The sequence below is a fragment of the Parasteatoda tepidariorum genome, chromosome 6, assembly GCF_982258835.1.
Source record: "Parasteatoda tepidariorum strain Cologne lab strain chromosome 6, Ptep-v5.0, whole genome shotgun sequence".
Classification (NCBI taxonomy): Eukaryota; Metazoa; Arthropoda; class Arachnida; order Araneae; family Theridiidae; genus Parasteatoda; species Parasteatoda tepidariorum.
This window is the reverse complement of record NC_141760.1, coordinates 40,551,078-40,695,256: the sequence shown is the minus strand read 5'-3', so window position 1 is coordinate 40,695,256 and position 144,179 is coordinate 40,551,078. Positions and strand designations below refer to the sequence as shown.

Genomic DNA, 144,179 nt, shown 5'->3' with positions numbered 1-144,179 from the left:
GAAAACGATGATATTGAAGAGAGAAAGCAGCGGGAAAAAGAATCATTTCATCATCGCCAAGCATCCCGTGGATTGGCGACGACAGTTTCGGCCGCTCTCGCCCAAGGGGTAATAGATGCTGGGTCAGGGGTGATCGACGAGTTTCGATTCGCTCCCATCTAGAGACGTCCACCTGCAAGCATTCCCACCGCATCTTCTGCTACTGCGCTAATTATCCATTGACCCCCTCCTTCCTCTCAACGAAACGGGAGGGGGGACACCCCACCTTCATTGAGAGAGGGGGGGGGGAATACATCGTCCCGATGGGGTGATGTATCGCCTCGCAAAACAGACCATATAGCGCAGTTTCGAAAGAGGCGTGTGTTCGTCGATATAAATGTGTTTCTATATAAATGTATACTATTTTAGTGCGCTATTGTGGTTTATTGCCCGCTAGATCGTTTGGCTATTTTAAGAGGTGTAAAGGACTGTTTGAGGAAAGCTGGACTATACGGTTTATGCCCAGAATCTTATTCCGCTTTTCAATTTCTTGTTTTTTTATTTTATTTAAAATAATATTGATTCGATCTACTTCCCTTGATAATAGAAAAATTTAGTAGAAGAACATGTTAAGTGACCTTTTAAAAAACAAACAATTTAAAAACACGTTATTGTAGGGTATAAGTTACATATTAAGCAAAACAATTGCTTTATATTAATCAGTTTTATTTAATTTGATAAGTAAAGAATTTAGTACAGAACATGTTAAGTGTCATTTTGAAAACAAATTATTATCAATCTTACAAATTAAACAGTTCCTTAATATTAACCAGTTTCAACGAATTTTATTTCAACAAGTTTCAGCGGCCAGTTTCATTTGATAGATTTCTTGACAAAACTTAAGTCGCATTTGAAAAATACATATTTTAGCTTTTATATTTAAAATCATATTATTACCAGCTGTGCAACTGGAGCAATTACTTAATATTAGTTACATTTCATTTGATTAATAAAGAGAGAACTTAGTGACAGGATACGTTAAGTGATATTTTGAAGAAGAAAAAAAAATCTAGTTTTTAAATCTGAAAACATGATATAGCTGTCTGTAGATATTAACCACTAAGTTATGCTACATTTTTAAATAAGAAAGGTTTTGTTTAATTTAGTGATATAGGTAATTTAATGATAAGATAGGAAGAAATTTTAATGATATTTTTTTTATGTTTAAACGCTAATTTTTCCTCAATGCACTGAAATACTATTTATCATGTTCCTCTCATGCTACAAATTCGAATAAAATTGCATTACATATTTACTTCATTTTTTCTTTGTTAAATTGAAAATTCACCAATGAAGTAACATTCGCTGAATAAAGAGTAAACTTTTAGTTTAAATTATATTCTCAAATTAGCTTTTTACGATGACTTTCCCTTTCTTTAAAATTGTTTATTTAATAATTTGAATTTTTATAATATAACACATTTGGAACCAAATTATTAGTTTACCGTAAAAACTTGCGTTTTCTGAATTTTATATGAGTAAATAAAATTCAGGAAACTTTTACGGTAAATATTATTGTAAAATGTAGTCTCTCCAGAACTGTTCAACTTATAGAATTTTATTCTAGGAAAGTTTTCTTGATTAATATAAATAGAAGACCACAATAACTTTCTTCTTAACCATCAATAATGTTATATCTACTGTAAATGTTTACAATAAATACTGATTTTACCGTACAAAGAATTATAACGTTGGGTACTGATTAACTTTGCATTTTAGGAATATTTTCTATGGTGTATAAATTAAGTATCATTGTGAAATTTTCTTTTATTACAGGTGTGCCAGAAAACTTTTTCTCTGATGTAAGAAATACCTTGAAATCTCTAGTTTGTTTGGAAAATCGAATTACAGTCATGTAGCAGAATAATTTTTCATGAAATGCGAAGATGAATAATTTCTCTTCTAATCCAGTGGAAGGGAGAGTATGTAGCGAGTGTAGAAAAGGACAGAATATTATACAGCGTGCTCTATGCCTCTCACCTAAAACAGATCATCCATGTCGCTATATACTAGATTGCTCCAGAAATATGGATGAAGAAAAAGATTTAATAAGAAGCCGTGGGTGTTTCACGAGGCCTTGAAGTGATGTCACCTTTACATCTAAGTGACTTAATTAGTTAATATAGTGATATCATCTAGCATAAAAGTTGGCTAGTTCCAGTTTGTCAGACGGAAGAGAGGAGTCGCTTGTGAGAGACTTAACCTGTCTCCTATAAACATGTCATGTATTTATCAAATAAAATAATAAATGATGCTTAAAAAGTATTTCTAGATGAATTATCTTCAAATAAATTTTGTGTAAAAAGGCTTTCCATTCGCTTAAAAGTTTTTAGATATAGCGAAACAAGCAAAAAATGAATTCAAAATTACTGGTCTCCTAATTAAATTATTGGGATCATATTTTCCAAAGTGCAACCTTTTGTACCAATGAAATTGGAAATTAGTATGTCATGCTGTGTCATTGCGGCGGCCACTATATAAAGCTGCTTAATAACTCTCATTGGACTGAGGTGTACAGCTATGTGAATGGAGTATCCCACTATGATCCCGGAGGTACTTGGTTCGAATCCTGCTGACAGCCGAAGAGCATCTCTCGTCCACATACGAATTCCGCACCCGGCTAGTACAGATCACAGTGCTTAAGTGAAATAGGCTCAGTGGTTGACGGATCATGGGTTAGAGTTCCCTAGCCTTCAGGCTGACCTTGGGAGGTTTTCATGGTTTCCTACTCCATGTAACGCAAATGCGGGTTACTTCCATCAAATAGCCCTCCAGGATGGTAAATATTACACAACACATGATATAATAGTTCCCTTGCCTTCTGGATAGGGTTCAAAATTTCAAGGCTACGGAGTTGAACATCGGTAGTTGTAAACTCAAAATTGGGTCGGTTTTTCAACGGCGGTTATAAAATAAATTGACTATGTTGGCTTGAAAGCGATTTTGCACAGTTTTGAGAGACCGTTTTTTTACCGTGAATACATCTTCATCTTGAACAGCATTTTTACCTTTTCGATAGCCAAAAAAGCAGCTTTTCATTTTCCAAATTTGAAAGGGCACCAATAAAAAAACACTGCGTTGAATTTTCTTTTTACAAGAAAGCCATTGCTTGTGAGCTTTCAAAATACATAATGGTTATACGGCTTAGGTGTGAAATCGATTGCGAAAAAATACAATTAAGTCCTCTATCAAAAAAATATATAAATTTTCCTTGAATAACCCATTATTATATAATCACATAAATACAAAGCGTTGCTGCAATATTCACTTTTCAGTGAATGGAATAAAGGGAGTGGTAAAGTCGCGTCAAATTTTTTTTATTTGAGTAAAAATTACAGCAAAACTCTTCAATTTTCTTTCAATTTGTTGATTTAAATTAGAATTCTGTACTTTATAAATTAATAAAATTTAATTCAAAACTTTTTCTGTCTTAGTGTTAAACTATTTTGTGACCTAAATGTCTTTTAATAATTTATTTCAAGTTTTTATTAACGACCGAAATTTTATAAATTACCAGGATTCTGACGGAGCATAGTGTCATGTGATGAGTGATTTAGAAATTCAAAATTAAATTTTATAAACAACTATCTCATATGAATACATGGTCCATGAATTGTATAAAATTTTGAAAATTTCAAAGTACAGTTACAAATGTATAATTCTTTTTTTAAACTATGAGATATTTAGATTCATATTCGTAAATAAGTTGATGCATTTAACTTACTTGTTTACTGAACACGTGTACTGGACGAGGTCACTGTTCAAGTAACTTTGGGGTTTTAAAAGCGTGTTTTTTTAATAGCATTATCCGAAGTTTTTTTTAACTTGCAGTTATATGTCCATATTTAGGACAAAATGTTAATTTACATTTCTGTAAAAAAAAAAAAAAATTAAAAAAAATGGTGCTTATCAACGAAATTTTCTATGATGAAACTGTTAACTTCTCTTTTTTTTTTTTTTTTTTTTTTTTAACTGAACTGTTAACTGAACTGTTAATTTTTTGAACTGTTAACTGAAGAATTGCTCCAGCAAAATATATCGTCAAATTATAGAGTATTATTCTGAGGATGCAAATTTTGTCAAAAGCATTTCGTTGAATGCCACATATCGATTAAAGCAAGTGATTAGGAAATACAATATAAAATAAAAGGATAATGAGCGAGTGAGTTTTCCACCATTACCAGAAATTACAATTACCTGTTTAACAAGTGAGTGCACTGCTCTTGTACCATCCCTACATTCAGAGAGGATGGATTTAACGTTGTCATCACAGAGGTGTGGTAGATTGATGGTATCAATCAATAAATCAATGAAATCGTCATTCATCTGTTTTATTATCTTTAGGTGGATTATTTGATTATCTTAAGATAATTTTTTTCTGTTTATATTTCTTCTTAATTTAATCCTTCATTATAATCTTACTTAAATTTTACGTTTTTTTATGCAAGTAAGTATTACGGTTCACGTTGATTGAAAATACAGTCTATTTTAACTCTTTATTCTGGATGTTGCAAATTTGCAAGATAATATGATTTAACATTGATCTTTGCTTTGGGTCAAAGAATATAAAAAAATCAATAAAAGAAGAAAGTATCACGTTTTTTACAACAACAAAAATTAAAATATTTAATTATTAGTTATTAAAATATTTAATTATTAATATAATTTATTAGTGCCTGAACTTCAGGAATGTCCCATGAACGAGAATTCGATCCGAATTGACGTGACAATTTAAATAACTCTTCTTGAGTGTGTGAAAAATAATTTACGAAGAAAGTAAATTGATTTGTTTATTTTGATAAAATTATGCTACTTTGATTTCTTTTTAAAGTTAAGAAAATTTTAAATTTTTAGAATTTGCACATTTCAATAATTTAAGAAACAATTAAATTGGAATTCGGTATTTATTTTTCATTCAGTAACCAAAATAAATAAAAACAAATTGTATTAGCCTATTGGCAACATAAAGTTATTTCCTTTTCTCTTATTGATAATAAGAAAGTAACAGTAAATTTTTTGAGATTTAGTTCATATTCTATACTTTTTCATCCATATAATTACAAACATTAGACTTAAAAAATAAGTAATTACATTAAAGTTTATGACTTATAGTCATTTGGGTTGAATTAGTTGAATTGGGTTACCATAACAATGATACTTTAGAGACCAATAATGAGGTTCCTTTATGAATTCATTATTTCATTGTAATTAAATTTTTGTTGGCATAAAGGAAAAGGAACAATAGTTTTTAGTCCACTATTAACGACAAAATAAGGTAATTTGCTTTTCTCTCTGATATTACAAAAATGAGTTTGTGCATCATTGGAAAACTCAAAACACCTAGAAGATCCTAATCATTTCAAGAAATTTCCGTCTTTTAGTTCAAACCCAACTAATCGACATCAATTGCTCTCATTCAACGAAGAATGAAACCTTCAAGAAAATTAAATAATAAAAGTAGAAAAAAAAAGCCTCCAATCAAATCCTCAAAACGTTTTGAAAGGAGTCCTTTTAAGGCACAACTCATTAGAGTACAAAAGAAGGGAGCCCTAATTATTTGCAATCTCTACTTGATTAAGATGCCTCCACTAGAAATGATGAGTCCTTTCCCCAAAAAGCGGTTAAAGTGGAATAAAACATCTGTGAACGCGAAATTCGGAGAGTGAGGAAAAAAAAATCGCCAAGTAAAATTTTCACTGATTTGGATGGGGATGCGGGGGATGAAAAAGGGATGGAGAGGTGTTAGAAACGAAGGTAGGGCTACTGATGAGAGAGGAAAAGCCATTGTTCGATCAATAACGTAAACTGGGTAATTTGTCGGCGGTTGCAGTGAGTAAGGGGGTGATGAGATGGTTGAAAAGGTGGAGCGAACAATCAGCAGTCCGCTTTAGGTGAGAGGGAAATGTTTAGGATTGGAGGTTTTCTCGATTTGGCCACATTATCGCTTTCGATTGTTCTATTAATGTGTCTTATGCAAGATCGTGAATTCATTTTCTGTTAAAGGCTCTTATTTAGTTTCTTTAAGATATATTTTAGGAATGACTTTTGGTAATTTGTTCGATGGGGAATATTATCCAAATAGCATCGATATTTATGCTGCTTACTGCATTTATTATTCGAAGAACTATTTTAAATTTACGCATCCAAAAATTATCGACGCGTATTTTTCATATAAATACTTACTTAGACTAATAAAAAAATTCATTTCTTTTATTATCATGATTATGATTCTTTTTGGATAATGTTATTTTTTAAGTATATATTTAATCTTTAGGAGATCTGGTTCATTCATAGTGTTAATATTCTGAATCAACAATACATGCATTCTGCAATCGCGGAGGCATCACAAGAGGGGCTCCTCCTTCCTGTATCGATATATCTTGTTTACCAGTAAATTATTTATCCCTCGTTTAACGAGGTTTTTTTTTCATTCTGTTTGCTGTGACTTTTGCAACCAGGAATTTTCCCTATAGGTCAGCAATAGGGCCATATTTTCTTCTGCAGCGGGATGAGAAAGGGATGATTTGCTCGTCGAAATAGAGAATTTTTGAAGTGATACTTCTTATGCGACTTCCAACAAGGTTGCGTTAAACGTTTAGCGCTACATTTTTATTGACCTGGAAATCACGTGGTAGGATCCAGTTTTCCCTCATTCATTTCCATATTGTTTTGGTTCTCACTAGCATAAAAATAATAAAAGTATTGTTTTTCTATAAATATTTCTTTTAGTTTGTTTTGATGCACATATAATTTAATAGGGTAGTATTTTTTATTTTCAAATTTAGTGGATAACAATTGTAAAAAATGATTGAAAACAATCCCACGGACAATGCGACGGATTTAAGGTTATGTTAAGGTACGTCTCTTGTGAATATCAATTGATTATGAGGTTTTCTCTTCTGAAATTACATTATGATGCAGTCACATACATTATTAATACAAATACATTTTCCAGGGCGAGACGATGAGGCAACCACAAGCACTTCCACTGGTCCACGAGGGAAAAATGCACAATATTACCATGATTACAGAGCACGGAGGAGAGCGGAGCAGGAAAAAGAGTCGTTGAATAGAACTAGTGATCCTTCTACGACTGCTGATTCTTCTACAATTAACGTCGCAGGTTGCGAAGTTTAACTTCTTCCGCGCGGAGGGACTCCACGCACCATTTTCTTTCTTAATTCAGACTCAAAAAAATTATATATATTTTTAATTGTATATTTAATTTCACAAATAGAGAGGGAAAATTGCAAAAATTGCGAGGGTCGTATCCCTTTATTTAGAAAATGTGAGGTGGATAGAATTCCCACCTGTTCTGTGGTCCTTGTAAGCATTCTTTTATACAACATCTGAATTATTTATTATTTTTGAATTTTTCTCGCATATAAGTACTTTACTTAAATTATATTATACTTTCTGTTGATTATATTAAGTCCAGTAACTAAAGCAGGGAACTGTTCGGTTTGGTATGCTATACCACAAAAACAACTTTACAGGGGGAGGAATATAGTCAGATTTAACAGAGCATCTTCTATACTAAGATCCAAAGCATGAGGAAGGGAGGGTGGAAACCCGTTCTCAGAACTTTGGCTGCATGTCCTTAAATATTGTTTTTTCCATTATACATAGGGACCGCACCTACCTTGGGGAGCTGGTTTATATAATGCCTATGGAAGCTAGCTTTCTTCTCCTATATATATTTGTTACTTCAGCGATGCATATTTTTCATTAAATCTTTTACAGACAACTGCACACCTAATAAAGTGTACATACAGACTCTATCTCTCTGATCATGCCATTCTCACCAGCGGTTCCCAATTTTTTTCAGCTATAGAACTCCAAATGATCAAACTTCTTTTGGTGGAATTCTGACTTTTGAAAACGTTTATTAACTGGTGTAAATATGCTAAAAAAAAACAATAATAATAGTAATTAAGAATCCTTTGAATATCATTGGCTCATCAATAAGTCTTATAGTTGGGTTTTATGTTCGGCAGTTATATTCGCAAGTCTGTTTTCCGAGGCTTTGCCGCCAAGTAAAATAAAAAGCTTGTAGCTGGTTTCAGTGCCATACACTAGAAGCAATGTGATGATTTTAAACTATATACATATAATCTTGCCATGAAGAATTATCTAGGCTTTAGAAGAGACAAATAACTTAAATATTTTAAAAGTTATTAAATTTTTTTAAAAATCGCCAATTTCGCGAAATTTTTCTATCTAGATGAAAATTATCAAAATCACTGCCTTATTCTCAGTTTTTTCAACTTTTCATGAGCCCAAGTAAGGCAGCTTTGGAGTAAGTTTTTAAAGATTTAAAAATTATAACGCTAAGGCTTTTCATTTGCACAAAATTGTAGCTTTTCTCCGTACTGATGTTCTGAGCCATTTTCAAAATAAGCGTAGACAGCGCTGGTATTAGATAGCCTTAACTTGACCTAACAGTCCTGAGTAACAGTTGCAAACTTACAGCAGTTTTAAAAATAGCATATTATTTACAAAAAGTATAATTTAATATTACGACGGAGCCTTAGAAAAACAGCTTTAAGTCAAATAGTTTCTGCCGTTTAAGTTGGTCCGGGACATATTTTTGAAGTTTCTTCAAAAGTATTCGTATTTTATTTAAAAAAATTTGTGTTCTCTTATCATATAATGAGTGTATAAAAATATTTTCAAATCTTTTGAGACACATTAAAAAAATAAAATTAAAGACATTTAATGTTTTTAATAAAATTGATACGATTGAGCTTGAAATCGCTCAATTTATTTTTATTTATTTTGCATAAAAATAACAATGATTTTATTTATTTTCAACATTTTTTAGTATAAGAGTTTAAAAAATTTCTTTAAAAAAAATTAAAGTTTGCTTTTTTCGTGTATTATTTTTTCAAAAATTAATCTGCATAAATCTAAATAAAATTATTCAATTTCTTGAAAGCAAATAAAAGTAAATTATCTGAAAATTTTATGCTTCAAAATTTTATGTAATTATCTTAAATGATTTTTAAGATAGATCAATTTAAAAATGAAAAAATGCGAAAAAAAGATGATCAATGACTAAAATGGATTTAAAGTCTCAACATCTATTACATTACTAAAAACAAAAATTATATATTTTAAAATAATACAAAATCTTCCATAGCTATATTTCGCATTCTGATTAAGATAAAATCCTAAATTTTCATCATTCAAAAGAGAGAGAAAAGTATAATTCTTTAATATAATTCTTTAAAAAATGAAAATTGGAAAAATTATTCTATTCCAGACCCAGAGAGTTGAAATTGAATTGAGAGTTGAATTATAGTTTGTGAAAAAAGAACTGTTATAAACAGTGAGAATGATTATCAGAGAAAAATAATTCATTATTTTTGAATTTGTTTATTTTATTTCAAATTTTAAAGTTCGATTAAAAATACTGAAGTAATCGGTTCTAAATGTATATACTTTTAGCAATTCCTTCAATATATTGCTATTGGAAAAATATTTTGTCATAAATCTTCTCTTGTTTTTTCAATTTTCGCATTGTAATTTTGCATAAATTATTTCTTAAAAATAACCATATTATTAAATATATAAAGGATTATTGGTCGCATACAATACTATTATCAAAAATCATTACAAGTAAGTTATCATGTATAGAACCCAATCGAGATATAGAATGCAGATCACTCTGAATACATACCAGCTCCTAACTGGTTAGAAATAGCCTGTAGCATATTAAAAAAGGCCTCTGAATAACAGAAATAGTTAATAAAAAGTATTAGAAAAAATTAAATGTAAATTAAGAGTTTACTGGAAAAATGTTTTAGCTGTCATTTTGTAAATTTAGAAACATCAGATTTCGAAAACGTATCAGCTTGAAGCTGTTTATGAATACAATGAAAACACTATTATTTAATGAAGTGTGGTTGAAAAGGCATTAATTTCTGTACAAATAGCGTAAAATAATATATTCTTAACTTAGGTAAACCTAAACTTTAATGCTTGTTTAAAACACCACTTGGTACATTTTCCCACTAAACTGGAGAATCCGATTGACATATTATAAAGACAAACCCTCGCGCGTTCAAAGAGGATTGAAGAAAATGCCCTATTTAAAACTAATTTTTATTCTTTAAAAATTGTAACTTGTTCGGCAACGGACAGAAACTGAAGTCTTACTATCACGAGATGAGTTTTCCGTGAGGTTACTTTTCGTATTGTTAGAAACCTATCTCGTGGTAGCCAGAGTGTATATAAAAAAAAATTCTAATTTTTGCATGAGAGGTATATCAGTTTTTAAACGAAACAAATTAAGTTTATTTAACTAAGGAATTTTTATTTAAGTAAATTTAATAAATTTGACAGTCACAAAAAAGAAGTTTTTTTTATTTTTGTTTATTTATTTATTTAGTGATTTGATCGTCAAAATTTCTTTTTTTTTGTCGGAATCCCTTGCATGGTTTGATGAACATTTATTACTCATAGTATTTTATTTCTGACATTTTCTGCATCTAGAATAAAGAGTCTTTTAAAAAAATCAGAACGTGGTTTGCTTTAATATTTTAATAAAATTTCAAAGGTTTTCGATATTTAGTTCATGCTAGTAACAATGCCTGACTACTCAAAACACGAAAGTAATTGAACCTTTGTGAAGTAATGAAAACTTTATGACTTTTGAATTTAGATCCAATGGACATTCTTTGGGATTTGTTTGTTGGCAAAACTTTTGCAAAAAGCATGAGATACAACTGGAAAATATTTGACTCAAGCCACTTTACAATTGCCGATAACAGACAAATCCGAATTTTCCAAATGACAAACAGTGAAGATCTATTCAAATATCAATAAGAGTTTGACTTTTGTGTAAATGGTTGAGATCAAAAAGTCTGTCGAATTTTTTCTTATTGACGTGATTTTAAATTTTACATAACTTATTGAGATTATTAATCACATCATTTCATAATAAAATAAATTAACGGACTATTTTTACAAGAAGAAGAATTAAGGTAAGCCTATATTTATAACTTTCACTGAATTAACCTGGTAAACCTTACAAGAATGATGTAGAAAATAATAAGAAAATAATAGCATATCCTGTGATCCGGGTGGTTTTATGTTCATCTTCAGCTGGACCGCTCACTTAATCGGCTGCTAAAGTGAGCTGAACTACTTTAGTGAGCAAATACTTTAGTAATTCGAAATATAGAAAAAAAAATTAGTGTAGATAAACGGAGAGTAAATTATAAAGTCTCAAGTGCTTTTTTTAAAACAAAAATTTTTAAGAAGATCAAATTGCAAATAAATTAAGATAGGATTACTTCCCCTTTCATTTACAGCGAATCCTATCATTGCTTCTTTGCAAATTAATATTTTGAAGGGGGGAAAAAAACTCAGCACTTGAAATTTCATAGTTTATCTAAACTCATTTTTTATTCTACTTTAAATTATTAAAGCAGTCGCCATGAAGAATTTCTTCTCTGCGTTCTTTTAACACTCTAGCGGTAAATACATCACTTCATGTTAGCATTCAAAACTTCTGCAGTTTCGATTATCAAAAGACCAGATATTGTACTTTTTATCTATTCTATGATCATTGTTCAAAAACAATACTTAGATTTACATTGCATAACTTTTTTATAAAATAAAAAAAATGAACTGATTTAACCTCATTTCTAAATTTTGTGCTATAATAAAGCTTCTGCTCGAGACCCTATTTAAATATAATTAAATCCAAACTAGAAACATTTCAGCCTAATTTCGCTATTCAATCGCCTCTGCGCTTACTCAAATTTCTCTCTCCAAATATAACAAATCTCATTCCAATCAAATTTAGTGTGGTAATATCTCTTGGCGGTGTTGGCGTGTTTTGAGTGGCACTGTTTCAACTGCAGCCCTAGAAACCTCTAATGACAGGCGGGTAGTGGAGTAAAGCTCCGGAATGCAGTCGCATCCCCCGCATAAACGAGGGAGGGCAAACTGGAAAAGGGTCAGCTTTGATCACCCCCCACCCAACAGATTAATTCTCGACCACCGCCTCGTTTACCCATTAACACCTTCGACGATTGGGAAAAGGGGGGCTGTTCAGAGAGGATCTAGATGAGGAGATTTAAAAGGGGGTGGGAAATTGGGGGGTAATTTAGGATTTTACTCGGCCTGTTCGGTAAACGTGGTCATTCGGTTTTGGTGGGTTGTAAATGCATTTCCTTGTCTGTAAAGTTTTAAACACGCCGGGCAATTTAAAAAGGATGTTGCAGCGAATTTTAAGTTTTGGCACTTTATGAATGGAACGTTCATCGACGTGTAACGAATTAAGTTATTGCTTTATCGTTCTTAAGTGGACAATGCGCTGCATTTACTGAACCCTGAAGGGAATAGAAATAGCAAATAGATAGATTTTATAATGAATTTTTAATTAATGAATAAGCTTTGATAATGATTTGTTAATTACGGCATCTGCTTAAAATTGAGCTTTTGAATGTTTTGGTGAATCAATAAATTAAGCAATTGTGCTTTTAGTTTTATATATTCACATCTTTTATTCGAAATTTAATTTAACAATAAATTTGAAATTTGTTCAATTTTTTAAAACACCTTTAAATATTGTGGAACGAGTTGAACTATTTTATAATTTAAATTTGTTTGAACTTCATTAAACTGAACCTTATTAGAAAGATTCCGCTTAGTTACATTAATTCAGACAGCTTTCATAAAGCTAACCCAATTTTTTTTTTTTGGGGGGGGGAGGTTCAAATATAGCGTAAGTATATTTTTGGCAATTTTGGACTACCCTCCCTTGTCAGTAAAAATTAAGAAAAACTGGAAACCTCTTTGCTTACGTAAGAAAGTTGACCCCCACGCACTCATTGGTTTCTGTTTTAAGTTGACACTTAAAATTATTATCTAGCTACCGAGATTTGTAGTAATCTAGTTTTGGGATAAAATTCAAATAAAAAGATGTAACTTTGAATTAGTCAAATTTTAGGCTTCATTTTATAAAATTTTAAATAGAATGATACTTAGGAATCTTATTCATAATTCTTTACCTATGAAACTTCTGGAGAAAAAAAAAATTCTAATTTTTTATTTCCCCGAATTCAACTTTATTCCAGTTTTGAAAATTTTCCATGTGTAATTTCCTTGTTACGTTTTTTATTTTACTTTTTAAAAAATTTTTAAATTAAGGGGGGCTTTAATGCCTTAATTAATAAGCATTGCTCATGTCCCTCTTCCCCCTTGTCGGCCAAAATAAGAAAACAGCAAATGCTTCCGTAAGATTTGAACGTCTCCCTTACTCCTTGCAAATGTGGCGCAAAGCTTTAAAAACTTTAGAGACAAAAGAAACTGTAACGTTTTGCAAAGTCTTTCAGAGAGTTAGAATTTTCCTTCGAAAATTATGGTAAAATAACCGGTAGCAGTTTGTCCATCCAATTAACCGTAAAGTTTACGGTAGAGAACATCTTTTACCTTTGTGGTTTTGAAACAGTTTACTACTAGTATGGTGGGGGGAAAAAACCATGAATACAAAACTATATGTTTTTTTTAACCATTTACAACTAGCATGGTTTCAAAACCGTGGAAAAGAAATTTTAACTGGACACTGGAGCTAGGCTTTTCAGTAGGTAATAAGCATTGGAGTTAATTTGTGGCTGAATTGTATTTTATTAAAAGGAAATATTGTGGTGTAAGCGCTTGGACTCGAACGCCCATTCTGTGGATTATGGCATTGACAGATTAACCCTCTCGGCTGTAATACGTACCCAGATGCCAGGAACTAAATAGCTTCATTGGGTGGGCCTAGTTGGTGCGATAAAATTCTGATTGTTTAGCTCTATTAGGTGAAAGCAGTTAACAAACGGTTTTTCTTGCAGTTGGAATACCATTTTATTTATCGCTATTTGACTGTTTTGTTTGAATATGGAAAAATAACAATTAAATTAATTTGTTGTCCACTTCTTCTGAGACACGTCTTATCACACGCATTATTCCACTTTTTACACTACACTTGTTTTCCGATACCATGGTTTAATTTAAATATAAACACGGTTCACTTTTGCACTTTAATAAAGTCTCTATAAATTTGCAGCACTTCATGATTCAACGTTGATCCAATTTTTCGGTGAGTGTACTGATAAAAAGTTATGTACAGATTAATGATAAAAACATATATTATTTTTTTCTTTTTCAAAAATAACAGTTAAAACAAATCAATATGATTTATTTTTATTCCAATAAATTTTTGACAACTATACAATTTCAAAAAAGTCATGCGTACCTTAAGAAGACTCTATACAACTGAAGAGATTAATTTGAAACAATTGGGTAATTGCAAATCGAAAAGAAGTGAAGTGATTATCCCTAACCATGTGATTTAAATCAGATTTAATTGGATATCTGCAAGCGGCGTCACGCGTATGTGCCGAACATGATTGGCTTCTGAATCGACAGTTGTCACGATTGACCTACGTCATTTGCAGGTATCCAATTACAGTCATCCATTTATTATTTTACAATTTGAATATTTATTTTGTCTGTAATACTCAAATAGGAATATCTCACTTTCCCCAAAAAACTTGAAAGTATAGAAACATGAAAAGGGTATAAAACTATTGAATTTCAAATCTTACAAATTGAAAACAGTTTTTCATTAGTGCTTCTTTTTACTTTCTTATTATTGTTCAAAATTTTAACAATTGTTACCGGATACTAAAAAAAAATTGGTAATTTAACCCACTGACGATCCTCGACGTAAAAAGTCGTATTTTAACCAGCAGTCTTCTCCGCATAGCAAAACCGGTTTTTCCGTGTTATAAGATAGGGAAATTATGTATATTAGGGATAAACATTTTCCTAGTTTTCCCTTTTTGCTAAACTGCTAGTGGGTTGAAACGAGTAAACATTAGATATTTTTTGAGGAGACGAATTTTAACTTATCTTATATTTTCATAATAGTTTCATCATTTCTACTTTATCATTTCTACTTAAGTTTTATTCTTGAATAAAATAATGCCCATTGAGAAAAAAAGTAAACACTTCACTAAGCATGAACAGATTTAGTCAATTAATACTCGAGAAATAAAATTTAAAAAGGCAATATTTCATGAAGAAAAAAATATAACTTGGAAACAATTTAAGTGATTTCGTTTAAATTTTACAATTCATCCCTTAAAATTACTAGGTTCGAAATGCAATAACATTTTTCCTGCCTTACAATTCCAAGGTTTTTCAACCAATACTAAAATATGTTTGTTTATATTGCTTATTTCTAAAAGTTGTCGGTTATTTAAAAATACCGAAACCGATTTGGATGAAGCTAAAATATTCTTTTAGCATAAATTTAGCAAAACGAGAAAAAAAAGGAAAGATTTATTTCAAAGATTTAAAAATGAACATAATAGTAAAAGATAAATTACTTTTCGAAAAATACTGATTGCTGAAATCGTATTGATGTAGTTTTATCAGGAAAAAAATCCATTAAAATTCTTAAATGGAGAGCAAAATAGTTTTCGATTATGATTTTGATTGTACTTCATTGTTTCAAAAGATACTGCCAAATAGAGCAGATGAGAATTACCTATTCATTTTATAACTGGAGTTGAGAGGCCGACGATTTTCAGGTTTATGGCTATTAATCTAGAGCTCCACAGCCATTTAATTTTAAACCAAACCCAGAAAAAAAGAGAACTCTTAGATCCAGTATTGGGACAAATTAGCCTTTGAGTGGAGGATTTTTGATGGAACTCACTCTCAATGGCGTTACATGCTGAGAAAAATCATGAAACTTCTTACTGTTAACCCGACGGCAAGTGGTTTGTAACCCATGGTCCGTCGATCACTGAGGATATTTTACGTCATCACTGTGTTCGGTGCGAGCATGGAGGTACGAATCGACAAGCCATTGCTACGATTCGTTCGTGGATCAACTCATTGGCACGTTAGCATTCTATGCCCTGAGTCACAGAATTAAATATCAAAGATTAAAAACATATTTAATTTCCTCCCTTTCCGTTTACATTCCCTTGAAGTTTAGTTCAGTCGCATCAAAATAAACTTCTTAAATAAAACATTTAAATTAAAGAATTTTAATACACCTTTGATATGAAAGTAAGAAATAAAAGCTTATACTGAAAGTAAGAAAAGAAAAGTGCTTTGCAACTTTGCAGAACGTTTGCAGATATCTAATTTATTCCATCCGAATATCAAAGGTGTATTTTAGTATCGAGCTTCATGAAACAGTGCTTAGCCAAAAACAGATTAATTATCTTCGATTATTGATTATAAAATCTTCCAAGCCGCTAACAGCCCAAAGCGATTCAGAAATGAATTGCAATTGATAACGACTATCAAATCTATAGAGATCGGTATTGCGGAAGCAATATTTGGACTAAACAGGTTATCCAATCATTTATTTGAATGATGAACTCAGCAAATTCAATTGGAATTACATATTGAAGACAATAATTGGAAATTAGCGAAACAGCAATTGGGATGATGCGTTAAGACCTATTGCAAATCAGATTCGTCAATCGATTTGTCGTAGCTCTTTAACCTTGTCGTCAGAAAATTTATGACATGAGACGTGATGGATGAAATTCTTGTCTTATCAGATCAATATCTAATGACTATACGGTTAACATTATATGGGCATTCAGTATTTAAATGCTTTACTACTAACCATATGTGCAGTTGATTGAATTGTATACTCGCTGCTTAGAGAAATCATTATACGAAAACAACATAAAATACGTTGCATATACTAAATTAAAAGATATTAGTGCAAAGTTAATTTACAATAAGTTGAATTATACATACAGGGTGTTCGATAATCACTGCTTTTAACATGTATTTTTAGAATCCTAAATATTGAGTCGAAAAAGTATACATATTCTGAATTAATGTAAGAAAGGAAAAATAAAAAAAAACGTTATCTAAATCTGTCGAATCATTACAGAGGAAGGCATGAAAAAAAATCGAAGCAAGTTTAAATGCTAGAGGAAGTTTGGGGCTGTTCCTAATTATCTCTATTTAACTTCTGTCAATCCCCCAGCAATTAAACGGATTTTGATGTTTCAGTCTCACTTTCTTAGTTAGTGCTTAGTTAGAGTTCAATATCATGTTTGTTTCTTCTTCGCTTATTATGTGATATTTATTTTCCTTAATCTGTGTTCTTTTTTAACTTTATTTTTTTTTAAAAAAATTCTAAATATGTAATTATTAAGAGTGGGAATTACGGAATACTCTGTGTATCGGCTTTTGGTAAGGTCTGAAAGCCATTATGTCTGAATATTAAAGTTTAAAGTTTACGCACTTTAAATTCTTTAAACAAGTAAAAGTAAATTTCAAAGTAATAAACTTTTAAAAAAATTTAATGAAGTAAAGCATATAAAAGATAATATTATTTTATTTTGCTTCAAATTTTTCGTTAGCAATAGATTGCAAGTCGAGTAAAATTCAAAAGACAGTTTTTTTCTTATAAAAAATTTATACGCAGAGCTTTTCTATACTTTAATAAACGAAAATAATAGCCTTAAAGCCTCTTTGACTGTATCAATTTCTTTCCAAAAATTTGCATTAAAATATTCCATAATAAGAATCATATGAAGAGCAGAAATATTACTCATCCTACTCTAGCGTTTTTCAGTTTATTTTACATTACCATTCGAAATTTATGTACATTTAATCTTCTCAGTTATTACTCCGTATTATAATCTACCCATACGAGTCAAAACTGCGACTATAAAAAGAATGGCTCATCATCACAACGTAAGAAAAGTTGCGCGCGCATACCATTCCATTATCTCCCGCCCAATCACGGCTCTCACCTGTCAATAACGGCTTTTAAATTCCCAAGCGCAAGAGAAGGTTGGACTTGATGTCAAAAGAAAACTACCGGCAAAGGGGAGACAAGATAGAAAGAATGAAAAGAAAAAAAATAATTCTCAGCAACAACAAAACCACCAAATAAGGAATAAGATTACCCACCGAATAAAAATTAGGTTTTGCAGCCCGGTTCTCCCCTTCTAATTCGATAGCCTCGCATCCTTTTCTTGGCGTTTTATTTATGCTGAGAAAAGAGAGTGTTTACGGAAGGTTTGTTATTTTGTTTAGTAGTTAATTCCCGAAGGAGGCGTTGAGTTTAATTGGATGAGCCTTTAATGGATAGAAAAGTAGGAGTTGAGGTGCGAGTTTTATTAATAATCGTCTGCGAAAAGAAAGGAGAACGATTATTAATCAACGGTGGAGAGAAAAAAGATATTTTCCTTCGTTTATTATTCGCTTAAAACGCGTGAGCTTGGATGTTATTATCATCTTGTGCCTAATTAGGAGAACTGTGATGTTAATGATGTGTAAGTTGAAAAATGTATTTAAAAAAATTCTCGGCTCATTTAGAGAAGATGAGTTAAATTACTTTTAGCTTCGACACTTAAAAAGTTGTCAATTGCTTGAGTAAATTGGCCGAAAAGTTTATCAAGATTTGCAAGAATAAGAGAAATTAATTTTGTATTTTAGTTTAAAGCAAAACTAAACAATAGTTCTTTGGAACATGAACATTTAAAGCGTTAAAAGAATGTTTTTGATTCGTTTTTATGAATTGAATTGTTACTTTTAATCTTTTGTAGGATTTTAGACTAATAGCTCCATCTAAATTAGCCTGTTATTGAATCTAAAAGTTGTCTTTTAATTATATTTAAATAATTTAAACTTCGTGATGCATAGCCTACTTAATGCTATAATAAGTATTCTTCTTAATCTGTTCAAGTTTTCAAAATTTCTAGTGAAGTAAATTAGGTCTAGTAAGCATACTCTTTTGCTTCAGATTTTTCCTTTTTTTCTCTAATGCTTATACTAAATATGACTAATGTTGTAATAATATAAGCCACTTGACTGCAACTAAAGATGAAAAAGCCTTTAAAGGTTAATTTCAAATTTATCAAAAGTGTTTTTATAAATTCAATTATCTCATCATTCATCATCTCTCAATATGAAGACTTTTTTGATTAAATTTGAAACAGGGATATTATAACTAAATGCTAAAGGTGGTAATTAATGAACACAATGTATATTTCATAACCGTCGTATAAACAGTCGATCTAATTTTGAGTTTTTGACTACCAATGTTTAACTCTGTAGCCTTGTAATTTTGAACCTAATCCAACAGACAAGGAAACTCCTGGATCAAGTACTGAAAAAATTTGCCTTCGTGGAGAGCTTTTTGATGAAACTGATCCCATTTGCGCTACATGATGAAGAAAACCACGAGAAATTTCCACTGTTAGCCTGACGCCAAAGGGATTCTAACCCGTGATCCGACTACTACTAAGAGCTGGGTGCGAAATTCGTTTTGACCAGCAATCACTCGGATTCGAGTCCGGGTCACCTATTTCGAGTTGAGCGCTCTATCCTCTGAGCCACCACGGCTACCCGGTATATTTATCATTAATATCTTTTCAATGAGAAGTCACTAATAACGACGCGATCAATGAACTGATGTTGAGCATAAATTTTGCCAGATATGCCAAATTATGATTAATCAAAACGTGTTATTTCTCTCCATGATAATGCAAAACCTCATTTTTTTTCAAAAATAACTCTCAAAATCTGAATTAGCTGTGTTTTCAATGCTTTTAGATTCCTAGGCGTGATTACAGTGGTTGTCTTGAACAGTATTAGTTCTAATACTGTTTAAAACAAGCATATAAACTTGTTGTTTAAATCATCTTGTTGTGGAAAAGTTTGTGATATTAATATAAATAAAAATTAGTTTTTAATATTTGACGCTTTTTCTACATTTTTCTCTCCGAAACATTTTGTGGCAAAAAAATTCTTACTTGATAAAAGCCATATTTTAATTGAGACATTCGAATTAAATGTACTCACCTAAATTTGTAAAGCTTTTCTGTGAATAAGTTTCTCTGCCTATAGCATTTTGCAATCAAAAAGAATATAATAAATGCAGAGAAATGTCAATTAATCTTTTCAATTAATTAGTCAATTAATCTTGTCAATTAATTAGTTTTTAAAGAAAACTAATAAAACTTTAAAGTGTTTCTGTAAATCTGCTTTCATGCCTAAGACATTTTGATGCGAAAAGTTTATGAAAACAATTTTGATCACGTCTCAAAAAGACTTTAAAAAAATGTATAATTGTGTGCAAATCAGTTTTCCTGTCTACAACCTTTTGTTGCGGGTAATTTTATAAAAATGTATCTGGCAATTTTATTTGATAAATTTAAAAATCATGAAAAAGCTTCAGTTTTCCTGCTCACTTTCTGCAAAAAAAAAAAAAAAACCCTCATGTGAAACAAAATCATAAAATGTTTTTCTGATTTTCTGAATACAGTTTTTTCTTACGCGAATGTTAGTAATAAATACATGACAATATTTTTTAATCAAAAAGTTTTACAACATCAAGAAGCTTAAAAGTGGTTTTGTAGATCTGTTTTCTAGCCTTAACTTTTTTTGAAGGGGAAAAATTCATGAAAAACGGAGCAAAATGTTTGACATAGAGGGTTGCTTGAAAATCTTTTCAGAGGAAAACCTTGGTGCATTATATGCTGTTGTGATACTGATGATGATAACGAATGTTTTTTGATCAGTACATTTTAAAATCGTTAGAAGTCTTCGAATTTCTTTCTCCAAATAAAACATTAATAATAAAAAGTCAAAATTTAAGTGCCTAAAGCCTGAAACAAAATTATTATTTTAATATTTATATACCATCATTGATCATACACTAAGAATTATTTGTCGGATTTACTGTGGAGAAATAGCTTAAATATTTAAAAAGATATTCAAATTTTAAAAAATTGCCAATTTGGCGAGTTTATTCCATTTTGATGATAATCAATAAAATAAATTAAGCATATCCAATTTTTGAAATTTTTATGAGCCGAGACAATGAAGTATTGAAATAACTTTTCGAATATATATATATATATATATATATATATATATATATATATATATATATATATATATATATATATATATATATATATATATATATATATATATATATATATATATATATATATATATATATATATATATATATATATATATATATATATATATATATATATATATATATATATATATATATATATATATATATATAAATTTTTTTTTTTAGAGCCACACGTTTCTCTGTTCTTAGATTTTTATAAAAAAATCTAATTTTATTACAGTGTAAACTGATGAAAACTGATTTGAATAACGCTAAAATATTTCTTTCACCCTAATTGCTTAGATACAAAAATATTTATCAAAAACCTAAAACAAGCAACTTTATACTATTTAACTACCTATCAAAAAATGTTGAATGCGGAATTATATTGGCATAATTTTGTCATAAAAAATTAAAAGAGAATCTGCAATAACGCACGCTTAAAATCTCAAATTTTTATTGGGAAGCGACCTTGTATTTTACATGCATCGAGAGATATTGCCAAATAGGAAAGATATTCATCATCAGCCTATTTGTGAAATTTTAATAAAGAAGATTAAAAGCATAATTAGAATTTTTCTTCCCCGTCTCCACCCTTACGACGTTTGAATTCGGTCGGAAGTTCCACCTAAAGCGGTTCTGTAAAACTGTTTTCCTGCCTAAATTATATTGTTGCAGGAAAATTCGTAACAAATATGCCTATGTTTTTGATCAAAGCGTTTCAAAATCATGAAAAAAAATTTCTAGCTGTAAGATTTGTAATACACGGTATGTTTTCGATCAAAACTACTTAAGGTTATAAGAAAATTTAAATGCAGTTCTGTAAATCTGTTTTCTTGTCTGAAAAATTTAATTATAAAGAAGTTCGCATTAAAGGCAAAGCAATAATTTTAAATAATACATATGAAATTTTTAAAATTTTTTCAAAATTGTCTCTTAAACCTGTTTTTTTGTCTATATCATATTGTTAATCAAAAGATCGTAATAAATAAAAAATATTTTACAGCTTTGTGCTTCCGAAATTTTTTTGAAGTGATTCTAAACTTGTGTTTGTAATTTTTCCTGTCTGACGATTTTATAATGAAAAAACTCACATTAAATCAATGCTAATAGTTTAATAAGCGCATTCAAATTAAATAATTCAAAGTATTCTGATAAGTTTGATTCTTTGTTTCAACAGCTTTGTTACCTGAAAAATCGTTTCCGTATTTCAAGGATAATTTTTTAGAGTGTGAGAGGTGTATTTTTAATCAAAACGTTTCAAATTCTCAATCTTTTTTCATCCTTTTGTTACCCTATAGGTCTGTTTTTCTTTGCCAAAAATTGAGCTGAGGAAAAGATAAAAATAAAAGTGATGTATTTTTGTTCATTTTTTATTTTCTCCTTTTTCGAAATTTTTGAGGGTTAGTGTTTGAATGAATTTAAGATATTGTCAAAGGTTAGTGGCTGTTTGGGTTGTGTTTTTAACATTATAATTTTATTAAACATCTAATTGCTACAGTAATTGTTAAAATCATAAAAAATAAAAAAAATGAATAATAACTCTTCTGATACAAATGAATTCGTTCCACACTAAAAATAAAGACTCAAATAAATAAATAAAAAAAATTAAGTTTTTTAATTGATGTGATGCATCGGTATATTCACTTTCTGCTTGAACAATTTTGTTTTGAGAGAATTCGCCTTAACTAAATACCAATATATTTTATTTTTTCGAAGTTCTTCTGTAAATCTAAGTAATTTAGTTGCGAGAAAAATTAATAATAAATAAATTACAATGTTTTTGATAAATGCATTTAAAACTAATAAGACTTATTCAAAGTGATCCTTAAAATCCGTAAATTTGTTTATCTGCTATTTTATGAATAAAAAAAACTACTATTTTCTTTAATTCTACTGTTGTATTAATTATTTATTTAAGTATTCGCTATATAACTTTAGAAAAAAATATATAAGAAAGAATTTAATGTTTTCTAGTTTTTAAATGAAAATTACCACGGAGTTTGGTACCAAGGAAGATATATTTCTAACGTTTGCCCAATTTTAACTTACAAGACTTTATGCACGGTGCAAAAATAAGCGAACCACCCTGAATAACTTTGGATCTAATGATCTGATTTTCACGTTTTGAGACTCAATCTTAATCTTATGGTTCGAGAGAGGGCTCTCAAATATGCTAATTAAACAATGCAGATGACATTTTAAGCTAGAAAATCAGACAGAAAAATGTACTTTCTCTGAATGAACATAGATTTTTTTCGACGGATTTAGATTTCTGACCCCCAAAATGTGAAAGGTAGCTGCTATTTGGGAAATGTGATCTCCATAGTTTGATCAGGAGAACTATCCGCAATTTAAACTCCTTAATACAAATTTTACCTTTTGCGTATTTCGCCATATCGCAAGAATTTTTCAAGTGAATTAAAAAAATTTGCGAAGTATTTATAAAATTCATTTAACCAAAATTAATTACATGCTAAATATTTATTATTTTAATTAACAATAGTAAAAAAATTGACTTGTAAGGTATACAATTGAGAACGTAAAATGTGGATATGAAATTAAATTTGTATCATAATTATACAAGCTACATAAAGGGAGACTTAATTAGTAACATTGATAACAGTCGTAAAATTAATTTTTGCTAAATCTTCATCACAGAACAAGAAGGTTTGAAAGAATAATTGAATTGTTCAAAAATTGATTATATATGCGCTCAAAAAATATTTTAAAACTGGTAGTTACAACTGTTACTGGTAAAATGCTGAGATATAATTGTTTTGAATATAAAAATTTATTTTAAATTTTGATTCATTTTTCTGTAAGAGAATGTTAAAAAAACTGATACAATAACTAAGCTAATATATAATAAGTAACAAACTAATATATATCACACAGTTATAGGAAATAATAAAAAAGTGAACCATCTTTAAATGTTTCTGCTCAAAAAAACTTTATAAAACGTGTTTTTTTATACGTATATATTTATTAATTCACATTATAATTGTAGATTGCTTGATGTTAAATATAAAATGAGTTAAAGGGATTCTGTTTATTATTAACAAAATTATTGTATAATTTTATTTTTGCAAATGATTAGATACGCAATTCGTAATAGTTGTACAAAATTTTCCCTTTTTTTGTACTTGGAATTAGTTTCTTTATGCGTAATATTAGTTTATAATAATTATGGGATGAAAGTTGTTTTTTTTTTATATCGCTGAAAAGCTGGTAAAAAAAAAACAAGCATATAAATTATTTTTAAACAAGTAAAACTTCCTCTTTTTCTTTCCTTTTTTTTCTCTGAAAGAAGAAATTCTGAAGCAACTGGCTAAATAAACTTGAAAATTATTTTAAATTAATATTGTCACATTTTGTTCATTTAGTCATTTCAAAAATTTTAATTATCAGAACAAATTAAGAATATTTATTTTTCGAGAAAAAAAAGAAATAGGGAGAGAGAGGAAAAAAAGAAAAAACAGAAAGGAATAATAAAAAAAAAAAGAGAAAAGAAAAGAAAGAAAAGATTACGCGTAATTCTTCTAAAGATATATTCATAAAATGAAAGTGGTAAGCAATAGTGACAGTTTTTACGAATTCAAAAATATACAGATTTCCAGCAACGTACTATTTATGTTAGATTTCTAGTTTTTCTCTGAACTTTTTTGAAACAAGCTTTTTTGAAACTTATGACATAGAATTTTGCGTTCTTGGTAGCCATCCAATTTCCTAGACTATATCTCTCTGTATCAGAAATTTATTTGTTACTAAAAAGAAAAAGAAGAAGAAAAAAAGAAATATATTTTACGTATGCTGAATTTATATTCCAAGGCTGGTAAAAGATAATATTTCTATCCAATATAAAATGAGATTTATTTGCTCTTAAAAGTCAGAATAAATCTCATTTAGAGGTTCCAGCATTTCTCAAATCTGCGATATTTTAAAAATTTGTCAAAAATAAATAAAGTTGCGTTGTTGTTTCCAATACAATTTGCCAATCCAGCAAGTCTGCTTGGTGAAACCAAGCCTATTTAAGGTAGAGGATGCGTTTCTTGTTCTTCAATGGCGCCATCTATGACCAAGAATATGACCACACGCAGGTCACCGTCCGTTTATAGGGCGGACCCATTCATACATCCATTCATTCATCCACAGATCGCAATCTTGACCTGAATCAGAGAACGATCAGTCTCCAATTCAGCACCCCAGAGGTATGATTTGTCATTGGATCATGGAGGACTTTGTGACCCACCAGATTTAACGTGCACCAGTAACCTTTTAGTACACGGGGAATCTTCGGCTGGTGAGTATCGACCTCGCATCTCTTGGACATGGGCCCAACACCCTGTTGCTGAATAATTTAGAGGCGAATGGGTGCATTAATAAAGAAATCATATTTAATAATAAACAAATTTAATAGTAAGACAATAAATCAATATGATACGAAATGGGGCTCGCTAATGAGCTATCCAGTTCAGTCCATTGCCTGCCACATAAGTGAGAACAGAATTATTGTGAGTGATTACAACGCCCTCTTCTGGTCAGGCATAAATTCGTAACGCTCCCCACCTGAACTCTTTTGAGTTCACTTAACATAAATTTGCAGCACAAAATTTCTTCAAAAACAATACAAGTGATAAAATCTCCACCTTGTTAATCCAAATGAATGTATACCAAATCCAATAATGTAATATTCCAATTACGTCCTAGTTTTGCAAGATCGGTAGTTCTTATAAACGAATATTATAATTCCTCTTTGTACGAACAACATTTTGTCGTACAGTTCCAGTTCTTATTCCGTTTAAGTTAGCGATATTCACTGCCGGTATGCACCATGGTACAAATCATCAACGTTTAGAGAATTCAACATTTCATAACAATTCGGTTGATCTTCTTTTATTTTCCAAAATCAACAGATATTAATAATATTAAGTAAATAACATCAAGAAATTATTTAGAATAGTTTTTAATGAAGACTCTTTATTAATTTTAACTTCATTTAATAGAGTTTCAAGAAATTTGCAAGAGCAATTAAGTCCTTTTAATCGAAGCAAAAATAATCTGCTCTGTTTGAAATAAAAAGAATACAAATGCAAATTAAAAGAAGAAAAATTTTATCCTTCAAAATAAAATAATAAAAAAATGCTAAAAGATATTTTTGCGGATTATTGGGTCAGACAGTTTTACAGGATAAAAAGAAATAATTTGTGCAAAATTTGAAATCAAATATTTTTTATTTCAATATAAAATATTTGATTTATTTTTGGATTCTTCTTCGATGCAATTGTTACTCGGATACCAGAAATGAAATTTACTCCTAAAATGACTCGAATCCAGGGCAGAACGCTTAAAGCATTCTATAATGGTGCAATGCATTTTTCAGCCGTTCCCAATTTTTTCACTTTCGGAACCTTAAATAATAGACATTCTATTAGCGCAACCTTAGAAGAAATTTTATTAGCAATTGTGAAAAGTATTAATCAACTAAAGATCATTATTTATTTAAGAAAATCTTTAATAAATTCATATTTTATTAATTATTTTGAAAACATTAAAACTAAAATTGAATTATGTATTTTGAAAATATTTCATGAATGAATGAAGAATGAAATTTTTTTTCATCACGTAGTTTTAACAATATTAGTTTTAAAATTGTATTTTATGTCAAGCAGTTTAATTTGCAGGCCTAAAATGACATTTTGTCTAGTTCATAATTTGATTTTATTGTATGCATGAATAGAAAATGAATGAACTGAAATGCTGTTTTCATTTGCATAAAAAAAGACGAAAATAAATGCTGATAATAGATATCAGATCAATATTAAACACCAAGAGCAGTGTTGGTTCAGGGGATAGAGTTCGCGCCTCCCAATGAGATGCTTCGGGCTCGAATCCCGGCGATGGCTGGTCGATACGAATTCTGCACCCGGGTTGCACCGACAACAGTGCTGACGTATTCTTAATGGTAGACAGACTATGAGTTAGAGTACCCTTTCCGTTAGGCTAACCGTAAGAGGTTTTCGTGGTTTTCCCCCTGTGTGACGCAAATGCCGGTTAGTTGTATCAAAAAGTCCTCCACGAAGGCTAATTTGTTCCAATGCGGAGTTTCCTTAGTTTCTTAATTGGACTCAAAATTACATAAATACTGAGATGAATATTGATAGTTGTAAACTCAAAAGTGGATCGGCTGTTCAACGACGGTTATAAGATAAAATAAAATATTAAATACATAATGAAAAATTAATTGGATATAAATTTTATTTGAGGGTTTCGTAAGTGATAATGTTCTTCTAACTCTCGGAACCCCTGTGACCCTAGGGTTCCGCGGAACACCATTTGGGAACTAGAGCACAAGAATGGTCACCTTATTCCTCTAATTTGAATCTAATAGTTTTTTTTTTTTATTTCGTTCATCTTGGTGACAAAAATGTATGCACTGAATATCATAACAACATCCTAGAGAAATTCTTTGTGACAGCAATGGAGCAAAATATCAGAATATAAGTTGCAGCTCGTAGCTGAAACATTTACAGCTACGCACAGAGATCAAAGGCGGTCACTTTCACATTTGTAAGTATGCTGCTGGTGCTTATGTTTTCGGATAGGACAAAAAAACATCTTTGTTTTAAACTAGGTATTTCGGATTAACGACCTATAATCCGAAAATCACTGTCATTCTAAAATCACTGTCAAAACTCAGATAAAAAATCATTTTACACATATATTTTATCTCACTTCTCACAAAAAATAAGGGCGCCAATTATTTATTTTTAAATTTTGTTGCACTGCGTAGTCTTTAAAATGGAAAAGTCAAATTTTCTAAAATAATTTTTTTTCCAGATGGTAAAAGGGGTTAGGGATTTCAAAACAATTATGGTATTGAACTGTCAAGTGACAAAGAGAACTGCAGGAGGAAATGTTCTGAAGAAGACCAAAGCCCACCCTGAACTATTGTGTTATTGATTATGATGAAAAGGAATAAGATAAATTGCTCGCTCTCTTAAAAGGCTGTTTTAATTAAAATTATAAATAAAAGGCAAAATGCTTATATTTAATTAAAAAATATAAAACATTCATCCTAATCATCCCGAAGCGTTAATTCGCGATTATTAACCTCTAAAAAATCCGAATATAAACTTGGCTTCAAATTTTTAAAATTTTATCTTTCCTTTCACTAAGTATAATTTAAAAATCTTTTCCATATTTCCTTTATCTAAAACAATTAAGGCATTGAAAAGTCTATTTAGCAATCGACAAAAACTAATTAAAACAATTTTAATTGAGAATATCTCCTCTCTGCTCAATTACTCCATAAACTAAATAGTTAAAAGTTCTCAGGAACGAAACTGTCAACTACAAACTTTCATTCCCACAACCCTTCAAGAAATTTGAAATGGGGGGTGGCCAACACTTTGGGGAACAGCAGCCGTCACTCAGTTGACCAATGAGAATCCGTTCCGGCATGTACTAACAGTGAAACCTAGGAAAGTAAATAGCTGTAATGTGGAAGGTAAGAAAAAGAGGCGTGTCTTTCGAAATGGCGTTTTGGCGCTTTAAGGGGCGTGGTCGTCTCCGGTGTGGCGCTCTTCTGGGCAATTAGGCCGCCAAAATCGCACTTGCCGGAAAAATGGGGGACGGGGAAACGGCGTTTGGATAGTTTCGATCCATTGACAATTTCCACCCCAACTTGTAAACGGTGAGGAGATTACGTATTAGCGGTAAATTAGGTGTGAGCAACACGCTTCGCTTTCAGAGATCATAACGAGTTCAAAGGGGTCGCCGCGGGTGTTAGCGTTCCAAGTGTATTTTGTTTCCGGAATTTTGCTTGGTTTCTGTTTCAGGAAAGGAATTTTCCGCACAACTTTTGTTCTTGAAATTTATTGAGGAAATGAAGTGATTTTTGGAGAAGGTGAGTTTGTATTTTTATCCATTAAATTTGAGATAATTTCAGAATTAATTTTCATGAGTTTTTTTTTTTAATTATTATTATTTTGCTCGAAAAAATGAAAGCCAGTATGCTTAAAAATCTTTATTTATTTCTCATAAAGAAATATTTTTTTTTTAAAGAAGTTTTATTAAAGTGAAAATTAACTTTTGAAAGGAAACAATCTTAGAGAGTTTAACTATTTTACAAGACCATGTTCTTTTTAAATTCGTTAACTTATAATTTATTATTTATATTTCTTCATGTCTTGATAATCAAAATCATTCATATTTCTGTATGAAAATCTTGATAATCAATCATGATAATTATTTCAAAGGAAAAAAAATCAATGAAAAAAAAAAAATGTTTAGACATTTAAATCAAGATGTAAGAAAACCTACCTAAGAATAATACGATTTTTTGTACGATTTTTTATACAAGTTTGATTAATTTAAATTAAGATAGTATTTTAGAAATCTTAAAAGGTGCTTTTTATTAAAAAAAATCAATCATTAAAAACAAATTTATTTTGTTTATAATGAAAGATATTATTTATTTACAGTGAATTATTTTGTTTATAATGAAAGAAAACTTAAATATTATAAAAACTAATTTGTTATTATCTTACTTTATTTATTTATTATTTCCCATTAGATGTACTTTATTCATCTTGTTAATTGTTTGAAAATTAGGAAGTGATTTTTCAATAAAAGAAGAAGAAAATTTTTTAAAGTTTTTTTTACTGTTTATTTTTGATAATTTTTGATTGAAATAATAGACGACTTGCAAACTTGTATCGAAATAATTGAGAATTTTTTTTTCCTTTTTGGAATAAAATTTTATGCAGAATGCATTGCTGTAATAATTATGTTATTTTGATTACTGCAAACTTTAAAAAAAATTCCGCATTAAATTACGGTAAAAGTGTGAAGAACTAAAAATCTGATATACAATTTCTTATACAGTAATATTTACTGCATAATCAATGTAGTTAAATAAACACTACTGTAAAAAACTACGGTAGAAAATTTCATGGTAAAAATGGATTTTACTCAGGGTGCCAGTACTTTTTACCATAATTTGATCCAGACTTTTTGCACATAGTTGCTATAAAATTAATTCTCATCACCAATAAAAGGTAGCTATCTGCATTCTTTATACGTTTTCATGTAAAACATTTAATTAAAAAAAAGGATTTTATGAATTGAAGCACATCTTATAAATTGATTAATCTTATAAATTGATACTGTACAAATCAATGGACACAGAGTTGAAAACTGAGTCCTTTTCAAACAACAATTTAACTCATGGGGTACTTAATTGAATGATTCAGCTTTTTGTGGCATCTTTGGTCATTTTTGATTCATTTCTTCTAAAATAAATTTCGCGTGAGTTGATGTTACATATGCAATTAACGCCTTATTTCATCAATAAAAAATTTATCATATAAACTTCATTAATCCTGTATATTTACCTACTAAAAGTTTTTAAAATAGACTGATGAATGAAACAAAACAATTTATTTAATTCTTCAATATTAAAATAAACAAACAAATAAGTTAATTGTTTCTTTTAAGAAAGAAGCACCCAAGAAAGGTACCTACTTGTAGGTAAAAATCTTTACCTGAAATATGGATTTAATTTTTCATTTCTTTCAAGATGTATTTCAAATTTACTATTTTAAAATGATATTAAATATTTCTAGAACTGTTGTAAAACATCAAGATATGGTTAATAATGAAATATAATGAAGTATAATATGATATATAATGAAATATTACATATATATCCTGTTGCTAACATATCGTATATTTTTTCCATTTTGCTATATTTTTCCACAGTTTGTATTTCATTGAATTTAAATTTATAAGCATCTTTCATTTCTTTTAATTCAACTATCATTTTTGAGCAAATAGATTTAATACAATCCGAGCGCTAGCTCCATCAGAAATCTATGATTAAATATTATATATATTTTTATTTAGCATTTGTTAGTATTTATTTAGCATTTAGTTACTTCACGCTTTATCTATGTTTATTGCTTTCCAATTCTGAACAAAGAAGTAATAAATGCTTACTTTTCTTATATGTCCTCTCATCAATAGCAATATTTTCCACAAAGAATTCGTCCTCACAACTTTTTATCTTACTTTCTCAAGCTATTGGAAGAAAACTGATTCCTCAATCCAATATGATTCAGTTTATTGGAAACTTATCTCCCGTTTAATTCCCGTTGATTGATTCAAAATGTAGGAAACTGATCTCGCTGTCTAATGATTGAAACAATTTATAGGAAGCTGATCTTACAGTATAATAATTTTGATTCAATTTATAGGCAACTAATCCAGTAATCGAATATTATTGACTCAATTATAGGAAACTGATCTCGCAATCTGGCACGATTGGTCCAATTTATAGGAAGCTAATCGCGCAATCTAATATTGTATATTGATTCAATTTTCAAGAAACTGACTAAGTAATCTAATATTGATTCAATTCGTAGGAAACTAATCATGCTAGTCAATAAGTCATAACAATCAAACCTAATTGAAGACTACTTTTGCGATCATAACGGTTTATAACCCACGGTTAGTAGCCATGTATTTTACAAGAAAAATTTATGCTTGAGCCTATATTTTAATAGTTATCACAGCTTTACGGGCATAAATCTATTTATACGGTTTGTGATTGGGACACTTTTTGCCGATCACTTACGGCAATATATAGCAATGACATTTTTGAGAATATAGTTTAAAAACTAAAATAATAGTGTAAATGTAGAAAATGCTTAATAAGCACGAATAAATAAATTCAAGTAACAGATTATTCGGTTCTATCATCAGTGTCAGGAATGACAAAGAATGAAAAGGAAATATAAAATAAATCTAGTTGCTATAAGAAGTAAGTATGGAAAAAATTAAATTGACCAATGAAGAAATATTAAGCGAGAACATACACAAAGCGAAGTGAAGGATGGTATAGCAAATATGAACGCGTAACAAACGGGGTGAAAAGAAAGAAAGATTTCTACATATTTTGAAAATATCAGCTGTAGGAATGATTGAAAGTTCATTAAATAAACAATTGGTCATTTTTAGACAAAATATGAAACGATTCCCAGAAATCCAGCTCCTGAGTCCAAGAGCCTATTCTGTAGTAAATGATTTGTCTATAACCCTGCATTGCTCATGGATAAGTATTCTACCCTGCTCGTTTAATAACTCATTTCTCTACCTTTTCCTCTCATTATTTCAAAGACAAAAGTGTAGCAAATTCAGTAAGTTTAGTCACGAAAAACTCGTAGTGATGATTAGAATTCATAAAAATATTGCGCCATTCAGGGCACATCATTCCTGTTCATTAAATCTTGTGCTCGTAATTTTTACCAAGTGATTTGATAAAAATTCCCAGTTATTTTTTTCAGCGATAAGATCTTTACTGTTATTGAAATTTTCTAAATTTTCAGAAAATTTCTATCAACTTGTGGATTAAATAGTGAATAATAAGATAAAATAGCCAAGATGGAGATGAAATAGGATAGTGCTGCCATCTGTCAAGGAGCGAAAGAGCTGCATGTTCTTTGTCCGTGATAGCCAATGTTGAGGGAATGCGAGAGAGGCGTTTTTCAGGGCCGGCTGGGTTTAAACCCGGGACCTTTGCATCCGTAGTCTGTTGATTTAACCACCACAAAAGGGGTATATACCCCGAAACTGAGTTATAAAGCTTTATATAATGAACTTATAAATAATTAGCAGTCAATTCTGCTAATTTAGAAGTTCGTTACAATTACCGGCACTTGGCTCTTCTGACAAAGAAGGGAGATCTTAAAATGAATAATTAACGGGTTTTACCGAAATTTCTTAGAGTTGAAGATTATGTAATGATTGTCGCATTTCTTACTATTAATACCTTTATAATTACTATCTTCTTCCATGCCAGCTTTGATTAACATAAACTGTAAAGATAAATTGCATGGCTTGAAAAAATCTTCGTAACCATTTTTATTTTTGCCATCATTTACTTTAGCGACTTATCTTTTCTTCTTATACAAAATTTGAACCATCTATTGCATCATTTCTTATCTAACGCAGCCGTTCTCAAGAGTTCCGCGGAGGAGTAAAAAGGGTTCCTAGAGCTTGAACTTTTTTTTTAAACGGTAATGATTTTTAAACCTTCCATTATAATTAGATCCAATCAACAATACGTTATTTATTTAATAACTTGTTTGCTTTTATGAAATTACTTAAAGTAAAATGTTAATAAAAAAGAAATAGTAATTTTCTCTTAAAAAAATTTAATTTTCCTAATAACAGTAGATTGAATAAATTATGAAAAGGCCATACGCTTATTAAAAAAAAAAATGCATTAGTGTTCCCAAAGTGATTTTCTAATCAAAATAATAAAATTTGTTAATGAAGATGTTTCCCTCATAACTATTTTTAGCATTTATAGAGGTTTTTTAAAGTTTTTATTTTAAGGAAAACCATAATCCATTTTATTCATTTTCAATTATGTATATACAACGAAATCAATATCAACAAATGTTACATGTTTTATGTTATACGTTTTATATATGTTTTAGGTGGGGTATGTTTTTAATAAGGATATCTTTCAAGATACAACTTACACAGAACTTTAAATAATTTTGATATTTTTTGCTACAATAAAATGTGTTTTAAACTGATGTAATCTTTTCTAATCTATTATTTTTAATCTATTGTTTTCTTTATTTTAATTTTCATATTATGAATTTGGAAACAGCGAACTTGTTCTATGACATAAAACTTTGTTTGTATTTTGGTTTACTAAATAACTTTTTTTAAAAAAAAAAATTAGCTTTTTTTTATAACTTAATAAAAATAACTAGTTTAATTAAATAAGGTTTCTAATTTGTTAAATACATTTATAAAAAGTTTTAATGTTCTTTTTCCGTTATCCCTTGTCATTGAAAATGATAATAATACCGGCATTGTAAAATAGAGAACATGACATGACTTCTGAGAAACGTGGAGTAAATATCCAACAGTCTAGTTGTAATAAATGTTTTGAGCTAATAAATGTTTTGAGCATGCTAGCATAAAAACAACGCTCGCCAAGTTACTAACAAATATCGTCAAATTTGTCGCTTCAAATATTCCCCACCATTCATATCATCAAAATTGGGATTTTCAAAAACCGTCGGAACTTGTTGCTATACTATCGAAAAAGGGATCCACAAAATCACGCAGTCTACGATAAATTAGTTACAAATCGAGCGCGTCAAAATTTGATTACTCGTATACGTGATACGAGATTCGTAGTAATTTAGTAAATATATGACATTAAAAATATAGCTATTTTAAATACTCGAAAATTAGTACCAATCGCTGAATTAAAACAGAAAAACCGAGTCTGTTTGCGATGCGATTCAAGCGCCTCAAAAAAGTGATTTCTCTAATTTGCAATTCGTGGATCTGACGACATAAAAAATTATGAGACCATAAAAAAATTACGTGAATTTATGAAAATTTTAAAGTTTAAAGCTTTATATATTTTAAATACTTTCAATATATAATCTTATGCATGTTATTCTTTGGATATATAAGTAGAATAGTTGATATCAAACACCCTAAAATACGCGTAAAACTTGTGTATTGGATAGCTTTAATACTATAGGAAAACTTAGGCGGTACTTTTTGGCCACTAAGTTTGGGCTTGATTGATGCTGTGATCTCTGACCGCTTTGGGCTTCATTGATGGCGTGATCTCTGTAAATGTAGCGTTGCGATAGAGCGCTCGCCTTCCAATGCGGCGAACCTGGTTCGAGTCCCAGTCGATACGAATTCCACATCTGGCTTGCACAGACCACAGTGTGGTCGTGAAATATCTTCAGTGGTAGACGGATCATGGGTTAGAGTCTCCTTGCCGTCAGGCTAACCGTGGGAGGTTCTCCCGTGGTCTTCCTCTCCGTGTAGCGCAAATGCGGGTTAGTTCCATCAAAAAAGTCTTCCACGAAAGCGAATTTCTCCCAATACTCGATCCAGGAGTTCCCTTGTTTTCTGGATCGGGTTCAAAATTACAAGGCTACCGAGTTAAACATTAGTAGTCGTAGACCCATAAAATTGGGTCTGCTGTTCAACGACGATAATAAAAATAAAAAAATAAATAAATGTAGCGTTGCTCTGTAAATTACGTTCTATTTTGCCTTTCTTCACGAAATCTATAAGACTTAGAAACTCGAAATTACGAAGGTATTTAGAAGAAAGTAATACGACGGTATAAAAAAAAAATTCCGATACAAAAATTAGTTCAAAATTATAAATTTTTAAACTTGTAATAAAAAAAAGACGTGTTAGTCAATCTACTGTTCGCTGAAATGCAACTACTAAGTTGAACTGCTTAAAGACCAATTTGTATTATAATTTCAACAAGAGCTTTTTTCGAAATTCCTATTGGTTCTAATATTACTGCAAATTTAAGTGCTTTTATATGAATTTCATTTTCAGTTTCTTGCTTTAAATATTTAATGCTTATCAGTTGTTGTTGAAAGCTTATTTTTCCCTTCACGCGATCTTTTCTTAATTATTTTTATTAGCTCGTGCTATAGTAAATGTCCAAAAAAAAAAAAAAAAAAAAAAAAAAAAAAACGAGACTGAGAGATGTTGCAGATATAAGTCTCAATATTTAGATTAAAATTAAAAAAATAATGAATGATAAAAAATAAAAACTTAAAAAAGAGTGATGTATTTCTTAAGGTTAAATTTTTTTAAAAGGACAGATGATTATTTTGCAAATCTCGGTAGTTGTCTATTTCGTTACGATTAGCATATTAACGAGATATATTAAAATACAATGTAATTGTATGTTTCGAAAATAAAAAGTTTTATGTTTTTGTAAAAAATATTGACGTTTAAGGGGGATCAAAAAAATGATGAATGAGAAACAATTACGGGGGTTAGAGGGCGAAGAGTGCGCAGGGGGTGGAGCCTCCTAGTAATTTTCAAAATATTGAGTTTTCCTTCTTTTTTCTATGTTCATTTCGATGATATGCTCTCATTGATGCTAATAAATTAAAATATATATCACCGAATCCAAAATTATCCTTGATGAAAATATATATTTTCAAGAATGTAGATTTTAATAAAATTTAAAATATAGAAAATTCTCGCCAGCTTGTCAATAAATTATTTCTTGAGCAGTTAGATAGTATTATAGCATATTAATCCGCCTTATAAGAAACATTACTCATTTTATTATTTGGTTTTCAACTAAAAGTCATGTAATTGGCTACTATTTAATGAGGTCTTTAAATCCTGCAACAAAAAAGAATTTATAAGAAAAATTCATTGAACTTTAAACAACACAAAACATATTTTAAAATCACAAATACTTGATTTATTTGAAAAGGTAATTAATTACTGTTTAAATAATAATACACATATTAAACCCTAATATCTATTTATTTTATTTATCTTCACAATTAAAAAGCTTCGTGTAAACAGCCTAAATGTTGCTATTTGACCATGAAATGCAAAGAGTAAGTAGGATTTTGTTACTCTTGGTAAGTTAAACGACAGGTGAGCCGTTTCAAGGACATTGTTCACTATAAAATGTGTTACAAGAAGAAATAAGTTTGAAACCCGGAGAAAAAAAATAATGACAAAATCACCATACTTGTATGGTAAAGACATTTCCGACGAAAGAAACCACAATTCTAAGAATTAAACCAAAATTTACTGTATTTAAGCCATTCATATGGTAATTTTGCCTTTCACTGTTGTTACAGTTTATCGGAAATTCTACTTTTCTAAATTATAGTTCTTATTACAAAACATTTAATAATAAATACAAATCTCAATAGTAAATGTAACCTAATAAAGGATTTTTATGCCATGTTCTAAAGCATCACGATAAAATTACTAAAATGATCTTCAGAACTATCAAACATTTGACCTTTTATTTGGTAATTTTAACCTCTTGATGTCTTTACCTCTTATCAAACAGAAGGTTAATAATCTGTTTAAACTTCTACGGCTAATTTAAATTGGTAGTTTATTTAAAGAGTTGATAGGGGTTAGATAACTGTTAATTATTTCTTATTCTAATATAATTTCCCCTAGCATAACAAGGGTAAATAGGAAAAGAGTGATAGAAAAGTCATTATCAAAGCTCTTCGGTAAAAAATACCTTTGATTTCTTTTTTGTCCATATTATGATAATTTTAACCATATTTTTTTTTCTCAGTGAATGTTTTAAAAGATTTCGCGAAATAATGACGAAGAAAAAACAATGGGTACAAGAAAAAGTCCATTGAATAGAGATTTCACCTCGCTATGAAAAAGATATTTCAAGAAATAATTATCCTAATGTTCTTGGCTCTTAGAAAAAGTTCACAATATAGAGAAATTCGCAAAATAGAAGTCCGTTCGTTAGAAGTCCGACTTTTCATGAATCTCTACAGAACCATAAAAATATGAAAAAATCCCAATTTTTTAATAAGTGGAACATTTGCATAATTAGTGCTAGTGTTCCAATTATTAAAAGAAATAATAATACATAATAGCACTTGCATTGGATGTATGACACTTCTATACTGTCGTGCAATTGAAATTTCAATATTCAGTGAATTCCAAGAAAGATATCGAGAGAAACGACTTAACATCTAGTTTTCTTGCTATTTGAACACTATCGATTCAAAGTATTTCAAATTTGTTATACACCTCCCTTGGTGTTACATTAATACTATTGGGAAGAAAAAAAATTGCTAATCTGCTATACTTAAATAGTTTTAAACAAATTAGGAGCTACGACCGATTATACTTCGGCGCAGCTTATTACAAATTAAAAATCAACGTGACTGACACATATTTCACCTCTTTATGAGTGGCACATGCGCTGCAGGTTATTGCAATGACGTGATAATAATCTTTTTTCTTTTTTTTTCCTTTTTAAGATTTCAATATTTTCACGAATTTTTTTATATGTTTCTTGTATTTATTTCCATTATTTCCTTTGCATTTTTATGATTTGTATCTTGAAGCTACCAAAAATGAATAAATGAAAAGGTAAAACGGAATTATGGTTAAAAAAATATTTCATTCAATGCTGCATATATTTTTATAAAGTTACTTAATCAGTGACAAATTAAATCTTTGGATGTTTCAGATGCTTTTAAATTGTTCGAAAATAGCAAATGCGGTTCAAGAATTAAACTTCCAAGAATTTTTTATAAGATGTTTCCTTTTTTTGTCTTTCATTTGTGTAAATGGTGTTTCTTGCAGAAGATCTTGTAGCGTATCTACCACTACAAAATTACAACTACAATTCACTAGTATATAAGACATGTTAACTCGACTCTATGTCGGGGTACCTTTTCATAGATGACGGTTGACATGGTCTAATATTCCTCTCCCCACATTGGTGACCCAGACGGGATGTGAACAAGCCTACCTTGGCAAAAAAACGTCCACTTTGATCTGGATACGCCTACATCGGCAGTAACGCCTACTTCGTTGGATGGTCCACATTGAACAGTTGACTTGCTACTTGTGACTGCATCATTATCCACCTCCTCACGCAGTTGCTACTCAGTCTCATCTCGATCACACACAACGTTGGCTTGCATACACTCGACTGCTAACGGCAACACAGGAGCGACTACAACCGTGAAGTTAATACACCTCTCACTCAAAAAAATACGGTGATCTTAATACAGCTCTCCCGGCTTCGCACAAAACAGCAATGAATCAACTAGTGGCATCCATTCATCGAATTCTATCATGGCTATAATTCTGGTGGGGGAGTACTGTAGCGTATCTACCACTACAAAATTACAACTACAATTCACTAGTATATAAGACATGTTAACTCGACTCTATGTCGGGGTACCTTTTCATAGATGAAGGTTGACATGGTCTGTAACTACTCCGCTCCCCATAATCTTACTAGTTTACAAGTCTTTGCTAACTGCAAGTTTTAAAATATTCTGTAGCGTATCTACCACTACAAAATTACAACTACAATTCACTAGTATATAAGACATGTTAACTCGACTCTATGTCGGGGTACCTTTTCATAGATGACGGTTGACATGGTCTGTAACTACTCTCCCCACATTGGTGACCCGGACGTGATGTGAACACGCCTACCTTGGCAAATACGCCCACTTTGATCTGGATACGCCTACATTGGCAGTAACGCCTACTTCGTTGGATGGTCCACATTGAACAGTTGACTTGCTACTTGTGACTGCATCATTATCCACCTCCTCACGCAGTTGCTACTCAGTCTCATCTTGATCACACACAACGTCGACTTGCATACTTGTGATTACTCGACTGCTAACGGCAACAGAGGAGCGACTACGACCGTGAAGTTAATACACCTCTCACATTCAGCACTCAAAAAAATACGGTGATCTTAATACAGCTCTCCCGGCTTCGCACAAAAAACAGCAATGAATCAACTAGTGGCATCCATTCATCGAATTCTATCATAGCTATAATTCTGGTGGGGGAGTACTGTAGCGTATCTACCACTACAAAATTACAACTACAATTCACTAGTATATAAGACATGTTAACTCGACTCTATGTCGGGGTACCTTTTCATAGATGACGGTTGACATGGTCTGTAACTCCACCCCCATAATTCAATAAAATTAAACAAAATTTTTGGAGCTGTTTAAAATTAATTACAAAATTATTGCTTTAAATGTTTAGAAGAATTTCTTTAAAATTACGCAAGATATGAGCACTTAAAGTAGTTCTTTTGTAATACGCATGCACAGAAAAATAAATATAATCTTTATATTGTAGCATACCTTTTACCTGCTTTGTTACTCTTTCTTCCTTTTCTTTTCTTTTCAATTTCTAACCTTTTTTGTTGGTTTTTATTAATTTTACGAGTAAATGTTTGAATAAAGGATCTAAAATTCTTGTGGCTCCAAACACTAAAACTTATAATAGTGTATGTTAGGAAATTCTCCTAACTATTTGTTTCAAATGTAATTTCTAAATAGTATTGAAATACTATAAAACAGTCAGTTTTCAAAAAAAGCAACGAATGTCGTTGAACAATTCATATTTGGTGCGACTAATGACGATTAAGAAATACCCCGAGCCATGTCAGCATTTCTCATGTTATTATCACGTTTTATAAATAATGATAAATATACTCGCTTGTTATTTAAATTTTTTTTAAGTATACATTTGAGTACAATCGCAATTACCATGATGATGTTTAAGTGCATTTATTCTAAGACGATATTATCGCACATTGAGGGGAAAAAGTATGCTTAAATAGACCAGCGTCCTCAGAAAACTGAAAAAACTGGTGGCCAAATTTCTAAAAGAAAATTCCAAAATTCACCTTTTATACTTTAAAAAGTTATTCTCCGATTATACTTTAAAAAGAATCTCCGTGACGGATCTCCTTTCACAGAATATTAAATTGAAAAGGTAAGGCAGTGAGTTGCCAAATATCTGTATAAAAATTTTAGTACCAGTGTTTTAATATTTGGAGGGCTCTGATCAGCGTAAGTATGGTCAAACCTACCAGGATATGGTTAAGTTTACCGTGCATTTCGGTTCTAGGGAAATACCGAAAAGCACGGTAATTTTTACAGTAGCACTTTAGTAGTGATTTTTAGTAAAATTATTAGTAAAACATTTATTTGTAATCATGGTGTTAGGTTGTAAATTTGGATAATTATTACCTGAAACGTAATTCTACCGAAAAAATTGGTAATTTTAACAGTTATGGTACTTGGGATAATTCAAAATTGTTCTTTTTGATAACCACTTTTTTTATTTAGCAAGAGCTTGTTAACGCTGTTTTTGGTTAAACTGACCAGCGTCGTCAAGAAACTAATAGTAAAATACATCATAATAAACAATATGACTTAGAGCAGTAAACTCTTCGATATGGTAAAAGTTCTTTTTTGGCAAAGTTAAGAAGAATACCAACTATTTCTTGTAAATTTTTCCTGAATCTGTAGTCGTATTTTTCGGGTGACTCTGTAGGACCCAAAAACACAACTCCAGAGTTGAAATTTCTGATGGAGAGTAATTATGGTTTATGAATTTAACACTATTTATTTTTTTCGAAATTACAATTCGTTCGAAAATTATTGCTGTTTTAACACTTTTTGTACGAATTTTTCTCACTTCTTTTGCTTCATGTTACATTTATGTTACAGCAGAAAATTATCCAAGGAGTACAAAGGATTAAAAATTAAGATTCAATTATTATTTCGTGAATTATTAAACCTATAGCCGGCTGAAATGCAACAGCAGAGTTGAAATTCGACGATCTGAAATCAGAGATATATTTATTTATAAACTTAACAAGAGTTTTTTTCGTAATTCCAATTTATTCATAATGGCTTTTTAACGACTTTTTATGCTTTAATTTCTGACTATTTATCCATTGTTGTAAAAAAAAATATTTTTTGTCCATCGAGATCTTTTCATAAACCCGCTCTTGACTTGATATCAAAAATTAATCAATAAATGAAATAAAAAAATGAGACTGCGAGAGATTAGATGTTACCAGATATGAATATAGGCTATATATTGCCAAATATAAACATACAGTGGTGGCCAAAAGTGTGGACATTTTTTGAAAGTTTCATGTTTTTCAACTTTGTGTGCTTGTAAAATATATTAATTTTCACTTAAATACAAACGTTTACATATCAAATTGAAGGTAATTTAATGTAGAATTTATTAATAAATACAGTATTACAATATCTGTATTACAAAAAAAGTTATGCAACTAATAGTAAGATCTATCTTAGATTTGCATTTTTTTTTTAAATGATACTTACACAATCAATACTTAGTAGGATAACCCTTATTTTTCAAGACAGCTTCACAGCGTCTTTTCATCGAGTGAACGAGTGTTTGGAGTTCATCTTTCGTTATCACATGGTGCCAAGTTGTCTTTTATTTGATGGACGTTTTTTTTCGTACAAGAATTTTCAAACGTCGCCACAAATTTTCAATTGGATTGAGATCAGGGATGTTACCTGGCCATGGTAATATATCTATGCCTTTATTTTGAAACCCTGCTTTGCATACTTTTGCTGTGTGGCATGGAGCTGTATCCTGCTGAAAAATAAATGGTGCGTTGTTGGGGAAGAGATCCCTGATGGAAGGTATCAATTTTGGTTTCAGGACAGTTTCGATGTATTTTTTGGTATTCAGGATGCCATCAATCACTTGAATTCGGCCCACACCATCTGCAGACATACATGCCCAAATCATGCCATTTGTTGGGTTTTTTGTAGTTGCTTCAATGCAATCAGGATGAAGTGCTTCACCTACTCTACATCTCACGTATTTTCTACCATCACTACTAAAGAGCGATATTTTACTATCATCGCTCCAGATTACTGGTTTCCATTGATTTTCTGACCATTTAATGTGTTCTTTTGCCCACTTAACTCGTTTTTCGAGTTGCTTTTGATTTAAATATGGTTTTTTTCCTTGCAATTCTAGCTTGTAGTCCAAATCCAGATAATCTTCTTCTTATTGTTCTTGAACTTACTGCAACACCCGCTGCATTCATTTCACATCTAATGGCATTTGATGAAATTTTTCTATCTTGAAGGCATAACCGTTTAATTTTACTATCGGCAGTAGCACTTGTGCATTTTTTTCGGCCTGATTTGGCTTTATTTTCCACTGATTTCGTTTTTTCATAACGTAAACATAACTTTCGTACACCAGAACAAGTCACTGAACTACCAACTTGTCCTGCAATTTCAGCATAAGAGAGGCCATTTTCTCTCATCTTCGCCGATCTTCTTCGGCTTCTTTTTGTAGACGTCCAATTAGTTCTTCTTGTTGATGACATTGTTTAAAATTAGTTTAATATAAAAAAAAGGACTTTAAATATTCAAAAACAGCAATACCCTATTTAATTGTACTAGTATGCATCATTCCGCAAAATATTTCCACAACAATAACTCTTTTACCATCCAAATAACCTAAACTATAGTTACAGGCATTTGATTGGCCATAAGAAGTGCTTGTAATTGGCTAGTACGCTTTTATTACAAAACACGTCCTTATTCAAAACGATTTGTGTTTGTTTGTTCTAGTAAAATGAGCATAACTTTTTTTGTAATACAGATATTTTAATTCTGCTTTTATTATTCAATTCTATGTTAAATTACCTTCAGTTTGATATATAAGCGTTTGTATTTAAGTGAAAATTAATATATTCCACAAGCACACAAAGTTGAAAAACATGAAACTTTCAAAAATTGTCCACACTTTTGGCCTCCACTGTATATATATATATATATATATATATATATATATATATATATATATATATATATATATATATATATATATATATATATATATATATATATATATATATATATATATATATATATATATATATATATATATATAGATAGATATATATATATATATATATATATATATATATATATATATAGATAGATAGATAGATATATATAGGCTTATTTAATTAAAGCAATAAATTAAAACTATATAGCCCAACGTTGACAGCACGATATTTCCTCCATTCAACATATGTCCTACACTTCCCAATTTGTGACCCTGAACTATTAGAATATGATATTCTCATTCACGTATAGATGGCAGCACAACAAAGCTACTTACTACAAAAGAATCTAGTATTTTTATGCTAGTTTTAAATAGTTAAAAACCGTATACTTTTGTATTCATGGATTTTTTTTTTTACCATACTAGTTGCAAACGGTTTCAAGCAGCAAAAGTAAAAAGTAATCTTTGCAGTTAACTTTACAGTTAATTGGATGGACAGATGACTGTCTGTTATTTTACTGTAATTTTGGAATGACAATTACAACAGTTTTGGAATGACAGTTCCAACGTTAAAGGCGAATGTGTGTTTGAATAATAAATTTACTTTAAAAATAAATTGATTTTGCATAACAAAAGTGCTTATTCGTCTCGGTATCTTTTCAAAAGGGATATTACGCTAATAAACATTTTCTTTTCCGTACTAATCAAAACAACCTTTCTGTTGACAAAATCACTATTTTTGTTCACACAGATTTCTGGCCAATTCTTCACATCAGGTAAAAGTTTGGAAATCCCATCCAAATTCAAACCAAAGTGAAAAAAGGAGTTAAAAATTACCTTAATTTAAGAAATAAGCTAAATGAATTCATCCCTACCCCAAAAATATTTTAACAGAACAGTGCTGGAGAATACAGCCCTATAAAGGATTAAAAAGGTTTACTAGTTGCTAAAAAATAACAAAACATTAAACTGCAGTTTTATTTAATAAAAGAAACAACCGATATCAACTGAATTTTCATCGAAATTTCAGACTATTACAAAGTAAGAATTATGCAAAGCATAAGTAACAATTAACTAACAGAAACTCATTAAACTAACCATAGCACTGATAACAAAAGCACTTACAACAGTGAGGAAACTGTTCAAAAAATAACATGAGCGATTCCTATTCAAAATTACAAAAAAAGTAAAAAAAATGTTTCTATAGGACTTCTCAATATTTTTTTATTCTATTTTATTTTAGAGTCATAGCTTTCGAATTCAAAGTTATCAAAACAAATAAAAATAAAAATCAAATGCATTGGTGCACACTTACATGTGAGCATGTGTTTTGGATTGTCGGCAGCAAGTAAGGCGACAATTCTTAATTACCCATCATCCTATAGAACTAGAATCTTTTTGACTGTCATTTTCGAATTGACAATTCTTGTAAGTAATTCTCGCCTACTTATCTTCATTAAGTTAAGAATTTAAGTAAAAGTACTTGTTTCTGTGAATAATATCTCATTATTAATTAATATTCTCAGTGCTCTTTTAAATACGCCAAAGAAAATACTTCAAAGTATTTTTTCATTCAATTTGGCCATATTAAGAGCTATTATGTACGTAATTATTAATGACCTATTTTTAAAGAAAACAAATACACATTGTCAAGAAAGCTACTAGCTAGCTAATATGAGAATTTGTTGCTAGTTTAAATCTTAATTTTTCCCAGAAATTAACAAAAAAATGATTGAAAATTGTAGAATTTCTAGCATTGTTTGTTCGAGTTAAAACACAATTTTGTTAGTTAGAATTTCATTTTATATGATTTTTTTTTGTCATATGACAATCATAACTATATTTCGATCATAACGAAAATCTTTTAAAATAACAAATTTATATTATGCTCAGTATTCTATTTGGCTGCTGCAATGGAGTGTGAAAATATCAGTAACTAACAAATCAAACACACTTCTGTACTGCTGTAAGAATGCACTTTAATACAAAATCCCTCTATTTACGCTTTTACCTCAATTTGCGCTATTAGTTTCATATTTTGCAATCTGGCAATCTTGTTATGAAAATATTTTAAATCATTCTTGAAAAATTTCTCGTTCATGTAAGTTCGCTACTGGCTTTAAAGATTTCCTTTCATGTTTTGTTCTGCTTTTTCTTTATATTTTCTTTTCTGTTTTTACGTGATAATTTTACTTAATGCGTTCTATTTTATTTGTTGTTAATTATTTTGAGTGGTTCTCACACTATTGTATTGATATAATTTGCTTTGGCTGTATTGAAGCAATATTAGAAAGCACTCTTTTTTACGGATACAATCGTGTGAGCTGATGAAAAGATTTTATCTTTTATTTTCCGGATTTTTATTAATTTTTTTTGATGTTTTTCTTCCGGTTTCTTGTTATTTTTTTCATTGTTCTGTAATTTTTTCCATGTTTTCTCTTCGTTTTGAAGTAAATTTATTTGTCTACTAAATTTCAAAAAAAAGAAGAAAAAAAAATTAAAATTTTAATGCAATTGAATCAATGCATGCAATTAAATATTTCGTTTTAACTCACATTAAGGGTCACGTGATTTATTTTTCCAGAAGATAAACGATTAACAATGGTTGGAGTTAAAGATATTTTCCCATCATACTCGCCATGCATTTTTCCATACATATCTTTGCGATTTCTCGAGTTTACGATTTGAAACAGATATGGAAAGATTATAGAATCCGCGCAGCAAAACAAATCAAGAATCCAAAACTAAAGCGGCTGTGAAGAAAATAATGTCCCTTTTATAAAAGGTAGAGAAACATCAGAATTTTCAGACTCATTTTGTAATGGGAAGAGAAAATTTAAGAAAAAATATATTTCTGTTAAAAAAAGTGGCTCATTTTCAGGATTTGTAGCATTCAAAAAATAATGAGTAGTCCCAAAAAGTAGCGAGGACATTTGTAGCCTGATCTGGCGCCTTGTCTTGGCAGTTGGCGTGATAAAGTAGCATTATGGGATAATTTCCTCTTTTATTTTATTCTTATTTCAAGTCTATGGCCAGTTTATCTATTTTGTTTCAATTATAGTTTAGATTGTATTGGTATATTCTAATTTTTTTTTTAAAATTAGTTTTGAAGCTTTCTCTTTCGGTTTTAATTTTCTTTGTTAAAAGTGATTTATTTCGCTTAATCACAGCTGATGAAAAGTTAACAATCTTCTAGTTTATATTTTCGTTTTATTATCCTTATTAATAGTATACCATTTTACTCTATTTGATTATATTGCACTTAAAACCAACTTGTTAGTTTTTATTTCGTTTTCAATCATTAACTGCTAAGAATTTCGTTATCTATTTATTATGTTAAATAGTCGTAATTCAAAATAGTGATTAATTATTTAGTTTATTTAAGTATTTATTTTGCCTATAATTATAGTTTTTTATAGTTTATATCATGGTGCGTAGCTTTTTTAAAAAGTGCTTATTTTCGATTTTCGTTTCTTAAAAGCCCTTAAAGGTGCTTTTTTCACTGGGTGTTTTTAAAAAGTACTTTATTTTTTTTTCTTTCGAAAAGGAGTTTTTTTTTCTTTACTATGCCTATTTGCGCCATGTTTTATGCAAAAGCGTGCTTTTCACATTGTTCCATTCAGCGTTTTCACAATTCATTCCACCACAATCCATTTCGGCGTACCGTCGGTCTGTAGCGTATGAAAGCGCTAATCATTTTACAGTTTTGAAGAAATAATTGTGAGTCCGCATGTGCGTATAGTGAGCTGGATTCGATGAGATTCTTGCTCACTCGTGTGCAATTCTGTTGCATTTTGCAAGATTTTCTCAATTTCAGGCTTCATATTCCACCCTCTGATATCGAACTGAAAAATCTCTTGATCATTTTACAATAGCTAATAAAATCAAAACAAGAGTTCTTTGTCAGAATTAAGTTATTTTATCATGATCATGTAAAGTCTTAGAAAATTATTTTGCATTTTGTAAATGTATATAGTGCTTAAAAAAATATTTTGAGTGCTTATTTTTTGCTGAAAAATTTGGCTACGCCACCTGAAGAATATTTAAAAAAAATTTTCGTTTCACTCAGACTAATTAGAATTATTTTAGTTTATTTAGAGTATTTTGTTTTACTTCATTTTCACTTACTAAACAGTTGTCGGAGACACGACATGGTTTATGTATGAAATTGTCGGACAAAAAAGCCTTAAAATTATATTAATTGTTTTTTCTTGTACCAAAGCTTTTTAAATTTAAGATTCAAATTTCCACTTAGATTTCACTTACAGTTTGAATTAAAGCAACTTGCTATAATAATGCTTTTAATTTCTATTTTGTTTTCAATTTCGATAGTTAAGATTGCAGAAATTTATTACCTTTGATCATTGTTTATTTAAAGCGAGGCTCTTTTGGAATTTTGTTTTCATACCTGGTAATTAAGATTGTATTTAGTTATTCTATTTGAGGATGAGTAGAAATTCGAAAATGGTAGTTTATGATTAGTTTGACTTAAATATATTCTTAATTTAAAATGTAGTTAATTTACATTTCTCTTTCGGTTTAGTAAACTTTTAATATTAATTTCAGGCAGTTTCACATCATAAAGTAAAAAATATTGCAATTATTTTTTTTATCGATTATATTTTATTATATCGTTTTCATTTCTAATAATTAAAATTATACTTAATTGTTCCATTTGCTAATAGTTGAGTTTGTATTTGCAAGTTTAAATAATTATTTTCGATTTAAATTCAATTAATTCTAATTATAAAAAATAGTATAAGGACTTTTGGAACTTGAAAAGCATTTCAAATTTTTTACATTTCATTTTATAAAAGCATAAATTGTTATTATAAATATAAAATTATAGTTATAAAAGTACAAATGCATGTTTATGGGCTTAAATCGCAAAACATGAGATTATATATATTAAATTACGCTTATCTTATTCTGATTATCTGGTACTCGAATATCTTCGGGAACAAAATTTTTAATTTGAAAATTTTTTTATTTTTATTTTTGAGTGTATTATACACTAGAACATGATATAATTAAAAAAAATGTGTAAAAATTTAAAGAAAAAACATAAAAGGAAAAAACCACACTTATCAATTTAATAACCAAAATGTATGTTTTTTTTAAAATCATAACTATTTAAAAAGAATCCCATACAGTTTTAGAAAAAGAATACAAGCTCATAATTTATATAGATATATAAAAGCTATTTTAAAGGTAGTGGTCTGGTTTTTCAAAAAGTAAAAAAATAAAGTTAATCCTGATTTAAGCTCAAAAACATTGTTTATCCTTATAAACCAACTTTTTTTCTTTTTCTATTATTATTATTATTATTATTAGGAAAAAAGTGGTATAATATTTAACTTGAACACATTATTACTTTTGTTTTAAATATTTGGCTCATATTTTAAACTTTACTAAGTGTTTATGGTTTTTAATAACATTCACCATTTTGAAAATTTTCCCACATATCATTAACCAAAAAAAAAAAAAAAAAACGACTTAATATGTAAAAAAAAAAATCATTTTTTTAAATCTTAATACATATAAAGCTATTTAAGCAATCTAAGCTTTTTAAATATATATAATCTGGATATTTTCTTTCCTCCAGTACTTTAGAATGACGTCAGGAACTTATTTCCAACAAGTGGCCAAACTCGCAACCATGGATCTCAAACTCCAGGAAGATGACATTTCTACAGAAAAGCAATTAGAATCCTTAAGTAGTCATTCGCCACAACCACAGCACATCAGCAACAAGTTTTCCATCGATGACATCCTTTCCGGCAGCACAGGCAACAACAACCGCACCAATATACCCAATTTACCAACATCAGCCATTCTTCTTCGAGCGGCTGCCAGAGCCAATCGCATGAAAGAAGATACAAATTTACCATTTCCTAGACCACCAGTATGCGTGAGACCCACACCTGTAGCTTTTCATCCGAATCCTCTTTATCCCACCAGGACTGATGGAGCATCATTGACATTGAGTTATTTGGCTCCTGCTTTGGGATTAGAGTCTGGACCTCATCTTCAGCATCACACGCAAGGCGATGTTGCTCCTCATCATCCTGTTGGATCATCCTTTCCCAACTATGCTGTCACAACGGCTGCTTCAGCTCTTAGTAACTACGGCACATGGCTAGGTAGACCTCCATTTTTCACCTTATCAGGTAAGGGCTTGTACATTTTCACTAATTTTTAATGATGGGCATAATCGATGAGGATATATATAATAAACATGAATGAGAAATAAAAAACATATTAGGTTACATATTGACTCTCCTTAAATTTTGGGAGAGTCAGTATCTATAAATAAATTAATTTTAAAAAAAGTAGAAAATCTCTCATATTTTAGGGAGACTTTCTAATCTTTAAGCCATTTCTCAATTTCTGGGAATACTTTCGTATCATGATCTGCTGCGCCAACTACAGTTGCGAAGAAGCCAAATAGCTTTTAAGCTTGTAAGTTTAAAAGCTCTCCTCGAGCTTGCAAATTTAAATAAAATCAAATTAAAAGGAAAAAAAAAACATGTAGAGGTTCGCCCTGAGTTGGCTATGAGTTATACCCTTCAACTTCCTTTGACCCCCTTCTGTGTTTCTCCCCCCCCTCTAAGTTTCTTGCGGGTTGCTTTTTAACTTATATAAGTTGAACAGTAACAAAACGTATTAATAATCATTTGTAACTTATGCTTAATTAATTTTAAAAATAATGTTTGATTGATAAAATTCCTTATTTTATGTACCCGTTTTCACTGAGATATTTGGATTTTTAATGGAAGAAAAATGCAATTTTTAAATACATATTAAAAACAAACATTTCATTTAAAATTGAAAACCCTACTAAAAACATATTTAATAGTTAAATAAATGTCAAGTCATTAGCTAGTACTTATTGGTTAGCAATGTGATTTGATAGACAGATCTGTACCCAATACATTTTATGTTGAACGCTTCAATTGACCCAAAACCTCAAAAGAAAGTTATATTTCAGTTGGTTATATTTCCAGAAAAGATGCAGTCTTAACAAGCAGCTGTTATAAAAATCACGCTTGAACTTCGTTACACTTTACATTATGTTCCACTAACATTTTGTACGCTTATAATACTGTTAATATGCTTGTAACAGTTCAAAAATTTATTACACATTTCTTACCATTTCTAAACAATTGCTCTCGTCACACTACTTATTCACTTACTCATAAATAATCAATAGCAGGTGACAACATTTGAAGACCTTAAAACAATTAATTTTCAATACTCACTGCACAAATAGTACTGCCAATATATATTATAAGTATTTACATAACTGTATTTTATTATTAAGATATTTCAAATGTAATTGTCAGTGATAAAAATTTAATTGCAAAAAGTGATACTATTTACGCAACTCTCCTATGTTAAGTTTAAGTTTTATTCTAATAGAATAAGAAACTCAATCTGAGCAACCAAATCTGTATTAATACGATTTTTTACTTGGAAATTTTTTAATTTTTAATAGAAATATGATTAATGAAAAAAATAATTATTGCAAAACAATTGTGAGATTTGGTGAGCAAAGTAGCTATTTAGCTGAGTTCCGTAGTAAATAATAAAGTCGATTATTAAAAGTCTTATGTTTTTTTTATTGCTTTCACATTTTCATTTATAGATAATGGCCCAACTTTATATAAGCAATTTAAAGTATCTTGAATAGTTTTAATCGACATTAAATCTTAGTTATTAAGATTAAAAATTTATGAATGTGCGATTAATGCTCCTTAGCTTAAAATCACCTTACCTTTATTCAAAAGCAAACAGAACTGATAACCTAATAATTGAATAAATTTTTGATCTTTACATAATGTTTAGTAAAAATAATTGATAGTAAAAACAAATGCTATATTTATGATAGTTAAATTATCACCGAAAAATAATCTTCCAGAAAGGTATTCCTATTTCAGAAGCGAGGTTTAATTCAATGAAATTAGAAATTTACGATCATCAACCAGTTACATGAAATAGGGTTAATTAATTAGGATCCGCATGAAACTTTGTTGAATATTCAGTATCATTTATTTGGTCTATAAATTCACTCTTGAATGCATACATTAAAGTAACCACTCTTAATAATTTGCTTATGCGTTTCATTCAACGCCTAGTTTCCTCTATAGCCAGTATTTATTTAATCGAATATTAAATTGGCTTAATCATATCAAAAGATCCAAAAACTGCCTTGCGAATTTTAATTCAGCGTGAGAAGGTGAGCTAAGCCTATTTCATTTATAACGTTTTGTAATCAATGTTTTGTATTTTGAGATAAAATAATTGAAATAGAGGTCGCGAAGAATTCTGAAATATTTTGTTACCATGTACTATTATGTCTGAAGTTGGAAATAAGCTTGTTTAAATTTCCAATTAGTTTTAGAGTAGTTAAATTGCAAAGTTGCTTTCTTTTTACGAAAGAATTCAAGCCATGCTCTAAATTCCTGATCAAATTACGGTGAAAAGTATCAAGACTTACCACAAAGCAGTTGATTGTTAAATCACTGAATCACTGCAACTATTACTGTAAGAATTGAGGTAAAAAATTTTGCTGATGATGCACCCAAGGAGCTAGTAACTTTCAACTTAAATTTGTGCGGAGTTTTTTTTTTACTGTGCACTCAACTGAATTGATTTTTTTATCCTATTTAATGCTATTATTATGAGTTTTAGATTTGAAATAAACTATCAGAAACGCGATGAATTAGAGGATAGAGTGTTCGCCTTCTTATGAGGTGAATCGGGTTCGAATCCCAGCTATGATGATCAATACGAATTCCGCATCCGGCTTGCACCGACCACAGTGCTGACGAGAAATATCCTCAGTGGTAGACGGATCATGGGTTAGAATCCCCTTGCCTTCAGTGTCACCGTCGGAGGTTCTCTTGGTTTTCCTCTCCATGTAACGCATATGCGGGTTGGTTCCATCAAAAAGAATCCTCCAGGATGACAAATTTCTCCATGATGACAAATCCAGGAGATCCCTTGTCTTCTAGATTGGGTTCAAAACTACAAGGCAGTTGAACATTAGTAGTCGTAAACCCAAAAAATTGGGTCGCCTGTTTAACGACTGTTATAAGATAAAAATATAAAAAAATAAACTATCAAAGCGAACATAATTTCACCGGTTTTCGAGTGACACTGAACAGGGGGAGTTGACCTGAATGTAATTATTATAATCAAATGTAAAAGCTTTTGATCTTAAAGAAGAGTAAAGTCAAACAATGTAAACGGAACTAGTTCAGATCGTGAACATATCTTAAATGAACTGCGTAGGAATTAAGTAATGGAAATAATTAAAATAAATTTTTCCAATAAATATATTATTCAATATAAAAAATAATTTCCAGACTGTCCCCCGAAAGAAATAATTACCGGCGAAAATTACTTGATTGTAGTAAATCACGAGTTGGCTACGAGCAATAGCACCATGCCAAATGACACTGAATGCAGTTAATAAATATTTTGATGAGATAAACAAACAAACTGCAAAATCAGCGCAATGTTCAAATAGCAGTCGAAATTGCAAAAGTAATTTATTAGCGATACAAAATGAAACTTCTCATCTGCAATCTCCAAAATTACGACAATTTAAACAAAGAATCTGACCATGGGAAAAGCTTTCCAAGGAAATTATTTGTCTGGACTAGCAAAAGCGTTGAATTCTTTAAAATATTTGTTTATAGTTACTCCACAGTTCTCTAACAAATGTTTAATGACTTAACTCCAAGATATAGAATCCATTTGTTACGTAGCTCAACTGTTTAATTACAAACTTCTAAGCTCATCGCCACTTACGGCTAGAGGAGCCAGTGTAACATTGAAGAGAAACCTCCGTAATGGGCCAGTTTATGGATTAAAGTTGCCAGACACAAGACTTTTCACTTAAAACTTTACTTCTGAATACAATTGACCATGGGTCATTTAATTATCTTACATGGGCGACTTAAAACTCATTAAAGCTAAGCAACTCTCACGCAACTTTAAAACGGCTTCTGTGGTCCTGTTCTTAGTATCCGAATCCGTTAAATGGCTTTATATCTAATAATTATTTTCATTTTCCTTCTCAGTCCTCGGAAAATGTTAATTCACTTAGTGCAGTGTGCCCTTAAATGCAGAGAAAAGTTGGTCACGCTATTCCCTCTGACGGCGAGTGAAATTGTTGCCCTTATAGGACTCTTATCTGTTTCACAAAATTCGTCCAAAGGTCACCTTAAATTTCGATAAAACTATTGGGCAGAGTTTGTTCTTATTTCCATTAGAGCTCGAAAGGTCCAAAAGCATATCTTGAAATATAATTTATTTACTTTACTAAAGTGTTGCTTAACAAATAGAATAATTTTTATTATAGTACTGCAAAAGTTGTATTCTTAACCATTGCATCACGTGCCTTAACTTTAATACTAATTACATTACTTGTTCTATTAATCATACCTATCATGAACAAATAGGATTAAATGTTAGAATAGTCTTATTTTTATAAACTAAGATCCTGTATTTGTGAAAAAACTCAAAAATTATATCGATCAAGAAGATGTAGTTTAACAACAAATTGAATTAAAACATCATCGACTCTGACAACATCTGATTTCGTGAAGGGTCCATTTTAAGAAAATTTTTTTTTTTTGAAGTGTCCGTTTTTACGATAAAACAATGTTCATAAAATAAGGGTTCTTTTACGGGCCCGAATTTCCCATGAAATGTCCCTTGAAGAAAAAAGAAACAGTCAGTATTTAAATTTGAAATGCCTAACAAATTGGAATTTATGAAAAAAAAATTTTCTTCGACCATATACACATCAGTTACTTCACTACAAAATGACATGAACGCTGGTCACGCTGCACGAAAAAATGAACTATATAAATTAATAAATTGAACCCAATTTATATTCTTAATTTAATTAGTTCATAGCAGAGCTCTATCTTGTTTTGAACTGTTCCATTTCTTTATTCATTTAAAAATTAATTTTTTTAACTTAGTTATATTTTCCAAATTTATTCAAAAATTTGTTTTATTTCTCATTTTTTATTGTTATTTTAATTTAATTTTTCAAAAATCATTTTATATCTGATTTCACCTTTAATTTTTTTTACATAAAATCTGTTTTAATAATTTATTTTTTTTTTAAATTTACTGGATTGTACGAATGAATTAAAAAATGAAAACCACTTTAAAAATGAAACTAATGAAAAAAGGAAAATAAAAATGTGTTTAAGATTGTAATCGAAATGAATAGTGTAAAGAATTTTAGTAAGCAGGACTTTTTTAATTTTCTTTTTCTCATACTATTAATTACAAAAGATTTTAAAATGAAACAATTTCATTGAATGAAAGATTTCAGCCAAATACCTATAGGCACATGATAAGCATGTGTGTTGGAGAAATATTTTTGGAGTTAAGCTAAAATCTCCCCCCCCCCCAAAAAAAAGACCCAGAATATGGTAAAATTTACCATGTCTCTGGCTCTTTGGGAGCACTAAAAAAAAAACTCGATAATTTTTACAACTACTTTGATATTGTTGGTAAAATGAACAATAAAATACAGTTTCATAATATGCGAGAAATGTGGTAAAATTTAACAATTTTATCATACCTTAGAGCAGGGGTCGCCAAACTTTTTTGATTATCGACCCCTATATAATTTTTCGAAATCTCCATCGACGTAATTTTCTGTTAATTAAAATAAAACTCTATTAGATACTGTGTTTGTACATTTATTTTATGATTTTAAACATTTATTAAAGTAATAGTACATTATGCAACAATAGTTTTATGAAAAATATATTAATATTGAAATTTAAATACCTTATTATTAAATAATAAGTAATTATGCATAAGTAGATATAATAAGTAAAGTAACTAAAGATTTACTGCTTCTTGATCAATAAGATGGGTGAGCCTGGTGTGTTTTTTTTGCAAGGTTCGCTATATTGGGTTCAAAATTGGTCAATTTTAATTTTCGTCAAAATTGGTCAATTTTGTAATTTTCGTAAAAAAATACTAAGTGTGCTGTAGTTTTGTTGCGGGCTGTACTAATCCATATCATTAATGCTTACCTTCTTTTTTGTGCATTGATAATTAAAATTGATATCTAAACCAAACGAATGGTTTTATCGAAACAATAACTAATTATCCAAAACTATAAAAGTTTTAATAATGACACTGCAAATATTCAACACATTTTGCAAAGATAGTTGAAACTGCGTATGATATTTGCATTTGTAACGTCAATGCTCGTCACACGTGACATTTGGACAAGCGCACATATGCATATGACTTATAAACTGCGCTGAGTTCGTGCCACTGCGCGGTGGTACGTACATACTTGTTTCACCCCAATAAATATACGTTTATTAATTTATGTTTTATAAAGAAACTGATATTGAGTCAATTATAAAAAAAATTCACAAATTTTACACACTTAATTAGGTATGTGTGATTTGCGTATTGAGAACTGTTTCTTTTTTCAACCCACAATCGACCCTTCCGATTCGGATCGACCCCCATTCGCCCCCTGTCTCAGATCGACCCCTGCTTTCGTTAAATAGACCCTTGGGGGTCTATATAGACCACTTTGGCGACCTCTGCCTTAGAGTATGGCATAAAAACCTTTTATTCGGTTAAATTTGCTCTTCAGTTTTGTATTTTTTACTAAATGTGTGGTAATAAGAACTATAATTTTGAAAAGCAGAAATTCCAGTAAACCATTACCATATTAATGGTTTGAATATCCCATATTCTGGATCAGTTTTTGGGAGAAATTTGCCGTTGTAAAGGACTTTATGATCTAATTAACCCGCATTTTGCGTTAAATTGAGAGGAAAACCTCCCACGGTTAGCCTGACGACAAGGGGACTCTAACCCATGATCTATCTACCACCAGGGATATTTTATGTCTTATGTGGTCGATGCGAGCCGGACACGGATCTCGTATCGACCAACCAACTCTTAGTTTCGAACCCGTTTCACCTCATTGGGAGGCAAGCGCTCTATCCCCTGACTCACTATGGCTCGAATGCATCTGTTTAAAAATATTTTCTTTGTTTCATATTTTTTTTTAATCGTTGACTTGAACAAAATTATATTTTAATAGCACCAAAACCTTCCGGAAGACGTCCTAGAAAACCAGGAGTAGAAAGGAAACCAAGACAAGCTTATAGTGCTAAACAATTAGAAAGACTGGAGTCTGAATTTAAGGTATCAAAATTTTTTTTTTTTAAATCGTGATACGGAGATAAGAATTATTTATTTAGTTTGTATTTATGAAGAGTGTTTTTTAAAATGTGAGGAAATATGATGCGAAAGTTCCAACTATTTTTAGTAATTATATTTTTAAATATATCTTTTATAATAACTTTTAAAAAAAATATTTTAATAAAACATGTGTTACTGATTAAAAGAAAAGTATAATGTTTTGATAATATCTATAACTATAATAAAGTATAATAACATCTATAGTATAATAACAGTAAAATATTACCACAAAATTTATACAGCATTTTCAAATTTAGAACAACTTAAACTGTGATTGTTTATTTCGAACTGTAAAAATTTTCGTTTTGGGAAGTGTTATTTATTTACAACTTGTGGAATTGATTCAATTGTTTTTCAATGTCTCTGTACTACTATGTTTTTCATTTAGTTTATTTTATCGATAAAAACAGTAAAAAAAGTAACTCATAATGGTATGAAATAAATAATCTCAAGAAACTAAGAGGTAAGATATTGCTTGATTACAAACTTCATTCGCGACAAAAAATATCCAATTTGGTAATAACAATCGTAATTTAGAATTTAGACTTAACAGGGGTTTGTCTAGGTTTTTCTGAGAGTTGTGAAAATTTAGACATAATTTGTGAAAAATTAAAATTTATATTTAAAAATCAACACAAAAATATTGATTTATTGTTTCTTAAGGGATACAAAAATGAAATTTTAAGAAAAAATATTTTGTGAAACTACCGTTTTTCCTAAAATTGAATTTGTGAAAGTACCGCTAAACGGTAGTAAATTCGCCCTGGACAGATCCTTGCTTAAGAGGACGCCATACCAAGGGAGAAGCTTTTCATTGCAAATTCTCTTTCAACTCTATGAGTTATTTAAAATTTAAATTATACTAAAAGTGAATTCAGACATATCTAGAGTAAGCTATAAAGTTTCAAATTCTGAAAAGAAATTTTAAAAAAATTAAAATAAATTATGAGGGGATAACTTAGGATAAAGCAACAAGGAATTCGTTCGCATTTTGATATTTTGTAATTTTTTTCAGCAACTGTAAATTCATGCCTTACCTAGGTTTGCCTGAACTCACTTTTTAAGTTTGAAATTAGATTTAAATTTTATTTAATTAAATTTTAATATGGAGGTGAAACAGAATTTGCGATAAAAAAATTTATCCCGCAATATAGCGTCCTTTAAGGAATACGATAGATATATCTATTATCAAGAATACGAGAAATCATTGTTGGAATCTATGGCATAAATTCAATTTCGATAAGTCAAAATTTTCACCACCCCTGTTACATCAACTCATCTTGATTGCCATGAAATCTTAGTTTATTCATATGAATGCTGATTCCATTTTTAACGGTATTAGTTCCTCACCACCTCTTCATAGCTCCTGGAAACGCATTTATAATGATTTTTCCTTCTTGGCTACTGTTTTTTTCTACTGTCGTTTTTCTAGTTTTGTTTCTCACCTTTATTTTATTCCATTTTTCGTTGACAACTTTAAGTTTTATAATTCAAATCACTTTCGTTTCTTCTCATTAACGCAGGCAAGTCTTAAAAATAGGCGCTTGTTCTTGAGGGCTTGAAACAAGTCGACCGTTATTAAATGCCAATTCCAATTTGTATATTTTAGAAGTGAATTAAGTTTTTAATGAAACAATAACTTAAATTGGTTTAGAGGTAACATACTATGCATTATGAAACTCGAATAATATTGATACAAATTTGCAATTAAATTTTTAGTGTGGCAAAAAATTGGTGAAATGCGTAATAAGTTTAAAGAATTGTTTAAAGTTTGCTTTATAAATTTTTTGAGAGGTTGAAACTTTGAACTTTTTGTAACCAAATATTCTGAAATTACTGAGAAAAAAATCTATACCCATGTTCTGATGATCTGGACAAAGCACTATATCCTCAGTGTCTAGTTTAGTTTTCTATCTTTACAGATGATAATTCATTGCAAAATACCATAGCACACCAAAATCAATACCAACAATGACTCGTCACATGAGAGAATATTTTTGGTTTCATATATCTTATCTTTTCTGTACGCTACTCACTCGATTCATTTCAAAAAAGTCAATTGGTGAACTATATACTGAAGTTATATAATTTAAAAAATTCCAGATCAAATTACGGTATAACGTACCGGCATTTTGCATCGTCCGTAAAGCAGTTTTACCCTAGAATATTATAAATACACAATTTTGCAGTAATATTTATTAATTTAGATTGATTCAGTGATTTTACGGTAACTATTGCTGCAAAAATCGCGGTGTATCAGATTTTTTAGTTCCGTAACATGCTCAAGTAAAAATAGATTTTACTGTTAAAAGTATTGGAACTCCACGTTAGTGCTTTCTACAGTTATTTGATCATAAATTTTTTGCTGTGTACTACTCCACACAGTACTAGACAAAATGTTCTATTTATATATATTTGTTATGGTTAATTTTGAACATTTGCTTTTAACTTTTTTATTCAAAATGTAAAATTTTTGAGCAATCCTCCAGTCTTATTTTTACTTTGGCCATTTTACTACCTGTGAAGTTAGAACAATACATTTTTACAATAATATAAGCACTTAAAAATTTTTTAATTTGTGCATATAAACTCATGAATGTAAAAATGGACTTCATTAACGTAAATTGCACTTTGTGAGCTAAATATTTTAAATATTATTATTATATAATTATAAAATATAAATCATAAATTCGTTGATGTAATATTAAAATACTCTTATAGAATTTACGACAAAAAAAATATGACCCTTATCAGTTAAAAGATCGTTAAAATCTCAATATTAATACTAAAGCTTGTGTTTATTATTTGTAGCATTAAGTAATAAGCATAGCATTGATGCAATTTATACATAGTTATAGCATTAAGTATAAATTGCATTAAGTAATAAGTACCTAATAAATCTACTAATTTAGATACATTTTGCAAGTATCGTGTTAATTAGTTTCACAATCTGTTTTAACGTATAAGTACCAAAAATTATGCATATTAGTCAACAAAATCCCTATTTTTACAAATTTGTGGGATTACTTGTAGTCTGCACAAAATTGATATTAGTCTACAAAATTTTTATTTCTTACAAATTTGCGGGATTACTTGTAGTAAACAATAATGATATATGTCTATAAAATCTCTATTTCATACAAATTTGCGGGATTACTCGCTGTTTTCACAAAAATGATATTAGTCTCCAAAATCTTTATTTCTTTTAAATTTTCAAGATTACTTGGTTTTGCAATTTCTTGCGTTTCTACAACGACATAAAACTTGAAAAATAAAGAAAATAAAAATTAAAAATTTAAACTGTTCAGAAAAAATTTTAAGTTTCCACTTTTATCTTCATTTTATTCTCTTCTATTTGAATTTTTTGAAAAATTTGCTCAGTTTAAGTGCATATACTGAACTTATTACTGTCGAGAAGAAATATTTAAACTATATATTTTATAGCAAGGTTTTAGTTACTTTTAACAATCTTTATAAATAAATTACCTAATCTTTTTTATTATTTTTCTTTCAGGTAGATAAGTATTTAAGTGTCAGTAAAAGAATGGAACTTTCAGCAGCTTTAAATTTAACAGAAGTACAAATCAAAACATGGTTCCAAAACAGAAGGTAATTTTACTCACTGTTTGAAACTGCAATTTTGAATTTTTATGATTTAAAATTCTGCTATTTAATATATCTGAATATTCTTTTATTTTTATTATTTTAATCCCAAAGTCTATATAATTCGGATAATCTTTATGATTTGAATACCATTCAATGAAATGCTTTATAAAAATTTATTAATTGAATCTGAGCCAGATTAAATTCTTTCTACTTTTAAAAATAAATAAATCTGCTATATATGAAGCAATGAATTAATTTTTATCCAACACATTAAATATAATTTATAATTCATTATGAATAATCTTAATTAAAAGCATTCTATAAATAATTTTTAAAATATTATGAATACATTATAATTATTATTTTCATAAATAATGAAAATTAAAATAAGCACTTTGTTTACATTTATCGTGAAAAAAATTCTAAGATAAAACTATCAGATGTCTTTTACTTAAATGAGATCAAGAGCTCTTTATCTAACAAAGAATTTATCTATTATATTAATAATATAGCTCTTATCTATCAAATAGTTTCTTAAACTGTGGGTCACGACCCTAACTGGGGTCGCGGATCCTGCAGTAGGAGTCAACATAAATTTTCTGCAATTTTGATTTTTTTTTTTTTACTTATAATAATTTTACAATTACCAAATATTTTTACACAAAGTATCTGAAAATAGAAAAAGACAATATCTTATACAATTTACCTATAAAGAAATTACCAAAGTATTTGTATTCATATTGTATTATAATTTGAAGTCTGTTACTTATATAAAATTTTGCCATAAAATTAAAGTTAATGACCTAAAACTACATTAGTATATTACAGTACAAGTGAAGAAACTAATCGTTTAATTAACACGTTTAATAGATTTACGCATGCTTATAGGATCTTATGAAATTTTCGTAAATATTATGGGGTCCCCACACCAAAAAGTTTAACACAAGCTATAAATTACGATTCATCCGGGGGGAAAAAACTCCAGAAACGAAAATAAATTTTTTAACTTTTAGTTTTAAATTTCATATAATATTATCATTTTTGAAATTATTTTCATGTTAAATAAAATATGCATTACAAGTTCATGTTTTAACTAAAATTTTCCTCACTAAATTTTTTTTTGCTAATTAAAAATAGGACAAAATGGAAGAAACAGTTGACAGCAAGGATGAAGATAGCCCAACGACAAGGATTGTGGCCAGCACACTATTTACCTTCAGCGCACGCATTCGCACCTTTTCTCAGTACTTCGTATTGCCAACTATCCTCAGCTGCCCTTGGAGACAACTTGGACATTGGCAGAACAGCTGTTGGCGACAACGGTCCTGCTCCCCCTGACTTAGACGACAACAAATCTTTGGACGATAAGTGAACATAGAATTTAAAAATCCATAAAGAGCAGCTTTCATGTTTGCATTCATCATATAAATATCGCTTTTTTAACATGAAATTTTTTTTTCTTTCATTTAAATCATTTTGTGATCTAAATCATAAATGTAAAAATTTAAGGTCGTCTTTCTCTATATGGCAATGTTAGATTAAAACATTATTTTTAATCGGCAGAACTTTGACAGTTTTTCATTTTTCATGACCAGAAAAGTTTCTGAACTGGACAATAAAGGACAAATATACATTACCTCAATAATTAGGCTTCTATTTTTTTTAAAAGATTTGTCAAGATTTCAAAAAAATATATTTTGAAAACCTGGAAAAACAGTATGTTTCTGTACCTAAATACCCTAGCAACAAAATAACTTGGGTTCTCATTGGACCAATATTCAGGAATCTTGACTCAATAAGGGTTCAAAGAGCCGTTATTTTTCCTGCCCTATAAAGAATTGTCCGATTCACATGATTTCCAATATCGGCCCTATATACAAGTGTCAGATTCACCGGAAACTTTATATTCATTATTCAACCAAAGTAGGCCATTCTAGGACCAATATTAAAAAATTTACACACCCCAATGCTGGTCCCTTGGTGCATGTTCTTATAGGATCCATATTGAGCCAATTTTGAGTCCATATGGGGTCAGGGTAAAATTGTTGATTGGGAACTTACTTTTAGAAAATGGGAAATTAAAAGTTTATACATGGTGCTTCGTAACGATCGCCCATAATAACGCCTCTGAAGAATGAAGTTAAAATGTGCACCTGAGGATCACAAATTAATATTGAAGCAAGAAAAAACAAAAACGATATCAAAATTCTACGAACCACTAGTGAGGAAGGCGGTATGTAAAAATTCAATAATGTTATAGTATAGTGACTTTTTTCTGGCAATCAAATAGGTTTTATATATTCAATAGACCTGAAAATTTTTGTTTTCAGTTAGCAATCAGTCGCCGGTAAACTTTAAGGACTTAGTAACCATTTTTTCCGAGTCGGTGACCGATATTAACATGTCCTTTTCATTTAATAGCCACTTTTCGCAAAATTTTGTTGTTGTTGCTTGGATTCAATTTTATTTATTTATTATTTTTTTAAAGAATTCAAATTCGAAATAATCTACGGCTATAAAACATTAATTCAACAATATAAATATGAGGGAAGATTCAGTCAAGCACATTGACTTTATAGAACTTTATGCAAATATATTTAGGTGAGCGAAATACATTTAATGTTTACATTACAATTTTTTAATGAAATATTTGAATTATTAAAAAACTTTTTGAATCTCTTTCTACATTGATGTACTTTTTAAACGATTTTTCAAAAAAAGCTACGGGAAAAAGTGACCGGTTGTCTATTTAATTTAAGTCGCCACTTTTTTGTGGACTCGCTACCCGACGAGTGGTTATTTTCAGGTCTAGTATTCAATGCCGCATTCCTCTTTTCATTGTCTTTTTCCTCGCTTAAATAGGAATTGCGACACCAAGAGTGGCTTCAATATTATTAGGTATTAACAATAATTCTAATAATGTATATTAAGAGTGGCCATTACGGAACACTGTATGTATGATATTGGGAAAAGATAGACATTTTACTAAACAACGACACTTATTAATTTAACTTATTCAAATACGTAAAGCCATAATACGAAAAATCTCCTTTTGTGATTTTATTCTTGATGTTCTATTTGTCTGTAAAAAAAAAAAATAATAACCTCGAAAGATAACTGTGATAAGTATCAGTGTATAGATTTGCCATATATGTTGTAATAAAATTCACTCGTATTGAAGTGTTCGATAATTGTTTCATTTTTTAATGCAATTAAGTAGATTCGCCTATTTCGAATCTTAAATTGTATAGATTTTATACAAATTGCAACAAAAATAAAAGATGTTCTCTGAAATTTTCAAAATTTCATTATGAAATATAAGTTGTAATATACGGTTTTATTTAGGAACATTTCTAAGTTTAAAAAAATTTATTGAAAAAATATTTTTTTTCTGAACAGTAAATAAAATGTCTTTAACAGCAAATAACAGTTTTAAACAGTAAATAAAACATTTAAAACCTGCATATTACTTAAATATTAAAGAATGCACGATCCTAAAATCCCAAAAATTTCAAAATTTTTATGAAAGAATTCGTGGAATTTCCAACTGTTTACTTCTGCAATATTTTGGATTCAATCTATTATTTTGCTTTAGAATCAACAGTCAGCCTTTTACCCGTATTTTATTAATTGCTTTCTTATGTTAAAATTCTTCTTCAACTGTAATGCTGCAATTTGTTTTAATGTTACCTTATTATTCCTCCTAAAATGAGAAAGAAAAAACTTGAAATTTAAAAAGTTGAAACTAAAAATTTGAAATTAAAAAATAATCAATCATCTGGAAAGAAATCGAAGATTATACAGCTGCTCCCCTCCCAACCATTTTAATAGAGAAGACTACAATGGTTTTAATTAAACATTCAATTTTTAGATATATTATTTTTTCTTCTCTAAATAATTCTCGAACTATTATAATTAAATCAAAATATGTAATATTTTATCATTTACACTACATATTTGAATGTTAGATCCAAGTTTTAATCAAGTGATTATATTTAATTTTCTGCTTTGAAACATACATTTTTGCACACAGAAAAAAAAATCTGGTGAAATTATAGTACTGTATGGTAATAACATTTCCATAATTCTGGTAATGAAACGGAAATTTACGATATTTAAACCATTCATTTGGTAGTTTTTCCACTAACGATTCACCGGAAATTCTGTTTTTTAAAATTATTTTCATATTACCACACATTTACTCAAAAATACTAAATTTTACCGAATAAACAATTTTTATATCATGCTCTAAGATATCATGATAAAACTACCAAATTTTATCACACATTATTAAATCATGTTTTATTGTTAATTTCATCAAAATCGTTACCAAAGCGCTTTGATAAAAATTAACGAGAGTTTTGGTATTCCACCAGAGCCAGAACCACAGTAAATTCCAACATAGTATTATCTATATTTTCTTCCATTGTGTATAAATTACATGAATTTTTTTTCAAACAATACTAAGATACCGCTAATTTAATTAAGCTGATTACTTTTGGATTCATGAATTTATTTCTCATGATGTCAAGAAAGAAAAACATAACTTAAGCAAAACTTTTAATTTAAATAAAAAACTTATTTTAAAAAAAATATATGCATAATATTTTGGTATTTAATATATTGAAACTATTTTTTAGGCTAATTTATAAAAACGGTGAAAATTTATCGCGCTACTCAAATAACTATAGAAATAATGTTTAGATTGATTAAAATTGCTTACGTATGCAACACGAAAATAGTTCAAATATCATTATTTGAGCCCTTATCTCTTTTTCTGACTATTTAAATAGATAAAAAAGTTTAAATTGCAGTATTAATAACAAAGCAACATATAGGTGAATATATTAATTCAAATTAAAATAGATTATTTTTAGATTCCTTAAACCAATTTTTACCTATGAAAAAAAAATTGCAAAATACTATATTGCTATAATAGTTTTATTTTTGTTAAATAATAAAAATTTCAATACTGTGAGCCTATTTTATTATTTAATGCAGAATTGAATTTTTTTTTCATTGAATGATTATTAAATAATTAATACTTGAAAAAATTATTTATTTTTGTTACTTATGTTCTATAAATATTTTATTAAATAAACTATTTTATTTGAAATTAAACTTGCTATTTTTTATGTTTCTGTGGTGTATATTATATAATCTTACTTTCGTGATAAAAAAAAAATTCATATAAATATTTATACGTACAGTGCAATATAACTTCAAACGAAGTTACACCTGGCCATATGTGCATTGTTATTCAATATTTTACATACATTTCAATGCATATTGTATCATAGGTGATTTTACTATGCGATGTAAATTATGTTGGATCTGTATATATTGATAAATAAAATGTTTTTACTGTTATTGTCTAGTTTTATAACCCAAAAAAAGCGATACATGCAATTGAAACATTTTAATTTTAAAAATTAAAGCATTGTAAAAAAAATGCAAGCGACGTTTTTAATTAAATCATAAATCTTCTTTGTTAAGAACGCTGGCCTGCATAGTTTTTTGTTTTAAAATATCTTTTAAGGCTAATTTATAAGAAAAGTTAAACGCGCTACTTAATTAGCTAAGACATTGATATTTAAATTGAATAAAATTGCTTCTTTTGTTTGAATGTAAGGAAAGTGATACAAATATCAATATATTCCAATTGAGCTTTGGACCCTTCTTTAAACTTCCATAGTTTGCAAGTAATGAAAGTGGTACAAATATCAATATATTTCATTTGAGCCTTGATCTCTTTTTTTTTTTAAACTTCTATTGTTTGCATGCAACGAAAGTGGTACAAATATCAATATATTCTATTTAAACCTTGATCCCTTTTTTAAACTATTTGAATTTTTAAAAAAATTTAAATTGAATTTTTAGGAGCGTGCAAGAAACTATCAGACATCAATAATGTTATGTTTAAAATTTCTGATAAAACCAAGGGTCTGTTCGGACCCTTCACAAAATACCTTTTCATAAAAACCGACCTTTCACAAAATAATTTATCTTTTAATCGGACCCTTCATAAATTTGTCTATCTTCATTATTGTTTTGTTAATCGAATAAACCCTTCCCGGGAAGAAAAAAAAAAGAAAAACGGTTCAAAACGAAATAAGCTTTCCAAGTTTCCCTAATTTTAAATTCCAAATGTGGTATTCTAAGAAAATATTTCTACTTATACAAACATTGTGTGCACATTCTTATTGATATTAAATTACAATTTTTTTTTGTAAATAAATAATTGATCAATTCATAGAATTAATTAATAAAATATTATGCAAATAAAAATTAATTTCTGACAATTTTTTAAATAAAATATTATGAACTGTTTAAATTTACTTAATGCGTAACACATTAAAAATGATGTATAACAAAGTTGTGTTTTTTAAAATATGTCAATTGAAATTATTAAAAATGGGAAATTCCATTATTCGTCTGAATGAATATTCTGCTGTGTTGAGCGTTATAGGCTAAACACCAAATATTTGTATGTTGCATCTCTAATTTAGTAGCAGCAATTGTTGAGCAGAATCTTGCATCTATTTACAATTTAAAAACTTCTTGAAAAGGATTTTTGCAATAACAGGACCCTATTTGCACAAAAGCAGGATCCTGGTTGAAAGAATGTGACTTAAAGTTTATTTTATATTCACAAATTATGAGTAGTTTTTTCACAATTTTACAAAAACAGGACTTTTCACAAAATGTATGGACAGACCCCTGAAAACAGAATCGTCTGCAGTTTTATTTCTAGGAATGTCTAGTTGTTATAGAAACAATGGCTACTAATGAGAAAATCCTTTTTTAAACTTCTCTCCTGAACAATTTTTAGGATCGAGGGTGGAAATCGTCCCATTCTTTCGCTGTTCAAATTTGAGGATGGTGGAGCGAACGGTTTTGGAGTTATGAGACAGACACGCCGACAAACTCTCCATTTTATTATTATAGATTTATTTTTCCGTTATGCGCATATCAAATTAAATCTTTTAAAGGCTATAACGGGGAATTTATAACAGCCTTTGCATTAAAAATAAATAAAAACTAGTTTAAAGCAGTTACTTAATATTTATGATTTTCATATCAAAACTACAGCTGCTTTATCAAAGAGCTCTATGCGAATGAAACATACATTAATTTTTCAAAAAAAAAAACAGAACATGCAAACTGCTTAATTCTTTTAAGTTTATGCAACACAAAAATTTTCTTTGATGAATTGCATTCCATTCTCATCTAAGCCCAGCTCTTAACGTAGTGGTGCATCAACTAGTGCTATATCTGAAAAACAAAACACTTCTTAATTCCCAGCTGCAGTAAACATATAAATAGAAAGAAATGTAAATAAAAAGAACTTTTAACATTCAATACGTATTTTTAATACTAAAGGTCATGTCAGTTTTTGACAATAAGCATTTTCAATTCTCTCATTTGTTCGTTCTAAATATGCCATGAGTATCATGGATGCTAATGCAATATTTGACTATAGCTCTTTTTTGATAATTTTTTCTAGAAGTAAATCAACGTAGCCTACTTTATTTTGTGGTTGATTTACGTTTCTTAGCATATACACAGTAATTTACTTGAGAAATTTTTTTAGTTTATAACAAAAATTGAAGCTAATATTTGTGAAATATAGTATTTTCTATTACATTATTTCTGTGTATATATATATATATATATATATATATATATATATATATATATATATATATATATATATATATTTCTGCCCTTTGTTTTCTGGCAAACTGTAGAAATGTTCATTAGAATTAAGCAAAAGTTTTTTAGTACTTTTTAATTAATAACAAAAGTACATTTTAAAATTTGAAGAAGAAAAAAATTCGTTGAAAATTGCACAAAATATGAGTATTTAAAGTAATTATCCTTTCTAACTACACACGTGCAGGTAATAAAGCAAATAAAAAAAAATTATATACATATAATTTCGTAATTAATTATATACATATAATTATATAATAAATTATTATATTATATACATATAATTATATAATAAATTATTATATTATATGCATATAATAATAATTAATTATATTTATATATATTATAGTAAGAAAATGTAAGGCAAAAAAAATTAGTTTTTCATTAAAAGATCCATATCTGCATGAATACTTAAATTTATAGAAGTTTGTACTATTATCCAATATAATAACGAAAGTAATTGATACAAATTTTAAGCTTTTTTCTACATTATTATTCTTTTGCATAAGGTGTTCAAAAACACTCATTTCCCTTTTAATGCCGGCTTCTCAAATTTCTGAATGCTTTAAACTTTATAGATACATAAGAGGAGTATGACCTAAGCACCCTTAAATAATTCTTGAAGTATTTCTTGAGAAATTTGAAAGCGTTTCAAACTCAAATGCCTCTTCCACGATTCTAGGGTAGTATATGTAAATATATACTACCCCACATATATATATGTAGTCTCGGAGTGCTTTGAAAGGAGTACTCGTTTCAAAAGCAAATCGCTGGTTCAAAACTAAAACGACACATCTGAAAACGTATTACGCTTGCAGATGTGTCGTTTTAGTTTTGAGCCAGCGAAATGTCTTAAGTAGAAAGTGAACATAAAAAAATGCTAACTTGATCCTTCAATGGCACAGAATGGCAATCCGCCTGAGCTCCACTTGCCATCATTACAAATGTATGCTCTTCTTGGAAGCTCTAGCTTGTCTTCATACGCATCACATTCTATATAGCACATAGCTGGCAACTTAGTTGTAGGGGTGTAACAATCGGCCACACCTCCGGAAACCAGTGATATAGTGCAATCTACGTAGGCTGTGAAAAAAGCAATTTAATTACTGTAGAGAAAAAAATATTACCATTTTACCATAATTGCAAATGCGAAGGCCTTTTTTTCTGATCGGGCAAATATTTATTTCCTTGCATGTACAGCGGAGCACCAATAATTCGAAAGTCGATTTACCGCATTGTCCAATTATCCGAATCGTTCAAAGACCATGTGCTTTTCCTACCTTCTTTTTGTTTTTCGCGAAAAAACTTCTAAGTTTTCAGAATAATTGAAAGGGATCAAAAAATGGCTTCTTTGGTCATTTGAAAACCTTGAAAAGAACTAGTTTCAAATAAGGAAAAAAGTTTCTGATAAAATTAAAAAAATTAAACCCGTAATTTGCGATATGATTTAATAGTACCATTTGCGATATGATAATACTACCATTGCCAATTCTGAGCCTAGAAAAAGTGTGATTGCTACAGTCTACATTTACTACAGTCATGTTTTAAATTTTTTTTAATGCAGTAACTCAAAAAAGCTCTTATTAATAAACATCGTTGCAGATGGGTATATATTATAGCCGCGAGGGCTAATCTGTCAATCACATGATTGGCAGAACGAGGGTTCGAATCCCAGCGTTGACTCCACAATATTTCCTCCATTCTTCAACACATTAAGAGTTTTCAGCGTCATGCACTCCCTAATTTATGACCCGTGGCAATTAGAATACGATATTCTCATTCATGCATAGATGGCAGCACCATAAAGCTGTTAAACTATTTCCAATTTCTAGTTAAATTTCGTTTCCGCAATTTTGAAACCATGCTAGTTGTAAATGATTAAGAAACCGTATAGTTTTGTTATCATGTTTTTTTAACCATACCAGCTGTAGACGATTTAGAAACCGTAATGGTAAAAAAGGTTCTTTACCGTAAACTTCACTGTTAGATGGGCAAACTGCTGACGGTTATTTTACTATAATTTTAGAAGGAAAATTCTTACATTGTATGCCACCTTTCTTTATTTTTTTCTTTTTCAAGAAAACATGAACCAGTGTCATAAAACAAATTACATGATAGGGATCTACATTCACCCATATTCAAAAGTATAGATGATTTATTGACCGAAACTCATGCGATACTAATATTTCAGTGTACAACTATATATACATACATTTTCAGGTGTAGAGATAATTATAATTAAATATCTTACGCTCGCATTCCTTAAATTTATGGGGCTTCCATACATTTTTCTTTCTGTCACAGCTCAAATTCACTTTCGACCCCACTTCTAAAGTATAGCCTTTAATACAAGTTTGGCTGCAAGATCTGTAAAAGTAATATTATGCTTTTTACGGTAAAAAGTTTTATTATATAAGTATATTAACTTCGTACCGGGCACTTTCGAACTTTGGCATTTATTATTTTAGAATAATATTACTTATTACGAATTAAATGTACTGTTTTTCATAATAAATAAATATATATATATATATATGCGTGTGTGTGTAATACAAAAATTATAAATACTTTTGTATTAATGAAAGCACTAAAACTCTTTTCATAAAACGTCTTTGGTAAAGAATATGTGTAGAGATATTCTATTTTGGGACTTCAAGGCTGAAAACATACCAATGAATAATAATTAGATATATATTTCAAAGGAGTTATTTTTAGAATCTTTCCCTCTTTCACTTCCATATTAGGAAGCATTAAATGATTTTCCTTAATGCGTAGGGTTGCAAGGTATGCGGCGATTGAGCCTTTTTACCTCATTTTCTGTTAGTATATAATGCAGAAGCAATGGTTTTTGCGTGACTCTTGCTGTATTATGTGTTCCATGTAAGATGTGCCGGAGCTAACCGGAGTTTTGTCCACCCCCCTCCCTTGTGGAGAGTATATATACACACACATTTCAATTTTTTTTCGTTCATTACAAAATTAAATGTAAAAGAAATAATAAATAACTTAAATAATTAGCAACTACTATTATAATTGAATGCAAAAAAATTTTAATCATTCCCTTAGTTTCGGAAATATGGCGAAATAAGCAAACGGCCGTTCTCCCGCTGAAACTATCGGGGTCTTATTATCCAGACTGCGGTTACTCCCCGTATAGGTCAAGAATCCAAATCAATCGGAAAAAAAATTATGTTTATTCCAAAAAAGTATGTTTTGTGTCTGAGTTCAGTTACTAAAAATATCGACTGCACTTATTTTAATCACAATTATCGTTAAATCAAAAATAATTAAAGTGTTTGGTTACACCACGCTCCATTGTGCATGAGTTCCATGTGGAAGGCACCCACTTATCAATTGTTAATTAATTATTGTTGACCATTATGTTGAGGAAGTAGACACAGAAGCAGCGTTTATCTAAAAAAAAAGGGGGGGGGAGGTATTTTTTAGGCATGATTTTCTTCTGGGAATGAATAGAAACCTTTTTCTGAATATTACTTTTTTTTTTATTTAAAAGAGTCCTAACACAGAGACATTTCTTTTAAATGCAGAATATATTAAGAAATAAAGTTTATGCCTTATTCTTTGCATGTTTCCAATTGTCAAAATCTGTAATCCTTAACACGTAATATTATAAGCTAATCACGTCTTAAGCGTTCGCATTCTGGGTGTCGCCAAGTAAAGCTTTCCAAGGTTGACGGTTTTTAGTCCAAATTCACTTAAATCCTTTTTTATTAAAATACTGTTACTTAGAACTTTCATCCACTGAGATTTTAAATTAATTATTTAATTTAAATTTAAATAAACTAATCGAGATTTAAAAACTTTGTAAAATAAATTAATATTCCTAATTGATTATTCAAAAAAGACTTAAACTATTTCTCGAGGCAATTCTAACTTTCCATAATGGCACTCAGAGCTCATTTCATTAGGCTATTTATTTAAGACAACAAATATAGCTACATTAATCGCTACCATTCAAAGAGGTTATCTGAAGTTAATACAACCCATGAAGTCAAGATTCCCAAACGATCTTTTTTTCCTCTTTGGTGTTTATTTAATTGTTCTTTTGCAGTGCTTATAACATTGGTTAATTTATTTCCGCGACTCGACGTGAATCTTAAAAATGAGGTTGGTGCAACATAGCCGCACCCGAATTTTGGGCCACTTAACTCTGCATTCAATTAAGCAATTCACAAACTGAAAGATGCATTCTAGAAATGCGCTACAAACTTTTCAGCATACGCTTTTTTGTATTTGATTATTTAATTTAAAATATATAAATGTTTTACTCACACTTTTCTGGAACTTAAATTACAAAAAACATCTGCAGTTTTCAAATTTGCAGGATAGAAACATGTCTTTGACTGACGTTTAAAGCGAGAATGTATTTTAGATGAATCTGTAAAAGAAAATATTTAATTAAGTAAGATCTCAATAAGATACTCTCAACTCGAGAAGAAAAGGATCACTGATACCCAATTACATGACCTATGACCCCAGAGCCAGCTCATTGTATTACAACAAGGTGGCGTGTTATTATTCTGGATATTATTGTCTAAGGTCGAGTTTCTCCTCATAATTTAGAATGTTAAATCACATGAAGTTAATTTACAAAACCGTATCATAAGCCGCGATGGCTCAAAGGATAGAGCTTTCGCCTTCCAATGAGGCGAACCGGGTTCGAATCCCAGTCGATACGAATACCGCATTCGGCTTGCACCGACCACAGTGCTGATGTGAAATATCCTCAATGGTAGACGGAGAATGGGTTAGAATCCCCTTGCCGTTAGGCTAACCGTGGGAGGTTCTCTTGGTCTTCCTCTCCGTGTAACGCAAATGCGGGTTAGCTCCATCAAAAAGTCCTCCACGAAGGCAAATTTTTCCCAATACTCGATCCAGGAGTTCCCTTGTCTTCTGGATTGGGTTCAAAATTACAAGGCTACGGAGTTAAACATTAGTCGTAGCCCAATTTCACAATTTTGCCGAATTTAGCAGACCGAATCAGACGAATTCCGAAATTTAGCAGACCCAATTTCGTTGTAAACCTTAAAATTAGGTCGGTTATTCTACGACGGTTATAAAATTATAAAACCGTATCATATTTCAATTTTTTTTAAATATTATTCTTTCCTGTATACTTCTTTTATATAACCTAAATTTATTATTTGCTTGTGAATTTTATGGTAATCATAATAGTTTTCGTTTTGTGTATCTGGCAACTTTTTTGCATAATTAGTTTGTTTATGTTCTACATGGCTTCGTGATTATCTTTGTGTTAAGTAAGAAATAAAACTAATCTTTCTCTGTGAAGTAATATAGATTATGTCACTTTAGAGAATTCATATTTAACGGGCTAGACTTACTCGGAATAAAATGGAAAGAACAGTTGCTAACACAAACGAATGCCACGTTTCATCAGCAAATCAGGATACATACCCACGATGCCGTCGCTGGCAGACATCACATTGTTTGCTTCGAAATAATTATTCGTTCGCAGCGTCCATTACAAATAAGATTGTATGAAAAACAAAAAGAAAAAAAGAAAAGAAAACGAAAAAAAAAGAAGAAAAAAAAAACGCGTAGTACATATCGATTTGTGCGTCTAAAAATTTAGGTGTTAATATTAGCTAACTATTTAATATTTTTTAGTATCAAAATCATGAGTTAATATCCATTTTCAATTTACTTATGCAATTTATTAGTTAATTAGCTCAAAACTAATAAAACAAAAATTTATTAAGAGTAAAATATAACTACAGGCTGGGAAACACGACCTAAACTCTCTGAGCAGGTTGCTTGTAGTGAGGCCGAGAGATCATCCTCAAAACCGAAGAAGATTAGGTGAAATTTGAGTATTCATTTTTTGCAAGTGGCTCAGTGAATAGAAAATTCACCTCTCAATGAGGTCATCTGGATTCGAATCCCAGGGATGGCTGGTTGAATTCCGCACTTGACTCGTATAGACCACAATTCTGATATAAAATATCCTCAGTAGTAGACAAATAACTGGTTAAAGTCCCCTTGCCGTCAGAGTAACCGTGGGAGTTTTTCATGGTTTTCCTCCCCATGTAACGCAAATGCGGATTAGTTCCATAAAGAAGTCTTCCACAAAGGCTAACTTGTCCCAAAGCATAATCCTGAAGTTCTCTTTTCTTCTGGATTGGGTTCAAAATTACAAGGCTACAGAGTTGAGCATTGATAGACGTAATCTCAGATTTGGATCGGTTTTTGAACGCCGGTTATAAAAGGTAGTTAAACAAGCTGCAGTGGCTCAAGGGATAGAACACTCGCCTCCCAATTAGATGACTCAAGTCCGAATCAGACCTTCAGTTCCAGCAGAGATTTAAGCACTTTAGTAAGTCGGAATTTTGACTAATGACTAATTCCATGTAGCGAAGAAAATCTGCCGGCAGCTCTAGAATTGATCCACATTTATGTCATTAAAAACCGATCTTCAAATGAATTTTGAACCATGTAGTTAAACCAAGAATGGTCGGTATTTCTATCTTCGATAGATTCCCTTTAATAACAATTGAACGATAAACTACGTTTGTAACATTCAAGAAACAATTGAAGCTTACATTTTCATCACGAACAGGGCTTTAGTAGATATTTTAATGCTCTAACTTTTCTGAAAGTGGTTAGAATTTTGATTGATAAAATTTCCCTTCAGACACGAAATTTATCAATGAAAAAAGTAGACTATCTTGCCTTCAGTTCAAATCACAATTGACTGTTTCTTTAAGACAGGCATCATTATATAATGTAGTTTTAACAATACTATGAGAAGAAAAGTATTAACTCAATAAGATATTTAAAAGAAATTAAATCATTGCTAGAATTAGTAATTAATAACAGTAGTTTATTGTTAATTCTTCACTTACTTTGTTTGAAATAACCATCCTTCAAAATAAATATATCTGAAAAATGAATAAATGAAGGCATTAATAAATATTTAAAATCTTAAGATATTAGGGTTGTTGTAATATTCAATTTAAATACTATATTCTAATAAATAAAATGAAAGTATATATATAAAAAATTAGGTATACTGAGTATTAGATATACTCAATACTTGCTAAACGTGAATAAAAAAGAAAGTAATTTGAAATATATAACATAAAGTTTCTAACAAAAAAATTGGAAAATAAAGGGGAAAAACTAAACTAGAAAAAAAAAATAGAATGCGAGAGAGAAAAAGGATGAAAAACAGGATAAGAAAAACCACAGTGGTAGAGAGTACAATTCAGGGTAAACTGCATTTCCAAGCGCTACGGAGAGTTGGCGAAGAGCTATTGTTGTTAGCATACCACTTTAACGTAACATAACTTCTTTTTATAACACATAACAATACTTAAGAGCAAAATGATAGAGCAATTTGTTCTTACCTCTCAGGCAATCAAAGTCTTTCCCAAGATTTGAAGGCTGACAAAATTCTGTATGAATTATGCAACTGTCACAAGTATCCATCAGATCGCATATCTCTTTAGAATAAGAGCATCTTCGATATGAACTCAAAATTTCGCTTGCGGTGATCCTAATTAAAGATTAACAACAATTTCTATGAAAATAAAAGCCTCAGTAAAAACTTTTCTTTCTGGGTTATCAGATTTTAATTTTTTATTTATTTCGTACTTATTGCAGCCGACGCCGCTGCTTAGGGTATTAGCTGTGAAAAAATGTAACGACTAAAAACTTGACTTAACGACTCAAACTTGTAGACTTAAAAACATGAAATTATTAAGGCGTGTAGAAAAGTGTAAGTAATTACGATGGAATAAAAATATTAGCATGCGAAAATTTGTTCGAGAATTACCCAAGTCAAAATTCTTGATGGTTTGATGATTTATGTTGATTTCAGTGCGATTCATGATGGGCCAACATCATCTGATGGTCACCATCATCCAACATTTTTCATTACGTGTTAACGGTTTTTGAAATGCCAACAAACTTCCATCATTCCATGATGGAAAATGCTACTTTAATACTATGATGGTTAACCATCAAGAGAAGTTTGACTCTCATGGATCAAAAATCCATGATGGTTTCAACTATACATTTACATGATGGTTAAATGGGAATTCTTGTTAGTTCTCGGGAATATACTATCTAAACAATTTGGGTTTCTTATGTTGGACCATCATAAATCAGTCCGAATTTCTACCTTAAGATGATGGTTGTTCATAATCGTTCGAACATTTAATTAAGATACTACGATGGAAATTCGTGATAGTTCAACATGAACAAATTATCAAAACAAGTTGCTATTCTTATGTTGGACCATCATAAATCAGGCCGAATTCCTGCATTAAGGTGATGGTTACTTTATGATGTTCACCATCAAAAAATATAATGATTCATGATGGAATTAGTGATGAATTAGTTACCATCAAGATTATGTTGATCCATCAATGAAGAACAATAAAAAATGTTGACTTATTAGGTATTAACTGTCAAACTTATTGGAGAAAAAACGATATAGCTCGGTTAGTTGCATTCCTGCGGCATTGAGGCCGCAGGAATGCAACTATAGTGTTAAAATTTGAGGTGCTGAATCGGCAACATTTGTTTATGAACTTAGCATAGAGTTTTCAATTTCAAAATTCTAATTTGGTCGAACGTTATTGAGTGCTTTTTTGGAAATTTTTCTCGCTTTGTTTTGCTTTATGTTACATTTTGTTTTTCTGCTTAAACTCTTTAAGACTTTGAAACTTGAAATTACGAAGATGTGTGGAGAAGAGTACAAGTTGATTGTTAGTTCGAGAATTGTCTGTTAAATTTGTAGTAGAAAAAAAAGAGAAAAAAAATGTGTTTGTCGATCAAGTGTCGGTTGATATATAACTACAGAGTTGAAATTTAATGTGCTGATAGAACTACTTTGTACTATTTCAACAAGAGTTTTTTTTTTTTTAATTGCATTTGATCGAAAGTCACTGCAAATTTAAGTGCTTTTTCGTGATGTTTTTTCCATATTTTTTACTTTAAATGCTGAAATACTGACTAATTATCCATTGTTGTAGAAAATGTTGTATTTTTTCCTTACGAGAAACTTATTTCGTAATTTTATAAATTGGTGCTCAGGTAGATATAAATCAAAAATAGCAATAAAAAAAGAGAAAGAGAGAGATTACGTATTCCCATATATAAATCTTAACATTTATAGTGAAATTGTTTTTAAAAAAAATGTAAAATTACTACTCATTTATCTCTTCTTATTGAGTCACAGTATTCAGGTTAAAAAACTTTTTCAAGCTCAGATGATTATTTTTAGAATCCAGATAATTGTTAATTTCGTTATGATTAACACGTTAGCAAAATTTTCTTATAGAAAGCTAAAATAATTGTAAACTTTGAAACTAAAATGTTCTGTGTTTTTGTGGAAAATATTGACGTTAAAGAAGAAATAAACAATGATGAATGAGAATCAATTACAGGGATTGGAGAGCGAAGCGAGCAGCAAGAGAAGTCTTCCATTCATTCAAAAAATGCGTAGAACTATTTCCACAGAACTTATGCAGTTAAAATAAAATGTTAGTTTAGTTAGATTATACCTAAGTTAGCTTTTTTTCTAACAGAGCATCAAATATATCGCGAAAAAAAGTCATATGCATTATTCAGAAACCAGTACCGTTTTTAGCCCTTCTATTATAAGCAATCTCCTAATGTGAGTGTGCCTTTCATTTCTGTTGCAGATGGGGTGAGGCAGTGGTTCCCAAATGGTGTTCCATGGAATCCTAGGGTTCCGTGGAAAGGTTATAGTAGTGCCATGAGTTAAGACTTTTTTTTACAACCAGTATCGTTTTTACAAACCTGTAATAGGTTTGCATCCGATCAGGTACTTTTTATGAAAATATTTACGTAAATTGTTTATTTACGTCGCCAAAGAGCTGCACAATGGGGTATTGGCGACGGATCAGGAAACCCCTGACGATGATCCGCAGACACGCCATCACAATTTCGATCCTCTACAAATGGGATGGCACCCCTGCTTCGGTAGCCCGACTACCTGTGCGCGAAGTCAATAGAACTGTTTACGGTAAAATAGTTTAACGAGGACCAATACTGCACACTCTCTGTCCCTTCGCAGTCTGATCAAAGTGGTCACCCAGTCGCACACTGACAGCAGAAAGTGATGCATGACATCGGTGATCAGCTCGTAGGCTCATTGAAACATTTCGAAATAAATCAGGCTGATTTTTCAATCAATAATACTCTCTAATTAGTCTTAATGTAAAAAAAAAACTCATTATAATAAGCCTACAAATTGTCAGGAATTGTTAGAACTAGAAAATACTGTAGATTATTCAATGGCAGAGATTCTTCATTTATCCTGCAGCAGATCCGCCATACTTTCGGGAACTGGTTCTATAAAAGTTTATTTATTGAACATTTTTGCATATGCACTTAATTACCGACCAAATTGGTCTGTCAGTCTACTGGATGTCGCAGGCTAATTAGAAATTTAAGCTCTTTACCAAAGTCGCCGCTATTCATAGTCGCTAGAAACCCATGAACGATTACAAAGCGTCGACTTTTCATAAACCGCTGAATTTTTGGAAACCAATAGAAATCCGGCGATGACTCATATGGGCATTACGGGATGTCTAGCAACGATGCCATATCTTTATGTATAGCATGGGAAATTTCACCACCAATGTCTATGGGAAGAACGAATTTTAGGCTCACAAATATCTCAGAAAACTAATAATCGATTTCAATGCAGTTAATGGTACTCAATGAAAAAATTATAAGGTGTGGATATAATTTTTCCATAAATAGATATATTTCACCTTTTTTTATTATAAATCATAAAATCAAAATATTAATATAAATTTTTTTTAATGTTTATTTATTATATTTCTTATTGCAAAAGCGAAAAATTAAAATAAATCACCACTTTCTAAGATACTTGTGCCAGATTAACCTGTTTTCCATTAAGAGGACACTATACAGTCCATGGTATATTCTGTTTTACCTGGATCAGTAATTTAAAGTATAGACAAATAGGATTGAAATGATTGATTGATTGTAAATCTTGAAGTTTCAAACAATGATAAATTTTTCTCAATAGATCTAAATGCAAACAAATTATGGCAGAATTACTCAGGATTACGCAGTAAGGAAGTAACTATTCCATAATTTGTTTGTTTTTTAAAATTTTGAAGAAAAAAAAAATTTTTTTTTCATGATTTGAAGCTTACGATTTTCTCTAGGTTTACCTGAACTAACTTTCTCTATACTTTAAATTTTAAATTACTAATACAGATAAAACAGAATTTACTATGAAGTATTTCTCCGGCGGCATAGAGTCTTTTTAACACAGCATTAGTGGTAATTTTAAGCGGGTAGTAGTTAGTCTCCGTAAGAGTCACTATAATGAAGAATTCGAAAGCAGTTTGTAATAATTTATGATTGCAAATATGTAATAAGAAATTAATATTAGAAAAGCACATATCAAATTATTCCCGAGAAGGCCAGGGCCCACCTTGGGCTTTTGCGAAAATAATGACGATAACATATCAAATTGATTGACTATGAATGAAATAAAGTATAAAATTAGAAAGTAATAGCACTTTACTCGTAAGCAAAATCAGAAACTATCATACCTATCGATTTCTCTTTCAATTGTAGTTTCATTGGGGCAGAAGCATGCGATTGCATTGTAATCTTTTGCACCAACATCTTTATATCTTTCTGTTATTTGCCTGATCACAAGAGGAGAAGATACCGATTTTGATATAATTGAAAGAAAAAGACCTAACGCACCTAAAATTATTAAGAGAAAATTTTGATGTATACCTTTAAAAGTTTTTAATCTAAATATGGATGGTTAATCGTAAGTCTAAGCTAAGTGGTTAAATATAGATGATTAACCGTAAGCTAACACAAAGGGGTGCTAGCGGTGAAAATTCGTAATAAGACTTCCGAGTTCCTATTTTTGATTTAGAATCCATTAAAATAAGACTTTTGAATCGGAAAAATAAATATTCAATAATCTTTTTTCTCATAGAAAACTTTGCGATTTCTTCATAAATGATACTTGAAAAACTTTCCTACTGTCATCTGCACATTTGCCCCTTTTTTTGAGGGAAATAGGGGCAATTTGAAGGGGGGAGGGATTAAATTTCTTCTATAACATGCAAGGGATTTTCTGATGTATTTTCGGTTTTAGGGGTGATTGGGGTTTGGGGGACAAAGTCCATTCCCCGAAATTCTACATTACTAGATTAATGAGCTATTGTTGCATGTTAAGGAAGATGTAGATATAAAAAGTTTTTCATTATTCCCTTTTGGTAATTTAAACAGTTAGAATATATATATATATATATATATATATATATATATATATATATATATATATATATATATATATATATATATATATATATATATATATATATATATATTATATATATATATATATATATATATATAATATATATATATATATTATATATATATATATATATATATATATATATATATATATATATATATATATATATATATATATATATATATATATATATATATATATATATATATATATATATATCAGAGACAATATCTCACTTGCCTGTTGTTGTTGTAGGCAATTAAGTCACTGGAGTACGATTGTTCTTGTTTTCGAATGGCGCTATCTATGGCCAAGAATTCAACATCATTTACAGATCATAATTTTGATCTGTGGATAATCACATTTATCCCCAGATCGTAATTATCACCTAAACCAGAGAATGATCAATCTCCTATTCAGTGACCCCAGAGATATAATCTGTTTTGGATTCATGGAGGACTTTGAGACCCGACAGATTTAACGCACACCAGTCAGCATTTACTGCACGAGAAGTTTACGGTCGGCTGGATTCGAACTTCCCTTCTCAAGAACGCGAATCCAGCGTCCTACCAACCAGACTATCTCGGCCAAATACATTTCTCCTCCATATCACCTTCCATTTTCCCTTGAGGCTTACAGGGGAGAGTATGGGATTTTCAGTCATTTTCTCTAATGACATAACAAATCTTTCTATGCATGAAAAAAAATTCTGTGAATTAATTTTCAGTAAAAACACCCTTTATTTGCTATAATTAGGTTCAACCTTAAAAAACTCGCCATCCTATACTGTTATTGTATTTTTACTGCTTATAATATGACTAGTGCTATTTGCCATTCAATTTGTAAATCCATTTAACATTATTTGAAAACATGAAAACTGAAAATAACACGACACAAACATGGCAATCTTTACACTTTATTGTTATGTTTTGCTAATAAATTCCTTAAACCGATTTATGGTCTACGATCCTTTAGAATTTACAAAATACAGAAGAATCTTATGGCGGGTTAAATTACGTATGTTATTGAATTTAATAACAATCTCAATACTAAAGCTTCCAAGATGATAGATACTTAAAATTCCAAGATACTTAAAATTCCAAGATACTTAAAATTTCGTAATCAGATATGAATGTATGATTTAAAATCTTCCTTAAAATTTTTCAATTACAAATATAGATTTTTCAACAATTTATTAAAATCACATTTTTCTAAAAAGATTGTTTTACTACTCGATCATTTCTGAATCAAACTATTAATATACCAAAATATTACCATTGAGTGATTATACAGCCAGAAAGTAGTCGTTAGGCATGTGAAATAAAGGTACATTATTCATGTAGAAAATAAAAAAAAAACTTTGATATCCTTTAATACAAAAATTTAAAATTTTCTGTACTTTTTAAAACTTAAAAGTTTATTTTTAAGTTAATGAAATGTTAAACTTGACATGAAAAATTTTGATAACTATCCTCAGTAACATTTAAAATCTTTATGACGTTTTCGAGAAAGCATGAAAAAAAATTCACTTGAAGGTAACAAATTAAAAATTATTTAGAATTACAAAAATATTCGCTACTTACAAACAAGGTAAGAAATTTTGAGGCTTTCTAGCATCTTTTATGAGTAATGATTTTACACTAATTTAAAATTCATGTGTAGTAACTTTGATATACTACATCAAAATACTTTGATGAAAATACCTTATTATGAAATAAAAGTCATAAAAAAAAAGCCAGGGGAAACTAAATTGCGTTTTACTCAATGTATATAAAAAAAAAAGAATTATTTGAAGTAGTTCTGCGAAATTAAAATGATTTCTTGCAAAGAGAATTGCGCAATGTTTATTGTCCGGGTTTTAATATAAATGTAGTCAAAGATCAGTGGGTTGTGTTTTTATTTTGGAAAGTATTTCGCACACCTTGTCTGTTAAATCCGTCTCTATATCTTAAAATAAAATTTAAAAAATATTCTTACAAACTAAATACTCAGGAGATCGTTCTTTAAACTAAAACTTTCAGTTCATGTTCTAATTATTATTTAAAACGAATTAACATTCAACATTTTACGTTTCTACATTTCAAATTAAATTTTGTAAAATCAAATAGATTCACAGGGATCGATTTAGGCATGGCCTTAAAGAGTTGTAGTTTATGGTCACCTCAGCGATTGAAAATAAACTGTGAAAATTTTACAAATCAAATAAAATCTATGGCTATAGAAGTATTTAAATCTGAAATATTCTTTCCTGAGCTTTGTATCTGAAGATAAACAAATGCAATTTTTATTAAAGTTTGAAATAAATGTCAAAATTATAAAGACTAAAGAGTACAAGTACCGGTCATCTCCAAGAAAACTAATTTTACAGGAGAGAACAGCTTAATAAATAAAACTTGTTTTACTTAATGATCGTATATTCTATTCTATTGCAATAACATCACATAATTTTTAATTTAAAAAATAATTAGAACTTGGAAATGACAGGTTTTTGGACAGTACCTTAAAGCGAATACCATACATTATTTTTAACATGCAAAAATATTGATAATTTGTCATTTTGAAATTAAATAATGATTGTATTTTAGTCTATGACTATATATTCATGAATATCTGTGTAGATTCAGAAATCTTTCGGATTATGATAATCTGTGCTGAGCCTCTTAAACATTTCTTCCTAAAAAGACAAAAACTCATTTGATTTATATTGTAAAAACTTCTTTGATGCCAGCAATTTTCTTGTGGTTTATGGCAACTTTTCCAAAATATGCATCCGTAACTGGATAAGATTCCGCTTTTAAGGTACTTTTTTTGTACATAGAAATATTAATTTGCAATAACCACCACAGAAAGGAGATACTTCACCTTCAGATGTAGTATTTTTATAAGTAAAATGGCTATAATGTTATACCTGAAACTGTTATTTCTCTTTCCTTGCTTTTCCATAAAAGCATTTTGATAACACATTTTTGTTATAATGCCCCAGCTACCAGCTTTGCAGACACCTTCTTTACAGTTCATAATTACTTTTATCCCTTTTTTATTCTCTTGCATATATACATTCCAAAAACTACCTTCTGAATCACTCATTGTATGATAAAAACTATCAACAAAATAATTAATTGTTAGGCTATGCGAACAATTATTAAGCAACAAAGTCAGCCATTTGGTGATATATTTCCAAGTTTATTTTGAGAACAGGTCATTCTCCAGAATATGTATAGCATATACTGGCAAGCATGTTTTCGAAGGAAATTGAAATTTCAATGCATAAAATATACTATACCAAGTAGAGTAGGATTCGAAGGCTACCGGCAGCTGGAATTACTTTAACCATTCTCTAAAAGTTAAAAAAAAAATAATTGATCAGCAAAATGCAGCCACTGCATTTGCCTTTGAGAGCTGTAAAAAAAACACCAGAAATCATGCTTGTAATGCAAGATAAGAGTTTCTATCTAGTGGTAACTAATCATAGTGAAAATACAGTCGAACCCCGCTATAGTGAACCGTCTACGGACTCAGTAATGTGTCCACTATATCCAAATTTTTTGAAGAATATTTTTTGCATAAGACAGCTGAATGATTGAAAATTGGCTTTGCAATTTTGCAAAGTTATTTAAAAAATTATTAACTAATTAACAGATAATAAAGCAAAAATTGATGGAAAAAGTAATTACGTCGCTAAATATTAGTTTTATTTTCACTTTTTATGAAAAAAATTTGTGATTTTTGATTGAACACAATTTGATTTTAAATTGAGTTCATCAATTTTCTTATCGACAATGTGCAAAGAATGCAAGATTTTTACATTTTTAACATCTTGACAAAGCATCTTCTACGTTTTCTCTTTCAGCTCCACGCAGTTTTTTCGATGAAACTATGTTTTTGTCGTATGCCGCAAGAATTGCACTTCGATTTTTCCAAATGTTTGAAACTGTAGATTTTGACAAGGAAAATTCCTTACACAGTGTCGATTGATTGGTTCCATCATCAATACGTTTTACAATTTTAACTTTGTCCTCTATCGAAAACGCTTTTCTCTTTACAGAATTTGCCATTTTCACTGCTTTTGAAATAAAAATCTTGTCTAGAATATGAAGAGAGCAGCTGTAGAATGAGTTAAATTGTTCCCCTTCTTGATTGTCAAGGGGTGATTTGAAGAGATAAGAAAATTCCAAAAATTCAGCAGGTGTCCAAGTTAACTAGTTGTAGAGCAAGCTTGGGGAAAAGAGATAAAGCGAGGCTTGTCAGGGAGGGGGGAGTATAAGATAAATAATCTGTTTGACATTTATTACAGTATAGTTAAAAGTGATAAGCATAAAGGAGAGTAATATGACACATTTTATAGGAATGCATTCATTTTCAGTCCCAACACGTACAAGTTTAAAGATGGAGGACTGAAAAAGATATTTAAAGAAATGAAATTTGAGTCCACTATAATAGAGTTTCCAAGTTCTAAGCTGTTCACTATAAGCGTTAAAAATAACATTATTTAAATAGGAATACGGACGGGACCGCTAAAAAAGTTCACTACATCCGAGTGTTCACTATAGCGGGGTTCGACTGTAGTTAAGTTACTGTCCAGCAAGTAATTTCAGGGCGTTAGTAACATTATCAAACAACGCTGAGTACCTTAGCAACATTTGCAAGCAGATAATAATTTTTAAATTAAGGACATGATAGAATTTTTAATAATTTAATTTTCGAGCATTTTTTAGTTTGGCATCGTAATCTATAGAAAAATTAGCGAACTATAGCTTCTTTAACGTCAATTACATAAAAACAGACAACTGTAAACTATTCAACTACCTATCAAACACTTTTGTTAGCAAAATTGTATTGGGATAATTTTGTCAGAAAAAATTAATAGAGAATCTAAAGTACCGCGCGCTTTATATCTCAAAATGTGTGGTGGTCTTGTATTTTACATGTATTGAAAGGTACCGCTAAATAGAGTAAATATTTTATCAGTTTATTTATGAAAATTAAAGAGGATTAAAAGCATATTTGGAATTTTCCTCCCACTCTGATAACAGAGTTTGGTCGGATCTCTTAATAACTGTCACAAGTGTCAACACAACTAGCATGCAACAAAAGCTCAAGTCGTGAGAAAGATACTACCATTTCTACTTACTTATAACTAAACTATTTTCGATGTAAAAATGATGGAATGAAAGATTCCTCAATATGCCAACAAAAAAAAATCACATCATGTATAACACACAATGTTTCTTCTTTTTAACATATGGAATTTAGTAACGAGAATCTATCAATTTAACGAGTGCTTTGTATAAATATAATTTATAAATCGTTTTTTTCCTGTTCCAAACACATTTTCTCTAAGGAAAAATGTTATATACAAGTATGTAATTGACTTTTGAGCCAGTTCTCAACTAGGATCATCTGACGGCCAAAATTACCCCAGTAATAGAGATTACTTTGCCAACACGTTTATGAATTTAACTTAACTGGAAAAATTATATTCACACACCAGCTTTCTCTTTCTTAATTCAAAACCAAATCAATTTTATTATTTTTTCTGATTAAGTACATACATTTTTTTTAGAAGTTAGAAATAAGCCAACATGATCAAAGTATAAAGCAATTGAAATAAAACTTACATAGGAAAAAAATAAGAATGGGGCAAATTTTTATTAGCGGCACAAAATTGTAACGCAACTTATATAAAATACAAAAATACTTTCAAAAAAATTTTAATTCCTCTGTTTCATAATCTCCAATATTACTAACTTCTAAACAAATTATACCATAGGAGAAACTAAACCAAAAAATTTTTCAGTTTAGCATTGCTGTACAAAAACATTTATTTAAACAACTGATTTCACAATTAACATTACCAATGACAGTTTTTATTCATCATTTTTAAGAGAAGGTTCCTCTTTTTAAAACTTACGACTGAAAATGTTTTATAAATTTTTTAATGTGGCATAGTATCTGAGATATTAAAAACTTTTTTTTTTCAAAATTAAATATGCTGAGTTTATAAATGTGTGTTGTTCTTAAGTGGAGGAAAATGAAAACCACCACAAAATATCAAATAAAAATTAACTAATGATCTTTCCTTTAGCTGTAAAAATTTCATTATTAAACAAACTTTAAATTGGATTCAACTTTTAATAAATGCCAATTAGAAGATTTAATATTCTGTTAACAAATTGCAATTGAATTTAACACTTCCTTAATAAAAATTAGAATCTTTTTGAGAAACTTTGTACAAATAATGCTTAAATTTAACTCCAGCACAATTCTTGATATACACTAGGAAAGAATTGTGCTAGAGTTAAAATTTTATTTTAAGAACTTTCTCTAGATAAATATTTGTTTCTAATTATGTACCTTCATCTATAATATGTTATTGTGAGAGGTTTGATTGAAGGATTTTTTTTGCATTTGAAGATTCACACTTTCATACTCAGAAACAAATATTAAGATGGATTAAATCCTTTGATAATGTGTATTAAATAATATCAAATAGTTGCCACAAAAAAGTACTCTCTCTATATAAAAAGGAACAATTTGTGGATGTTTCTTTCTGATACTACTTTAACTTTGAAAAAGCACTGTGCTTTGGCTTAAGATTAAACTATTTCTATTTTCATTTGTACAATTAATATGTTACATTAGATAGAACTGTAATTGTTTTTGGAAAATAAATCATAATGATGAAAAATTTGTGATAGCAGTCAATAGGACACTGACATTAGCCACAGAATGGTTTAAGGTATAAATTTGCACTTACAAACAAAAATTAGACAAGAAACAATGCAAGATCTTTTTTCATTATAATTTATTTAAAACAAGTTATTTTGTTGCTTTGGCGGTCATCTGCTGTGCTTTAAGAACTTTAGCAACTATTTTCTGTTCTTCAATGAGGAATGCTCGAATGATTCTGAAATGTTAAAAGAAAAAAAAAATTCAATTAGTGCTGAAACAGCAAAAATTTATTGTTAACAGTGGGGTTGAAAAAATTTAATCACGAATAAATAAATAGTAGAGAGAAATAACTTTTAAATCGAAACAGAATTTTAAAAAAAACCCAACCTTTTCTTAATTACCTTTGCTTTTGAGCAAGCAGCTTATTTTTATTAATATTTTATTTATACATATTAATTAAATATTGGCATCGATAATAAAATAGCAATTTTTTACAGTTCTTCAAAAGGAATAAGTATCTTTTCCCCATTAACTTTGCTCTTTAGTAGATAGGTTATTATCTCTATTTCGATTAACATGTATTATCAACATTAATTATCATTGTTGTCAAAAATAGTATGATGATTTTTTTACCGTTATCCTAAGTAAAATAGAATCTCTTTTCTATTCATTTTGCATTTAAATGCATAGCTAATTTTTTTCAAAATTATTTCATTTACCATTGATTTTAAATTATTTACTTTTACAGAAACAAATTTCAATTCAAAAGAATTACTCTAAACATGTGGTATCAGATAACTTTACTAGTTAGAAGATTAAAGATAATTAGAGTACTAATTTAGTGGTGTAGTCCACTAATGCTACCATGTTATTTTCAATTTTAATTATTTCATTGAAAAATTTAATCGTCAATATTTTTCAATCCTTACTAATAAAAGTCATTTTCCAGGATTCTGGCAAATTTTTTCAAGTTTTTTCCTGACTTTGGTTAGAGTCAATTAAAGGTGCAAATAACTTACAAATTATATTTACATTACAGAATATGGTTAAACAGTAGCAACACATTTCCAGTTTTAAAATGTTTAATTCCTATGTGATAAATTTAACCAAAACCACTTGCACCTTTAAATAATGCCAAAATTGAAATAAATTGCATAAAATAATAGTAATATTTCCACTGAAACTAGTAAAAATCTGAACAATTATTTCAACTTACCTGCTTCTAACACACTTTCCACATCTAGATCCACCATACGTTCGAGTAACTGTCTTGTGTCGTTTTGACAATGCAGAGAGCTCTCTAGGTCGAGCATGAGTAATCTAAAAATAATTATGATACAAATATAAATTAGAGTGATTCAAAAGCTTGAAGGCTTAAGTTCATAAGGCAAAGTATATTTCTACTACATTCAAAAGCAAAAATTTTGAGATGAAAGTGAAGAATATACAGGAAAACCCATCAAGACTGATCAAATTCAGCATAACCAGATTCCCCACTTGAATTAGTACAGATATTCATAATATCTAGCAAGCATTTTTAGAAATCTATATATGCACAACACAATAATAATAAGCTTGCACAATATTCAAAGGGTCACATTTACTAACAACCAAAAATCTTCAATTATCCATATTGCAATATGAAAGCTTAACTAAAGTCAGTGGTGCTACAGCCCATGAAGGGCCAAGGCTTATTGTACCCATCATCATCAGATTTTGGGCACTGCTCTGGGGTGCTCAGAGGGATCTGAATGAGAAAAATCCTTTAAAAAAGAAGTCTTAAAATATCAATTCTTATGGCTAAAAAACCCCAACCCTTTGAGCTTTCCCGGTTCACCTTGAGACATATTAACTGTATGTAACTGATTATAATACAACAGAAACATTTAATTAAACATATAGCAGAGGGTAGAAAAATAAAACAGAGGATAAATATACGAACCAAAATAATATAACTTTCTAGATTATATCGAACCCATTAAAAAATTATTAAACACGCTTATAAATCATAATTATAATTTTTAAACATGTTAGAGAATTAAATTTTGTCTAACAGACAATGACTGACACCTAAAAACCAAAGGTTACAACCAAACACTTGAACTCAGTTTTATACTTTGTACGTAACACAAGTTTTAATAACACATAGATACTACTTTCTTATAAAGAATAAATCATAACTACCATTATATGGATAATTTAAATTCATTGAATGAATGTAGACTTTTCATTTGAATAGTTTTTAGATTTAAATATTTGTTTATCATTAAATAAATACTATAGTCTGTTCAACGAGAACTGATAGTGAAAGTAAACAAAGCGGCGTGCTATTTGGCGCAATACAGTTGTCTGCTTGGCGCCGGATTAATGACAAATAGCGATTATCAGCCAAGCAAAAACTCTCATTTCTTAGAGGGTTGTTGGATGAGCAATATGGAAAATAAAGTGACGGATTTAAGTCCTTCTAAAAAACGGCAGAAGAAATCTTACATAAGTAAAGCTGAGAAGGAAATAATATTGAACATTTATAAAACAGAAGTATTCAGAATTATTAAAGAATATAAAAGGGATAATATATTACATTCACCAAAGAGGACTAATTCTCGTAAAACTCTTTTGGTTGTCATTGAGAATTTCAACAAAAATGCTTTTTTCTGCCACAACAAAATTCCGACAATAAACTAAGTTATCAAAGCTGTGAACGATGATTCTAATTAACCAAACTTTAAAAGAATGACATTTTATTCCTTGTTAAAAAAATTAGGCTTCAAACATACTTCTCTTAGAAAAATAAAGATAACAGTTTAAAAATACAAATAAATGCAGTTCCTTCAAATATATTTTCAAATCAATCGGTGAAATATAAAACTATTTTTAAATATTATTTAACATTTAATAAATTTTTAAAAAAAATTGTAATTGTGAAAATAAAGAGTATTTTTTTTAAACATATTTTTTCAATTTTATACGACTTTTACGATGGAATTATAAAAGTTGTTTTGCATAGATATTTAAACAAAATATATTAAAACTAATTTAATTTAAACTTAAAAATTACATTAAAACTATTCTCAAAATAAAATTATGTGTCTACTTAAACAATTAGAAACATATTTTCATGTAAATATTTTAATTTTGCACTTTCTTATCTAATTTTAAGGTATCAAAAACCGAATATTGTTTTAGTTTTTCTATAAAAGCGAAAGCTCTGTCTATTCAAACGAAATCGCCCATTCACTGAGGAAACCGTTGAAGTGGTAAGTTGGCGATCAAACAGCAACCCTTATGTTTACTTCCCCTATCGGTTCTCGTTGAACAGACTATAGTAATAATACTGTTATAATGTTTAATTTAACAGAGAAGTACTTGTGGCTTAATTCATTATATTTTACAGTGGGACATTCTATCTGAAATCAACATTTTTACTATTTACATTACAATTCGAAGGGAAATTTTACAATCAAGTAACTAAACATTTATTTGTTAAACAGGGCTTAAAATATAATTTTTTTTTCATAGTTAAAAAAAAAAAAATCTCAACTGCATCATTTCAAGCCAATCTCTTTATTTGTACAAAACAAAAGGAGTAAAATTTATCGATTTCATATCTCAAAAAATTACCATGTCGGAGGTTAAGAATTTCAAAAATATTTTTTAATACTTTACTATCTTAACAATTGCAGGATAATAAGAAAGAATGCATCAATTGTACATTTTCCCTAAGTGACTTGCAATAATGATTTTATTTTAAAGCTATTTTAAATCAAGATACAACACATTGGAAATTAGAATATCTAAATAATTGAAGAAATAAAAACAAAAAGGTAGGGCTTAAGACAAGAGTTTGTAAACATATTTAAAACATATAACTATTTGAAGAGAATTTTTTATTTTTGCACAATTTGATTAATTTTCATCTAAATTATATGGCTCGCAACATGTTTTTATACTTAATAAAACCATACTTTGGCAGTTTACCTTTAAATATATTGAAAAATATGCAAATAAATATTGGAAAATTAAAAGCCCCTCACTATAATTTTAATTCCATTATAATTTTACAACCTAAAATTAATTAGAACTTAGTACGATGTACAAAAATTATCTTCTGAATTTAGATAAAATAACACTGTTTGAATCAGGGTTGGGTTTTTGACGTCAAAAAGTGGTTTTTGACATGACAGGGGTATAATACTGGTTTAAACCGTCAAAAACCCGTCAAAAATGTCAAAAACTGAAGTTTGCCAAGAAAATATATAAACTTCAAAACTACCAACAGTTGCCATGCATTATATTGAAATTTAATTATACTATAGGTAATCAGCAGGTTTTAAAATATTTTTTAATTAAAATTAAGGTAAAATAACAGATTTAAAATCTCAGAAATTTATATTCAAATGCATGTGCAGAAAAATTTTGCACAAAAATTGTTTAAATATTTATATTTAAAAAAATTTTTTTTTTCTTTTTGATACTTAAGAAAATTAAAAGTTTATTACTATGCATTTTTGACATATAAGGAACATATAACTAATATTTATCAGGAACTTACAAGTTATGTTGTATAAATACAAACTTGATATAAGATACAAGTGTATAAAATTTTTTTTTTAATGTTATACCGAATATCTTTATTATCCAGTATGTTAATTTGAATTTAAAAGTAGTTATATTTATGAATAATGATAAATATAATTCATATTGTTTATTATATTTATTTATAATTATTACACTTATCATTTTAAAACAATTTTTATCTCTTAATTTTTTTTTCTCCACTTGTATTAAGAATACAAATAATGCATATCTTGAAAGCAAGAAGTAATTATTCAACAGCTGAATATTTAGATGTTCAACAAAACTATATCGTATTCAGCAAAATGAAATTCACAAGTATTTGGATAAACTAAATTTTCAGCATAGTAAATAAATAGGCTGAATATACTGTAAATCGACACTAACTACTCTGTGTATTTAACAGAAAGCACTTAAATTTGTATTGTCTTATGTTAAAAAGATTATTAAGAATATTTAAAAGAATATTAAAAAGATTTCTCTTTAAAAGAAGATGTCTAATGTGCAAAACTGCTAATGTTTATCTTTAAAAATGTCTAATTTTTAGTATAATCTATACTATACACTAAATTTGGTTATAAATAAATTTCTTAATAATATCACTGCAGATTTTCAATAACACATGAAAATGAATACATAATATTACAAAAGATGTGAGCGTTCAAAAGTACAAGATTTTGGTTACTATTCAAAATATAAGTGTTTCTTCAAAATTTTAAATTTATTTTTTCTAAAACATATTTAGAAACACTATCCTTCTTTAAAAAATATATAAATTTTATGTATTAATTAAATTTCACATATGAATATAGGTTTTTGACATTTTCGACAGTGAGGTTTTTGACGTGACGGTTTAAACCATGGTTTAAACTGTCAAAAACTGTCACATGTCAAAAACCTGCCAACCCTGGTTTGAATTCATTCATGGTAATTTAAATTCAAGAGATAAAATGCATTATTTTAAGAAAATTCTTAAATTAATAAATTTGTCTTGTGTATAAATTTGAAAAACTTCAACATACTCCTCTCAATTTCAAATGACAATCTCCACATCTTGGGATTTTTCCAGGTTTACCAGGATAAAGATATACAAGTCTTCCACCAGGTGTTTTAGATCTAAAAAGAAAAGAGTCATATTAAGTCATTTAAACAAAACTCATACAAATGGTAACAATTTTAAAATATTTACAATAAAAATTTGTTTTTTATTAAAATAAAAAAAAGAAGGAAGAACCATAATAACTTACATACTAACAATAATAAGAATGTTTATTTTTCCTTTTAATAGTTCATTAAACTAATTGGGATAACTTGCCAATATAATTCTGAAATTTCTATAATATCAGGGGTCTGAGGTGCCTATTTTGTGAAAATTTAGACATAATTTGTGAAAATTAAAAAATTATCACAAAAATGTGGTAAAAATATAGTTTATCGTTTCTTACAGTATACAAAAATAAAATTTTAAGAAAAATTTTGTGAAACTACCATTTTCCCTGAAGTTGAATTTGTGAAGGTATCACTAAACGGTAGTAAATTTGACCTGGACAGACCCTTGAATATGATTATTTCTTCCATTAGCAGAACACCTACCTTGCTCTACTAAGAACCTTCTAAGTAACAAACAATACCTGGATATGTATTTTGTTTTTAATCGACTGTAAAACATATATGAGCCAGATATTTCATAGAGAAAATAGTTTATTATTCTTAATAAATTCATAATTCATTCAGCTGGAATAATTTTCTCTTTTTCCTTTCCTGAATAGTACCAGCAATTTTTCAAAGAAAAGAATGAAAATTTTTATTTTATAACACCTAAAGAACTAGAAGAAAATATTTGTCTATATTTTAATATAAAATAAGGACAATTCTTTTATTAATAAAGAATCCGATTAACACTCTTTAATATCAAAGTTTATGCACATTATTTAGGAGTGATTGCGGTGTTACGAAAAAATACCTTCAGTTTTCAGGGCATTTTTCTCCACTGTGTCAATTTCTATCAAAAAATTATAAATTCAAATTTTTAATCTTATTTAATGCAATTTTAAAACTTAAAAAATTCGTTCATCAAAATTAATTATTTTATTTAATGAATAAAAAAACAAAAATACATATCTACTTTTCATAACATTATAGATAATAGAATAGAATATAGGTAATAGAAAAAAGAAAACCGACAAAAAATTTCAAACAGTTATATTATAATTAAAATAACGAATAGTTATGGATAACAAATGCAGAACAGATATATTTAAAAATTGAACAACCACTACATATTATGCAACAACGAAATCCATAGCAAAACTGGAGATTATTAATGAGAAATTCTCAAAAACCCTCCAAATAGAGACTGTTATTTCACCAGCCCTAAAGGGTAGAAAAAAAAAAAAAAAGCTTTTTTTACATTTTCATTTATTCATCAAGGCCTTCAAGATAATCATGTTATCGAAGATAAGAAAAATGCGCTATTTTTTTCCCAAATAAAGCTAATTTAATTTTTTATTTCCCTGAAAAATTTTATTAGGTATTGGAAAATAAAATTTTTTTACACAATTACTCATGAGTATTTAAATATATTTTTAAACCTGAACTGTACTAAATTGAATAATCATACTTAATGCAGATAAAAAATTTTGTACTTTTATTCAAAATGCAGAATGTTTTTGATGGAAAAAAATCAGTAATTATGAAATATAAGTAAGTATTTAAAACATCTTTTTATACTCACAATATCTCATGTTAAAACATGTTTTTATTTAGCTTAAAAGGATCATTACACAGGGTTCTCATTTAATTTCAGAAGAAAAAAAAATCCTTTGAATTTTCCAGGAATTGTAGTGTATATTTAAGACCATACTTTATCTAAACCATTCAATTTTTCTTCGATAAGCTGATTGATTCATTTGTAATGTCAGATATTAGATTTTGTGGGTAAAAAATATCATTAAATACGGATGAAAACTTGGAAAATTTTTGCTAAAATGTGGAATTTTACAACAAATTTAAGTCTAATATCAATAAATGATTACAGTTACTGACAATCTTATTTTCCAGATATGATGTTGGAATTTATACAGGTTTCCTGATTATCCAATATTTTTCCTGACAATTTCAGGATTTTTCTGACCTGCCAGAATATGGACCTGATATCGAGTGACTTGTGGATAAATCGATGCATTATACAAAAAGAAAGAAATTTTCCACAATTATTTTAGCTTACATAATAATTTCTCGACCTTCAAAAGATAAAAACAAGATTATAATTGAATATAAAAAAATACTCTTAATCAGTTACAATTTATTTAATAAAGAACAAAAATAAACGCATTTGACAAAAAAATAAAAAGAACATCAATGTATTAGAATCTAAGTGTTAATTTTTTTTACTATTCATTATTTAGCAAATAAAAAAGTGAGGAGACAAATAAAAGAATAAATAATTATAATTACATTTTCACCCTATTAGACTGAGTATTATAGCACAGTCTTCGTCTGTACGTCAATCTTTGGACCATATTTTAATTCTGAAAATAAAATGAAAATTTATCGAATTATTACAAAGAAGCAACAATTACAATCTAAATAAGAAAATGGTAAAATTATTAAAATGATTAATAAAGATTGAAAAATATTACTTAAGGAGAACGACCCCAGAAAAATATCGAATCAAAACAAACCGAATTGGAGGAAAAAGTTGATGACAAATTCTAACAATGAAAATAAATTTTGCTTATAGCTCAGTATGATCGAGATGACTCTTTTTAGTTCATATGCCTAATAATTAATGTTTATATGAGTAAGCTGGAATAAAATCAAAAAGAAATTTATTAAAAATTATAAGCATTCTTTGAGTACGTAATACTTAGAGCATAATCTCTAGAAAGTAAATCCTCAGAATCAGCCAATCATATAAAGGACCATCTCACTGAATGCGGTTCAACTCTATGATCGTAGTTCGCAGTTTTTCTCTGCGTTACATAAAACAGAAATGGCCCATAAGTATGAAACCTAATGGAGCATTCTTACTTTATGTAATTCGTACATGTTGTTGTACATCAATGTAATTTGAGCATGAGCGAGTATTCTGCCTTTTATCTAGTTTCTAAACATTCGCATGAAAAATTCACTCATACGAATTCGAAGTTACAAACAAAAACCTAATTAGTGCTATAAAAAATCACGAATAAGGCTTTTGCTCACATCTCCAAATTCGCATATGCAAGTTTTTGTATACAGTGTAAATGCGTTGGTTAAAACCAAGTGACATTTTCGCCACACTACAACTTCCACTTCGAAATTTCATGGTGTTGCTCTTGGTTCTTGTCATCTGTTTTTAATCGTAAAATCATTAGTACTACTCAGATTTAAAATTTGAGTAAGCGTAATTCAATTTAATTTAATTTATTACTATTTATATTTTTTAAAATATAAATTTTTAGCCTTTTTACTGGTATGTTTTCCACACAATAGTATTTTGCGTTGCATTAAAATATACATATTCAGTGTTTATCAGTTCAATTGACTGTATGGTGTTATCTATTTTATTAAATGTTACATGAATTATTAATTAGCATGCCTGCTAGTTTGTTTTTATACATAAAAACTTTTCCTCAACTCCTTTGAATTTACTTGCAATGGTCCTGAAGGAAGGGGATTTCCCCTTTCAAGCGATGTAGATTATATTAGTGTTTACTGATATAGATGAAATTTAGAATTGTAGATACATTTTTTTATACAAATCTTTTTATATGATCTAAAACTCTAAACTAAATATTTAGACATATATTGACTTTTATTAGACATTTTAAGTTATCAACAAACAAAAAACTCTCTCATAAAGTGACATCAATGAATGTTATGGGGACCAGAAATGGAGTTTCAATAAAATTGTACAATAAATATTTTTTTGCCAAAGCAAGAGGTCTCTGATTCAACACTTTATCCCAAAGCTAATCTCGAACTTCAGATTTATTATTAAATGCATGAAATAAAAAGAAACTACTTTTTTTAATCAAAAATGCAGAAATTAAATGAATGACAACTAAACTTTAATAGAGAACTAACTTCATTGCGTTTTTTTTTTTTTTTTTTTTTTAAAGTTTTTATTTTATTTAATCTAAAGAAAAGATTCAAGATTTTTTACAATTATCAAAAGCAATGCTAAAACTTTTTTTTTCACATGACGATTTAAACAATATAAAACCGTCAATTGTCAAAAACTTTAAAGCCCTGCCTTGTTATGATACTTTTTTAAAGTGCTCAAAAAAATTTTTTTTGATTGCTTGAAAAGTGCTTACAAGGTTCTTATTTTTTGTTGTATAATTTGGCTACGCACCCTGTACAATAAAATAAATGTTTTGTCATAATTAAATGTCAATCCTCATATTAAATCTCTACAGCACTCACTCAAATTTTAAATCTAACTCTGAGCTGTGTGATAAGACAAGTTGCAAAAGTTATTTAGTAGCTATAGTTTGGAATTTATTGTGTATCCTAAAGGGAATTTGTTATAAATAAGGGGCAATACTAGAAAATTCATCCACTAGTTTTATTGGTTGCATTCTTCTTTTAACTGGCCGCTTTTTGCAATAAAAGTACCTTATTAATGATTTTGCAACTAAATAGTTGAAAAAATGTTTTCTTTTTTAGTTTAAATAAATGTAATTCTAAAAAAATATTATTTATTATTATAACATTATGTTAGGAAGAAAAATAATAATTAAAAAAACGGAAAAAGAGTAGATAATATGTTCGATTTTAAACTTGTTTCTGTCAGAATTAAATGTAATAACAAACTCTGGAAAATTAAGCTTTTTAATTAAACATAAAATTTTAAGCTTAGAATTTCTACAACTGCTGCTATCGGCTTTATTTCTGTATTCATTGTTCATTCATTCTTTCTTCTTTTTTTTGACCTTTTGCATTTGATTTGCCTTTTTTAATTTCTTTTTTATTTGATTCTAAATTGTTATGAAAAAATATTTACTTTTCATAGCATAAATAAATGTTATGCAAAAATATTTTTTTAAAGAAAAATAACTGACTCTAGAAAATAACTAGAGATGCAGGTCAAAAGCAGGACCTTGGTTGAAAGAATGTTACTTAACGCTTATTTTATTTTCACAAATTATGAATAGTTTTTTTACAATTTTCAAAAACAGGACCTTTCACAAAATGTTTGGACAGACCCCTGCAAATGACAAAAAAAACGGGCAAGTTATCTGTGAATGATGATAATGTTTTTATAGCCACTTTATTTTATTTATTCGCCATTTGAAGAGTGTCGATTGTTAGTTTTGCCCTTTTTTCATCAATCAAAATTTTGTTAGTTTTCGGAGTAGCTAAAACTCTGACATTTTAATTTGAGCTCTTTGCTTTAATACAAAGTAATACAAAATTCCATTGTTTCCTTTCCATAGAGCACATCAATATTATAAAAATTGCTTCAATGGGAAATGAAACAGACAGGTTAAAACTAAAACCTTTCAGAGAAATTTAGTAATGCTCAAGGTTTCAAACTCTTCAATCTAATTGAAAACTTATAGATTTGGTTATTCCTTGTTCTTGTGACATTAAATATTTTTCACTATTTTTTTTAATGGCTACTTAGTATATTTTAAATTGGTTAAATTTCTTAAAATTATTTTTAGTTTCTTCTGGCATTTATAAATTTTCGTATTTTGTTCTATTTTTCGAACTATGTTTTCTTTTTTATTTCCTTCTGTTTTTTATTTATCTTGTGTTCTAACCTGTTGATTTTTTATATTAACTAATGCTAAAACTTCATTTAGGACAAAACATGAACGAATTTAAAACAGATTCCGAATATGCTACTTTGGGGGCAGAGTTTGGAAGCAGTTTTTCTGAGAAAGCCATTCGCATGGGTAAGTATTTTGATAACATATATTTGCTTATTTCTTTGATATTTGAACTGTACTTCTTTTTAATTTTCAGGAAGAAATTTATTTGATATACTCAAGATTTCAAAAAACTTTTTTTTTGAACAAAAAAATTCTGGTTTTGGTTTACATTAAAAAAAAATTATTAAGGTCAAATAATACTCAAAAGCCAAAATTAAAGGTATCTAAATCATTCATGAATATTTCATTGAGACCTTTTTTTTTTAATCTATCGATCGATTTTTTAATAAATTCCGAATGTATCCACTTTTATTCTATAACTAAGCTAATATGATGTAAAAGAAATAATTACTAAATATTTTTAATCTGTTTACATACTGCTTTACAATCCACTTGAAATGCTAGTGAACATTCAACATCTAAAAATGTTATTTTAGTAATGCATATGAAAGTGATTCCCCCCCCCCTCTAGTATGATAATGCAGCAGGGTTGGCAAGATTTTGCCGCAGGCGGAAAAAACCATGGTAAATACCGGTAAAAACCATCCTGGCAAAAACAGGTTTTTGCCAAGCAAATTGGCAAAAAGTGGCAAAAACCTATATTTTCCAAGATGAGAGGACAAAAACACATTTTTGATACAAAATTATTCCTGAAATTGAAATATATGCTATAAATATAAATAATTACAAAAAAATTAACAAAATTATTATTCCATAATTAAATGATAATGTAATAATATATAATTTTAGTAGTTTAAAACATTATTGATTGGAAAATTTGTGATTATTCTTTTTTTTCCAGTGAAATGAACTTATTTTAAATTAATATAACTATAATTTAAAGCATAAAATATCTATCAACATGTGTAGTTAATTATTGTACAAATAATAATTTTTTATAATAAATAATAACATTATACAAATAATAATATTTATTTATTTGTAAAAAAACATTTATTTTAGGATTCTAAAATGAAAAGAGATCACAAACTTTCAATCTTTTAAAAATTATTACCATTATATTAATTATTAATATGTTAAAAATAATTTTTTCATGTAATGTATCAAAATTATTATTTCTTATGATTGATTTAAATTTGTTTCAAGTATTTTGTAATAATATTTAATCAGCAATTTAGATAATTTGGTTTTTGCCAATGTCCTGGCAAAAACCCCTTTTTGCCGGCAAAAACTCCAACCCTGTAATGCAGATTAACATTCCAGAGCAGTAAATCATATTGACTATTAAACACAAATGTAAAAATTTTTATATTTTTTCATTTCGTGATATTTGATTAAATAAAAAGTTTTTTTCCCTGTTAAATAAAAAAATATTACTTTTTATTTTATATATAAATACTTTTATTAAAAAAATAATAAAACCAGACTTTTTTAAGCAATTTGGCTAAAAGAAAAATTATTTGTTTAAACGGTCTAATATTGAATACACTTAAAATTTTTATTAACAAAATGTTACAACCTACCTAATTATTTATAATTTTTGTTAATTCTATCTTTTTTTTTCCTCTTTAAAAAAATGATCATTCCAATGCTATTCAATATGATTTTTCAGCCTCTCCAATTATGTTTTATAATGAAGAGTGCTTATTTCTAGTTACAAGATTGTCAAATTTAGTGTAATTTAATGGTCGATATCAGTTTTTATGAAAACTATATAAAAAATGTAAAAATGTTGCACATATAGTTTAAAAAACATAGTTACTTTTTTCTAGCTAAAACCTATTTGAAGATAAACTTATTATTAATAGGGAACCTGGATTATATATTTCATACTCACTTGTACTAGTTTGGACAAATTGTTTATGTAACTTTTGATATTACTTGAAAATACCATATTGACCAAATAATTCATGGAATTTATTTACATGCTCAAATTCAATTTTCAATGTTTAGCAACAAAGTAGTTTCAAGTCTTCCATTTTATAATAAATTTGTAAAATGCTTAGAAACAAAGGAGACAAAAAAATTACAGTTAGTGCAAATAAAAATTATAGGGATTAAAACAAATATTTTATTATGTTAAAGGATGAAAATCGTTTTGCATAAATAGCATAAGAGTTAAATAAAAAAAATTAATATTCCTATATGTCTCATTATAAATTTAAGTATTAGTAGACAGTTGTAATGAAAGTTAGAAATTAAATTTACTTACCAGACGCAATTTTTTTCAAAATCTGACTTTTTTTAAAAAAAAAATTTTTAACTGTTAGTAAACTATGCTATTATAATGCAATCAATACTTTAATCTTACAGTAAAAGTCTTTTTGTTCTAGAAACTAATTCGAAGGTAAGGGTTTTCAGGGGGAACTAAAACGTCTTAGTTCTCAGTGAAAACAAAACTCAAGCTGAACATAAGTTTAACATTAAATTAATTTTGTCTAGTTCGTTAAACATATTTAGGAGAATATCTTGTGGGTACATACAGTTGTAATTTAGAATTTCTAAGAGTTTTAAATTACAAATAATTAATTACTGAGTATTTTTAAGCATACTTTATGCATATAATATGATTAGAAAATTATTTAATTAAAAATAACTTTATAAATTCACTTATATTTTTTTATTGTTTTCATTTTTCTGACATTTAGCAGAAACAAATATAAATTTTTATGTAACAATTCAAATGTGTCAGTGTTATCTAATTTTATGTATTAAAATAACCAATTTTTTTTCTAAACTGAATTATTTAATAAGTATTGAGCATTGAAGGTTTTTAAAGTTAATATATTTCTTTTTAAAATTTTCTCTAAAAGGTCATGGTTTTTTCCAATCTTTCTATTCAGGAGTTGTAAGTTGTCCCTTTAAAACTTTTGATTTTTCTATTTATTTCCGCCAAAAGATTTTTATGGTATTTCTCCCCATTTAGAGTGTCACATTAATTAGCGCCTCTTTCTTTTCTATTTTTCCACCTTAATGTTTCAAACTTGTTCCATTAAAATAGTATTTTACTGTTTCATAAGTATTGCTTTTTTGCTTGAAAATTTAAATAAAGTAAAAACATTTTTAACATCATAAATCTTTTAAGTTATTGCTTGAGGGGCCGTTCAAAAAGTACGTACACAAAAATGGAGAAATTTCAAACCCCTCCCCCCCTTCGTACATTACCGTACATAAGGTCTTACTCCCCCCCCCCCTTAGAGTACGTACATTTTATTAGTCTACCCCCCTTTTTCATAAAAATTAAAATAATTATGTTTTAAATAAAATTAAATATTTACTTAAGGAGTGTGTAGGATAAAGTCAAATTTAAATTTGGCGTATGTTTATAAAGTACGTACTTTGTATAATACCTCCCCCCCTCCCCATCGTACAAAACCGTACATAATAGCAAATCCCCTCCCCCCCCTTCGGGATGTACGTACTTTTTGAACGGCCCCTGAGCTATTGCTTATTAAGTATATTGTTAATGCTTGAGCATTATTTTGTGTTTTTTTTTATTTTGAATTATTACAGTTTTATATATTCTTATGGTTGAATAAAGCTTTTGATTATTCTTTTTAATTTCTATTTTGAACTATTCTTATTTGAACAGTAATTAATGTAAATATTGAAAATTAATAAAGCAGATTAATTTTTTAAAAAATAAATAAATAAATTTAAAACTTCTTTGTTTTTCATTTATTCTATTTTAAATTACTTATGTTAACTTTCTTTATAGCTTTTATTCGGAAAGTGTATTCTATATTGATGGTCCAGTTGGCAATCACTGTTGGATTTATTTGCCTCTTTATTTACAAGTGAGTTTTTGGCTCAAATATTATTACAAACGTTATTTTATCATTGTTCATTCTTTAATTTTAAGATTTTAGATTCTCTGCAGAATGCAATATTATTTCAATTTTAAATTATTTTTGAAAAATTTTATGTTTAATATTTAATTTTTATTCAATGGAATGCAATGCCTTTTTTTTAATTTGTTAATTAAGATTGTTAAATAATAACCATTATTCACATTTTAAAATAAAATATTTTTATATATAAAATCAGTATAATATACTATTTTTTAATATTATCAGGTTTAGTAAAGTGAGGATATATTGAAAAACATATATCTTCTCCTTTTAAAGTGAAATAATTCGTTATTTTTGACACATTTCATCACAGTTTCTTTTCATTTATTTACTACAAAATCAATGATTTTTATTAATCTTGATCCAAAATCAAGTTTAAATGAACTTTAATTTGAGCTTTTAAGCACATTCTAAACTCTTTTATGTACCCCTTTTTACAAAATCTTAGTTATTACGACCAATATTCTAAAATTCTGTTTGCTATTCTACAGATGCATTGTTGTCTTAATGCATCTAAAATATCAGAACTGAAATATTTATTCCTATGTAGTGTCCCATTAAGAAAAAATTTAACTTATTTCTTTCAAAATAAAAATACTGTCTTTGAGAACGAATCATTCGATAACAAAAATTTTAAAACACTATTATGTGTTACTACCCAGCAAACAGAGCATTTTGAATTTCTTTTTGACGAAAGATTAGCATAACATTCTAGATCGTAATCTCCAAAAAAATAAGGGATGCCTTGTTACGGTAGGGGCTAAAGAATTTTAGGGGATGGTGGGCAAATTAATGAGTAATTGTTTGTTGTTAGAGCTTTCCATTGGATCTGTAACAACTTTATAAAATATTTTATTTTTAAATTCTGAGAATGCTATGAATTTTTACTAGTCATATGAATTATCAAATTTTTTATTTTTGTATCAAAAATTATGTATTATTATATACAAGTAACCAAGTATGTTTAAAATAACTTTATGTTACAGTTAGAGTAGAGTAACTAATTTTTCATAGTGTAAAAAAAAATACAGACATTGCTAGTTTTGCTTTTGAAATGCTAAGTAACATTATTTAACTCTCAGCATTTGGCGTAGTTTCAAAAAAATAGATAACAGAAGTACATGGAATTTGTGAAAAATTTTAGAAATTTGTGGAAAAAGCTCAAAATTTTGAGAATGTACAATATAATTTTTTGGTATTATATTAGATTTTTTTTACCTCAACTAGAAATAAATTTCAGAATAGTGTAGTTAAAAAAATTGTTTTTATAATAAAAAAAAGAAAAGTATATCAGAGCTTGACTATGAAATCTCCCACATGAATACATTGGAATGACTCGTATATAATTTGATTACTCTTGTTCTTTCACTGTTCAAGCCATTATATAATTGATCTAATTTGAAGATTTTACTTTTATAAAACTGAAATAAGTAGATGTCAACCATATAATTCTTAAGTACTTCTTGTTTGTAAGTTCGTATGTATTTTTTTATAGTGAATCTGTGCGAAATTATACAGCGGAACATTCTGAGATGATTATCGTTGCCATGTAAGTTGTATTTTTTTTTTTTATTTAAGTTGTGGTTTGTTCTATTAGTTACTTTTGAGTACTTAGGTCAATTCATAATGCATTTATTCTGGTTCATTGGCAAAAGAATGTCCATTCCTGGTGCTTTTGCATCAAATAGTGTGACTAGACCAGGGCCATTGAAAAAGTTGTATCAGTTAAAGTAAAATTACCTAATATGTTTCTAAAAGTTCATTGCATTTTTAATTAATTTATATTCTATTTCATTTAATAATCCTCTAAATTGTAATTTTTATTATAATTTAGTCTGTGCTTAATTTTTAATTTCATAAACATTTTTCTGATATTTTCTGTTGTCTCTTATTTTTAAAAACAACTTAATTAGTCTAAAACTGTTTTCCACACTGTTGTTTGATGATACTGTAAATAATACAGTAAAGAAAGAACTTCAATTTCAAATTATGTATTTGTCCAAGCAGCCTCAGGAAGTTGTATACTGACCTGACACTTAGAAGCAATTTTCAAGGGCTCAGAAGAAACTGTTCTCAACAGTGTAAGTTTGCCGCTCAAGTTATTGAGGTTGACTTCTGATAAACCTGTAAGTGAATTATATATGCTGAACTTATTGATGAAGAGAAATATGGATTAATATTTTTTAAAGGAATTGAAGAATAGGAAGATTCTCCTATTTATTTAGTGGCTAGTAACATTTATTAGTAATGTTAGTGGACAATAATGTAAATATTTTTTTAAAAAAGGAAAAGGAGAAAAAAAGAGCACAAGGAATTGAGAAACTTCTTGAATAGCGATTGGCCACAAAATATTGTCTGTATTTTTACCTAAGATGGCAAATTTACTCAATCTGAAAAATTAAGAAAACAATAAGAAAGCAGAAAGGTGAATTTCATTGTAGAAAACTCAAATTTATATGGTTCGTTCATATTTGGAAAATTTTCAAAGGTCTGAATGAGTAGTTCCAATACATGTATTAAATACTGAAATAAAAATTGAGGTCTTTTTTTTGTTGCACTGATTCAGAAATAAATTGAAAATGAGCATTGGGAATAAAAATCTTAATATTAGGAAAAAGATATCAATAAATTGTGCAAAAATAACAGGCTAGATGTGTACCTATAACTGCATATTGACATTATTAATATTTCTAGGAGAAACAATGCACTGTCAAATTTACAACTGGACCATGGTTTTTGCACACCAATTTACAAATCGTGACAGATGTTTTATTCTGTGATAAAGAAACTACAATAAAGCCAAATTGTGAGAGCTGAGAAAACAATTTTTTTTTATTTCTAGCACTATTACAGACTCGTGTTTCAGTTGAATTTCTTCTTTTTCTTGACATTTCAATTATTTTGATAGTTTCTGTATCAATAGGTTAATTCGGATCAGTAACTAAGTTAAGCGTAGAAAACTTATTCGGCTAAAGAAATTTTATTCACTTGGCTAAAGTTTTTTTCTGCTGATTGGCCCAACTGCATATGTTTTTCAAACGTCAGTGAGAACTTTGAACTGAACGCATACCATTCTGAAAAAATGCTGCTTCTATTGGCAAAATATGTATTTACTAACATAAAAAAAATGACTCTAAATATTATAAAAGATTTTATTAGCAGAAAGTGAGTTTCGCTATTAGTAGTGATTCAAGAATTGATCTTTTTTGGCAGAATATCTGAAAACAGATTTGGGACACTTCAAATATCCATGTATAAGTGCGCTCTTTAATGTTTGTCTGTCATTGTCTCATTGATACAGTGAGGATTTTCTGTATCCCATGTAGAGTTTCATAAAAGGATAAAATTTGCAAATCAGAATGAGTTGAAAAATTAGGGATTAAATGACAGGTTAGTGATTAGACATGCTATAAAGCTTTATTCTAAAATTTCAGGGATTCCCATTATTAAAGAATTTCTAACGTATGGTGTATATGGATTGTGTCATCTTTATCTTAAAGACCAGAAGAAGAAAAAGAAGGGTATCTTAAGATTAAAAAAATAAAATAAAGGAAAAATTGATGATTTTTTTTTTTTTTTAAGGGAGGAAAATTTTTAATGGGTATATCTAAGAAGTGGAAGAAAAAGCTAAGAGAGATAATCAAAAGAAAAAAGAGCCAGAAATTGAATTATTGAAGCATATATTAATCTTCACTGTTCATTTTCTTTCAACTTTTTTTTGCCTTAGTAGACATTAAAAAAAAAAAAAAAAAGGCCTTTACATTTTTTTTGCTATAAAAATTATTCTTTAAATTTGGAGTACAAACATTTAAATAAATCAAAAAGAGTTTACATACAAGAATGGTGTTATGCAAATATTGTAAATTTTTTATAAACCAGCAATTGACAAATTAGTTTGTTCTTGGGGCAGATCAGTTGGTGGTTTAAAGAAAAAATTGGTTGGAGAAAGTGTGTTTCTTTTCATTCAACCAATAAGGTAACTAGCTGAAGACATCATGAAGATATTTTTTAAATAATTGTTTTCCCTATTAAATGTATTATCATAATTTTATTGAAAGATAAATCTTAATTGAATTCTCTATTCTTTTACCTTTTTAATTTCTAAAAATTCTTTCAGTGTCATGGTGTTTGTATTGATGATTGCTATGGCTTGCTGTGATAATGTGAGAAGAACCTTTCCATTAAATTTCATTTGCCTTTTTTTATTTGTAAGTTATTTTCAATTTTTTAAAAAAATTTCTGTATTCCTTAAAAAAATGATTTATGCAAAAATTTTAGTATTTAGAATATGTTAATGCATGTGTTGTTGTATTTGTTTTTTTATGCAAATTTTTATATTCTCTGTTTTAAGTTTTTAGCTAGCATTAATAATTGTAAATGCTTATGTTTGCAGAGAGTTTTATCATTTATGTCAACCTTTTTACTTATTTCGAACTATCCTTATAAAAGTAACTCAATTGTCAAAACCTCATATGCAGAGGCATATCTAAGGAAAGAGCGAAAATAGCGCCTGTGGCAAATCTCAAATTTATGCCCATTCATATTTCTTTAAATACCTAACAAAGCAATATTTGAAGTATGTAATCATCTTGATTATATAGTAAAACATCATATTTTATCTGATCAAAAAAAAATAAAATATTTTTTTGAAAAACTATTACAAATAATCTAACTGTAATAATATTACGTTTATGCTTTTTTGAAATCATTGATTAAAGACATATAGTCATTGCAAAATCTATTTTGATACTATGTTTTTTTTTCCAGACAAAACGAAAGTGAAGACAACTAATTTAATTAACCTCAGTTAAATTTTAAAGTTTTACAAACATGATATAGATAGAAAATGCTGCCATGGTCTGGGGTTTATTTTTTAAAGGATACAATTTTGAAATAATTATTTCTTATCATTAAAAATGAAACTAAAGTAGGCGTATGTTTTGAAAAATAATTTTTTACAAACAGTAAAAATTTAGGAAGCTTTTAGCCGTATGTATTCTGAATTAATCAATAAAATTAAATTCTTGCAATGAAAAATAACTTAATAATTTTGACCAGTTTTAACATTTGCTAATAAAATTTATTAAATTCTTTTCAGACATTTGTTGAATCTTTTCTCCTTGGAGTTGCAGCTTGGTAAGTTAAGTAATTGTATGTATGATTGCAATAAACTGTTTAAATCTAGGGTTGTCAAACTTTTCAATTCAGCTGTCTTTTCTAGTTTTAATTCCTTTTTTCCTTCTTAATAGTTAGTCTCACTAATCATTTAAAAACTCGTAAACTATTGCTTATCACTAGTAAAGTGTTAGGTAACAATAAAAATGTTTAAGGGTAATTCTGGGTAAAAAAAAAAGCTTTTTAGAAATATAAGCTGAGGAAAAAAATGGTAATGCTCTAAAGTAGATGTAAAAATATATATCACATTTAGACAATTCCAGTATATAATACGTATAGTATAACTTAATCAGACATGTGACTTTTCAGTATTTTTTTTCTGTTATTGTATTATCTCAAAATATGCTCACAAATTGCCATTTTAGTATTTTTTATTCTGATTGGGTATATGTCTTTAATATTTGCAGTAGTATTGGATGCGCTATTTCTTCCAAAAGAAAATGCAAATGAAATATTTTTGGTGTCACTTTATTTTTTTAAGGCCACTGAAAGCATGTATAAACTTTTATTTGTGTCCAAATGCAAAATAAAGGAAAAAAAGGAACTTTTAAATTTCTTAAAATGAGACTTATCACCTCAAAAAATTTTGAATAAATTTGAGTATAAAAAACTAATTTTCATGAAACTTAAATACCCTATTACACTGGTAGTAAACTGCAAATTAATTTTGTCTTTTGAAATGGATAACTTTTATTCCAATATTATCATTTCTTTATTGTGATTAATGTGTACCTCTGTGAATTCTCCTCTTAAGCTAAGTATTCTAACGTTACCTCTCTTTTTAAATCATCTATAATTTTGTTTCTCATAAAAATTACAATGCTGAATTGACAGCACGCTGCAAGGAACAAAAAAAGTAAAATGAATTGTTACTTAATTGCAGGTTTTTACAGTATAGGAATTTATTATCCTTTTTATTGAATTTAAACAAAAAAGTTTTTTGGATACAATTTAACCATACTTTTGCGAGTGCTGCTTTAGTATATATATATTAAATTAGGCTGATTTTTTACAATAATAATATCTTAACCAGCTTTGGCCTCACAGATAAATTTGGGTTTATGAGGATAATGTTGCAGATTGACACCATAAATTCTACCATTGCCTATGATTCGCCGGAGTATTTAGTTAAAGTTATCCAACCGGTGTAGATTTCTGAGAAATAGATTGTGAAAAATTTTGGAAATCTTTCGCGAATAATAGTTTAAAAACAAAACATCATTAGAGAGATGACACAGTCGATAAATAATAGAATCTAAATTAACGTTTGTCCGCCAGAAAACAGAACTAATTTCGGCGAAATAGAGGTGCCCAGTCACTACCTGATCTTACCCCACTCTCCCTTACCCTTCATTGAAAGTTTGGATGCCTTTAATGTTTATTTCTCTTTTTGCGTATTCTTCTCTATTTAAAACATAAATTAACAAGTCTTATAATTGTGAGCGAAAATTGTTTGATTCACTTGAATGCATAATTTTATACAAAAGCAAAATATGCAAAAAATTAAGTTAGCATTAAGGGACTGAGACTTCTGATTAAGCTATCGGAAATAATATTTTTAGATTCTGATTACCCTCTATACTTTTTAATCGAAAAATTGGTATAAAAACTCATATTTGTAGAAAAAATGTATGATTTCATAATTCCGGATGATTTCGTGTGCAAAAATAATTTAGCATAGTCGCCAAAATTGTTTTTTTTTTAGCACCCTTTTGTTTTATCATCTTGCTCTCCCTTTTCTTTTAATCAACTTTTTTTTTTCCTTGCTATAACTTGTTTTGTATTTTTCTTACTCATTTCTGTGTTCCTCTCTTTCGTTTTGTGTTTGGACGATGAAGGTACTTCCATAAAAAACGGGAAGTATTATGTTTATCTGTTTAGTATTAATTTTTACTTTTTTTTACTCTTGACTTTAGTTTCTTGTTTCGATAATGTCTTTATCTCATTATAGTGCTTATGAAGCTGAGGAAGTAATGTGGGCTGCTGGAATTTGTGCAGTAAGTGAAACATAATTCATTGTTAAGTAAAATTGTAATATTTCTACCCTTTTTTAAAAAAAAAATAATAATTTTGACTTTTCTTTCTTTTTAGTTTATATGTTTGGGTTTGACTGCTTTTGCGTTTCAAACCAAGGTAAAATTTGGATTTAATTTATTCAATTCTAAATCATTATTTTCCCATAAATTTTAAATATTGTCTTTCATTAATAGTATGATTTTACCATGATGGGTGGATTTCTGTTTGTGGCTCTGCTGTGCTTTGTAATCTTTGGATTTTTGGCTATTTTCCTCCATGATCGGGTATGTATTTTTCATTTTTTTCCTAATTATATGTTAATACTTTGTATGCTACGTACCAAATCAGAATTATCCTTACCTTATTGATGATATCTTTTTTTTCTAGATTGTACAGCTGGTTTATGCTTGTGTTGGTGCTCTCATATTTTCCATGGTAAGTATCAAGTTATTTTACATTATATGTACTGAAATTAAAATTCCTGCGTTATGATTCAAATAACATCCTGTATTGTGTTACCTCATTTTAAATATGTGTTTAAAAAGCCCAATATGTTTGAGAGTGATATTTTATTCTTCAGTTTTCTATTTATTGTACTAATGGTAAATTTCTTAAAAAAATATTTAAGCTTGAATTTGAATTTTATTTATGTCATCAATGTTTAGGTTCGAAAAATGTAATTTAATTGGAAAAGTAAAGATAATTGTTTACAATTTAGCCGTTAGTCTTTTGAATCTATGTGTGTGATTCCATATATGATGCTAAAGATAATAACTAAGTCAATTTTTGTGTCTAACATTCTATGCTGTCTAAAGTACAGTAGTAGCAAATCTACTAGACACAAGGTTTACCTCACAGCCATACTTTTCCCCATTCAATCATTTACCTCTTTTTATATATATATATATATATATATATATATATATATATATATATATATTTGTTTTTAAAAAATGACCACACTATTGAAAATTTCTACTGTACATTTTTTTTTAAAAAATAATCAAAAGACCAATCAACATCGATTTTAAATCCTTCAATTGATAAATATTAATGTGCCAACCGGCCTGTGTAGGGGTCAGAGAACTGGCCTTGCATCAAAAAGGTTCTGGGTTCGAATCCTGGGCAAGGCATGGATGTTCTTTCCTTCTCTGTACTATCTACTGTGGGAGCAATGTTGACCCACCTGATATGGTGCCCGTGAAAAAGTGGCCAACAAATTTGCCCTTCAGATGCCTGTATGACGAAAGGTCATTCTCCAGGTAGGCATTGAGGGAAAAAATATATTAATGTCAGGTGCTTTAAATTGAATTTTTTAATGTGACTTGTTAGGGGATCGATTACTGTTTAATTTTTATTAAGTATTGTTAATTAAACCCTGTTTTTACATGGTCAGTTTTGCTATTTATATCATTGATGTTTATATTGCTCATTTGTTTTATATTGTGGTATAATCTTATTTAATTTAAATATTATATTAGTAACAGTTCATTATATCAAGATGATTTGAGAATTTGAGTGCTGTATTTTTTAACTCGTTCATTTCCTAATGATATCCATAAGATTTATTAATTCTCTTGTTAATAGTTTATTGTTAAAAAAATTCTCTTGTTAAAAAATTTGCTGCACACAAAGTAATCTTGAAATTGTTATCCCAAAAACGTTCTTTTCATTTTTTAATTTCCTATGTTTTTCTTGTTTTGTAATCTTATGCCTAGTAGTTTCTTAACATGTCTTATTGGGTTAATTTAGTTTCTCCTCATTTTGAATTGAGTATCCCTGTATCATCCATGAAAGCTAGCATTTTATATTTATTCTTTTTTAACAGGTTAGGCATAATTAAAAAAAATTATTTTGGCCTTAAGTAATTTTATATTTGTTGCAAATTAAAACTTCATTAGATCATTTACATGAAAAGCTTAGTTGATTTTTTCCCAATTTTTATACGAACCAAATCTTTAATGATTGATTGATATTGAACAAATTCATTCCTTACCAAGTTTCATTAAAATATGTTTTGAATTTGAGAATGCAATGAATATATTTTTCTGCATTGAATATAATGATTCATATTTTTAAATATTTGTTATTTTTCAGTACTTGGTTTATGATACTCAATTATTGATTGGAGGCCACCACAAATATTCGATCTCACCTGAAGAATACATTTTTGCTGCTTTGAATTTGTACCTGGATATTATTAACCTCTTCATCTACATTCTCCAGATCATTGGATCCAGAAACTAAAATTTTAAAAGTATTTGATTGAATTTTGATTTTATCTTTCAATTTATATAATTTTATTTTCACGATTATTGGCTGTTTACAGGAAAAAATATCTAAATAATTTTGTGTATTCCTACATCAAACTCTTGTGATATTGTAATTGAATTTTTTGTTTAAACAAAAGTTGTTAAAATTTAAAAACAGTTTTTATAAATAAAATTGATTTTTTTTTTTTTTTAAATGGTTGTGAAATTATGTTTGCACCCAGTTGTAGATATTGTATTTACTGTATTTCAAAGTTGTTGAAATGTATATCTGATTTTACAAGCTTTAAATATTTGTGTGGTGCTTAGGTATTAAAACACGCTTTGGCTAACTGGTTGTTGATTATTCTTTAAAAGTTTGGATGCTCTCCCTATGTTACAGTATAGAACAGTTACAGTTTTGATTTTGTGTTTGCAATAAAGTTTGTTTTATGTCAAAAAAATTCAATTTGTGGAAGTATTCAAAATGTAAATTTTTATTTTGAACTAAACTATTTTTTAAAAAAATGATTTTTTGTAGAAATGACATAAATTTAAATTAATATGTATCTATATTTTATTGTAAATATTCAATCTAGTTTTTGTATTTTGGAATTGCATTTACTTCGAGAATAGTTCTTAATTTACAAACTTTGTGAGAAAAGTACTTTAACAAAAATTTTGCTATTTCAGTAGATTTTATTTTGTTCCATCGGACTATGGAATATAAACTTATTTTGTCAAGTATTTAAATTTTATGGATCTCAGTAGATGAAAGTTTTAAGTAAAAGGCCTTGAGTGTTTTTGAAATGGAAAAGCATTGTTAGTGTGCATTCGGCAGTAAACAGCTGGCGTGTAAACATAAAAAGAATTTCTAATTGCAGCAAATTAAAACGCCAAGAGTGCAAATGCCTTGAAGTGAATAATTTTATTTAATGCCATTTCATCAATCAAAAGATTATGGAAAAATGATTAAGGTAGGGCATAATCTTTCTTTTCTATTGTCAATGTATAAATTTATAAAATAACTCAAATTTACTAAAATGACACTTGGAAACTTCGTCTACCTACCTCGTCAGTTATATTTTATCTGTTACTTTTGACACATCTATTTCTTAGACAAATTTTGTCATAAGTATGATACTGGCAAAACAGGGGTCTGTCTAGGCTTTTCTAAGAGGTACCTATTTTGTGAAAATTTAAACATAATTTGTGAAAAATTAAAAAAATTTTTTTAAGTAAAAGTATTTTGTGAAACTACTGTTCTTCCTAAAGTTGAATTTGTGAAGATACCGCTAAACGGTAGTAAATTCGGCTTGGACAGACCCCTGCAAAAGTAACTTGAATGAATAGAGACAACATGGAGATAGCTTTCAAACTTTTCAAAATAGTGTATATATAATTCTTTATCCTCAGATTGAGAAAGATTAAAATTACACGTATTGTTACTTAAAAGTATTGATTATTTTACTTACATTGCTGAGAGCAACATATGTAAGTGACATCTATACTTGTTCCTGAAGATTTATGGGGAGAAAAGGCTGAGATGTTGATAATTTTGTTGTTTTCCTATGTGTGATTACAACACCCTGATTTCTGTAACTGTTTATGTATGTCATAGTGTACAGTTTATACACAATTTACCAAATATTGATTTTTCTCCACTTTTGTGAACAAGTTTGTGTTTTTGTTTGTTTTAAGTTATTGATATGTAAATCTGAATATGTAGTCAGAAACTTGTATATGCCAAAATCTGTGTCAAGTCAGTTTGGAAGACACAGACCTAAAATTTGTGACTCCCATTAAAGAAATTCTTGATTAATAGTGTTGTTCTTTATATATGTGCACTAACATATAAATTTGTGTCGAATACTTATGAAATCTCAGTTTAAAGTTTGGAGTAATTTATTACTTTTAATATATTTATTGCTGAAAAGGTATATACAAAATCAGTAAATTTAATATTTACGTGTGAAAAACTTATCAAAACCTATTGAAGAAAAAATTTGAAACATCAGAATCTATTTGGTTACCTAAGAAAATAGGGAGGTGAAAGACTGTAATTAAAAAATTTCTTTGGAACCTTGTAATAAACCGGTTTTGATATTTTTAATTCTACTTTCCGCAATAGTTATTCACCAGTTTTTAATGTTTTCATCTTTTTTCTTATTCAAATATTTAAATAACTTAAATTTCATATTAGGGATGTAATGAATAGTGATTTTTGCGGAATGCCGAATAATCTGCTGTCGAATAGCAAAACAAAATATATTTTTAAAATAAAAATCAATAGATATTTTTTATGTAGAAATGAGCTTAGTCATTATTAAAAAATAATCAAAACTTAAATGAATCATTGGTATGGGGTGGAGGGAAGAAAAAAAGTTTTTATAGAAATGATTAAGATAATAATAATTAAAAAAAACTAGATATTAAGATAATTAGAAATATTTAAGATTAAAACTAACAGCTATAATACTTGCCGAATGTTAAGCCAATTATTCGTCAAAAGGGCCGAATATTCATTGCACCCTACTTCATATTTGACTAGGATTCCAAAAATATTAAGGCTGTTGTTTAGAAATCAGCTTTTATGTTCATTACAATTTTTGAAGAAAAAAAAATTTTCTTTTTCAATTTTTAAACACGAGAATATCGACGAAGTGTTGAATTTTAAAGAATATATCAAAATTATTGAAGATTAAATTCAGGAATTATTTCAGTTTTTCACTAAATATAAGCCAATTTAATTTACTTGCAAACATTTCAATCATGAAAAGACATGTTTTTACTTTTGAGTTACACATGTACTTAGTCATAAGTAGTGTTATTTCTAGAGTAAGGTTATTCAGGCAATGGACATAAATTGCACCGATTTTCTTAATAAATAAAAGAAGAAAATTACCTTGACAAGACGATTGTAGTTTAAAAACTTAAATACACTTCTGTGCAGTAAAATGCAAAATGTTGAAATAAATTAGACTTAGATAATTTCTTCATAGTTTTATTTTAAGATAGTTTTAGATCAACCAAACAGACAATTTAGCCCACTTTGCAGCTGCTTACTTATTATTTAAAATCTACTTTATTCTAATGTAAATTTAAGTGTTAAAACCTAATAAAAGGAAATTCGACTTTTTTTTTTTTACAAATCACTTTTGCAATTTTTTTCTGAAATATTTTTATATCAATAGATTTGTTATTGTAAATTGCCAATTTTTATAATTAATATTAATTTTGGTAGTCTTGCTTGCAAATAATAAATGAGGATGTTAAAATATTTTATTAACAGTCATAGATTCTGCTCGAAGTATAGTAAAAAGTTATTTATGTTACTGTAGTCCTTGAGTATGATTTAGCAAAATCAGCGTCAACTTTTGCATACCTGTGTATTGTTTTTACTAGATTTATTTCTATTTAAATACCAACAAATGTGTGCCAATTATTGCTGGTATTGATACAATGTGTCGATTATTGAGCTGCACGAAAATGGGGGGGGGGGGAGAGAAATCCTTCATAACTTTTTAATTGTTGGCTATATTTAAATGAAATATGATAATTGTCTATTAGGCATGTTACCTTGTCTTTTCAAGTCCAAATTTTAACAAAAATATTGAATTACAATTTATCGATTACAAATTCCTTCTGTTCGAACAATGAACGTACAAAATATTAATGTTCGAAGACTTCCGCAAGTTTTGCAAAATTTACCTGTTCCTTTCACCACTGATAATTAACATATCAAACATACCAGAAATTAAATCCGATTATCTCTATTTAGTTATGAAACCAGACGTTTTCGAAAATTTGATTTTTTTTTTATTTCGTATTACTATTTATCATCAGATTCTCAATTCTTCTTTCTACTCATTCTTTTCCTTTATGGTCCAAATAGCGTTAGTTACAGTTGGAATCACTGCTACTATTATGTATGCTAGAACCATATTGAGTAAAAATGCTTGAAAATAGTACAAAATGAGGCTGTCTTTATGGAATATTATTTCTTCAGATAGTAAACAGCTAGCTACTGAGAGAAGAGCACACAGTAGTCTCTTCCTTATGGTGTATTCTAATTGATAATTCTTTTCGAAATAGGAGCTATTGAAACCAAAGCCCATGCCTAACATGAAACCGCAGTAACGCATCATGGAGTATAAGGGTGTAGTATCCAGGTGGATATAGTTTTCGTCAATGCACCATTTGATGGCTTTGTTTATGGTCCACATGGGATCTGTCCCTATAGTCTCCAGAAATGTGTAAACAAATGCAGCGCTAGCCATCATCCCTGCTGTTATGGTTGAATATTGAAGGATGTTGCACTTGACCTGATTGATGTTTTCCAGAGACACAGCTACTGCCCAACCTACAAAAAATTTGAATAAAATAGCATTTAATATTGAATTTATTAAAAAAATTTAAAATTTTGGAGAAACTGTTAAATTTCCTATCATTGAAAAAATATTCCTATATTTCAAATATAATTTCTGTTCAATATCTCAGAATACCATCCTCCCCACAGTTATTTGTTGTTTCTAATTTCTCTTGCTACACGGGCAAGCCTGCTTGGTGAAACCGAGCAAATTTAAGGCAGAGTGTGCGTGTCTTTGTTTTTCAATGACGCCATCTATGGCCAAGAATTCGACTTCTGCCACACCATACGTCGCACCCGTTTATAGGGCGGACCCATTCATACATCTATTCATTCATCCACAGATCGTAATTTTGACCTGAATCAGAGAACGATCGATCTCCAATCCAGTACCCCCAGAGGCATTGATTTGTTATGGGAACATGGAGGACTTTTGTGACTCGACAGATTTAACGTGCATCAGTCACTTGACTACACTCGTCTTCGGTCGGTGGTTTTCGAACTCTCGAACTTGGGCCCAGCGCCCTACCGACCAGGCTTTTTGTACCCACAAGAGTTGAAAATTGGTCGTTGATCAAATAACTTTAGCGTGCTCGTAGCACCGATGAAAATAAAATTGAAATACAGTCTATAAGTTTTTATTCCCTTGTTATCAAACGAAACAGCATAGAAATCAATTAAATTAGTATAGAACAATTTCAAATATAATTTCCTATACTTAAAATAGATGAACCTGTATGTTTCATAATACTGTAGATTAAGTAAAAAGAAAAACAGTTAACATTTTTATCTTATGCATTAACATTTTTATGAATGCACAGGTTGTCTTAAAATCTATACAAAGAGTAAGTTTATTTGTATTTATATGTATATAACACTAGTTTTCAATTGAAAATTGTAATTTGAATCCTAAAGTATTTAGTTCAGAGTTGCATGCTCAATCGCATGCAATTCTCCTATTATTATATAATTAACTATTATTAAATTATTATAAAACGTTTGTCGAAAGCTTTGCATAAATGTAAAATCTTCTGATTAATAATTATGGTGAAATTGATTTTTATGTGTTTGAGAAACGAATGAATTATTTTTCCTTAGTATATTAAATTACAGGTGCTACCTTCAAATGAAAGGAAGAAATAAGTTAAATTGTCTAATGTGAAACTGTCAACATAAACCTTAATATGTTTTCAGTTCTCAATGAATATAATCCGAGAATAATTGACGTGTGTTGTTTTTTATGTTAAATTGTTTTTTTAATTTTTTTATGCTAACCATGAATTCCATTCAATGAGCACTGTTTCCCGAACTTCTCGTTAAATGCTGTATTGCAATAGGACATTATAGCGCAGTATTGAATTGAACAGTTCTACTGTACCATAACCAGGTAGAGTAGGTGGTTATGGTCAGGGCTAAAGAGAATAGAAGGGCTGGTTCACTCCTTTGAAGTATCTCTCGCCGCGCCGAAACTCCGACGTCACTCTAGTGACGTCACTTTGGCGCAAAGCTCGCACTTTTACTTCAAGAACGGAGCGTTTGGCCTTACTAGCTCTAACTATTATTGGATCATTTCTTTTTGCGAGATATTCTAAGACATTTGTTATTTTCTATAATTACTTTCCTCAGTTTTTGCAGTGAATTTACAAGAATTTAAAACTATTATCGAAATGCCAGTTTGCTCGATTGCAACTTGCAAAAATTCTGATACAAAAACAAAAGGAAAAAGTATAATTTTTCGCGAGTTCCCTAAAGTAAATGAACAACTATGTAAAGAATGGATTCCGAAATGATACAGTTAATATAAAACAGCAATACGTTTAGTCTGTCGTAAAGAACTTTTATAAAAATTCATTATCTAAATAGAAACCGCCTCGTTACTTCATAAAGAAAGGCAGGTGAAAAGAATTAAAAAATGGATAAAGTCAAAGAAAATTAAAATTTAAGTAAAAAGTATAAATAAAATATATAGTTGAAATTCTCCTAATTTCATAACATATTTTTTAATGTAGTTATTCTAAATATTTATGATTTTTTTTAAAAATTATATTCTCTTCAATTTAAATATCTATAAATTATATCATCGTAAATTTAAATGTCTATAAACAATTGTAAAATTTCTAATGTCATTATGAACCTAAATTATTATTTTGTTTCAGTAATTAGCGTTTAAGGTTGATGTTTCCTAATGATTAAGTATGAACAAATTGCTATTAACGACATATTTTAAAATCAGGGATTCTAAATTTAACTTATCGTTATAAAAGAATATGTAGATAAAAAAGTGTCGATATATGCCTTCATTTTTCTTAATAGTTAAAGTTAAAACTGAACTTTTTAAAATAAAGTATTTATCGTGTCATTTTCACCAACTAGCAAAACATTTTCATAAGTTAAAAATGGTATTTATTTTAATATAATAACCAAGAAAGTTTTTTTTGAACTATGTTTATGAACGGAAATAATGTGTTAATTACGTCAAGTTTGAAGGCTAATAACCAGAAAAAGTCTAACTTATTTTTACAAAGAGAAAGATGCAAAGTTATCATATCTTTGCTTGCGATCTCCGAGATCTGTGGACACAGTGACGTCATGAGGTGGGAAATCGTAGCTTCAGCTCTACGAGCGGAGTGAACTAGTCCTTGTATTCTCTTTAGCCCTGGGTTATGGTACACCTTCTTGTAGGTGTTGACTGTACTGTGTTAAAAAAAAAGTATATGTACTACAAACTACATTATATTTCGCACACGCTGTATTTTATCATTGACTGAACCCCCGGATAATTACGGTTTTCGTGCATTTCTAAATAATAAAAACTAATCTTACCTAATATTATGCCAAATATGCACTGGTGGGGAAAGTGAGCTGCAATGAATATTCTGGAGGTACCGATTGCAGTTAACAAAAGAAAATACACAAACCAACATGTTTTTGAGATTAAACCGTATCTGAAAGAAAGGACAACTAAATTTAGTATACTTTGTCTATAGACAGAACTCCCCTCACCACGAAGTCTGAAGCCGTCTGCTGCTGTGGAAACTAGAAATAGCGCATTTTTAAGGACGGGAGCTTCTTTCTCCCTTTCTGTCACCGACCCGAGCCAAAATCTGTCTTAAATTATGACACAACTTGAAATAATTAAACTTCGTTACCATTGTCACACTACTCCAGACGAATGTCTTGAAGAGTTCTTTAGATAGACAAACTATATCTATTCTTTATATTATTGAAGTATCGTTCGTTAATATAAAAGTACAGATAAACGCAAATTTCAGGTGGAAAGAATTTTGCTAATTATAAAAATTTAAAGTGATTTAAAAATAATTTAAGTTTTACCTTTTTTAAACCGGTTCTGAAGTGAAATAAATTTAAATTCGGCACCATAATTGTATTATGAATTTAATACAAGTCTATAAGTATTTTTTAAATTACTATTAATGTTTTAAAAGAAGAAAAAAAATGTGTTAGTAAATCTGAATGGAAGAAATAAAAGAGAGCGTTATTTGAAACTTTGGTACTTAAGTGAAATCCTTGATATGCTATATATTACTGCCGACCATTTTCACTAAAACCAAAAAAAAAAAAAACAAAAAAAAAAAAATAGCTCTAAAAAACATGAATTTTTGCCAACATCTGAAAACTATATACCAAATACATGGTGGTTATTTTGATAAACCATACAATTTTGATTATTTTTTGTAATAATTTCATTATAATGATAATAAAATTATCACACTGAGGTAAAAACCATGGAATAGCAATATACAAATGGTAGTAGTATCATGTAGAAAATGTACATACGGGTAGTACAATGGCAGGACTTTTATTTGTGTTCAAGTTATTCATCTGAGAATGATTCTGGTGCAATTATGACCACGAAACGAGAATAGACAGGCTTTGAACGTGGAATGGAAGTTGGAGCTAGTGGGAATTACGCATTTCTATATCTACAATGTCAAGCCGAGAATACCTAATTTCAATCATAGCCTCCCACCGTAGTGCCATACCAAATGCACTTGATGACCGAGAAAGTCTACGTATGCATAGAAATGTCAGTGTTGGCAGACAACATAACGTGAAATAATCGCAAACATCTATGTAGATTCGCTATGGCTCAGGGGATAAAGCGTTCGCCTTCCAATGAGGTGAACCGGGTTCGAATCCCAGCGATGGCTGGTCGATACGAATTCAGCATTCGGCTTGTACCGATCACAGTACTGATTTGAAATATCCTCAGTGGTAGACGGATCATGGGTTAAAGTCCTCTTTGCCATCAGGCTAACCTCACTTTTACCTGAAAGCTGTTTATACGAGTATAAGCAGCATTTTTACCAAATGAGGTTGCCGCACTGCCGAAGAAATATGAAAACCGATTGGTGAAAATTACTATTGTCTTGCAAAAAAACTCACCTATTAGATACTCGTATTCTTGCGAAGGCGGTAATTGCAATCGATGAAAATGCTCCCGTGTCAAGCTAAACTGTGGATATTCGGAAATATGGTGCTTCGTAAGCAAAAAATTATTACTGTCTGTCTAAATTATACAAGATACTCATATTTTCATCTGAAGAACATTTTTCATGTGTATTTAGCGTATAGTGATTTATCTCTTACCTATCTATGCTACTAAAGTTGTTTTTCTGCAAGAATGTCTGTATGATGACATACCAAACGGAAGCTGTACTTTGAGAATGACCTGACGGACTTCCTATTTTAGATAAAAATAGATTTGATGCAATTTTGTTTAAAAACATATTATAAAGAAACTGTTAAAAGACAAATGTTATAGTTAATATACGTGGAAAAAGTTACACTTTTGCTTTTTATTCGAAAATATTCACCTTAACTGCGTTGAAATGTAGGTTGGCTATAACTGGATACCTGTAAGAGACGCCACGAGTGGCATTTGTTTATGCAACGATTCAGCAGCCAATCAGGTTCGACAGACATGCGTGACGTCGCTTGCAGGCATCCAATTAAATATGATCCGAAAAGCGTGATAGTAAACCAAGCCTTGTAACTATAACGTTTACACGCCAAACACAACCACGTGATTAGCCCCTAACATGTGATTTCAGCAATATTCTTCTCAAGTTGCAAGTACCCAATTAATGTTAAAATGTTCAGATAAACGTAGAGTTTGCTCTGGTAGATAGATGTTGATGAGATTTGGAATATACGTAATATGATATACGGGGAAAATTAATTGCCATAAAAAATAGTCTATATTTTCCCCAATAGAGAGTCTTTCGCATGTATAACAAAAATGGTTATATGTTAAAAAGTTAGTTATTACATTATTTACATCACTCTGCTTCATGCAAAAAGGAACGAATGTTTGTAAAGTTGTTTTATCTCAAAAACAAATAATCTGTCAATTGTACTGGTGGTCGAAATTTAAACTATTAATTAATTGAAGATTTATTTTTCCCATGGTCCATATAACATCTATTCAAAATTTCATTGATGTTAGCCAAACGGAATGGACTTTATTTTGATCTAAATTGAGTAATTATACTTACATATTCATCGTGTAAAATAATTTATGCTTGTAGTATTTGACGTTATGTAATCAACTACCGTTGGCAACAATAATAATTTAAACAGAGTATGTTTTACCTTCAAAACGAAGTTGAATTTATTTAGTTTACTTCACCTTCACATTTCATTTGAAGAAAAGTGAAATGTAAGAAAAGTAGTTCGATAATACTATTATTTTATGCACGTCATTTAAACAATAAAAACTACATTATCATGGTAATTGTGATCCATAAACGAGCAGTAAAGTCCATTCGTGTAATAAATTTTTGCCAAAATCAAAGTTTTATTCAAATTTATATAGTTATAGTTTAATCAAGATTATATAGAACGTTTCACCTGGAAAAAAAATTTGCAGAATGAAGATCGATCTTACCTGGTCCAGTTTCACAGGTAATCGGAAATTGGTGTAAAAAAGGTATTGTTTTCCCAGTTGTATTATAAATTTGTGTTTCATGGACCCACCAATACGGTCGTTCTCCATGTAGTAACCTGTGAAAAGATTCAATTTAGATAAATGATTGTGTAGATTTCAATATACTTATAACACTTATATTTAAAATTAGATCCATTATTTTATTTGTTTCATGTGTACTTCGTAAATTTTTATTTTTGTCTCAAATCATTACTTAAAAAATTGTATAACCTGAAAAAAAATGGTAAGAGGTATTGCATAACAAAGCAAATTCTTTTTCGAATAAAAGCTTTTTACACTACATGTATCAAAATCAATATAAGAACTACATAGAATTTTATCTTATTTTTAAATCTGCTTAATAATTATGATTGCTCCCAACAATAGAAAAACTTTGAGTGTACAAGGAGAAAATAATTGCCAAATCATTCAGTAAATTCAAAAGTATGCTTCATTTAAAATCAATGCGAGAGAAAAATAGTTTATGGTAACTTAAAATATATCTTGTAAATTTTCCTAATTCTAAGTTTTCCAAACGATTATCAAAAATTATAAACAAACATCCATATGCTGCAAATTCCTCAAAAAAGTTCTTGGCTTCATTGCTGCACGTATATCAAGAATTTGATCGACAAATGTTAATCAATTATCTAAAAGCAAACTATAAAATGAAACCAGCGGAAAGTTTTTTTTTAATCCTTTGTTTGCAAATGTTAATTAATTATGTTTAATGCCAAATAAGTAAAAACTTTATAATTTAATGCAACCTACAAACTATTGTTATTAAATAAGTTCTCATAACCTTAAAAATATTTTTGTTAGACTTGTTTTTAAAAACAAATTTTTAAAATTGAAAGCTGTTTGGTTAAAAAAAATGATATCGGGTATCGCATAAATTGCCATTGATTTGAAAAATCAATGTAGAAAAATGGAAATGCTCAGTTTGCTGCGTTCTCCTGGGAAAACAAGTTTTATAACTGCCCAATTTTCAAAATTTGATGCAAAGTTTAATAACAGATGGCACTATCTTCTGACTAAAAAAAATTTCGATACAGTATTTTCAAAGTAATAGAAAAATCATCAGCGTGCAGTCTGAGGGCAAAATTAAAATACGCCATTTCAGATATTTTCACTTAAATTGATTAGAATTGCATCAGAAAACTTTATTTAATATACAGTTTTTCTAATTTAGAAGCACCTTGTTGGCAAAATTTTCAACTTGATAAAAGTGACAAGTAAAGCTATGATAACTTTTTAAATCTAATTATTTCACAAAGTAGTTTTTACATTATATTTATTTATAATATTTACTTTCAATAGTTAAGATTAATTTCAAAGGCAAGAAAAAAGTATACATATCTAGAATTTTGAGATTTTGTCAGATAAAAATACCTTGTCTATCACCCCCTGTTTTAGTCTAAGAGAAAAAGTTTGCTTCGTTTTATTTTAGTAAATTTTAGCTTGCAACCAATCAGATATAGTTAACCATATGTCGTAACTTTCTAGCGAAGTTAGATAGCAAGAACTCTGATTTTTGAAGAAAGTAGCCAACCATACATTTTCAAACGTATTATGTTTTTTTTTTTTCATTTCAACTCTGTAACGAATGCCTTTCTTTAAACTGAAAAGTGCTCATGTGGTAATTTTTACCATGCGTTTAGATGTGCAATCTTATCAATCTTTAATTTTATTTCTCGTGCGCACCTCCCAAATTTTATTTTTACATGCAATGATTTCTACGCAACAAATTAAATTGTAGTACAATGTTGAGTTCTTGAGACATGGAGGAAAAATTCGAAATTTAATTTTACCATACTTCTTATGAGCATTATTATTTAAAAAATCTTGTACTTTAGTTTTCCTATATTTAACGTAAGAAGGGGACGACTTCAAACAGTTTAAGTGATTACTGACCACTTTAAAAGATGATTGCTCCATTCCATCATGATGACCACCCACATTAACCTTCTTCCAGCTTTGAAGTCCAGAGAGAACAAGATGGGAGCATACAGAAGAAAGGCATAACGAGGATCGAATACATTGGAAATACTGATCATTACATCCTTGTAATTCATAAACCTGCGGAAATGATTATTTTTACCTTTTAGACGTTTTTCTGACATGAACATATTGGTTTTATATGCGTATGAACTGCATATTGTGAAATACTACTAACTCGACACACTACAAGATAGAGAAATTGAACTTCAAAGTTATAGAAAAAATTCATAATCTCTATTCATATTTTTATCGATGCCTTTTTATTTTGGTATCTTTTCTTAGCCCGTTGATCAAGTTCACTAAACATAATCAAAGCTTATATTATACATTTTTAGAATTTTTGTCAAAAATGATGTAAATAAAATGGAAACACAAGGGGCACCAAATTAATCGTTAAGAAAAGAAGAAGAAAAAAGAAAAAAGGCTCGAAAACGGATGAATTACTACTGAGAAAAGGTCTGAATGAAACCTTAAAACCAATTTGATTGCCAAGTTGAGCTTGGAGGAATTTCAAATAATCGCCTTTTAGCTACCCTAGTTGCCTCGGAAATCAAAGTCGAGCTATTTTCACACTCAGAAATCCTACTGTAGCCGTTGATTGGACACCAGAAAGGAAACCTTCTAAGATGTAGAGCCAGATTTTTAATCAATGCGCAATATGATGGAAAAGGAAAGAAGTCATATTGTATGGGCTAGGAAGATTTTCTAGTGTTACGCTTAATTGGGCACCTGATGGAAAACGTCAAAGAAGTATGTCCAGTTATAATGTGCAGGGTGATAGAAAAGGAGAGAATTGATATTGGATGGATTAGAGAAAATTCATTGTATTGCCCTTGACTGGACTCCTCTGAGTGAAAATGTCAATGTGGTAAGTTCAAATTTTAACGTTGCACAAGATGATGGAAAAGGAGCAAACTGTTACTGTATGGATATGAGATTGCCCTTGATTAGAGTAGAGAGAAAAGGTTAAAGTAGTGGGTCCAGATTTAATCAATGTGCAAGATGATGGAAAAAGATAAAAAGAGATTGACTAGAAATTTTTATGTTCTGTTGCCCTTGATTGGGCTCCTTAGAGAAAACGTCAAAGGAGTAAACGCAGCACCGTGTAAGACGATGAAAAAGGAGTGAAGTGTTACTGCATGGGCTAGAGAAAATTCTTTGTGTTGACTGTGACTAGGCACCACAGGTAAGACTTCAAAGAAGTAAACTCTGATTTTTTTAAATGAGCAAGAAGATGGAAAGGGGGAGAAGTGTTACTGCATGAGAGAAAATTCTTTGCGTTGCCTGTGATTGGACACCACAAGTAAAACATCAAAGAGGTAAACTCAGATTTTTTTAAATGAGCAAGATGATGTAAAATAAGAGAAGTGTTATTGCATGGGTTAGAGAAAATTCTTTGCGTTAACTGTGATTGGACACCACAGGTAAAACATCAAAGAGGTAAACTCAGATTTTTTTATATGAGCAAGATGATGTAAAATAAGAGAAGTGTTATTGCATGGGTTAGAGAAAATTCTTCGCGTTAACTGTGATTGGACACCACAGGATTGGGCCTCATCAAAGAGGTAAACTCAGATTTCATCAATGAGCAAGATGATGGAAAAAAAGAGAAGTACTATTGAAAGGGTTAGAGAAGCTTTTTTGTGTTGCCTGTGATTGGGCACCACAGGTAAACTCAGATTTTATCAATGAGCAAGATGATGAAAAAGGAGAAAAGTGATACAAGATGTACTGTAGAAGCGGACAATTCCCGATGAAAGAAACTTTTGAAGACAGCTTTGCCTTGTAACAAGTTGTAGAGCTACAGAAAAAGATACTAGATGGGCTATCCAAGTAGCTGGTAGATAAGAGGCTAGAGTAACTGCGGCTGTAATACCCAAAAAAGCAGCGAAAAATCAGACTGAAGGCTTATGTACCCAGGGCTAAAGAGAATCTATGCATGAAATCTGATGATGATATTTTCTGTTGTTAAGCGTTGAAATTCTTTTTTATAAAATACGTTTGATTTGCTGGCATCATAAAGAAATAATTTTTTTCCTATTTAGTGCAATTATTTTACTGATTTACGATTTTAGAAATCCTTAATTATTTTATTTAGTGCTGATTTATTTAGGACTGAGATTACTGATGAAAGCTGAGGAAAAGATAATGATGTCACTTCAACTGTGACATTAATATCTTTTTATTTGCTTTTGTTTTACAGATTCTTAACCTGAACGAACTCTTTGCACGTTCTAAATCAAGGGTTTCCAACTTACATGTGGCCGGAGACCGCAACTAAAAGCACCAGTCAAATGGCGGGCCGCAACTTTTTCAAAATTCTATACAAGATTCTTTTATGTTTGATTTATCATTAAATATTACTCTCAGATTTTTATCAAAGTTTTTTTAATATTAAAAAGAAAAATAAGAAGCATTACAAATAATGCTTGTTATGTATCATTTTGAATCTTCTCTTAATCAGCAACTTAGTGACCAAAAATTTTTTTCCTTAAAATTTAATTCTGTGATAAATTAGCATTTATTTCGATTTATTAGGAATTATAACAACAGCAAAAAAATTCTCGAGCATCTGAAATTAAAATTTTTGCTTCTTTTCCGCTCATGCGATATTCAATTCAAGGAATTTAAATAAAACATGATATTCATTCCCTCTTTTATGCGTTTTAAAATTGACAAATGTAAATAATCTCGTCCAAAACGAGTGGTTTCAAAATCTTAAATGGGAAAATGTCTTCGAGAAAATTTCTGATACGCAGATGCTAAATTATATTCACAAAATACAACAAAAACGAAATAAAAAAGAGCAACATACACGATTATTTTTGTATTTGAATAAATATTTTCTTGGATGCAAAACTTGGGAAATTAATTTTTTTTTTCAGCGTTGATATGTTAAATTTCACAGAAACGAAGAAATAAGTTTTTTTTTTTCAAACGAAAGAAAACTATTTTAAACCCATGTAGATTTTTTACGAAAATTGTCCCCCAAAAAACGACAACTAATATATTTTAGTTCGCGGGCCACAAAAAAAAGGCTTCGCGGGCCGGATGAGGCCCGCTGACCGCCAGCTGTTAACCACTGTTCTAAATCATCAAACAGCACTAGACACAAAATCAAAATCAGTTTAAAAACGTAGACGCCAAATTGTGCGAAGGTTTGTGATCTGCTTAACTAAAAACACTTACATTATCTCAGCTTGCTTTAACTAGAATATAAATTCTTCTACCCTCTGTTAGATCATATTATATAATTAGATCATATTATAAGATGTTTAAATTAAGAAAAATACTTGTTACCTTGCTTGGATATATTCTATAATATGTACATCTTTTTCATAAAGTATATCCATTGTCCAGAGTGCTCTGAAAATGTATAATACGAGTATAAGCTGAAACATGTACAACCGTGTCTATAAAAATTTGGATTAAATTAAAAAGATTAAAAAGAAATTTTCTAAAGGATTAAATGTACTATTTGTGCTTACTATTCATATATTTCACAATTACTTACATTTGTTACAGTTGACTTCAAAAAACTTCCAAGTGCACGTCATTATTGTATCTCGAATGAAATTTATTTATTTTTTTGTTAACTGTTGATTATTAAGTCAGTTACTCTTGTGAAGAAATTAAAATGTACTAAAACAAATTAAAAATATACTTTTGTGAAATTTGTGCATTTCTAATTAGTTAGTGCATTTCTAATTGACAATTCGTAGCAAAATTGTTTTGAAAATAAAAACCATTTCATTGGTTTTCCAAAAAATTGATGTTAAAGGACATATTTATTTGAGAAAAACTAATTATTGATTACTTTTTTCAACTTGAAAGTTGAATAGTGAGAAACTTATGCTATTTAATTGTATTTTTGTATAGAATACTGGGCTAGAATATACCAACCGATGTCACATTGCTTTACAAAAACCATCAATGTTAGAAATGCAGGTCAGTGACTTACGCATTCCTGCCTGGTTAATTATTCCAATCAATGCAACTATTTTACTTAATACACAGCTATTAACAGAAATCTATGTCTATATTATTAAAGAAGGCGGAATAAAACAGGAACCTATATTTGTGACACCAAGAAATTACTATTAACTAATACTAATCCTAATCATGTTAATTAAGAGTATAAAATAACCATTTGGTCTTGTTTACAATGCCTAGGCATTGGGAGAAATGCTTAATCATTTTATACTGTGCTAGATGATTTTTGGTATTGTACACCAGTATTGTCCAACTGCAAAGAGCCCACGGGCCAGAATTCCGGTCACTGATTACCTGGCGGGCCGCATTTTGAAAAAGTTGAACAATACCCTCTTACCTCTTATACAATAGCAATTAATAGTTGAATTATTAATTATAAAACAATGGAACAGAAGGATTATAAAACAATTTGCTTACATTTTAATGGGAAAACTGAGGCCGATCAGACTGAATAAGAAGTTGGCGGGCCACACAATAAGTGTTGGCGGGCCGCCAATTGGACAGCCCTGGTATACACTGTTGTATTTCTCACTTTGTAGGTTGCGTATATGAAAAAAAAAATTTAAAAAATGGGACAGCTCTCCGGAGACCATTGCAAACTATTCTGACTATGCCGTTCGAAAACAAACTGAAAAGTTTAATCAGTTTTTATCTTAAGAGAAAATTGGAGATATTGTTATCTTATTTTTTTATTATAAATATGCGATTTTGAGTAGAAATCAAATGTTTTGAAACTAATCTTTTAATATTTAATGCAAAATATTTTCCAACTGACAATATTTGTGTAACTTTTTCATCAAAATAAAATTTTTTATAAAACCTATATTTGAAAATTGGTAATTTGGTTTGTGCATTTTAAATAGAACTATCAAACCAGATGCAGAAGAAATGTTTCTTTAGTTTGTAAAAATTGCGAATCGTACTTTATTATTCTTTAAAATTTTAACTTGTTTATTATAGTTTGATTTTTTAAAAGAAATATTTGAAATATTGATAAAAGAATTATTATTAAATAAAGAATGATGACGTCATGTGAAAATTATGAATGAGATACCTGCAAATGGCGTAATGTGAGTATCTCGATCCCGATTGACTATAAGAAACGTGGTATTTGTTTACGTTAGCAACTGTTCTTTTCATTCTATTTCGAGTAAGCCAAGTCCATAAAGTATCAATTCTCTTAAATATCCGTAATGAGTCTTAAATAATAAGTCTTAAGTACATTCCATATTCTTTCACAAAAATTTCAATTCCTTCACTATATATTTCTTACTTAACACATAGACAGGCACGAGGAAAATAAGCAAACTAATTATGCATCAAAATTGGCAGGTACACAAAAAAAAAATATATACTACGGCTACAATCAAATAGATAAACAAATATAAATAGCTAAGTTAAGTAAAAAATGTAAACGAGAAAGAATATGTCAATGAATTCCATGTGTGGTACGGCACTGTAATTTATTAACTTCACGTTAATTAACATTCCAACTTATGTGGAGAAACCTAGCTCAACTTTAATGCACCATTTTGCTTATAAACGATCAGCTGACGTTGACGTCATGGGTCACATATGTGGATATCTGTGATCTTCTTCTTCCTGAAGTGCAAGTACCCAATTGTATCAATCGAAAATTCAACAGTTAAACGATTAACAGCCGTCAAACATAAACGATAAACTTTTCAAATGTTGAAGAAATTTGGAGTGGACTCCAAAAATTCCGTGCTATGAAACAGATCCATTTCTGTTATCAATACGTATTTAAGTGATAATAACAGAAACGAAACTTTCTTAACTTTTTATTTGGCTTTAGATCTAATTAACAGATCTCGTAAATGAAGCCGGTCTCCTGGTGCAAAAAAATCATTTTCAGTTACATTATTTTATATTTTGAAATAAGAAATAATTACATACTTTCTCTGAATAAATATACAGTCAAACCCCGCTATAGTGAACACGGCTTATAGTGAACTCCCGGATATAGTGAACGAAATGCTCGGTCCCGTGCCTTGCTATACACGTATAATGTTATTCTTAGTGGATATAGTGAACCAAAAAAGTGAGGAAGTTGGATATAATGAACTTTTTTCTGTCTTCGACTGATTCCCCCCCCCCCCCATTTTCCTTGTAATAATTTTGAAATTTCTACTTCAAAATAAATACATATACCGATTTTTAAAAACATCTATAGAAACTACTTTTATTTGATCGAATGGCAGGTTAGACAGGTTTAAAAGGCGGAGTAACAGAAATCTAGGAAAAATTATCTGAGAGGCGGGAAGTGTTTCCATATCTGATGTTGAGGATTGCTCATCAGCTAAAGATTACTAATTTTTTTTTGTATGCAAGACGAAGAGTAATGAAAAATAACACATTTTTTGCTACTACATAATATTTTTCAGTCATTTATATGAATATAATGTAATAAAAGGGAGGAGTTTGGGAACCATCAGTGAAATTGCCTGCGTAACGGATATAGTGAACTCCCGGTTATAGTGAACCGAAATTTCAGTCCCTCGAAGGTTCACTATAGCGGGGTTTGACTGTATCTTTTTTTCCCCTATAGATTTGGAATCTTGACCCTCATGCTGGGGTAGATATATAACAGTTGTTGAACAGCCGACCCAATTTAATGGGTTACGACTACTAATGTTCAAGTCCGTAACCTTGTCATTTTGAACCCAACACAGATGACAAGGGAACTCCTAGAGCGAGTATTGGGAGATATTTGCCTTCTTGGAGGACTTTTTTGATGGAGCTAACCCGCATTTGCGTTACATGGAGAGGAAGACCACGAGAGCCTCTCGCAGTTAGCCTAACAGCAAGGGGACTCTAACCCATGATCCGTCTACCACTGAGGATATTTCACGTCAGCACTGTGGTCAGTGCAAACCGGATGCAGATTTCGTATCAAATGGGATTTGAACCCGGTTCGCCTCGTTGGAAGGCGAACGCTCTATCCCCTGAGCCATCGCGGCTCCGGTAGCTGCTATCCGAAAAATAAGGTCCAAGTAGTTTGGTCAAGATAGCTGCCGAAAGTTTAGAAATTTTACTTTTTGCGTATTTCGCCATATTTTAGGAACTTTTTAAGAGAATCGAGAAATTTGTTCCCACAATTGTAAAATTCGTTTATTCAAAGATAATTTCGATGACAAAAACAATTTTAAATGATTGTTTGTTATTATTTTATTTAATAACAGTCGACTTTCAATTGCGATTTATAAAATTTTTTACATCATATTAAAAAATTTAATTTTAAATGATAAAGTAGAACACTTAAACGAAATCGCAAATAGTTCTTCGATTCGCTTAAAAAATTCTTGAGAGTAGACGAAATATGCAAAAAGTAAAGTTAACATTTAAAGAAATTTGTTTTAGAAAACATAGAGAATTGTCGAGTTACGAACTATGTAATTATAATTAGAATAATTTATTAGAAAGGTTGTATTTTTGTGTTCATAATAGAAGTGAGGAAATATTGCCAGTTTTACAGCTCACTTGGAAGAAGGTTAATTTTTTTTTTCGAAAAACCAGTAATAAACATTAAACAATTTAAATAGAAATTTTTAATAGCAATAATTTACAATACCGTATCAGGGGATAAGGCATTCGCCTTCCAATTAGTTGAACGAGGCTCGAATCCCAACGGTGACTGGTCGGTGCGAATTTTTTCAACCGGCTGGCACCGACCACAGTGCTGATCTGTAGTGAATACCTGTAGTGAGACACATTATGGGTTAGAATTCCCTTCTCATCGGGCTAACCATGAGAATTTTTCGTGGTTTTCCTCTCCATGTATCGTAAATGCTACTTAGTTCCATCAAAAATCCTCCCCATGGACTAGTTTATCCCAATGCTTGATCCGGGAATTTCCTTGTCTTCTAGGTTGAGTTCAAAATTACAAGGCTACGATGTTTAACACTGATAGTCGTAAACTCAGAATTGGGCAGGTTATAATATAAAATAAAAATTAATCATAGCAATTAAATTCTAGAATACTCTAAGACAATTTAAAACTAATAAACTCAAAAAACTTTTTAACTTACCAAATGCTATGATTGGTTAAATCCTTCTTAAAGACACTTATTTTATCACATAATTCCACACCTACATATACACTTTTATTGATTTTATTCGGTATAAAATCAACGATCGAATAAATAATATCTTTTACTAAATCTTACTTCTCGAATTCGATAATGGATATGGCAAGCCTTTCACTTCAAGAGATATTCTTCACTCATTGTGTAAATCAGATATTTATAGATCCAAACTCATTATTGTATATGTTTTTGACTGGTGCGCGAATGCCTCGTAACTCTCTCTATTGATCTATTTTTATAACTTTATTGTTCTTTGGCATAACTGAAACGGTATACTCTACTTTAAATCGATATAAAATATTCTTTTTGTTTCATATTCCGTGAAATGTATTTCGAGAATAAAGGTTGAAATTACTTTTACACTCCATCTGTTTTATGTTTGTGTAGTCTCGCTCGATTGTTAAAAATTAAGCGTTTAAATTATTGATTGTTATGATTTGTTTTTGGCAACGCTGTTTAGTAATTCTCAACGCTTTACTTGCATGTTATGTTTCAAGCCATATTTGTTGAATTTTAAGTACCATTGATCTTAAATATTAAAGGGGAAATATTTTTGATAACTATATTTGGTATGCTGTATAGTTGATCAAAGCAAAAGAAAAAAAGAAAAGAAGGAAGAAAAAAAACGTGAGCGAAATACCGAAACGAAAACCTAACTCAGTTATCTAAACAATATGATCCTGATGCACTATGCAATATCAGACCTAATGTATTTGATTTTCTTCTTTGTGAACAGTACTATAATGCATAAAATCCCGTGAAATTGAGTTACCCTTTAAAATTAACTTAACTTAATTACTCAACGGGAGAGTAGGGTATACTTTGTGCTATGTAGACAACAATATATCAGAATCAGGTTGTTTAGACACTGAGAAAAGTTCTTGGTTAGAGAATTGGAACTATAGTATGCCCGTTTCTGAACTTTGCTCACGCCATTTTTTGCTTTAATTAACCTAATTAGTTTAAGCAACTAATAACAGCACGAAGCTTATAAATTTTCTATTTTATTTATGTAACGTCTGTGTAAGTAGCTTGCAGTTATAGTTATGTGTAATTTAATGAACCTTAATTTGGTGACACAGGAAAGTCAAAATTCATTCATCTAACGTGAATAAAATGTTTAAAAGAATATTGTATTCGATAGTTAACTTTACTAACCCCTTAACGATCGGTTAATTTTCGAGAAAACGGTCATAAAAGTGTCTATTTTTTTGGCTTTTGTATTTGTATTACGTATTTGATTAGTGCTGATATCTAGTTTAAAATAAACTAACTATCTACAATACCTTAAAAATATCCTGGTACTGCCATCTGGTGTGTAAAAGAAGAAATAAAATGTTTTCCGAGCAAAAGAAATGAATTAGTTTTATTCTTATTGGCGCGTTACTACTGAATACTCCAGCCCGTCAATATCACGGGAGCGAGAAATAGAGGGCGAAACCTCACCCCGTCATTTTCACGAGAGCGAGAAGGAAGGGGCTAAAGTCAAAAATGTACATTAAACCTAATTCCCTTAGGTCAACTGTTAAACCACCTATCGAGGCAAAATTTCTGAATGAGTGAGCATACGATGTTTCAAGAGAATGTTTTTCTTCTTTCTAATGCCAACTTGGAGAATAACCTTTCTTCATACAAGCATCTGAAGGGCAGATTTGCTGGCCACTCTTTCAGGGGTACTGTGATGCCAGAATTGGCATACGCATATTTATTTTCTATCTTTTAAAATATCTTTCATTACTTAAGCTGATTTTTTATTAATAGAATTACATTTAAAAATCAATCAAAAACTTAATCTTTTTAAGCGAACATAAAATATTTATTTCTTCTCTTCCAGATCAATGTAACGGATACTTTCTTTTTATTTCATTATTATGCAGACATATAAATTCACTGTCGCCTCTAATCGAAAACAAAAATCTATTTATAACTTTTTATTCTAATTTTCCAACGGCTAAATGTTTCGGTTTCATGGTTATATTAATTCACATAAATTTGTTGGCGACTCGTGATCGCCAAGGTATTCTTTTAAACCCAATATTGAATATTTATTTTCTATCTTTTAAAATATCTTTCATTACTTAAGCTGATTTTTTATTAATAGAATTACATTTAAAAATCAATCAAAAACTTAATCTTTTTAAGCGAACATAAAATATTTATTTCTTCTCTTCCAGATCAATGTAACGGATACTTTCTTTTTATTTCATTATTATGCAGACATATAAATTCACTGTCGCCTCTAATCGAAAACAAAAATCTATTTATAACTTTTTATTCTAATTTTCCAACGGCTAAATGTTTCGGTTTCATGGTTATATTAATTCACATAAATTTGTTGGCGACTCGTGATCGCCAAGGTATTCTTTTAAACCCAATATTGAATATTTATTTTCTATCTTTTAAAATATCTTTCATTACTTAAGCTGATTTTTTATTAATAGAATTACATTTAAAAATCAATCAAAAACTTAATCTTTTTAAGCGAACATAAAATATTTATTTCTTCTCTTCCAGATCAATGTAACGGATACTTTCTTTTTATTTCATTATTATGCAGACATATAAATTCACTGTCGCCTCTAATCGAAAACAAAAATCTATTTATAACTTTTTATTCTAATTTTCCAACGGCTAAATGTTTCGGTTTCATGGTTATATTAATTCACATAAATTTGTTGGCGACTCGTGATCGCCAAGGTATTCTTTTAAACCCAATATTGAATATTTATTTTCTATCTTTTAAAATATCTTTCATTACTTAAGCTGATTTTTTATTAATAGAATTACATTTAAAAATCAATCAAAAACTTAATCTTTTTAAGCGAACATAAAATATTTATTTCTTCTCTTCCAGATCAATGTAACGGATACTTTCTTTTTATTTCATTATTATGCAGACATATAAATTCACTGTCGCCTCTAATCGAAAACAAAAATCTATTTATAACTTTTTATTCTAATTTTCCAACGGCTAAATGTTTCGGTTTCATGGTTATATTAATTCACATAAATTTGTTGGCGACTCGTGATCGCCAAGGTATTCTTTTAAACCCAATATTGAATATTTATTTTCTATCTTTTAAAATATCTTTCATTACTTAAGCTGATTTTTTATTAATAGAATTACATTTAAAAATCAATCAAAAACTTAATCTTTTTAAGCGAACATAAAATATTTATTTCTTCTCTTCCAGATCAATGTAACGGATACTTTCTTTTTATTTCATTATTATGCAGACATATAAATTCACTGTCGCCTCTAATCGAAAACAAAAATCTATTTATAACTTTTTATTCTAATTTTCCAACGGCTAAATGTTTCGGTTTCATGGTTATATTAATTCACATAAATTTGTTGGCGACTCGTGATCGCCAAGGTATTCTTTTAAACCCAATATTGAATATTTATTTTCTATCTTTTAAAATATCTTTCATTACTTAAGCTGATTTTTTATTAATAGAATTACATTTAAAAATCAATCAAAAACTTAATCTTTTTAAGCGAACATAAAATATTTATTTCTTCTCTTCCAGATCAATGTAACGGATACTTTCTTTTTATTTCATTATTATGCAGACATATAAATTCACTGTCGCCTCTAATCGAAAACAAAAATCTATTTATAACTTTTTATTCTAATTTTCCAACGGCTAAATGTTTCGGTTTCATGGTTATATTAATTCACATAAATTTGTTGGCGACTCGTGATCGCCAAGGTATTCTTTTAAACCCAATATTGAATATTTATTTTCTATCTTTTAAAATATCTTTCATTACTTAAGCTGATTTTTTATTAATAGAATTACATTTAAAAATCAATCAAAAACTTAATCTTTTTAAGCGAACATAAAATATTTATTTCTTCTCTTCCAGATCAATGTAACGGATACTTTCTTTTTATTTCATTATTATGCAGACATATAAATTCACTGTCGCCTCTAATCGAAAACAAAAATCTATTTATAACTTTTTATTCTAATTTTCCAACGGCTAAATGTTTCGGTTTCATGGTTATATTAATTCACATAAATTTGTTGGCGACTCGTGATCGCCAAGGTATTCTTTTAAACCCAATATTGAATATTTATTTTCTATCTTTTAAAATATCTTTCATTACTTAAGCTGATTTTTTATTAATAGAATTACATTTAAAAATCAATCAAAAACTTAATCTTTTTAAGCGAACATAAAATATTTATTTCTTCTCTTCCAGATCAATGTAACGGATACTTTCTTTTTATTTCATTATTATGCAGACATATAAATTCACTGTCGCCTCTAATCGAAAACAAAAATCTATTTATAACTTTTTATTCTAATTTTCCAACGGCTAAATGTTTCGGTTTCATGGTTATATTAATTCACATAAATTTGTTGGCGACTCGTGATCGCCAAGGTATTCTTTTAAACCCAATATTGAATATTTATTTTCTATCTTTTAAAATATCTTTCATTACTTAAGCTGATTTTTTATTAATAGAATTACATTTAAAAATCAATCAAAAACTTAATCTTTTTAAGCGAACATAAAATATTTATTTCTTCTCTTCCAGATCAATGTAACGGATACTTTCTTTTTATTTCATTATTATGCAGACATATAAATTCACTGTCGCCTCTAATCGAAAACAAAAATCTATTTATAACTTTTTATTCTAATTTTCCAACGGCTAAATGTTTCGGTTGCATGGTTATAATAATTCACATAAATTTGTTGGCGACTCGTGATCGCCAAGGTATTCTTTTAAACCCAATATTGAATATTTATTTTCTATCTTTTAAAATATCTTTCATTACTTAAGCTGATTTTTTATTAATAGAATTACATTTAAAAATCAATCAAAAACTTAATCTTTTTAAGCGAACATAAAATATTTATTTCTTCTCTTCCAGATCAATGTAACGGATACTTTCTTTTTATTTCATTATTATGCAGACATATAAATTCACTGTCGCCTCTAATCGAAAACAAAAATCTATTTATAACTTTTTATTCTAATTTTCCAACGGCTAAATGTTTCGGTTTCATGGTTATATTAATTCACATAAATTTGTTGGCGACTCGTGATCGCCAAGGTATTCTTTTAAACCCAATATTGAATATTTATTTTCTATCTTTTAAAATATCTTTCATTACTTAAGCTGATTTTTTATTAATAGAATTACATTTAAAAATCAATCAAAAACTTAATCTTTTTAAGCGAACATAAAATATTTATTTCTTCTCTTCCAGATCAATGTAACGGATACTTTCTTTTTATTTCATTATTATGCAGACATATAAATTCACTGTCGCCTCTAATCGAAAACAAAAATCTATTTATAACTTTTTATTCTAATTTTCCAACGGCTAAATGTTTCGGTTTCATGGTTATATTAATTCACATAAATTTGTTGGCGACTCGTGATCGCCAAGGTATTCTTTTAAACCCAATATTGAATATTTATTTTCTATCTTTTAAAATATCTTTCATTACTTAAGCTGATTTTTTATTAATAGAATTACATTTAAAAATCAATCAAAAACTTAATCTTTTTAAGCGAACATAAAATATTTATTTCTTCTCTTCCAGATCAATGTAACGGATACTTTCTTTTTATTTCATTATTATGCAGACATATAAATTCACTGTCGCCTCTAATCGAAAACAAAAATCTATTTATAACTTTTTATTCTAATTTTCCAACGGCTAAATGTTTCGGTTTCATGGTTATATTAATTCACATAAATTTGTTGGCGACTCGTGATCGCCAAGGTATTCTTTTAAACCCAATATTGAATATTTATTTTCTATCTTTTAAAATATCTTTCATTACTTAAGCTGATTTTTTATTAATAGAATTACATTTAAAAATCAATCAAAAACTTAATCTTTTTAAGCGAACATAAAATATTTATTTCTTCTCTTCCAGATCAATGTAACGGATACTTTCTTTTTATTTCATTATTATGCAGACATATAAATTCACTGTCGCCTCTAATCGAAAACAAAAATCTATTTATAACTTTTTATTCTAATTTTCCAACGGCTAAATGTTTCGGTTTCATGGTTATATTAATTCACATAAATTTGTTGGCGACTCGTGATCGCCAAGGTATTCTTTTAAACCCAATATTGAATATTTATTTTCTATCTTTTAAAATATCTTTCATTACTTAAGCTGATTTTTTATTAATAGAATTACATTTAAAAATCAATCAAAAACTTAATCTTTTTAAGCGAACATAAAATATTTATTTCTTCTCTTCCAGATCAATGTAACGGATACTTTCTTTTTATTTCATTATTATGCAGACATATAAATTCACTGTCGCCTCTAATCGAAAACAAAAATCTATTTATAACTTTTTATTCTAATTTTCCAACGGCTAAATGTTTCGGTTTCATGGTTATATTAATTCACATAAATTTGTTGGCGACTCGTGATCGCCAAGGTATTCTTTTAAACCCAATATTGAATATTTATTTTCTATCTTTTAAAATATCTTTCATTACTTAAGCTGATTTTTTATTAATAGAATTACATTTAAAAATCAATCAAAAACTTAATCTTTTTAAGCGAACATAAAATATTTATTTCTTCTCTTCCAGATCAATGTAACGGATACTTTCTTTTTATTTCATTATTATGCAGACATATAAATTCACTGTCGCCTCTAATCGAAAACAAAAATCTATTTATAACTTTTTATTCTAATTTTCCAACGGCTAAATGTTTCGGTTTCATGGTTATATTAATTCACATAAATTTGTTGGCGACTCGTGATCGCCAAGGTATTCTTTTAAACCCAATATTGAATATTTATTTTCTATCTTTTAAAATATCTTTCATTACTTAAGCTGATTTTTTATTAATAGAATTACATTTAAAAATCAATCAAAAACTTAATCTTTTTAAGCGAACATAAAATATTTATTTCTTCTCTTCCAGATCAATGTAACGGATACTTTCTTTTTATTTCATTATTATGCAGACATATAAATTCACTGTCGCCTCTAATCGAAAACAAAAATCTATTTATAACTTTTTATTCTAATTTTCCAACGGCTAAATGTTTCGGTTTCATGGTTATATTAATTCACATAAATTTGTTGGCGACTCGTGATCGCCAAGGTATTCTTTTAAACCCAATATTGAATATTTATTTTCTATCTTTTAAAATATCTTTCATTACTTAAGCTGATTTTTTATTAATAGAATTACATTTAAAAATCAATCAAAAACTTAATCTTTTTAAGCGAACATAAAATATTTATTTCTTCTCTTCCAGATCAATGTAACGGATACTTTCTTTTTATTTCATTATTATGCAGACATATAAATTCACTGTCGCCTCTAATCGAAAACAAAAATCTATTTATAACTTTTTATTCTAATTTTCCAACGGCTAAATGTTTCGGTTTCATGGTTATATTAATTCACATAAATTTGTTGGCGACTCGTGATCGCCAAGGTATTCTTTTAAACCCAATATTGAATATTTATTTTCTATCTTTTAAAATATCTTTCATTACTTAAGCTGATTTTTTATTAATAGAATTACATTTAAAAATCAATCAAAAACTTAATCTTTTTAAGCGAACATAAAATATTTATTTCTTCTCTTCCAGATCAATGTAACGGATACTTTCTTTTTATTTCATTATTATGCAGACATATAAATTCACTGTCGCCTCTAATCGAAAACAAAAATCTATTTATAACTTTTTATTCTAATTTTCCAACGGCTAAATGTTTCGGTTGCATGGTTATAATAATTCACATAAATTTGTTGGCGACTCGTGATCGCCAAGGTATTCTTTTAAACCCAATATTGAATATTTATTTTCTATCTTTTAAAATATCTTTCATTACTTAAGCTGATTTTTTATTAATAGAATTACATTTAAAAATCAATCAAAAACTTAATCTTTTTAAGCGAACATAAAATATTTATTTCTTCTCTTCCAGATCAATGTAACGGATACTTTCTTTTTATTTCATTATTATGCAGACATATAAATTCACTGTCGCCTCTAATCGAAAACAAAAATCTATTTATAACTTTTTATTCTAATTTTCCAACGGCTAAATTTTTCGGTTGCATGGTTATAATAATTCACATAAATTTGTTGGCGACTCGTGATCGCCAAGGTATTCTTTTAAACCCAATATTGAATATTTATTTTCTATCTTTTAAAATATCTTTCATTACTTAAGCTGATTTTTTATTAATAGAATTACATTTAAAAATCAATCAAAAACTTAATCTTTTTAAGCGAACATAAAATATTTATTTCTTCTCTTCCAGATCAATGTAACGGATACTTTCTTTTTATTTCATTATTATGCAGACATATAAATTCACTGTCGCCTCTAATCGAAAACAAAAATCTATTTATAACTTTTTATTCTAATTTTCCAACGGCTAAATTTTTCGGTTGCATGGTTATAATAATTCACATAAATTTGTTGGCGACTCGTGATCGCCAAGGTATTATTTTAACTCTATATTGATACAGGGCTAAAGAGAATACAAGGGCTAGTTCACTCCGCTCTTAGAGCTGAAGCTACGATTTCCCTCCTCATGACGTCACTGTGTCTACAGATCTCGGAGATCGCAAGCAAAGATATGATAACTTTGCATCTTTCTCTTGTAAAAATAAGTTAGACTTTTTCTGGTTATTAGCCTTCAAACTTTACGTAATTAACACATTATTTCCGTTCATAAACATAGTTCAAAAAAAACTTTCTTGGTTATTATATTAAAAAAATGCCATTTTAAACTTATAAAAATGCTTTGCTAGTTGGTGAAAATGACACGATAAATACTTTATTTTAAAAAGTTCAGTTTTAACTTTAACTATTAAGAAAAATGAAGGCATATATCGACACTTTTTTTATCTACATATTCTTTTATAAAGATAAGTTAAGTTAAATTTAGAATCCTTGATTTTAAAATATGTCGTTAATAGCAATTTGTTCATACTTAATCATTAGGAAACATCAACCTTAAATGCTAATTACTGAAACAAAATAATAATTTAGGTTCATAATGACATCAGAAATTTTACAATTGTTTATAGACATTTAAATTTACGATGATATAATTTATAGATATTTAAATTGAAGAGAATATAATTTTTTAAAAAAAATCATAAATATTTAGAATAACTACATTGAAAAATATGTTATGAAATTAGGAGAATTTCAACTATATACTATATATTTTATTTATACTTTTTATTTACATTTTAGTTTTCTTTGACTTTATCCATTTTTTAATTCTTTTCACCTGCCTTTCTTTATGAAGTAACGAGGCGTTTTCTATTTAGATAATGAATTTTTATAAAAGTTCTTTACGACAGAATAAACGTATTGCTGTTTTATATTAACTGTGTCATTTCGGAATCCATCCTTTACATAGTTGTTCATTTACTTTAGGGAACACGCGAAAAATTATACTTTTTCCTTTTGTTTTTGTATCAGAATTTTTGCAAGTTGCAATCGCGCAAACTGGCATTTCGATAATAGTTTTAAATTCTTGTAAATTCACTGCAAAAACTGAGGAAAGTCATTATAGAAAATAACAAATGTCTTAGAATATCTCGCAAAAAGAAATGATCCAATATTAGTTAGAGCTAGTAAGGTCAAACGCTCCGTTCTTGAAGTAAAAGTGCGAGCTTTGCGCCAAAGTGACGTCACTAGAGTGACGTCGGAGGATCGGCGCGGCGAGAGATACTTCAAAGGAGTGAACCAGCCCTTCTATTCTCTTTAGCCCTGATATTGATATGCTAGTTGGCTTTGTTTTGGCTATGCTATATTTTAATAAATCGCCAATTTTGGATCTCCTTCCAATGCTTCTGTGTCCGCTGGGAACAATTTACATGTACTTTTTTAATTTGGCTTTTGACTAGGCAGGTTGTGGGGGATTCGTCTCCCATGGCCTGACCTATTTTAATAGATATTACTATGCAAAACTTATTAAGCTGAAATTCTTATGAATGATATTTTGTAACTCGAGCTCTGCAAATATATATATATAAAATAAAAGCCTTTTATTTAATTCTGATCCAACTCAAGTTTTCTATTCATCACCCTTCTGTTTTCATTACTATCTTCAACTGGCCCACTATACGAATACAACCTCCAACCACCTGAGACTTCTATCATCACCAATATAAAATGGGCACCCTTGGCTATTCCTTCTTCATAAAAATTGGCACACTGAAGAATTACATTTTTCTTCATAGGTACCACATCAGGTAGGTCAACGTTGCTCCCACAATAAGGACAGATAGTACAGAGAAGGAATGAACATCCGTGCCTTGCCCGGGATTCGAACCCAGAACCTTCGCAAGGCCAGTTCCCTGAACCCTACACAGGCCGGTCGGTACCTAAGTGAATGTATATTTAGATAATTTTCTAAACTCTTCATTAGGACTGGGCTATAAATCGATATATCGCGACATATCGATTTAACGCCTATATCGGCAAACCGATACAGCAGCTTTCATTCCAAGCGATGCATCAGAAATCTGATTTAAGCCGTCGAGTGAAGAAGACGATATAGCGATACACGCAAGGACTTTCTCTTACGTTCCGATGCCAACTCGCGCTGTGGAAGACGATATTGTTTCGTTTTGTTGAGACGGCCTTGACTGATGAGCGGTAGAATCAGAATCACTTTTGAGACCTTATATCGTTATATCACATGTTCGTTTTCGCACCTTCGCGATTTGAAATCGTTTCTTGTAGATTATTTTCAATGGGATTAACTTCGTGATCGCCGTCGTAACCTTGTTCTGAACGCAATCTATTATTGAAAAGAATTTTTAAAGAAAAGTTTCTTCATTAATTAGGTAAGTTTCTTATTTATTTTCTGACAAAACTTTTTTTATATTTTTAAATGTGAAAATTATCGGAAATCTAATTTAAGGCACCCATAAGGAATTAAATTACAAAGTAAATAAATTTGTTAGGTTATTTTTTTACTTTCTTTTAATTTATTAAAAACCTTTCGGATAAAACTTCTAATAATTTAATGGGCTTCTATTACTGATTTTAAATTTATAAATCTTGAGTTGTTTTTATTTTTAGAAATAAAGTTAAAACAAAACTTATTTTTTGAACATAAGTCAATAAACTTTATTTGTTCAAAAGAATTTGAAAAGTTTGCGAATTTTATTCATTTCTTTTTTTTTTTTTTTTATCAATTACTACTTCGTTTTATTAGAGAGTAAAATCATTATTTTTTTTTTAATTTTCGTTTTATATTATTAGTTAATTAGCTAAATATATTACCGAATATCACAATTCTTTTGTTTTTATTTTTAAGAATTTAATTAAGAAACTTTGCCTTACTTTGTTTTTCGTTCATAATTCGGTCATTATTTAATTTAATTTAATTATTTATATGAAATAATAATAAAAATAGTGTTTAAGAAGCATTTTTTTCTAAAATTTATTTAGCTCTTTGTTTTAAGCATACAAATAATTTTTTAACGAACTTATTTTTTAAATTTTGTTTCTATGCTGTTAGGTAAATATATTGATAAATTTCACTTTTATTTATTTTTTTATTTTTAAACTAAGAAATCTTTTGTTATTTGCGTGATCATTTTTAGAAAATATAACAAAACTTGTGTTTACTTCTTCATTCAGAATTTGAACATTACGATCGAACTTAATAATTCTGTAATTATTTACGCATAATAGTACAAGCAAATATTGATTTGTTAAAAAAAGTTTCTTTTTTTAAAAAAAAAAAAATTATTTTTAACACTTTGTTTTAAGTGTATAATGAATTTCTTAACAAACTTTTTTTTTAATTTTTTAAATTTTCTTTCAATAATTTCAGCTAGATATCTTTATAAAATTCCCTTTTTATTTTTAAACTGAGAAATCTTTCAGAGAACGAAAATTTTAAGAAATTATTACAAATCTTATGTTTACGTTTTAGTTTAAAATTCGAACATTTTTAATTTTAAACTTCGGCTTTTAGTCAATCTAACTTTTATTTTAATTAAAATATGTTTTGAAATTTTAAAATCAGCTTTTGTTTAATAACAATATTTTTTTTCATTAAGGGTGTTTTAGGGGTTAGCTTAAATTAAGACTGCTTATACCTTATAAACGATAAAGAAGTTTAAATATTTCATTCTGTATCTACACACATTTTTTTCAATAAATATTTTAAGTAAGATTTGTACATCTTAGTCAATTTATTTAATATCTTTCTTTAGCAAAACATATATATTTTCAAATTTATAAATTGATTTAA

The 144,179-nt window shown here is 29.0% G+C and overlaps 5 protein-coding genes and 1 long non-coding RNA gene across 11 annotated transcripts in view; 3 read left to right on the top strand and 3 right to left on the bottom strand.

Annotated features, from left to right (window-relative positions):
- LOC122271474 (uncharacterized) overlaps positions 1-2,275 on the top strand; it is a 123,823-nt gene extending 121,548 nt beyond the window's left edge. The window contains exon 4 of the long non-coding RNA XR_006226389.3: positions 1,816-2,275. This is a non-coding gene — a long non-coding RNA (uncharacterized LOC122271474). The remainder of the gene's footprint in view (positions 1-1,815) is intronic.
- Positions 2,276-28,593: 26,318 nt separating this feature from the next.
- Positions 28,594-65,446, top strand: LOC107454353 (uncharacterized). Its single transcript, XM_016071525.4, has 5 exons — positions 28,594-28,874; positions 48,801-49,365; positions 56,310-56,413; positions 59,985-60,079; positions 61,214-65,446. The coding sequence occupies exons 2-5, from the start codon at positions 48,810-48,812 to the stop codon at positions 61,446-61,448; spliced, it is 990 nt and encodes a 329-aa protein (XP_015927011.1). The 5' UTR covers positions 28,594-28,874; positions 48,801-48,809; the 3' UTR covers positions 61,449-65,446.
- Positions 65,447-67,124: 1,678 nt separating this feature from the next.
- On the bottom strand, positions 67,125-81,852 carry LOC107454350 (uncharacterized). The gene is made up of 8 exons (XM_043052871.3): positions 81,713-81,852; positions 79,399-79,558; positions 75,181-75,329; positions 74,677-74,712; positions 72,086-72,191; positions 70,044-70,159; positions 68,678-68,875; positions 67,125-67,351 (listed from the first exon to the last, which is right to left on the bottom strand). The coding sequence occupies exons 1-8, from the start codon at positions 81,744-81,746 to the stop codon at positions 67,320-67,322; spliced, it is 831 nt and encodes a 276-aa protein (XP_042908805.3). The 5' UTR covers positions 81,747-81,852; the 3' UTR covers positions 67,125-67,319.
- Positions 81,853-86,917: 5,065 nt separating this feature from the next.
- Positions 86,918-94,906, bottom strand: LOC107454356 (large ribosomal subunit protein eL34). The gene is made up of 4 exons (XM_043052873.3): positions 94,833-94,906; positions 92,399-92,492; positions 88,018-88,121; positions 86,918-87,036 (listed from the first exon to the last, which is right to left on the bottom strand). The coding sequence occupies exons 1-4, from the start codon at positions 94,895-94,897 to the stop codon at positions 86,949-86,951; spliced, it is 351 nt and encodes a 116-aa protein (XP_042908807.1). The 5' UTR covers positions 94,898-94,906; the 3' UTR covers positions 86,918-86,948.
- A 711-nt stretch (positions 94,907-95,617) lies between these two features.
- LOC107454355 (protein lifeguard 1) lies at positions 95,618-113,316 on the top strand. Of its 2 annotated transcripts, none has more exons than XM_087165699.1 (11): positions 95,618-95,757; positions 98,174-98,266; positions 101,922-102,000; positions 103,550-103,603; positions 106,172-106,262; positions 107,153-107,190; positions 109,181-109,226; positions 109,321-109,362; positions 109,440-109,529; positions 109,633-109,680; positions 111,343-113,316. In XM_087165699.1, the coding sequence occupies exons 2-11, from the start codon at positions 98,182-98,184 to the stop codon at positions 111,490-111,492; spliced, it is 723 nt and encodes a 240-aa protein (XP_087021825.1). In that variant the 5' UTR covers positions 95,618-95,757; positions 98,174-98,181; the 3' UTR covers positions 111,493-113,316. The 2 variants fall into 2 exon arrangements, with proteins under 2 accessions (XP_087021825.1, XP_087021827.1); XM_087165701.1 differs by having other exon boundaries at positions 95,664-95,832.
- A 1,685-nt stretch (positions 113,317-115,001) lies between these two features.
- LOC107454347 (glucose-6-phosphatase 2) lies at positions 115,002-132,144 on the bottom strand. 5 transcript variants are annotated; one of them, XM_016071519.4, is made up of 7 exons: positions 131,857-132,144; positions 127,115-127,180; positions 123,728-123,892; positions 121,775-121,890; positions 120,475-120,568; positions 118,687-118,808; positions 115,002-115,857 (listed from the first exon to the last, which is right to left on the bottom strand). In XM_016071519.4, the coding sequence occupies exons 2-7, from the start codon at positions 127,165-127,167 to the stop codon at positions 115,358-115,360; spliced, it is 1,050 nt and encodes a 349-aa protein (XP_015927005.2). In that variant the 5' UTR covers positions 127,168-127,180; positions 131,857-132,144; the 3' UTR covers positions 115,002-115,357. The 5 variants fall into 5 exon arrangements, with proteins under 5 accessions (XP_015927005.2, XP_071034898.1, XP_015927001.2 ...); XM_071178797.2 differs by having other exon boundaries at positions 131,995-132,109; XM_016071515.4 differs by lacking the exon at positions 131,857-132,144 and adding an exon at positions 128,225-128,430.
- Between the last annotated feature and the right edge of the window lie 12,035 nt (positions 132,145-144,179).

Bases quoted from the DNA above. Each gene is read 5' to 3' on its own strand.
- LOC107454353 (XM_016071525.4), top strand. From the start codon at position 48,810: ATGACGTCAGGAACTTATTTCCAACAAGTGGCCAAACTCGCAACCATG. The intron at 49,366-56,309 runs GTAAGGGCTTGT...ATATTTTAATAG, and splicing joins TCCATTTTTCACCTTATCAG to CACCAAAACCTTCCGGAAGA. The intron at 60,080-61,213 runs GTAATTTTACTC...AATTAAAAATAG, and splicing joins ACATGGTTCCAAAACAGAAG to GACAAAATGGAAGAAACAGT.
- LOC107454350 (XM_043052871.3), bottom strand. From the start codon at position 81,746: ATGCTAGAAAGCCTCAAAATTTCTTACCTTGTTT. The intron at 72,192-74,676 runs GTAAGTGAAGAA...TTTCTTTTACAG, and splicing joins GGATGGTTATTTCAAACAAA to ATTCATCTAAAATACATTCT. The intron at 67,352-68,677 runs GTTAGCATTTTT...TTTGTTTTTCAG, and splicing joins CTGTGCCATTGAAGGATCAA to ATATAGCACTAGTTGATGCA.
- LOC107454356 (XM_043052873.3), bottom strand. From the start codon at position 94,897: ATGGTCCAAAGATTGACGTACAGACGAAGACTGTGCTATAATACTCAG. The intron at 88,122-92,398 runs GTATGTTGAAGT...AATTATTTTTAG, and splicing joins GTCATTTGAAATTGAGAGGA to ATTACTCATGCTCGACCTAG. The intron at 87,037-88,017 runs GTAAGTTGAAAT...TTAACATTTCAG, and splicing joins GGAAAGTGTGTTAGAAGCAG to AATCATTCGAGCATTCCTCA.
- LOC107454355 (XM_087165699.1), top strand. From the start codon at position 98,182: ATGAACGAATTTAAAACAGATTCCGAATATGCTACTTTGGGGGCAGAG. The intron at 109,363-109,439 runs GTAAAATTTGGA...TTTCATTAATAG, and splicing joins CTTTTGCGTTTCAAACCAAG to TATGATTTTACCATGATGGG. The intron at 109,681-111,342 runs GTAAGTATCAAG...GTTATTTTTCAG, and splicing joins GTGCTCTCATATTTTCCATG to TACTTGGTTTATGATACTCA.
- LOC107454347 (XM_016071515.4), bottom strand. From the start codon at position 128,400: ATGGTCTCCGGAGAGCTGTCCCATTTTTTAAATTTTTTTTTTCATATA. The intron at 127,181-128,224 runs GTAAGCAAATTG...ATACATTTTCAG, and splicing joins CTCAGTTTTCCCATTAAAAT to AGCACTCTGGACAATGGATA. The intron at 115,858-118,686 runs GTAAGATTAGTT...AATTTTTTGTAG, and splicing joins CATATTTGGCATAATATTAG to GTTGGGCAGTAGCTGTGTCT.